This window comes from Echiichthys vipera (genome assembly GCF_963691815.1).
Source record: "Echiichthys vipera genome assembly, chromosome: 14".
Classification (NCBI taxonomy): Eukaryota; Metazoa; Chordata; class Actinopteri; order Perciformes; family Trachinidae; genus Echiichthys; species Echiichthys vipera.
This window is the reverse complement of record NC_139839.1, coordinates 21757163-21888199: the sequence shown is the minus strand read 5'-3', so window position 1 is coordinate 21888199 and position 131037 is coordinate 21757163. Positions and strand designations below refer to the sequence as shown.

Genomic DNA, 131037 nt, shown 5'->3' with positions numbered 1-131037 from the left:
ACGGGCACACCCTTGTGCTCGTACACGTTCAAACGTGCTTTACAAAAGCCAACCTCTCCCAAACGGACCGTGGACGGCAACCGTATTCACTCTGGTCAAACTAACTAAGAGCCGTGAAACGTGCTTGGCCACGGTACGGATGGACAGTGTGGGTGCGCCCTTAAGTGCTGCTTTTGGATGATAGTGAAATAAATACCAAAACTAAGCAGCATGGAATAACACTTCACTTTCACATTTCAATTTCATTATGTTATTCAAACCTCGGGGCTGAACTGCACTTCTCCAAGCGAGTCAATCCTGTTAACATGTTTACAGCCTGATACAAAAAAGGGGGTGATTTTTTTATATAATTCACCTGTTTAAATAATATTAAGGCTCTATGGTACATGCCACTGAAACTTTCAAGAGGGCAGACATTAGTCAAATCTTGATCATTAGCAGAGAGTTTCCACTACACCCTTTTCCAACAAGACCATCCCCCATATTTGTTGTTAATATTTTCATTCTGCTTGAGAAGTTTAAGCATTTTCCGAAAAACCGCTCTTCTGATCCGGTGGTTGAGGAGTTAGTCTTGTTAAAGCCTCAAAAAATGTCAACACTTTCATTCAACCTAAGCAAATGAAGAACATTTTTCCATTCCATTGAAGCGGACAGCCTCTTTGCTGCAGATAAATCAGATGTGGTAATGTTTTTGCGGTGGCACTGTAATCTGTTCTTTATGAAAAAGAATAACTTGTACATAAACTATAGTTATTCTCACACAATATGCAACCTTTATTGCATGTCTGCACGCCTTTACACTCACATATGTCTTCATTATGTGTGTGTTGTCAGTCTAAAATATTCCTGCAGCAGCTGTTGAATGGACTCCCTGCTGCTTGGTGTCATTAAAAAGGGGAAACCCTCAGCGCACAGATCAATCCACTCCATTGCCCAATTTGTTGCCACCCACCCCCTCCGTTTTGTCATAATACATGCTGCTGTACACGTTCACATACAAGAAAAGAAAGTCTTAACAATGCACATCATACACCAGCCTCTGCTCCCTAGTGTTTCAGCTTCAATGAAACCGCTGGATTATGACTCCACCGCACATGCACATCCCCTCCTACATCGCTTTAATAAGTAAAAGTGCAGCATGCTCCTTTGTCTTGCCTGCGGGTGTGTATCTTCTTCACATACATGTGAGGTGTATATTTAGAATAGTTGTGCATAGCAGTGGGAGTTGCGTGGGTGGATATGAGGAGTTACTTTCAACACTGGATTCAATGACCCATGTTCCGCAAAAACAACCACACATGCGTGGGCTCAGATGTGTCAGCACAGACACGAGCAACTTCACAGAGAATAATTAACATGCACACCACACACACACTGAAACAGAGTGTGTTGGGGAGAAGGGGATAAAGCCCAAATGTATTGGCCCCACTCCTGCCTCTCCCTGCACAGGAAACCCCAGCGTGCAGACACAGCTCTGCGTGATGCTGCAGCAATGTATTATTCACCATCTTTAAACATGGATTCTCCTTTTCACTCCATTTACACAGTTTCACGGCCTTTAGAGAGCTTCGGAGCAAACTAATGCATCACACAGAGCACGTGAATAGGCGTTCTGTTGAGATTGCAAGCGGCAGAATCCAGCTCGCAGTGCAGGTTGAACGCTCTGTACTCAATGAAAAGCGTTCTATTTTAGCTCCTCTGCATTTGGTGAAGCAGGTGAGAGATCAGTCAGCGGGGAAGCCCTCCTCTCCCTTTCTCTCTCTCTCTCTCTCTCTCTCTCTCTCATCAGCATGAATCCCTTAATCACTTGCACATATTCATTATTCACCTCCCACAGACTATGAATTATTCAAGGCTTGTATTTCCACATTAGAACAGTGAGAGAAGACACAAGGAATGCCTGTTCACTGTCTTACTCTAACTCTTCCTCTTCATCCTCCCTCCAGCTCAATCTCATTATCCTGTGCACCATTGTCACCCTGGCACTGCAAGGACAAAGATGGAGAGAAATCACCCGCCTCCAATCATGGGTACATGTTCTACCCTCAAGGTGTCAGGATGTAAAAAGACTGAGTTTATATTGCTGCTAAAATTCATCCTTATTGCCTGGGGGAAACAATAATAATGAATTACAAGTATGATTATCACAACAGAATCACAGCATGCTATATGGTTCTTTAAAATATCTGCATTGCTTTGCTTCTAAAACAAACAATTCCACATTTAGTCATTTGATTAATTATTAATCAACCAACTATGGCACACAAATATGAGCGACAAATAGCAGTACACCTGCTTCCTGTCACTAAAAGTGATGAGGCATCCAGATCCACAGAAAAGGTTGCTGACCTCTGCTCGGCCCTGCTCCCATGACAGCTATTACGTTTCCCTCCACAGCCCCAGTCGCATGACCTGTGATGGCCATGAACAGTTTTCTGTGAAACAGTTAATCTTTAGCTGGTTTCATCCCTCGCCTGTACAGGTAATTATGGAAACAAGATTGTGAACAAACAGGATATTGCCTGGACTTTTGCTGAAATACTGAAAACATCGTCATCCATACCTGTTCTCTCAAGAAAATGACCCTGTATCTCATCATGCAGTATGTCTTCTTCCCCCTGTTTGGACGTGGAGAAGATTGCGAAATGGAATTAAAATCGATCAGCCGGGTCTGTGTGCCTGTGCAGCTGCGGCTTTCACACCTCACACAACATTATGGTGTCAGAAGCTGCTGTCATGCACCTGTGTTACTGTGTCCACTGGGAGCAGCCTGCACCAGTCTGCTGTTGTGTCCTCTGCAGGAAAAAGGGGGGATTTTTTCATTCACACCAGAGCAATTACAGTTTATATAAATCCTGGGTTCCAAAATAAATACCAGATATGACACAAACTTTGACAGATGGCAACCCTCTGGGCGAGATGAAACCTGCTTTGCTCTTTGTGGCAATCGCTGTAGCTGCAGCAGAAATAACCAGTGTGTCACCTCCTCAAACTCGACATTGCTGCAGGAAAGTAGGCATTTATAGAAACGTGGAGAGCAGATCTTTGCTGCGAGACTGTGGCGGCGGTTCAGCAGGCTCCTGATCACAGTTGGAGCTCTGGCAATGTGAAACCTTGGCACAGGGGGAGACACAGCAGGACTTAAGAGATGACTTCCTACTCACTTCCTACTCTGTCGGGCATGCGCCCACACAGCCAATCTGCCACTACACTGGTATCTGACTGAGCCATCCAGGACCCTCAGTGAAGCTACACTTTTATTTGAGCTTCCTCCTTTTGCTCCACATTCATATTTCTGGAGGGAGACAATACATAATAGCATTTAAAGAAATTGTTTTTTTTAAATATCAATGAAATAACTAAACATTTCAAAATGTGCAGCATGCATTAATTGTATCTTTAGGCAAAAAACGGCACTATGACCTCCTGAGTTGTGGCAACTCATATGTGTCCTCTATGGGGGACATGACACTTTCAAAAACATGCATTCAGTCAATGTGAGTCCCAGTGTACTGTGTAAAGGACAGCCTGGCCCCTCTAGAACTTAGCCGAATGGGGGAATGGCAGCAATCACGTTTATGGCAGTCGGGGAGATAAGTGCTCAAATGTATAAAGATATATTGTTTCTGTTCTTCACAGGGATGTTGTATCTTATTTATGTTAGTCTTGACTAAAATAGGATTTTAGAAGTGTATGTTCAATCCTTTCAAATTACACATTTTAACACATTTTTCAGGGGGCAGTGAGGCTTGCTTCTCTCATTTGAACATTTTTCATACTGCCGGAAAAAGAGCAAGACAGAGAAGATTTGGTTGAAAATTATTTAGGAAGAGCCATACACACACACAAACACACACACACAAACACACACACACACACACACACACACACACACACACACACACACACACACACACAGACACACACACACACACGCACACACACACACACACACACACACACACGCTGAAAATACAAGTTCAGAGAATCTAACCATCTAATTGAGATGTCTTTGCATTTGTTTTCATACTGAACAGTAGCTGAGAGCTCAGTTGAAACAGTACCTGTGAAGTGCACTCTCCACTTCACATTGCTGGAAATAAGTCTTATGTTCGACCAAGCCATTTATTCTGATTTAATTATGATTAAACACAAATCCTGTGCAAATAATGTACTTTCTAATCGTTGTTTTTTTAGCTACAATATCAGGCTGTAATTATTATTTTGAAAAGGTAAATAAATGCACACACTTTCTATAACCAGGTAAAATCCTTCACAGTACCTTAAATATTACATTTCATACATATACATTTTTAAAATCGAATGTAATTGTAGTTTGTGCATTTTAAACTTAAATCTGTATTATTATTAAAATCCAAAATTAAATCCATCTCTTCTCCTGACAAATCTCTAGATCTTTGTATTTTAGCTGCTAAGGTCACATATCATATCACAGCTGACTTAATTCCAACTGCTGTCTACATCTTAACCCTCGACACATTTACACACTTTTATAATGTTCAACCGACTATAATCTATTTGTGACTAATATATTAGATGCAATGTCTCATTAGATGGTGTGCCAAAGAGTTATGGCATTAATACGTGTCTAGTATTTTACTACATGATGAGAACTTTATTCTCTCATTTGGTTTTATTGTGCGTTTTATTGCCTTTGAAGCTCTTATTACAGTTATTAGGAGGAATGAAAGATTTCAGGTGTTGCAATACAACACGTCTGTGTTGAACTAAGGACTTTAACACCCGGTTTAAGCACACAGCAAGCTGTCTCAGTGTGACCAGTTTCACCTTGTGGCACATGTTCACTGGGCACAGAGAAAAGCTTCCTCACAGCTCTGACTGATATTAGGTGAGTAAGAGCTAAAGACGCAGACCAAAGAAACTCCCTTCTCTCCTTCGTCACTTAATTTCCTGAAAGCACACGTGAAATCCCGAAAATGACTTTGGGGAATATCCTGTCTATCAGTGAATTTAGAGTAATAAACTGACAAGCTTCTTTTGAGCACAATGGTTCGGATAATGGAAGAATTCAGCCGGAGCAAAGCCACGAATTCAGGGTTCTTATCAGATATGCCATCGAGCAGTGAGTGTTTATCCAGGCAGAGTAGACAGTCTTGACAATGAAACGGGACAGGATGCAGAGAGCACTATAGGAAACACACAAGTACATCCGCGCTGCACTGGAACCAGTTCATTAGCAGCAGTCTGTTAATACCTGCGGATCACTATTATTAGACATGGTTTAAATAAATAGACAACACAAATAGCTGAACCTCCTTAAATCATACGAGCGCCCCTCTTTGCCTGATGGATAGTCTTTTCTCAGAAGAATGTTCTACTAATTAGCCTAATCGCTGTTTGATGGATGGCTTTCATGACTGTTTAAATAATCAATGAATTAAATGAATATAAGCTTTGTGTGGGCCTATACAAAGTACTGTTATGATAAGTCACTATGTTCTGCTACAGTTCATTCACAAAACTGAATGCAAGCCATCAATGAAGAAACTGAAGTGATCTAATCTACTAGTGGATGTTATCAGATGATTAACTATGTCTGTACAAAATACACTGAGATAAGGATTGTATTTAATATCATATTACCCCTGACACAGAATGGGCAGACTGTACTCTGCACTTTACACCTGCATGCTCTTTATACCGAGGCCAGCAACCAACCTTGCTTTGTCTTTGTTTTATCCATATCATCTGTGGTGGAAGGTCATTTATTTTACTGACCAATCTGAGCAGGTCACAACTAAAGCTGTCACTACTCCTCACAACTGAGCATGTGTTCTTTCACCACTGATGAAGTAACGACACGGCTGTGAAAAACACATCTTTAAAGATTCTGGCTTTGGGGAAGAGTGTCCCCCTTTGTTCTCTCTCTCCCGTCCTTCATAGTCTCACTCTCCCTTGCTTACTTATCAATAATGCATGGATGAGCACACTATCAAAACTGTTTTTGCTGCAGACTGCCAAATGTTCCCCTAAAAAAAAATGTAAGAACAGCAGGTCATTGTTAAAAATAACTTTTAAAATGACAGCGTGAGATGGGGTGAATGGAGCGCTGTCACGCAGAACCTAAAATAACTTCTGGATATCAAGAGGATGACAATTGAAGAGCTTCTCTTTGATCAATAGTGCTTTATCTTTGCAATCTGGCTTCTAACGCTGATTTTATAATTGACTCACAACTAATTAATCCCATTCTACATAAGGTAGAAACACAGAGAAGATACACTTATAATCCTAGTGCAATATATAGCTGATCAAAGTCTCCCACAATCGCACGATGTCTGTTGAAATGCAAATGACAATAACTTAAACGAAAAGAGGCTTTTTAGACCACAAAGCGGTCTGATGGATTGACATGTGAGAGCTTAACCCTCCTTGCCTCACTGCAGTCTGATGCAGGCATGACCTCTTATGACTTCTTTTGTAACCCGCAGCTCCTCTGAGCGTTGTGCTGTTTTCTTTTAGCTGCATGGCTCTGTATGAGAGAGGCTGCAGAGATGGTAGGTACATGTAAAAAAAACCAGACACACCATGGCTGAGATGAATGAACTCATCACTCGGCTTTTCCTTTTCTTGAATGTCTATAAGTCAGTGAGGTTTGGTTTGAGATGTGATGTCGGTAAAGATCTAAGTTTGGGGAAAAAGCAGAAATGTGGGAAACTGTCAGATTGCTGCAAAGTGAGAGCAGGCACCTGCAGAGAACCACTGTGACGTGATCAGGTTGAGGATGGCTCCTGAGAGCCAAGTCATCTGTTGCTCTGTGAAGCACATTAAAGCCGGTCTGTGTCATCACAGCTTTACAAAAGTGAAGTGAAGTTGAAAACGCACAGGATTTGCCACACAAAAATTGCTTTTAAATGTATTTATTTTTTAGCTTTTACAGTGAAAGACGACAATCATATTAGATTCTGGTGGTCAGCTTGAATGCTGTTTGAAAAGATCAATTTTTTTTTTTACCAGAGGAATCTGTAATCCAAGGCTAGGTATATGTTGAACAAGACACCACTGAAAATAGATTAAAACTACTTTTATTTTGAAACACCCAAATGAATTGGTGGGAAAATGACTTGAGACAGACTTCACACAGGAAATGAACACTGCACTCACCATTAACCTTAAGTTAATTTCAGGCAGATGGCAGTGCTACAAGCTGTTTGGATGAGTGTGTCACTCTGAGAAGCACTTTATTAAAAACCTGCCTTGTTTGTGCTTTAGATGCACAGTTAATTTTACTTTATTTGCATCAATATTAAATTCAGTTGATTTACTCATCTCTTGGGAATAGAGTTTTCCGACTGTCTCTTGGTCAATGTGAAATATTTTTGATTAAATGAAAAAGCATACTCCCTTAGAATGAATCAGAACTAAACTTTTCGGTGGAACCAAGGGTCGTAGAATTAAAGAAATTGGCAGACATAAATCAGAACGGAACTTTGCAGCCTCTGCATAACACTGATCAGTCAATCTATAAATACACATACTATAAGAAATTAAAAGTTGATGGAAATCAACAGCAGAATAAAACATCACCAACACAGACAACACGGACAATATAAACTGTTAAAGGAAAAAACTGTAGATTTTGATCGCCGCCAGTGAACATACACATTTACAACCCCATAGAGAATCTCCGGAAAATCCTTGGCAACAAAGTAATGTCTAAGAAATCACCTCCAGTTAGTGAACTGAGGAAGAGACTGAGTCAGAATGGACCCAGATCAAAGCAGAGCAGTGGAGAAACTAGTGATGTCCTGTGGGCGCAGATGTGCTGACGTCATTCAAAGCTGTGGCCTCTACACTTCCTGTTTATCTTTGAATCCTATAGAAGAAAACATTGTTGAAATCTTCTCTTCTGACACAATGGTTACTGTTCTCTAATGTTGCTCACTGTTTTTTTCACATGATAAAGGTTTTTGTTGAAGTGCCTTGGTTATTTATAAAAACATACTAGTACAGTAGTGGTATAGTCACAGCGGATATTCTATCAAATTCTGAACAATAAAATATAACAGTATTTCAGGATAAATCAAGTATTTATAATTTATTCTCTAATGGTGAGCTCCAGTGTAAATGTTTTTGGTCACCTCTCTAAACGTGGAGCTCTCTGCAGCTCTGCCCTCCTGCGGCCACACACACACCGGCAGCTTCTTCTCTGCTGCAGCTGCGGATTTCTCTCCGCGCTGCTGTTCCAGTCTCACAGTTTATCAGGACTCTTTCATGTGACTTTTGTTTTTACTCTGTAACAAATGTGACTTGAAAGGACAATAAAAAAGTGCAAGTACATTTAAAAAACACTTTATAACAGTAATGAGAGTAAATGTAATTTGTTACTCCACCCCTTAGAATAAGCCATATTCTAAACCATGTCCCATACAATGTAAACCAAAACTGGATTGAGACGTGGCCTATGGGTCCATCCAGCGAAACTAAAGTGTTACTAAGTGTAAACCTTCAACTCAACACATCCAGTTTATTGACAAAGATGTCACACCCATACAGGACGCGAGAGAAAACCTTCAAAATTGTAAATAGTTCCTGAAATGTTTGATGCATTTACAGCTTATTCCTCATGCCAAACGTTGTACAGCAATTGCAGACTGACACAAAAATACAACTGTTATGCTTCTGTGTCATGATCCTGTTCTCAAAACTCTGCAGAATAGAGGTCCCGGAGTTGTGAACCAAACCGTCACACCACAAATGCCACTTCAAGATAATTGCACACCGCTCTCTTCAAATACACTTGTAATGCACAGTTCAGTGGCAGTTATTCAGAATCAGAATCAGAATCAGAATCAGGTTCATTGCCAGACAATTTTCATTGCAAGGATTTTGACTTGATTTGACAGTGCCTACATAAATGAACACAAGCAAAACTAAACATATGGCATTGAATTATATACATGAAATATAAGTGACTGTATTTGCATGAACAGTGCAGGTGGTAGTGTGCAAGTTAAAGTGTCCAGTGAAAAAGGGGGAAGGGGGGTGTTAATATAACACCTGTGATTTGGGTACGTTAATAGAACGTATGAGTTCCAGATGTCGTTAATATAACAAATGACAGTTAAGTGTCTTTCCCTCACGAGTCAGCCATACTGGCTTACCAAGAAAACTGATGACTAGACTAATCCTAACCCTATGTGGCGTCTTAAAGAGTATTTGTGGCCATTGTATGATTGTATTAGCAATTTGTCAGTAGAGATGACAGGAAATGAGGGGAGGGTGATGGATGGGGAATGTCAAGCAACAAGGTCCCCATGCAGGTGGACCGAATCAGGGATGATGTGGTTCATGGTTAGTGCCTAACAGCCATAGGTACAACCTGAAACAGATCCAAAACTAAAACTGAAACATCAATCATGCTTCATTAATTGTAGACACAAAAACAGCAGTAGGTTGTTAGGCTTCTACCACACGTTTGGGAGGAGGTTAGTTTTAAATAGTTTTGCAGGAGCCTACTGCACTTTCTGATTTTGGCATAGCATCGACTCCACAAATATCCTCCCAGCTCACTGGCTCAGCATCCACAGGCCCGGCTGGATAACCAGGGAAGCAACTTCATTGTGTGTTAGTTGGTTTGTTGCAATTTCATTAATTGCAGAGTTGTTTGTGAATGGTGCATATTCCTGAATACACGTGTGACAACATGTCTTTGGTCATACCCGGGGCTCCCTGGTGGATTAATCCGTCCATGTGTGGATGTGGAGCCGCTACTCGACCCTTTTACAAAGTGACTGAACTGATGCTTCTGTGCTCCGCCGTTGGCTTTGATCTACAAGTGTCTGGCGCCATCTAGTTTCGACTACTCAATGTCGCATAAGTGAATGCTGCTTTAAAACCAGTGCAGAGAAATCAGAATCAGAAATACTTTAAGAATCCCAGGGGGAATTATTTAAAATATTAAAATATAAAAAATTAAAATGATGGGAGTTTAGAATAAAGTAGGCCTATAAGTTCACTCGTGTGCCGTGTATTATTTGTAATTTTTTGTGTCTTTTATTTTGACGACCTTGACACACGTGAGAAGTTTGCCTTCAGGGCTTTCTGCCTGAAACCTCTCAGGTTTAGGCAATACAACTACTTACTAATACTACTACTAGTAGTTTAAGCTTAGGAAACTACAGTGGTTTGGGGTAAAATAAATAATTTTTAGCATAAAACCCTGAAGGGGAACCCAAAACTCGGCTTTTAATTTGGAGGGGAGGGGAGACACCATGCTACCTTCATGTTTCACCTTAAAATCCTTTGAACTTCAACCGCCAAAAACATCTACGATATTGAATAATACAACAAATACTGAGCATATTATCGCATGATATAGTATTCGCTATTGGGTCGGACCTAATAATGTAACTTTTAATTGTTAGTTTCTTTATTTTGGGGCGTTGTACGATCACGTTAGACGACGTTCAGCTCACCTTAATTAATACATCTCCGACAGCCCGGGAAGGCAGCACGAGACAGCGGTCACGAGACTACAGAACGAGTCATGTGACTGAGTCAGTAAAGAAAACCAGGCAGCATCATGGGTGAACACCTGTTGGACAGCAGAAGGTGTCCAGGATGCTCTCCCCTGAAGGGCTGGGGGTCTTGTGCCTGTTTGCGGTGTTTGAGGCGGCGTGTCTGCTGGACGCCGGTGCGCTCTTCCCCCGGGAGTCTTCCTCCAGAGAGGTGAAGGAGCTGAGCGGGCTGTGGAGCTTCAGGGCTGATAAGTCCCCGAACAGGAACCAGGGCTTCGAGAAGGCATGGTACAAAAGTCGCCTGGCAGAGGTGAGCAGCACAGTAAATAACAGCAGCAAAAAAAACAAAGTGCATTATTTTCTGAAACTGTTTATCTGTCCTGAGTAACAGCAGATATGAGACCTATAGTGGGTGACAAAGTAATGTAGCTCTGCCTCCACCTGCTGCTCCTAATGGCATCTGCAAGATTCCACTGAGACCGACCCAAAACCACCAATCAGAGCCGAGCACTCCGGTGCAGTGTCAATGACTGCTCTTGAACTCTGATGAAACTGGGCATTGCTGATCAAATATGAATCTGTCACCGTATTGCCTATTTTGCACATAGTGTTTTCAGAAACCTATTTTACTGTACAGTTTCTCTTTAAAATGAGAGCGTTTGTCCGTCCAGTTGGCTGGTAGTGCTTGGGTGGCTCAACTTAGTCACAGACCTTCTCATTTTACAGATAACCAGTGCACTAAAATGGGTTTCTGAAAACACTACACACTAGAGATGCACAGATCCACTTTTTTCCAATCCAATCCAATACCTGGGCTGAGTGTATGGGCCAGTACCTGATACTGATCTCTTACTTCTGTTGGATGAATGAACAGTATACCTTTCCATGTGAGTGAAGGCATCAGGCTTGACATAAACATTTAGTCTTGTTAAAAAAAGGTAACAAATTAACACAGATATAAATGTACTTAATATTATTTATTAACAAATAAAGTGTACATTAGCAGCAAAAATAAATAAATAACACTTCCATGTAAAGTGCACTGCAAACAGATATTCTAAAATGTAATATAAAAGCCTAACCGGAGTTGCAAACATAGAATTGAAGTGACTAGATCGTTGTAACTGTATTGCTGTGAATAATCTTAATGAAACAGAAATGACTGGAATTGGATATCCGACCTAGCTAATTACTCAATATTGGAGACGATACCAGATCCGCTGCATCTCCACTACACACAACACACAGAAATAGTTCACAGTCACAGTTTGATCAGAGTTCATGAGCAGTCATTGACACTGCGTCAGAGGCCGCTTTCCACCCAGGGAGCAGCAGGTGGAGGTTACCAAGTTACCGAGTTCAGCTTGAATACATCACTCCTAAGTATTGGATCATTTTAAACGTTTTGCGCTTTGATAGCTTGCGTCGCAAACGTGTATTCCATTCAGTAACAACACATCAAAAAGTGTTTGATTAAACATTACATTTTAGAGGTCAAGGTTTTCACTTGACATAGGTGGCCAGGTAGTTGTCCATTAAGTGTGTTTAAAGGTATGATCATGTTCTTTTATCTACAGTAGACAGTGGTCATCATGCCCCCAGTTTGGAGAAGCAGGGAGAAGTACTGACATGGAAGCTAAGCAATGTACTGCCGTTGACTGGGGCAGAGCTAAACACGTTAAAGACACCTAAAAAATGGCCCACTTAATAGAACTGAATAACAGTTTAAGTGTTGACTATATTTAGAATATTTTCACCCCTCTAACTTGCCGCCAGACTTCCCTTTCTGATGGGAAACTTAAGCCATATTATCCATCTGCGCTCTCTTCAAAGCCACCAGACTCCTTTTAACAAAAACAGTGGTTTTACCTCCCAGATAATGGGAGTTGCTGGTTTACCGTTGGACCGTCGTTCTGTTTGTTTGCTTGTTTGTTGTGTGAATCCAAACTAACCCTTAAAACACCAAAGTCACACAATGAGGGACCAGATGGATGGATATAACAACTTCAGTTCCCCATCGGAAAGGTCAGTCTGTCAAAAGTAATTCAGTATCACACTTCTATCATTTATTACAACACAAGCAAAGTGTTTCATTTAATATAAAATCTTTGATTAAACATTATACTTCAGACCTCAAGGTGGCCAGGTAGTTGAGTCATTCAGTACGACAACAAATACTTTTTTACCAGGCAAATTTCTACTTTTGTAACAAAGACAAGATTAACATTTAAGTATTTATTTACTGATTTACTTAGTCTGGAGAAATATTGTACACTGGAGATCAAGCATTAACATTAACATGTTTTTTTTAAATAACCAAGGCACTTCAACAAAAACCTTTATTTTGTGAAAACAGTAACCATTGTGTCAGAAGAGAAGATTTCAACAATGTTTTCTTCTCTAGGATTAAAAAATGAACAGGAAGTGTAGAGGCCACAGCTTTGCATGACTTCAGCACATCTGCGCCCACAGGACATCACTAGTTTCTCACACGGCTCTGCTTTGATCTTGGTCCATTCTGACTCAGTCTCTTCCACAGTTCAGTAACTGTACTGGGTTTCTTAGCAGCACTTTGTTGCCAAGGATTTTCCAGAGATTCTCTATGATTCTCATGTGTTCAGAGAGACGAGCTGTAGCTTCTGTCTTGTTTTCTCTGCAGAGCTGCTGGGTGAAATTTTGTCAACTGGAGGAGGCGGAAGCTGCACTGTTGACGGCAAAAGTATCGATACTTTTGCAAGTTAGCATCTACCCGCTTCTCATTTTTAGTATTGATTAATTTACGATTATCAATTTATTTATTTATTTTGACAACCCTACTCCAGACGTTCCCAGTTCACCCACACTACCCGTTTGGGCTTACCCGACCTGTTTGGTATCTTCCCCCATTCTCTGATCCAAGTCGTCACTAGATGGTGATCTGTTGACAGCTCCACCCCTCTCTTGACTCGAGTGTCCAAAACATGCAGCCTCATATCAACGATACGATCACAAAATCGATCATCGACCTTTGGCCAAGGGTGCTCTAGTACCATGGACACTTATGAGCATCCTTATGTTCGAACATAGTGTTAGTTTTTTGGACAATTCATGACTAGCGTAGAAGTCTAATAACAAACAATAGATTTAAATCAGGGAGGCCGTTCCTCCCATCACACCTCTCGGCCGTTCAAGTGTCCCAGCAGGACTTTGGAATCCTCTACAGGAGCCCCATGCAAGACTCCACTCAGGGTCTCCAAGAAGGCCGAATTCTCCGACAGTCAGAGTCCCTGGCACCAGACGGGGGCCCTGGGTTCCCCGGGGCAGGGTCTCTCTTCCTCTCCCTCAATTTACCATGAAGTCTTGGTGGACCATTCTGGGTCTACTGAAGACAAAAATGTTAACTATGGTCTTTATTTAACAAATGTTCATATTCATATTGGCTATCATTGTAATACCATAGATCAGTGTTCCCAACCTTAATGGCTTGTGGCCTCTTGAAATGGATCCAAGTCCACTCAAGACCCCCTCATCACAGGTCAAGGCCTTAGTGTGGACATTTCTTTGAGCAGTTGGGGGATTTATTATTAGAAGTAGTAGTATTGATTGTCAATATTTTTATTGAGAAGCCAGAAGAAATACTAGCATCCAGTATTCCCAAAGAAAAAAACAAAAAGCTTAAGAATGTATATGCTACAGAAATTTTTTTTTTACTGTGCATTTCTTTTAATCATCTTGTGATGTGTTAGAGGGGTCCTGACCCCTGACTTAAGATCCAGCAATTGTTATAGGAGCAAAATGAGGATTATCATTTGTGTTGTTCGTGTTGATTCTAATCATCCTTGTAACTACAAATTAACCACTACAGCAGATCCACTGTTGAATAAAATTAAATATTGCCTTTTATTTTGCCCAGACGGGCCCAGTGATTGACATGCCAGTTCCTGCCAGCTACAATGACATCACCCAGGACCCCACACTGAGAGATTTCATTGGCTGGGTGTGGTATGAGCGAGAGGTGGTGGTGCCTGCCCGCTGGATCACCGATGAAGGAACCAGAGTGGTTATCAGAGTGGGAAGTGCTCACTATTATTCAGTAGTGGTGAGTATGACATGTGCCTTATCAATCCACTTCATCACAGTTGAAAAAATCAGTCATCTGCTTCACTTTAGTTTTTAAGATATGACACCCAAACGTATATATCCACATCTCGTAACAGTGTGATCCAGCTCATTTGGATGAATTGTCTTTATCTTTTGCAGTGGGTGAACGGGGTGAAAGTGACAGAGCATAACGGTGGCCATCTTCCTTTTGAGGCTGAGATAGGCAGTTTAATCCGCAAGGACCCAACTCAGCCATGCAGGGTCACCATCGCTGTCAACAACACTCTGACTCTGGAGACCCTTCCTCCAGGAAGCATCCAGTACATGAACGACCGCACCAGGTAACCCAATTCTTTTTTTTATTATTATAACAAAAGCCTAAAATATCGTGGGTGCTCACTCAGCAAACTTTTGATTAGGTCACATTCACTGTTCCAGGTATTCCCAGTGTTCTGGATCATGGTTTTCTAGTTGATGTCCTATTCGGGTTTAAATGTGTTCCTGTGAGTATTCAGATAATGAGGATGTCATTGCTCAAACAGGTATCCTGAAGGCTTTTTTGTGCAAAACATCTACTTTGATTTCTTCAACTATGCTGGCATACACCGTTCTGTATTGCTGTATACTACTCCTAAGGCTTATGTGGATGACATCACTGTGGTGACTGACTTCTTGGATAACACTGGTAAATGTCAAATCATCACATCAGCACCAAAGTATTTGTAAGAGAGTGAACTGCTCAGTAAAGCTGCATGGGACTTCTGTGAACAGCCAAAGCGAAGTATCGTGGCACTTGTCCTCCCTTCGTTTCAGGTCTAGTCACATACACAGTATCAGTCCGAGGTGCTGCCTCAGCCACCGTGAAGGTCACCTTGATGGACAAAGATGGCTGCAGTGTGGCCTCCAACAGCGCACCATCTGGAGTTCTCAAAGTAATGGATGTCAAGCTGTGGTGGCCGTACTTGATGCATGAGAATCCAGGTTACCTTTACTCTATGGAGGTAAGTCACTTTCAGACGTGTCTCACATGAGCATTGCCAGTAGATTTGTGATGGTCATGTTGGGCATTGACCCACGATCAGATTGTGAGACTGAAAATTCCCAATAATCGTTCAATTAATATTAGCTATCACAAATAAGTATCAAAGATAATAATAGAAATGACTCTAGTTAAACCACAGTTCCTTGGGGGCACCAACATGATGTTATCGGTCAGGAGGTCAGGTCAGCCAATGGACTGATGTGTGACAGTTTTCACATCTGGCCGTGAGAACTGTCCGGGGGAGGGGGTGGCCTGGTTGTCGGCCATCTTACCCATTGTTTCTGACCATGCGGCCAGACACAGGCTTTTGGCCGGGCTGACAGTTCACATTAATCCAGAAATGATCATCTGTGAAATGCTGGTTGCACCTTCACTAGTCAGCCAGTTGGCTTGAGAAAGCATAACCTCTTATTAATTACAATTTGTCATAATTTGGTTAAACAGAGTTGAATCGCTCAACAGCATATTTACCTCTGAGATCACAGGACTACATCCTCCTCCCTCTCTTCAAGTCAGGAGGAGGAGTTCATGTTTATAATAATACAATGATGGAACATGACTAAATCCAACCAGCAAACACTGTAAGGCTGAGCAGCCGGTCCTGTTATATTGCTCTGCATGTTTAGTAATGCTTTATGAGATGTTTTGTTGGAGTACAGCAGCTGTTTTCATGCAGATGAGACCAGGAAGCTGTTGCAACTTCATTCTACAGCAGCCACATATTTTTTGTTAATCAGCCTCCTGAACGCAGGCCTCGTCTGATATTGCTTATCTCAAAATGCCATTAATCTGCCCAATAAATCGGTCTGTCAATAATAAACATCTCAACTAGCTGTCACAGTCCTCCAACCTCTTCTATTTACAATGTCTGCTGAAAGAGATGTTTCTGACATTTGCATTTCAACATCTAGGTTCGCTTAATGGCAGCCGATGAGAGATCCACGTATGAGGATGTGTATACTCTACCTGTTGGCATCCGCACAGTCAACGTTACCAGCACACAGTTCCTCATCAACAACAAGCCCTTCTATTTCCATGGAGTCAATAAACATGAGGATTCTAATGTGAGTACCCCCAGAGGGAGGCAAGAGCTTTACCAAAAGACTCCCTGTATTTCAGCTTTGAAGCAACATGTCTGTTGTAGCATGAGCTAACATCAGACCAACGTTACATTGGCTCACACTACAGGTAACACACTACAATATCCTCCCTGCCTCTGTTTACCTCGCGTTGTAGATTCGAGGTAAAGGCTTCGACTGGGCCTTGATTGTCAAAGACTTTAACTTATTGAAGTGGATGGGGGCCAACTCGTTCCGCACCAGCCACTACCCCTATGCTGAGGAGATCCTGCAGATGTGCGACCGCCATGGCATCGTGGTGATAGATGAGTGCCCGGGGGTGGGCATCAGAGACATGTAAGTATCGCTGTGACCTTTGGGTGTGTTTGAGGGTTCAGAGTGGGCAACAGCATGAATATCCTGTCTTTTCTCCCAGTTTCATCTTAAATTAGAGCAACAAAATCTACTGTAAATGCAGGAACATCACCCTGTCTTAGTCAGGATTGTGTAACACTCTGACAAGTCGGGTTGAAAGATCCCGGCTAAGTCACAAACTGGACGCACCAACTTACAATGAATATGAAAGTTTGAAAGTCTGCAAAACAAGTGCCAACATTGGGCTTTCATTTAGAAAATAACGAGGAAAGTGCAGCAAATGAAAGGATTCTCATTAGCATATTGAAAATAAAGTATTTTTTAATAACAAGGGGTGGCGTTAAAAATGTAACTGATCACAGAATCAAGTCCAGATTACAGTTGGATCATTCCTCACTGTTTTTGTTTTTTAGTGTTAAGCTTTTTATCTTGTGGACTGTTTTAGAGCAGGTATCCTGAAGCGATGGCTGGCGCTGCCATCAGCCTAGTTTTTCCATAAGAGGTCAACTCAGTGTGTGTTGTGTCTTACCGATGTAGTCGCAGCTTTGGAAACGCCTCCCTGACCCATCACCTGGCTGTCATGGACGAGCTCGTACGTCGGGACAAGAACCATGCCTCTGTGGTCATGTGGTCAGTGGCCAATGAGCCAGCTTCAGAGATGCCCCCTGCTGAATTCTATTTCAAGTGAGTACTGGTCTTTTTATGTGGAGCACTGACTTAATTTGATTGTACAAGAGGCTTTCTGTGAGCGCTGATATACAGCACAACATCACTGGGACTTTTGACTACATGTCTCTGCTTAACAGGTGTTCTAAACTATTAATTACATTAACGGTCGTTATCCATCTTAGATCATCGCAAATATGATCATATTTCCACACATTTTGAGTAAAATGATCAATAGTCTTCAGAGGAGGACGAAAAGAAGGAAAGAAGCCTGTATACTTCAGTGCAGACCTCCACGTGTGCTCTTATGACTGCAGTTACTCTAGTCTCAATAAGACATCATCCCATTTAGACAAATTAGAGAATAGCAAAAATTAAGCTAATGCCAAACAACATGGGCTGCTGTCAGACTTGGCTAAGTCTCAACAATATAAACGTAAACATTCAGTCGTCAAGAAGAGAGAGCTGAAAACAGTCTGGAGAGCAGGAATCGATCGTCTAAACCACATGAGATACCTTTTTTCTGGTGACCTATTTTGCAGAAAGATGTAATTGTAGGCAAGCCTGTTCTTTTTCTGTACCCTCTATATTGTCACATTTGCGGTTGCTATGCACGTTGATTTTTTTGCTCCTCCGTAAACTTTATTGAAACACATTCACCTCTTTACTTGCGGTCTGTCCCCTATATGTTATTCTCTTAAATCCATACACACACACACACACACACACACACACACACACACACACACATGTTCCTATTACTCTTCTGCCCTTACTACAAGTCTGACTCAGCAGTTGGAAGTTCCTGATTTCCGATTACAAGTGAACACAGCATAACCGTTAGTAACGAGCTACACCAGGCAGACCAACCACTGTCAGCAGCGTCACTAACACGGTGGCGCATTTGCATTTAGAGAGGGAACGTCTCCATAGACACACAGATGGGAATACTCGGCAAAGAGGCAACAAGTGATTCCATTAGTGGATCTTATGTTCAATTACCATTGTTTTAACTCACTCTCTGATAGATAGTAACTTAAAAGACAACTAACTTGAAAATATTACGGATTATATCTTCAACTATTAAATGGCTTTTGCAGTCATATAAAAGCAATATCACACTCGAGGTCGTGCTTTTGTACGGAATATCATCACGACTCATATTTGGTGGTAGACACAAGTCTGCAGACCAGGTATTATGTATAACACTCCCTTTTGGGTGATATTGCTTAAGTGCTTTGTGACATTGTAGAGATTATATAATAGTTTAATTGTGGAAAAAAAAAACTGTCAATGTGAATACATAAGGGTGCCTTTTTTTTCTTTTTCTTCCAGGATCTTGATAGAACATACTAAAGCTCTGGATCCGACCCGGCCTGTCACTTATGTCTCCAACAGTCACTATGCCAGGGACAGAGGGGTGAGGTTTTAACACTACACACTTCTCAATGTAATACAATGTGGTAAGGGGTCCCTGCTCTGTCTTCTTTTCAGCTCTCCCTTTTTCCCCCACTCCATCTCCACTGTGATCCAAGTGTGATTTTTAAAAAAGATGTCTGAATCAAACTCTATTGTATCGCTTTAATTCAAAACTGCAGAGCAGGAGTCTGGAAACAGAAACACATACCAGAGCGAGTATCTCTGAGTGTTATTATCCCATCTCTAGGCTCCCTATGTGGATGTAATCTGCATCAACAGTTACTTCTCCTGGTACACGGATCCAGGCCACCTGGAGCTCATCCCCATCCAGCTCAACACTCAGTTTGAGGACTGGTATGGAAAGTACCAGAAACCCATCATCCAGAGTGAATATGGAGCAGATGCAGTGGCAGGGCTTCACAGTGTAAGGATTCATACGCATACACAACCAATTACCCAGCTGTTTAATGCACCAGCAATTACATTAATATGATTTATTTGTGTAGCATCCTAAGGCTGCACTGAACTTCAGATGTTGCTAAACTTAAGCCTCCCCACATCTGTTTGAGAGATTCTGAATGCGACACATTTTCCCAGCCACATTAATGCCGAGGATAAGAAGCTGTCTTTTCACCCTCCAGGATCCACCCGTGATGTTTACGGAGGAGTACCAGAAGGCGGTCCTGCAGCGCTACCACAACGGGTTCGACCAGAAGAGGAATCAGTACGTCATTGGTGAACTCATCTGGAACTTTGCCGACTTCATGACCGCGCAAGGTACTGCAGCTGGAGCTCCTGACAACCTGTTGAACCACACCTGATGTCATTTTGTTAGTATGCTGAATGAATTTCTTCCCCTCCCATGACTACAGTATATTGAGGGTTCTTTTAATGATATCCATGCCAGCTGATGGAATGAATGCTGTTAGGGGTCAAAGGACTTGATGAAAAGACATGTTTTGAGGTGCTTTTTGAACATGGGCAGGGACGGGGCAGAGCGGACATGGAGTGGTAGGCTGTTCCAGAGTGTGGGAGCGTTGACAGAGAAAGCCCCGTCCCCAAAAGTCCGCAACCTGGTGCTGGGGGTGGCAAGCAGGTCCTTGTCAGAGGAGCGCAGGGAGCGTGACTGAGTGCAGGGGTGGAGGAGATCTGTGAGGTATTGTGGCGTGAATCCATGGAGAGATTTGTAGGTGAGCAGGAGGATCTTTGTAGGCGATGCATGACTTTACTGGCAACCAGGGGAGCTATTGGAGAATGGGAGTGATATGCTGGCGGGGCTTTGTGTGGCTTCAAACCCTGGCAGCTGAGTTCTGAACATACTGCAGTCTGCCAAGGATCTTGGTGGGCAGTCCAGACAGGACACCATTGCAGTAGTCCAAACAGGAGGTGATGAAAGCACGGATGAGTGTCTCAGTTACTGAAGGTGTGAGTGAAGGCCGGAGTCGTGAGATGCTTCTGAGGTGGTAGAAGGCAGACTTGGTGACATTGTTGATGTGAGACCGGAAGGAGAGAGTGGAGTCCAGAATAACACCCAGGTTGCGCACCTCAGTAGATGGGGAAATGGAGCAGCCATCCACAACCAGAGCCAGGTCTCCAATTTTCCTGAGCAGTGGTGCAGGGGCCACCACCATGAGCTCTGTCTTAGAGCGTACTCACACTGTCCTCCCGGACCGCGACCCAGACTTTAGGGTACTTGTCCCCCCTCCCTCTCCCCCCCGCGCCCCAGCCCCGTTTGTACTCACACTGCCGGGGCCGGCCAATGCTTCTTGCTGTCCATACGCCATCACGCCGTAACACGTCACACGCATTGATCGCGTGTGTGTGGCTTTGTTTACAAATCTTTCGGTAGATCTCTGAGTTTTTGTGCGTCTTGTTGACTGTTTTTGAATATTTTCATCCGACCAAATCTGCAGTAAACACTCCACCTCCGCATCACACCAACATGAACCTTTCACCGCCGTTGTTGTTGTTGTTAAATGTCCGCGCATGGTCCGTCCTTCTATTTACTATGTCCGAACAGGCGGACATAACGCTACTGCCGTAGGGCTCGTGCTCGGGCTCGCACTACGCCGTAGTTGTGCGCGGAGCGGGTGCACTCACACTGCTTAAAGGTACTAGGCTTTAGCTGAAAAAACGGTTTTGGCCCCGGCCAGAAGGACAGTGTGAGTACGCCCTTATTACTAAAGTCGCATCGGATACGTATCATATTCAGTAGCACATTTAAAAGTGGCCTAATTCCGATTGGAAAATGGCAGATTCAGTGTGACTCGTGCTGTTCACACTGTCGAAAGCAAATCAATTATTGTTCACATATGAGCGGAAAAATCCGATTCAGGTCACTTGGAACTGCAGTGTGAACGTAGCCACTGAGACAGACAGACCATTCACACTCACCTGGAGAGAACCCACGCAAACAGTGGGGGAACATGCAAAAGCCCCTTATAATACATTATATTTTAATTGACAGCCCTAGTATTTATGTATTGTTTGTTGTACTGTAGTTCTTGCTGAAACATTATATTGATAACAATTTTACAAACATTGTTGGTTTTTTTGTTTTACAACAAAAGTGTGGAGAGACCCTCCTGCGCAGATGATCCGTATTATGATAATGTTAGAATCGTAAAGGGATATTAATAACCAGGTTTCATCAATCGAATACTCAATCTTTATTTATACTCGTAGGACACTGAGGTTTCCCTCATTTACAGTGATGATGAGTTTATAGTTAACAATAAAACATGCAGTAACAAACAATCACATATGCAGAAACACAAAGTGTAAAAGGTGGGTTAAAAATCAGGATATAATAAAAAACATGATGTAAAAAAAAAGATAACCAGGAGATCAGCTAAGACGAGACAGACCAGCGGCTAGTAACCAAATTCCAATCAAGCAACATAGAAACATCTTTCCTCTGATTTGCTTCCTGTACGTGACGAGGTTCTTCTGGATCCCTCTTGTGTCTGCAGGCTTCTACCGTGTGGCGGGGAACAAGAAGGGTGTTTTCACCAGGGAAAGGCAGCCCAAAGCAGCAGCATTCATCCTGAAGGAGAGGTACTGGAGACTGGCAAATGAGACGGGCAGACTAACCCCTGCTTACACTGACACCTGTCAGTGGGGCCCCAGTCCACGTCAGTTTTTGGAGGCCGTTTAGTGAAGCATATACAGAATATTTGATTCATTCACACTCATTGAAAACAATGAATTTAGCTCTGCTTTTGCTTTTAAATTATAGACTAAACCACTAACAGTACAACAGATTTTATCCAAAACAAAAGCAAATTTGTTGCTGATTTATAGAAATTATAATAGAAATTATGATATTAACATAATTGGGATATGGTTTCCTTAGGATACACAACCCCAATTCCAATGAACTTGACGTTGTGTAAAATGTAAATTAAAAACAGAATACAATGATTTGCAAATGCGTTTCAACCTATATTCAGCAGAATTCACTAGAAAGACAAGATATTTAATGTTCAAATTGATACTTGATTGTTTTTTGTGAAAATACTCGCTCATTTTGAATTTGATTCCTGCAACATGTGTCAAAAATGCTGGAACAAACGTAAAAAAAAAGACTGGCAAAGCTGAGGACTGCTCCAAAAACACCTGTTTGGAACATTCCACAGGTGAACAGGTTCATTGGAAACAGGTAAGCGTCATGATTGGGTATAAAAAGAGCAAGGCCTTTCAAAAAATACATTATTAGTATTTTTAACAGCTGTATTCTACTAATCCTGTATGTATGTAATGTTATTGAAGGTTAAAGCCTTGGTAAAACATGAACCAATACAGAGAATGCCATAAAATGTTCGTGAATGATCTAATTTGACAGCCATCATAACAGAAAAAGGACAAAATAGCTTCTTTTATAGTAGATTTATTTTAAGGGCTAAATGACGTGTTGATGAATTGGTGCATGGACCGATGCATTCAGGCAGTATCGGGCCACGTTTTCTTAAAACATGCACAAAAGTGTTTTAGAAGTTTGATGGAACAACTGTTTTAGCTTTTCTCAAGGATAAAAGTACTTCATACTGGCACTGTTACTGTGAAAGACAATGCTGAATCTAATGATGAGTGTTTTATTTTTGTATATGAAAATCAAGAGAAAGAAGCTGAATTTTGATATGAATCAAGCTATTAAAGACAAACCATTTACTAAATCTGCAGACTGTAGTTTTTTTACTTTAGTAGTTTTGTAGAGAGAGTGTTTTTTGCTGTCTTGGTGCTGTTTGGTGACTGAATGGTCTTAAAACTCAACACACATATCTAAGGGTTAAGTGACGGTAGCATAAATTACTGTCTGCGTGTACCCTCATCACACAGTTGACCTTCACGTAAGAGCTGGACAAATACGGAATATTCAGACTTTTTAGATTTCTTTGAAGCATACAGTAGCTACCTTAGTGGTGTACTTACAAGACATTTGGTAAAAAGTATTTTACTTTTTTCCTTGGATTTGGTCCAATTGTAAGTGGAGATTAATTTGTGATCTTGTCCTGTTTGTGTCTTAGTGTGGTGTATTATTTGTTATTTTTGTGTCTTATTTTGAGGACCATGACACGAACCTCTCAGGTTTAGGCATAAAGCGAATTAGGGTTTGGGTAAAAAAAAATCATTTTTAGCAGAAAACCCTGAAGGGGAACCTAAAACTCGGCTTTTAATTTGGAGGGGAGGGGAGACACCATGCTACCTTCATGTTTCACCTTAAAATCCGTCCTTTGAACTACAACCTCCACAAACATCTACGATATTGAATAATATAACAAATACTGAGCACATTATCGCATGATATAATATTCACATTCAGTGGGACCTAATAATGTAACTTTTAAATGTTAGTTTCTTTATTTTTGGGCGTTGTACGATAACGTTAGACGACGTTCAGCTCACCTTAATTAATACATGTCCGACAGTCCTGGAAGGCAGCGCGACACTGCGGTCACGTGACTACAGAACGAGTCATGTGACTGAGTCAGTAAAGAAAACCGCGGAGCATCGTTCCTGGTGGACAGCAGAAGGTGTCCAGGATGCTCTCCCCCGAAGGGCTGGGGGTCTTGTGCCTGTTTGCGGTGTTTGAGGCGGCGTGTCTGCTGGACACCGGTGCGCTCTTCCCCCGGGAGTCTTCCTCCAGAGAGGTGAAGGAGCTGAGCGGGCTGTGGAGCTTCAGGGCTGATAAGTCCCCGAACAGGAACCAGGGCTTCGAGAAGGCATGGTACAAAAGTCGCCTGGCAGAGGTGAGCAGCACAGTAGATAACAGCAGCTCACTTTGTTTGTTTGACAGGTTTAAACGTTTAAAGTCTCTTTCATAAAAACGCTGTCAGCTATCTGAGAGAAGTTCCTTTAAATGGATACGTGTGACGTTACATTTTCTGTCCCGTCTATTTTTGAACTCTTATGTTGATACAGTCATCTATTAATGGTGACCTATTATGAATTATGGTAGTTTTTGAGCTCTAACCGCTGTGGCTACACCACTGCTGTACTAGCATGTTATTTTTTAAATAACCAAGGCACTTCAATAAAACCTGTGAGCAACATTAGAGAAGAGTAACCATTGTGTCAGAAGAAGATTTCAACAATGTTTTCTTCTATAGGATTCAAAGATAAACAGGAAGTGTAGAGGCCACAGCTTTGAATGACTTCAGCACATCTGCACCCACAGGACATCACTAGTTTCTCCACTGCTCTGCTTTGATCTTGGTCCATTCTGACTCAGTCTCTTCCACAGTTCAGTAACTGTAGTGGGTTTCTTAGCAGCACTTTGTTGCTGAGGATTTTCCAGAGATTCTCTATGGGGTTTAGATCTGGACTCTGGGCTGGACATTTCATTGTTTCAATATTCTTAGCTTCAAGGAACTGCGTAACCTGTTTTACAGAGTGACAGGGGACATCGTCTTGCATGAAAATTGCAGTTGATTAGGGCGGCAGTAGCTCAGTCCATAGGTGACTTGGCTGGGAACTATAGGGTCGCCGGTTCAAGTCCTTGTGTGGACCATGTATGGAGTGTGGACTGGTGGCTGGAGAGGTGCCAGTTCATCTCCTGGGCACTGCTGAGGTGCTGTTAAGCAAGGCACCGAATCCCCAACTGCCCCCTAGCTCTAAAATCTCTCCTTAATTGCATGTATAGGTCTTGTCTGTGCATGTGTGTGTGTGTAACATGATTAATGTTGCTTTTTTCACTCTTATTATGATTAATGTCATAAGAGTGAAAAAAATTCAATTTCCCCGTTGCGGGATAAAGTAATTCTTCTTCTTCTTCTTGATTGGGAGATGATTGCAGTGAAGGTGTTGCATGTTGCTGAAGGAGGTTCACAAACAACTGCATTCATCTGCCATGTAGCTGTACAAGAGGCCCAACTCCTGCTGCAAAAAACATCCCCCAAACTATGACACTTCCTCTTCCAAATGTAACTGACTTCTTTACACACTCTGGGTTCAGTCTTTCCCCAGTCCTACGCCGAACATAATGTTTCCCATCAGTCATAAATAAACTGAACGTCCTCTCATCACTAACTATGCACCATGTTGCTGTTTATCAGATGTAGGCCACACCATATAAATTTCATGTAAATCGGACCATGTATGTCACATAAGCTTTACTTGCTGTTGTCAGTAGGTGGCGCTGTGACTCTGACTCAGTATGGGTGTGTACATGTCTTCAGGTCTGGTCTCTTATCCAGAATGAGAAATTTGGGGCAGAATGGACAATGTAAAGTCAAGTTACAACAGTTTACTGTTTGATGGGGAACATACAATTTGCCCACCTGCCCACAGCAAGCTAACCTTACTCTCGCCAGATGAATTTGGTCCCTCCTTGCTACGCTCATCTGGTAAACCCCCCCTCGGTTGTCCTGACCATTTTTTGCTGTCCCTAAAATCACTTTCCTATGGAGCGAATCCAGATGGTTTAGTGGAGCTAGGCGGAGTCAAGGCGAAACGAAAGTCATCTGATATTCAGGTTAACAGCAAGCCTGTTTCAGTAAAACAGAACAATTTGGCAACGTGAAGGTCTTGTGGTTCTGCTGACCACATTTAAGATGGATCCAAGATGGCTGACTTTTTCAGGCGAAAAAAAAAATTGTCAATATGTTCTTAACGATGAGAGCAATGATCTCACCAAATTTTGTGAACATCAAAATAACTTTTTCGTAACCATGGCATGCATTTGGGGGTGCTATGGAGGCTGCTGGCCACACATGAGCCCAATTACTGCAGAACTCTCGAATTCTGCCAAATCTGACTCGATTCTGAATCCCAAGCCCCTCAAAATGTGATGACACATAAAGCGGACTTCCTGTTGTCAGTAGGTGGCAGTTTATCAAGAGTGTTTAGAAAGACTTATCTACTGGCCCAGGTACCAGCTCCTCTCATAGTAAAGTCGATTACCAAATGCAATCCAAAAGGAAGGAGCCCATTGATGCTTCATTGTATTGGATAAGAGACCGGACCTGAAGATATCTACACACCCATATTGAGTCAGATTCACAGTGCCAGTTAGCGTGTGTTCTCCGGCGCCACATAGTGGACATTAGAAGAAATACCAAAATTCTAATATATCATTTGCAGTGCTCAGTAGCCCATGCAGAAAATAATGTCTTGACTCATGCTATGTGTGATGGTTGCATAAAGGTATAGTTGGGTCTGCATATTCACCACTACAGCAGATCCACTGTTGAATAAAATTAAATATTGCCTTTTATTTTGCCCAGACGGGCCCAGTGATTGACATGCCAGTTCCTGCCAGCTACAATGACATCACCCAGGACCCCACACTGAGAGATTTCATTGGCTGGGTGTGGTATGAGCGAGAGGTGGTGGTGCCTGCCCGCTGGATCACCGATGAAGGAACCAGAGTGGTTATCAGAGTGGGAAGTGCTCACTATTATTCAGTAGTGGTGAGTATGACATGTGCCTTATCAATCCACTTCATCACAGTTGGAAAAAGAGGTCATCTGCTTCACTTTAGTTTTTAAGATATGTCACCCAAACGTTTATATCCACATCCCCTAACAATGTGATCCAGCATTTGGATGAATTGTCTTTATCTTTTGCAGTGGGTGAACGGGGTGAAAGTGACAGAGCATAACGGTGGCCATCTTCCTTTTGAGGCTGAGATAGGCAGTTTAATCCGCAAGGACCCAACTCAGCCATGCAGGGTCACCATCGCTGTCAACAACACTCTGACTCTGGAGACCCTTCCTCCAGGAAGCATCCAGTACATGAACGACCGCACCAGGTAACCCAATTCTTTTTTTTATTATTATAACAAAAGCCTAAAATATCGTGGGTGCTCACTCAGCAAACTTTTGATTAGGTCACATTCACTGTTCCAGTTATTCCCAGTGTTCTGAATCATGGTTTTCTAGTTGATGTCCTATTCGGGTGAAATGTGTTCCTGTGAGAATTCAGATAATGAGGATGTCATTGCTCAAACAGGTATCCTGAAGGCTTTTTTGTGCAAAACATCTACTTTGATTTCTTCAACTATGCTGGCATACATCGTTCTGTATTGCTGTATACTACTCCTAAGGCTTATGTGGATGACATCACTGTGGTGACTGACTTCTTGGATAACACTGGTAAATGTCAAATCATCACATCAGCACCAAAGTATTTGTAAGAGAGTGAACTGCTCAGTAAAGCTGCATGTGAGTTCTGTGAACAGCCAAAGAGAAGTATCGTGCTGTTGTCCTCCCCTCGTTTCAGGTCTAGTCACATACACAGTATCAGTCCGAGGTGCTGCCACAGCCACCGTGAAGGTCACTTTGATGGACAAAGATGGCTGCAGTGTGGCCTCCAACAGCGCACCATCTGGAGTTCTCAAAGTAATGGATGTCAAGCTGTGGTGGCCGTACTTGATGCATGAGAATCCAGGTTACCTTTACTCTATGGAGGTAAGTCACTTTCAGACGTGTCTCACATGAGCATTGCCAGTAGACTTGTGATGGTAGTGTTGGGCATTGACCCACGATCAGATTGTGAGACTGAAAATTCTCAATAATCGTTCAATTACTATTAGCTATCACAAATAAGTATCAAAGATAATAATAGAAATGACTCTAGTTAAACCACAGTTCCTTGGGGGCACCAACATGATGTTATCGGTCAGGAGGTCAGGTCAGCCAATGGACTGATGTGTGACAGTTTTCACATCTGGCCGTGAGAACTGTGTGGGGGAGGGGGTGGCCTGGTTGTCGGCCATCTTACCTTTTGTTTCTGACCTTGCGGCCAGACACAGGCTTTTGGCCGGGCTGACAGTTCACATTAATCCAGAAATTATCATCTGTGGAATGCTGGTTGCACCTACAGTAGCTAGCCAGTTGGCTTGAGAAAGCTTAACCTCTTATTAATTACAATTTGTCATTATTTGGTTAAACAGAGTTGAATGCACTCAACAGCATATTTACCTCTGAGATCACAGGACTACATCCTCCTCCCTGTCTTCAAGTCAGGAGGAGTAGTTCATGTTTATAATAATACAATGATGGAACATGACTAAATCCAACCAGCAAACACTGTAAGGCTGAGCAGCCGGTCCTGTTATAATGCTCTGCATGTTCAGTACTGCTTTAGGAGATGTTTTGTTGGAGTACAGCAGCTGTTTCCATGCAGATGAGACCAGGAAGCTGTTGCAACTTCATTCTACAGCAGCCACATATTTTTTGTTAATCAGCCTCCTGAACGCAGGCCTCGTCTGATACCGCTTATCTCAAAATGCCATTAATCTGCCCAATTAATCGGTCTGTCAATAATAAACATCTCAACTAGCTGTAACAGTCCTCCAACCTCTTCTATTTACAATGTCTGCTGAAAGAGATGTTTCTGACATTTGCATTTCAACATCTAGGTTCGCTTAATGGCAGCCGATGAGAGATCCACGTATGAGGATGTGTATACTCTACCTGTTGGCATCCGCACAGTCAACGTTACCAGCACACAGTTCCTCATCAACAACAAGCCCTTCTATTTCCATGGAGTCAATAAACATGAGGATTCTAATGTGAGTACCCCCAGAGGGAGGCAAGAGCTCTACCAAAAGGCTCCCTGTATTTCAGCTTTGAAGCAACATGTCTGTTGTAGCATGAGCTAACATCAGACCAACGTTACCTTGGCGCACACTACAGGTAACACACTACAATATCCAATTCTCCCTGCCACTGTTTACCTCGCCTTGTAGATCCGAGGTAAAGGCTTCGACTGGCCCTTGATTGTCAAAGACTTTAACTTATTGAAGTGGATGGGGGCCAACTCGTTCCGCACCAGCCACTACCCCTATGCTGAGGAGATCCTGCAGATGTGCGACCGCCATGGCATCGTGGTGATAGATGAGAGCCCGGGGGTGGGCATCAGAGACATGCAAGTATCGCTGTGACCTTTGGGTGTGTTTGAGGGTACAGAGTGGGCAACAGCATGAATATCCTGTCTTTTCTCCCAGTTTCATCTTAAACTAGAGCAACAAAATCTACTGTAAATGCAGGAACATCACCCTGTCTTAGTCAGGATTGTGTAACACTCTGACAAGTCGGGTTGAAAGATCCCGGCTAAGTCACAAACTGGACGCACCAACTTACAATGAATATGAAAGTTTGAAAGTCTGCAAAACAAGTGCCAATATTGGGCTTTCATTTGGAAAATAACGAGGAAAGTGCAGCAAATGAAAGGATTCTCATTAGCATATTGAAAATAAAGTATTTTTTTTATTAACAAGGGGTGGCGTTAAAAATGTAACTGATCACAGAATCAAGTCCAGATTACAGTTGGATCATTCCTCACTGTTTTTGTTTTTTAGTGTTATGCTTTTTATCTTGTAGACTGTTTGAGAGCAGGTATCCTGAAACGATGGCTGGAGCTGCCATCAGCCTAGTTTTTCCATAAGAGGTCAACTCAGTGTGTTGTGTCTTACCGATGTAGTCGCAGCTTTGGAAACGCCTCCCTGACCCATCACCTGGCTGTCATGGACGAGCTCGTACGTCGGGACAAGAACCATGCCTCTGTGGTCATGTGGTCAGTGGCCAATGAGCCAGCTTCAGAGATGCCCCCTGCTGAATTCTATTTCAAGTGAGTACTGGTCTTTTTATGTGGAGCACTGTCTTAATTTGATTGTACAAGAGGCTTTCTGTGAGCGCTGATATACAGCACAACATCACTGGGACTTTTGACTACATGTCTCTGCTTAACAGGTGTTCTAAACTATTAATTACATTAACGGTCGTTATCCATCTTAGATCATCGCAAATATGATCATATTTCCACACATTTTGAGTAAAATGATCAATAGTCTTCAGAGGAGGACGAAAAGAAGGAAAGAAGCCTGTATACTTCAGTGCAGACCTCCAGGTGTGCTCTTATGACTGCAGTTACTCTAGTCTCAATAAGACATCATCCCATTTAGACAAATTAGAGAATAGCAAAAATTAAGCTAATGCCAAACAACACGGGCTGCTGTCAGACTTGGCTAAGTCTCAACAATATAAACGTAAACATTCAGTCGTCAAGAAGAGAGAGCTGAAAACAGTCTGGAGAGCAGGAATCGATCGTCTAAACCACATGAGATACCTTTTTTCTGGTGACCTATTTTGCAGAAAGATGTAATTGTAGGCAAGCCTGTTCTTTTTCTGTACCCTCTATATTGTCACATTTGCGGTTGCTATGCACGTTGATTTTTTTGCTCCTCCGTAAACTTTATTGAAACACATTCACCTCTTTACTTGCGGTCTGTCCCCTATATGTTATTCTCTTAAATCCATACACACACACACACACACACACACACACACATGTTCCTATTACTCTTCTGCCCTTACTACAAGTCTGACTCAGCAGTTGGAAGTTCCTGATTTCCGATTACAAGTGAACACAGCATAACCGTTAGTAACGAGCTACACCAGGCAGACCAACCACTGTCAGCAGCGTCACTAACACGGTGGCGCATTTGCATTTAGAGAGGGAACGTCTCCATAGACACACAGATGGGAATACTCGGCAAAGAGGCAACAAGTGATTCCATTAGTGGATCTTATGTTCAATTACCATTGTTTTAACTCACTCTCTGATAGATAGTAACTTAAAAGACAACTAACTTGAAAATATTATGGATTATATCTTCAACTATTAAATGGCTTTTGCAGTCGTATAAAAGCAATATCACACTCGAGGTCGTGCTTTTGTACGGAATATCATCACGACTCATATTTGGTGGTAGACACAAGTCTGCAGACCAGGTATTATGTATAACACTCCCTTTTGGGTGATATTGCTTAAGTGCTTTGTGACATTGTAGAGATTATATAATAGTTTAATTGTGGAAAAAAAAAACTGTCAATGTGAATACATAAGGGTGCCTTTTTTTTCTTTTTCTTCCAGGACCTTGATAGAACATACCAAAGCTCTGGATCCAACCCGGCCTGTCACTTATGTCTCCAACAGTCACTATGCCAGGGACAGAGGGGTGAGTTTTAACACTACACACTTCTCAATGTAATACAATGTGGTAAGGGGTCCCTGCTCTGTCTTCTTTTCAGCTCTCCCTTTTTCACCCACTCCCACTCCACTGTGATCCAAGTGTGATTTTTAAAAAAGATGTCTGAATCAAACTCTATTGTATCGCTTTAATTCAAAACTGCAGAGCAGGAGTCTGGAAACAGAAACACATACCAGAGCGAGTATCTCTGAGTGTTATTATCCCATCTCTAGGCTCCCTATGTGGATGTAATCTGCATCAACAGTTACTTCTCCTGGTACACAGATCCAGGCCACCTGGAGCTCATCCCCATCCAGCTCAACACTCAGTTTGAGGACTGGTATGGAAAGTACCAGAAACCCATCATCCAGAGTGAATATGGAGCAGATGCAGTGGCAGGGCTTCACAGTGTAAGGATTCATACGCATACACAACCAATTACCCAGCTGTTTAATGCACCAGCAATTACATTAATATGATTTATTTGTGTAGCATCCTAAGGCTGCACTGAACTTCAGATGTTGCTAAACTTAAGCCTCCCCACATCAGTTTGAGAGATTCTGAATGCGACACATTTTCCCAGCCACATTAATGCCGAGGGTAAGAAGCTGTCTTTTCACCCTCCAGGATCCACCCGTGATGTTTACGGAGGAGTACCAGAAGGCGGTCCTGCAGCGCTACCACAACGGGTTCGACCAGAAGAGGAATCAGTACGTCATTGGTGAACTCATCTGGAACTTTGCCGACTTCATGACCGCACAAGGTACTGCAGCTGGAGCTCCTGACAACCTGTTGAACCACACCTGATGTCATTTTGTTAGTATGCTGAATGAATTTCTTCCCCTCCCATGACTACAGTATATTGAGGGTTCTTTTAATGATATCCATGCCAGCTGATGGAATGAATGCTGTTAGGGGTCAAAGGACTTGATGAAAAGACATGTTTTGAGGTGCTTTTTGAACATGGGCAGGGACGGGGCAGAGCGGACATGGAGTGGTAGGCTGTTCCAGAGTGTGGGAGCGTTGACAGAGAAAGCCCCGTCCCCAAAAGTCCGCAACCTGGTGCTGGGGGTGGCAAGCAGGTCCTTGTCAGAGGAGCGCAGGGAGCGTGACTGAGTGCAGGGGTGGAGGAGATCTGTGAGGTATTGTGGCGTGAATCCATGGCGAGATTTGTAGGTGAGCAGGAGGATCTTTGTAGGCGATGCATGACTTTACTGGCAACCAGGGGAGCTATTGGAGAATGGGAGTGATATGCTGCCGGGGCTTTGTGTGGCTTCAAACCCTGGCAGCTGAGTTCTGAACATACTGCAGTCTGCTAAGGATCTTGGTGGGCAGTCCAGACAGGACACCATTGCAGTAGTCCAAACAGGAGGTGATGAAAGCACGGATGAGTGTCTCAGATACTGAAGGTGTGAGTGAAGGCCAGAGTCGTGAGATGCTTCTGAGGTGGTAGAAGGCAGACTTGGTGACATTGTTGATGTGAGACCGGAAGGAGAGAGTGGAGTCCAGAATAACACCCAGGTTGCGCACCTCAGTAGATGGGGAAATGGAGCAGCCATCCACAACCAGAGCCAGGTCTCCAATTTTCCTGAGCAGTGGTGCAGGGGCCACCACCATGAGCTCTGTCTTAGAGCGTACTCACACTGTCCTCCCAGACCGCGACCCGGACTTTAGGGTACTTGTCCCCCCTCCCTCTCCCCCCCGCGCCCCAGCCCCGTTTGTACTACACTGCCGGGGCCTCGGCCAATGCTTCTTGCTGTCCATACGCCATCACGCCGTAACACGTCACATGCGTTGATCGCGTGTGTGTGGCTTTGTTTACAAATCTTTCCACAGACCTCTGAGTTTTCGACTGTTTTTGAATACTTTCATCCGACCAAATCTGCAGTAAACACTCCACCTCCGCATCACACCAACGCGAACCTTTCACCACCATTGTTGTTGTTGTTAAAAGTCCGCGCATGGTCCGTCCTTCTATTTACTATGTCCGAACAGGCGGACATAACGCTACTGCCGTAGGGCTCGTGCTCGGGCTCGCACACGTGCGCACGCTCGTGCTCGTACATGTGCAAACGGCTCCGCTAAAGCCCACCTCTTTCAAGCGGGCCGTGGACGGCCCGCTGGCCGTAGTTGTGCGCGGAGCGGGTGCACTCACACTGCTTAAAGGTACTAGGCTTTAGCTGAAAAAACGGTTTTGGCCCCGGCCAGAAGAACAGTGTGAGTACGCCCTTATTACTAAAGTCGCATCGGATACGTATCATATTCAGTAGCACATTTAAAAGTGGCCTAATTCCGATTGGAAAATGTCAGATTCAGTGTGACTCGTGCTGTTCACACTGTCGAAAGCAAATCAATTATTGTTCACATATGAGCGGAAAAATCCGATTCAGGTCACTTGGAACTGCAGTGTGAACGTAGCCACTGAGACAGACAGACCATTCACACTCACCTGGAGAGATCCCACGCAAACAGTGGGGGAACATGCAAAAGCCCCTTATAATACATTATATTTTAATTGACAGCCCTAGTATTTATGTATTGTTTGTTGTACTGTAGTTCTTGCTGAAACATTATATTGATAACAATTTTACAAACATTGTTGGTTTTTTTGTTTTACAACAAAAGTGTGGAGAGACCCTCCTGCGCAGATGATCCGTATTATGATAATGTTAGAATCGTAAAGGGATATTAATAACCAGGTTTCATCAATCGAATACTCAATCTTTATTTATACTCGTAGGACACTGAGGTTTCCCTCATTTACAGTGATGATGAGTTTATAGTTAACAATAAAACATGCAGTAACAAACAATCACATATGCAGAAACACAAAGTGTAAAAGGTGGGTTAAAAATCAGGATATAATAAAAAACATGATGTAAAAAAAAAGATAACCAGGAGATCAGCTAAGACGAGACAGACCAGCGGCTAGTAACCAAATTCCAATCAAGCAACATAGAAACATCTTTCCTCTGATTTGCGTCCTGTACGTGACGAGGTTCTTCTGGATCCCTCTTGTGTCTGCAGGCTTCTACCGTGTGGCGGGGAACAAGAAGGGTGTTTTCACCAGGGAAAGGCAGCCCAAAGCAGCAGCATTCATCCTGAAGGAGAGGTACTGGAGACTGGCAAATGAGACGGGCAGACTAACCCCTGCTTACACTGACACCTGTCAGTGGGGCCCCAGTCCACGTCAGTTTTTGGAGGCAGTGTAGTGAAGCATATACAGAATATTTGATTCATTCACACTCATTGAAAACAATGAATTTAGCTCTGCTTTTGCTTTTAAATTATAGACTAAACCACTAACAGTACAACAGATTTTATCCAAAACAAAAGCAAATTTGTTGCTGATTTATAGAAATTATAATAGAAATTATGATATTAACATAATTGGGATATGGTTTCCTTAGGATACACAACCCCAATTCCAATGAACTTGACGTTGTGTAAAATGTAAATTAAAAACAGAATACAATGATTTGCAAATGCGTTTCAACCTATATTCAACAGAATTCACTAGAAAGACAAGATATTTAATGTTCAAATTGATACTTGATTGTTTTTTGTGAAAATACTCGCTCATTTTGAATTTGATTCCTGCAACATGTGTGAAAAACGCTGGAACAAACGTAAAAAAAAAAGACTGGCAAAGCTGAGGACTGCTCCAAAAACACCTGTTTGGAACATTCCACAGGTGAACAGGTTCATTGGAAACAGGTGAGCGTCATGATTGGGTATAAAAAGAGCAAGGCCTTTCAAAAAATACATTATTAGTATTTTTAACAGCTGTATTCTACTAATCCTGTATGTATGTAATGTTATTGAAGGTTAAAGCCTTTGTAAAACATGAACCAATACAGAGAATGCCATAAAATGTTCGTGAATGATCTAATTTGACAGCCATCATAACAGAAAAAGGACAAAATAGCTTCTTTTATAGTAGATTTATTTTAAGGGCTAAATGACGTGTTGATGAATTGGTGCATGGACCGATGCATTCAGGCAGTATCTGGCCACGTTTTCTTAAAACATTCACGAAAGTGTTTTAGAAGTTTGATGGAACAACTGTTTTAGCTTTTCTCAAGGATAAAAGTACTTCATACTTGCACTGTTACTGTGAAAGACAATGCTGAATCTAATGATGAGTGTTTTATTTTTGTATATGAAAATCAAGAGAAAGAAGCTGAATTTTGATATGAATCAAGCTATTAAAGACAAACCATTTACTAAATCTGCAGACTGTAGTTTTTTTACTTTAGTAGTTTTGTAGAGAGAGTGTTCTTTGCTGTCTTGGTGCTGTTTGGTGACTGAATGGTCTTAAAACTCAACACACATATCTAAGGGTTAAGTGACGGTAGCATAAATTACTGTCTGCGTGTACCCTCATCACACAGTTGACCTTCACGTAAGAGCTGGACAAATACGGAATATTCAGACTTTTTAGATTTCTTTGAAGCATACAGTAGCTACCTTAGTGGTGTACTTACAAGACATTTGGTAAAAAGTATTTTACTTTTTTCCTTGGATTTGGTCCAATTGTAAGTGGAGATTAATATGTGATCTTGTCCTGTTTGTGTCTTAGTGTGGTGTATTATTTGTTATTTTTGTGTCTTATTTTGACGACCCTGACACGAATCTCTCAGGTTTAGGCATAAAGCGAATTAGGGTTTGGGTAAAAATAAATCATTTTTAGCAGAAAACTCTGAAGGGGAACCTAAAACTCGGCTTTTAATTTGGAGGGGAGGGGAGACACCATGCTACCTTCATGTTTCACCTTAAAATCCGTCCTTTGAACTACAACCTCCACAAACATCTACGATATTGAATAATATAACAAATACTGAGCACATTATCGCATGATATAATATTCACATTCAGTGGGACCTAATAATGTAACTTTTAAATGTTAGTTTCTTTATTTTTGGGCGTTGTACGATCACGTTAGACGACGTTCAGCTCACCTTAATTAATAAATCTCCGACAGTCCTGGAAGGCAGCGCGACACTGCGGTCACGTGACTACAGAACGAGTCATATGACTGAGTCAGCAAAGAAAACCGCGGAGCATCGTTCCTGGTGGACAGCAGAAGGTGTCCAGGATGCTCTCCCCCGAAGGGCTGGGGGTCTTGTGCCTGTTTGCGGTGTTTGAGGCGGCGTGTCTGCTGGACACCGGTGCGCTCTTCCCCCGGGAGTCTTCCTCCAGAGAGGTGAAGGAGCTGAGCGGGCTGTGGAGCTTCAGGGCTGATAAGTCCCCGAACAGGAACCAGGGCTTCGAGAAGGCATGGTACAAAAGTCGCCTGGCAGAGGTGAGCAGCACAGTAGATAACAGCAGCTCACTTTGTTTGTTTGACAGGTTTAAACGTTTAAAGTCTCTTTCATAAAAACGCTGTCAGCTATCTGAGAGAAGTTCCTTTAAATGGATACGTGTGACGTTACATTTTCTGTCCCGTCTATTTTTGAACTCTTATGTTGATACAGTCATCTATTAACGGTGACCTATTATGAATTATGGTAGTTTTTGAGCTCTAACCGCTGTGGCTACACCACTGCTGTACTAGCATGTTATTTTTTAAATAACCAAGGCATTTCAATAAAACCTGTGAGCAACATTAGAGAAGAGTAACCATTGTGTCAGAAGAAGATTTCAACAATGTTTTCTTCTCTAGGATTCAAAAATGAACAGGAAGTGTAGAGGCCACAGCTTTGAATGACGTCAGCACATCTGCACCCACAGGACATCACTAGTTTCTCACACTGTTCTGGTTTGATCTGGGTCCATTCTGACTCAGTCTCTTCCACAGTTCAGTAACTGTAGTGGGTTTCTTAGACATTACTTTGTTGCTGAGGATTTCCCAGAGATTCTCTATGGGATTTAGATCTGGACTCTGGGCTGGACATTTCATTGTTTCAATATTCTTAGCTTCAAGGAACTGCGTAACCTGTTTTACAGAGTGACAGGGGACATCCTCTTGCATGAAAATTGCAGTTGATTAGGGCGGCAGTAGCTCAGTCCATAGGTGACTTGGCTCGGAACTATAGGGTCGCCGGTTCAAGTCCTTGTGTGGACCATGTATGGAGTGTGGACTGGTGGCTGGAGAGGTGCCAGTTCATCTCCTGGGCACTGCTGAGGTGCTGTTAAGCAAGGCACCGAATCCCCAACTGCCCCCTAGCTCTAACATCTCTCCTTAATTGCATGTATAGGTCTTGTCTGTGCATGTGTGTGTGTGTAACATGATTAATGTTGCTTTTTTCACTCTTATTATGATTAATGTCATAAGAGTGAAAAAAGGTGAAGGTGTTGCATGTTGCTGAAGGAGGTTCACATAAACAACTGCATTCACCTGCCATGTAGCTGTACAAGAGGCCCAACTCCTGCTGCAAAAAACATCCCCCAAACTATGACACTTCCTCTTCCAAATGTAACTGACTTCTTTACACACTCTGGGTTCAGTCTTTCCCCAGTCCTACGCCGAACATAATGTTTCCCATCAGTCATAAATAAACTGAACGTCCTCTCATCACTAACTATGCACCATGTTGCTGTTTATCAGATGTAGGCCACACCATATAAATTTCATGTAAATCGGACCATGTATGTCACATAAGCTTTACTTGCTGTTGTCAGTAGGTGGCGCTGTGACTCTGACTCAGTATGGGTGTGTACATGTCTTCAGGTCTGGTCTCTTATCCAGAATGAGAAATTTGGGGCAGAATGGACAATGTAAAGTCAAGTTACAACAGTTTACTGTTTGATGGGGAACATACAATTTGCCCACCTGCCCACAGCAAGCTAACCTTACTCTCGCCAGATGAATTTGGTTCCTCCTTGCTACGCTCATCTGGTAAACCTCGCCCGGTTGTCCTGACCATTTTTTGCTGTCCCTAAAATCACTTTCCTATGGAGCGAATCCAGATGGTTTAGTGGAGCTAGGCGGAGTCAAGGCGAAACGAAAGTCATCTGATATTCAGGTTAACAGCAAGCCTGTTTCAGTAAAACAGAACAATTTGGCAACGTGAAGGTCTTGTGGTTCTGCTGACCACATTTAAGATGGATCCAAGATGGCTGACTTTTTCAGGCGGAAAAAAAAATTGTCAATATGTTCTTAACGATGAGAGCAATGATCTCACCAAATTTTGTGAACATCAAAATAACTTTTTCGTAACCATGGCATGCATTTGGGGGTGCTATGGAGGCTGCTGGCCACACATGAGCCCAATTACTGCAGAACTCTCGAATTCTGCCAAATCTGACTCGATTCTGAATCCCAAGCCCCTCAAAATGTGATGACACATAAAGCGGACTTCCTGTTGTCAGTAGGTGGCAGTTTATCAAGAGTGTTTAGAAAGACTTATCTACTGGCCCAGGTACCAGCTCCTCTCATAGTAAAGTCGATTACCAAATGCAATCCAAAAGGAAGGAGCCCATTGATGCTTCATTGTATTGGATAAGAGACTGGACCTGAAGATATCTACACACCCATATTGAGTCAGATTCACAGTGCCAGTTAGCGTGTGTTCTCCGGCGCCACATAGTGGACATTAGAAGAAATACCAAAATTCTAATATATCATTTGCAGTGCTCAGTAGCCCATGCAGAAAATAATGTCTTGACTCATGCTATGTGTGATGGTTGCATAAAGGTATAGTTGGGTCTGCATATTCACCACTACAGCAGATCCACTGTTGAATAAAATTAAATATTGCCTTTTATTTTGCCCAGACGGGCCCAGTGATTGACATGCCAGTTCCTGCCAGCTACAATGACATCACCCAGGACCCCACACTGAGAGATTTCATTGGCTGGGTGTGGTATGAGCGAGAGGTGGTGGTGCCTGCTCGCTGGATCACCGATGAAGGAACCAGAGTGGTTATCAGAGTGGGAAGTGCTCACTATTATTCAGTAGTGGTGAGTATGACATGTGCCTTATCAATCCACTTCATCACAGTTGGAAAAAGAAGTCATCTGCTTCACTTTAGTTTTTAAGATATGACACCCAAACATTTAAATCCACATCGTGTAACAATGTGATCCAGCTCATTTGGATGAATTGTCTTTATCTTTTGCAGTGGGTGAACGGGGTGAAAGTGACAGAGCATAACGGTGGCCATCTTCCTTTTGAGGCTGAGATAGGCAGTTTAATCCGCAAGGACCCAACTCAGCCATGCAGGGTCACCATCGCTGTCAACAACACTCTGACTCTGGAGACCCTTCCTCCAGGAAGCATCCAGTACATGAACGACCGCACCAGGTAACCCAATTCTTTTTTTTATTATTATAACAAAAGCCTAAAATATCGTGGGTGCTCACTCAGCAAACTTTTGATTAGGTCACATTCACTGTTCCAGTTATTCCCAGTGTTCTGAATCATGGTTTTCTAGTTGTTGTCCTATTCGGGTTTAAATGTGTTCCTGTGAGTATTCAGATAATGAGGATGTCATTGCTCAAACAGGTATCCTGAAGGCTTTTTTGTGCAGAACATCTACTTTGATTTCTTCAACTATGCTGGCATACATCGTTCTGTATTGCTGTATACTACTCCTAAGGCTTATGTGGATGACATCACTGTGGTGACTGACTTCATGGATAACACTGGTAAATGTCAAATCATCACATCAGCACCAAAGTATTTGTAAGAGAGTGAACTGCTCATTAAAGCTGCATGTGACTTCTGTGAACAGCCAAAGAGAAGTATCATGCCGTTGTCCTCCCTTCGTTTCAGGTCTAGTCACATACTCAGTATCAGTCCGAGGTGCTGCCACAGCCACCGTGAAGGTCACTTTGATAGACAAAGATGGCCGCAGTGTGGCCTCCAACAGCGCACCATCTGGAGTTCTCAAAGTAATGGATGTCAAGCTGTGGTGGCCGTACTTGATGCATGAGAATCCAGGTTACCTTTACTCTATGGAGGTAAGTCATTTTCAGATGTCTCACATGAGCATTGCCAGTAGACTTGTGACGGTAGTAAGGCAGTTGAGAAAGCATAACCTCTTGTTAATTATAATTTGTCATTATTTGGTTAAACAGAGTTGAATGCACTCAACAGCATATTTACCTCTGAGATCACAGGACTACATCCTCCTCCCTGTCTTCAAGTCAGGAGGAGGAGTTCATGTTTATAATAATACAATGATAGAACATGACTAAATCCAACCAGCAAACACTGTAAGGCTGAGCAGCCGGTCCTGTTATAATGCTCTGCATGTTCAGTACTGCTTTAGGAGATGTTTTCTTGGAGTACAACAGCTGTTTCCATGCAGATGAGACCAGGAAGCTGTCTCATTAAACTTCAATATTTCTCTGCCATGGTAAATTAGAGGTCATAACTTATTTAAAAATATAATTTATTCATGGACGAATTTAACAACACATTTTAGGGTTTCAATGGTTTAACGAGCACACTGTTTAATGTGTGATGCGTTATTTGGTCACTGTTTCAGTTTGTTTTGCACATTAAGGAGAAGAAAAATGGAACTATTTCCAATATTCTCTCTATTTTCTGTAGTTTGCAGGTATTCTACCATCCAGAGATTTGATAATATAATAAATCAACGAATCTTTCAAAAATATGTAATTGAAAGTGTAACTAAGCCTGACTTAAAGATAATGATGCATCCTAAAACATATTTGCCTCCACTGATCTCCAGCTCCCAGCTCACGTGTGCAAACTGGACCATGATTAATGTAGTGAACCATCCCTAACAAATGTATAGTTTAGCCCTTCACTTTGCTTCTTCACCTCCCATTTTTTGCACCGCCTTGAGGGGTGTGTTGTTATCTTGTGTAATAGTTAGTGGTCGACCAATAAAGGTTTTTAATTGGCCAAAAATGCAACAATTAAATAATAATAACAACAAATGAAAGACAACATTAAATTAATCTAAATTAACATTTAGCTAATCGGTCTATCAATAATAATAGACTCCCCAACTAGCCGTCGCTGTTTAGCACAACCTCTTCTATTTACAATGTCTGCTGAAAGAGATGTTTCTGACATTTGCATTTCAACATCTAGGTTCGCTTAATGGCAGCCGATGAGAGATCCACGTATGAGGATGTGTATACTCTACCTGTTGGCATCCGCACAGTCAACGTTACCAGCACACAGTTCCTCATCAACAACAAGCCCTTCTATTTCCATGGAGTCAATAAACATGAGGATTCTAATGTGAGTACCCCCAGAGGGAGGCAAGAGCTCTACCAAAAGACTCTGTGTATTTCAGCTTTGAAGCAACATGTCTGTTGTAGCATGAGCTAACATCAGACCAACGTTACCTTGGCGCACACTACAGGTAACACACTACAATATCCAATCCTCCCTGCCTCTGTTTACCTCGCCTTGTAGATTCGAGGTAAAGGCTTCGACTGGCCCTTGATTGTCAAAGACTTTAACTTATTGAAGTGGATGGGGGCCAACTCGTTCCGCACCAGCCACTACCCCTATGCTGAGGAGATCCTGCAGATGTGCGACCGCCATGGCATCGTGGTGATAGATGAGTGCCCGGGGGTGGGCATCAGAGACATGTAAGTATCGCTGTGACCTTTGGGTGTGTTTGAGGGTTCAGAGTGGGCAACAGCATGAATATCCTGTCTTTTCTCCCAGTTTCATCTTAAACTAGAGCAACAAAATCTACTGTAAATGCAGGAACATCACCCTGTCTTAGTCAGGATTGTGTAACACTCTGACAAGTCGGGTTGAAAGATCCCGGCTAAGGGCGTACTCACACTGTCCTTCCGGACCGCGACCCGGGCTTTAGGGTACTTGACTACATCGGTAAGACACAACACACACCAACATGAACCTTTCACCGCCATTGTTGTTGTTAAATGTCCGTGCATGGTCCGTCCTTCTATTTACATGTCCGAACAGGCGGACATAACGCTACTGCCGTAGGGCTCGTGCTCGTACACGTGCGCACGCTCGTGCTCGTACATGTGCAAACGGCTCCGCTAAAGCCCACCTCTTTCAAGCGGGCCATGGACGGTCCGCTGGCCGCAGTTGAGCGCGGAGCGTGTCCACTCACACTGCTTAAAGGTACTAGGCTTTAGCTGAAAAACCGGTTTTGGCCGCGGCCAAAAGGACAGTGTGAGTAGACTCTAAGTCACAAACTGGACGCCCCAAATTACAATGAATATGAGAGTTTGAAAGTCTGCAAAACAAGTGCCAACATTGGGCTTTCATTTGGAAAATAACGAGGAAAGTGCAGCAAACAAAAGCATTCTCATTAGCATATTGAAAATAAAGTATTTTTTAATAACAAGGGTTGGAGTTAAAAATGTAACTGATCACAGAATCAAGTCCAGAATACAGTTTGACCATTCCTCACTGTTTTTGAATACAGATGTTTATGGAGTGTTAAGCTTTTTATCTTGTGGACTGTTTGAGAGCAGGTATCCTGAAGCGATGGCTGGCGCTGCCATCAGCCTAGTTTTTCCATAAGAGGTCAACTCAGTGTGTGTTGTGTCTAACCGATGTAGTCGCAGCTTTGGAAACGCCTCCCTGACCCATCACCTGGCTGTCATGGACGAGCTCGTACGTCGGGACAAGAACCATGCCTCTGTGGTCATGTGGTCAGTGGCCAATGAGCCAGCTTCAGAGATGCCCCCTGCTGAATTCTATTTCAAGTGAGTACTGGTCTTTTTATGTGGAGCACTGTCTTAATTTGATTGTACAAGAGGCTTTCTGTGAGCGCTGATATACAGCACAACATCACTGGGACTTTTGACTACATGTCTCTGCTTAACAGGTGTTCTAAACTATTAACGGTCGTTATCCATCTTAGATCGTTGCAAAGATGATCATATTTCCACACATTTTGAGTAAAATGGTCAATAGTCTTCAGAGGAGGACGAAAAGAAGGAAAGAAGCCTGTATACTTCAGTGCAGACCTCCAGGTGTGCTCTTATGACTGCAGTTACTGTAGTCTCAATAAGAGAAGATCAAAAATGAAGCTAATGATGCAAAGCAGCTGGTCTGTGTTGAGTTTGCTTATACAAAATAGCATGCTAGTGTGCAAGGAACTGTTTGTGTTGCTTGGCAATGGTCCAGTTTTAGTCCAGTTGTAGAACTATTTTTGTTGGTGGAGTCAAAATAAATTATTTAAATAAGCAAATCGTAATCTGCTAACCTTCACTTAGTACTGTTATGTAGTCGTATAAAAGCAATATCGCACTTGAGGTTGTGCGTTATACTGAATATCATCACGACTGTTATTTAGTGGTAGACACAAGGCCGCAGATCAGGTCTTATGTATAACACTCCCTCTTGGGTGATATTGTTTAAGTGCTTTGTGACATTGTAGAGATTATATAATAGTGTAATTGTGAAAAAAAACTGTCAATGTGAATACATAAGGGTGCCTTTTTTTTCTTTTTCTTCCAGGACCTTGATCAAACATACCAAAGCTCTTGATCCAACCAGGCCTGTCACTTATGTCTCCAACAGTCACTATGCCAGGGACAGAGGGGTGAGGTTTTTTTTATGTCCTAAGGGGTCCCTGCTCTGTCTTCTTTACAGCTGAAGGGTCCTTGGCCTAAAAATGTTGAAAGCCCCTTGTTATGCCCGGCCTAGTGGTAAACTGAGCGCAACATAAAGGTTCACCCGCCAACATGGCTAGTAGATTTTTAAAGTTACCATCCAATCAGATTTTGGCACTTCTGTACATCAAATAAGCCATCGACACAGTTTTTTTTCATGTATAAACTATTAATTGAATTGAATTAAGGGAGAAATCTGTGAAAGTCGCTAACAGCCAGACGTGGCTAACACTGTTTAGCTCGGGGCAGTACTGTAATGGCATTAAAAAGGGCTTTTTTAACCACTAATACTGCTCAAAATAACAGCAAACCTCTGCAGCAGCATGAGAAGAGTCCCTACACAGAAAACTAAGCACCAACAACGTAGTTAGTGAACCCAGAGTGTTTTAAAGACTTACCTACTGGCCCCAGTACCAGCTACTCTCATAGTAAACTCCATTCAAGTCAATGACCAAATACAATCCAAAAGGAAGGAGTCCATTGGTGATTTATTACAGCAAAACACGTAACGTTTGGTGAAATATATGTTAATAATAGATGGAAAAGTCCCAGACAGCAAATTTCCCCTCAGCCATAGAATCAGTCTCGGTGTGCAGGCATGGTCTGGTGAGCCCATGGGCACTGAGGAAGAATGTTAATGCTGCCAAGAGAGTGACATTTTGTGCCTTAGCCTTGTTCAAATGTACACTGTTGCCAAAACTGTGTCCAAATGTTTTGGAACACAAACCAATATGCCAACACCCGCGTTGTAATGTTACTGCAAAGTGGAATAAAGAAAACAAAAATCATCATCCCCAATCGCCATCTGCAAAATCAAATTGACGCACATACAACTCCATATGACCCATGGTCATGACAACCTGCTGTAAAGTTATTTAAACTACTAAAAAGTTAGCTACCTATTAGCAGAATATGTGCGTGTACTAACAACCCACATTTTAAAATCAGATACTGAAACTTTTAAAAATATACTAGAAGATGCCAAATGTAACATTTGCTTGACAGAACTGGTGTTTTTCTGGCTCATGGAAACAAAAGTTTAAAAGCCCTTGAAAATGTTTGTTTCTGTATTTACCGTACTCAATTATTTATTCACTCAAACTAAAATAATCTTCACAATCAGGATTGTGTGGGTGTGGTTTGATCAGATTTTTTTGACATTTCTGGCGAGTGGCAACATGAACAAATGTCAAAAAGTCTCTTGCGTTCATTTGTTATAATGTTGGCATAAAATAGGGTGTTCATGTGGGACCACATCATGAATGTTCTTGTATATTAACGTAAAAGTCAGATTGTCAAGGTATCCTGCTGAGGTTGGTGACCCAATGTCAAACTAAGTTGTTGACATGCCTCACATTCCTGTGCAGTGAGGAATAACTTTGAGGGTGTTCTTAAGGCTTAAGGTACTGATTAGTGTGCAGTCCCGGACTACCTGCAGCCCCTATTCATTTACCTGATGGCAAAAATATGTGTATGTGTGAGGGGTTACTGCTGCTGCAATCTCCCATGGCCAAAAGTCAGACAACTGTCACACTGTTCTAATATTGCTAAAGATGGGGTTTTTACTAATACTACCAAAGTCTTTTGCTTCATTACGAGTGTAGAAATTGATCTACAAAAAAGAGGGTTGTTATTATCACAGCGCTCATTCATGCTAAGAAGTGATCAAATTGTGTTTGACAATAGGGAATGTAATGGATGTGTTGAATATCTCCAAGTCGTATTATCCCGTCTCTAGGCTCCCTATGTGGATGTAATCTGCATCAACAGTTACTTCTCCTGGTACCACGATCCAGGCCACCTGGAGCTCATCCCCATCCAGCTCAACACTCAGTTTGAGGACTGGTATGGAAAGTACCAGAAACCCATCATCCAGAGTGAATATGGAGCAGATGCAGTGGCAGGGCTTCACAGTGTAAGGATTCATACGCATACACAACCAATTACCCAGCTGTTTAATGCACCAGCAATTATCTGTTTGAGAGATTCTGATTGCGACACATTTTCCCAGCCACATTAATGCAGAGGGTAAGAAGCTGTCTTTTCACCCTCCAGGATCCACCCGTGATGTTTACGGAGGAGTACCAGAAGGCGGTCCTGCAGCGCTACCACAACGGGTTCGACCAGAAGAGGAATCAGTATGTCATTGGTGAACTCATCTGGAACTTTGCCGACTTCATGACCGTACAAGGTACTGCAGCTGGAGCTCCTGACAACCTGTTGAACCAGAACTGCTGTCACTTGAGCCGGTTTAGACACCGCTGCCGAGAGACAACAGATTAGCTGACTTTACATTGAACATTTACAGTGGAGTTGGAACTAAAGTGTTAGTAAATAAATAAAAAAGTCAGTGCGTTCCATATTGTTTCAAAAGGTTCCTGTTTTTGCGTCCTGTGCATGACCAGCTTCTTCTTGATCCCTCTTGTGTCTGCAGGGATCACCCGTGTTGTGGGGAACAAGAAGGGTGTTTTCACCAGGGAAAGGCAGCCCAAAGCAGCAGCATTCATCCTGAGGGAGAGGTACTGGAGACTGGCAAATGAGACGGGCAGACTTCCTCCTTGGACCCAGTACCCCTGCTCATTTTGACACCTGCCAGTTGGGGCACCCAGTTCAGGACAGGCTTGATCACATGTAAACACCATGCTTCATGAAACAAATGCTGGTAAAATTCTGCCACTTTTTGAAGGCAGTTTGTTAAAGCACATATAGAACACTTTATTAATTCACACTGAAATCATTTCAGTGTACACATACAATCAAACCATCATGAACTTTAGCTCTGCTTTTGCTATGAAATCATTGACTAAACCACCAACAGTACAATAGTAAAAACAAAAAAAAAAGACTTCCAGCAAACCTGGGATTTTGTTCACAACATTAAAGCAACTTTTGTTGCTGATTTAAAAAAAATGTTTCTAGTGGCTTATCAATTGCACAACTGACTTTTTCATAATTAGAATTGCGATATGGTTTCTGTAGGATATACATGAGTGATGGTGTAACACTTCATTTAGTCGTTGCAGGATATTCTGATGCACAAATGTGAGGCAGTGCTTTGCTTTCCACTGCTATCAAACAATGACCATCACATTACAGAGACACTGTACAATAGAGTTGTTTAAGTGCCATTTTTCAATTGATACCTGAACAAATGATCAGAAAACACAGAATGAATGCCATAAAATATTCTTGTATTATCAAAACAAACTACTTGTATGGTAGATTTTTTTCAGGGCTATAAATGACATGGTATTGGATTTGGATTGGTGCGTAGACTTGCATACATGGGCAGTATCGGAGGCATTTCTGATGCAGGTATCGGAACAACTCGACTGCTAAAGAAATAGTTACCAATGTAACCTCTTTTTTCCTTCCCTTTGTGTGTTTTGGGACACATTTGCTTAAAAAGATGCATTTAAGTGTTTTTAGCAGTTTGATAGAAAAAAACTGTCACATCTGAGCATTTCAGCGCAAGCGTGTTTTAGCTTTTCTCAAGGATAAAAGTACTTGATGCATGTACTGTTACTGTGAAAGACAATGCTGAATCTAATAAGTGTTTTATTTTTGTATATGAAAATCTCGAGGAAAAAAGCTGACTTTTGATATCAATCAAGCTATTAAAGACAAAACATTAACTACATCTGCAGACTGTAGTTTTCTTTTCCTAATCAAAGCATTCCCAACATTACTTTAGTAGTTTTGTAGAGAAAGTGTTCTTTGCTGTCTTGGTGCTGTTTGGTTACTGAATGGTCTAAAAACTCAACACACATATCTAAGGGTTAAGTGACGGTAGCATAAATTACCATCTGCATGTACCCTCATCACACAGTTGACCTTCACATTACAGCTGGACAAATACGGAATACTCAGACATTTTAGATTTCTTTGAAACATACAGTAGCTACCTTAGTGGTGTACTTACAAGACGTTTTGTAAAAAGCCTTTCCTTGGATTTGAGTACTTTTTGAATTTGGTCCCATTGTAATTGCTGCTTACACAATCATTGTTGCACAACTGGAGATTGTGTCATTAAACACACACCTTTCAACAACTTCCTTGACACATTTAAACTAATCCAATACACTGAATCTGTATGGGCAGCACTGATTAAACAGATTTGCTCTTAGTCATTGTGACAGAGGTTTGAACACATGGTATTGCATTTGCTTCCAGTATGGTTTTCAGTTAAGTCTGAATCCTTTAATCCCTTATTAAATCTACTTGGCTTAGGTTTCAGAAAAATGGAACATCAAACAACTTGAAACATAGAATTCATATAAAACATCAAACAATTGCCGGATTTGGGGAAATCTGGCAAAAACAAAATTACTGCCAACTTACTACTGGTTTGTACATTGCTAATAACCGTGATGACATTGGGGTTTAGACACTATCAAGTTGCATTATGTAAGTTCTAGGAGCCTTCCGTTTTGGTGGTTTTAGGAGACTAAAGCCCTATTCCAACAGGATTAGTTTAATGTGGGGACGTGTGGTGAGGTCATTTTTACCAGAGGTTTTAATCCTGTCCAAATGTGCCATGTCAGTAATTATTCCAGAGAATGTCAGTAAAAGTTAAGGCGATCTCCCCCCTCAGGTAAAAGTAGTATGATTGATAGTATGACTATTTATGTCAGGTGACATATACATTGATTGTAATCATTCCTCCTGTTCTTATTGGCCATTTGAATATTAAATGCCCTTCCGATGAGAGGCCCAGGGTACAAAATTCAATGGATAGTAAGGATATGTCCGGATAAAACCTACATGATGGCCCTCATCAATCAAAACACAGGAAGTCAGGATGGATACCTTTCATGCATTTGTAAAATCATAACCTTCACTGTCTAACAGAGAAACTAGTCTGCTAATCAGCTCCAAATCTATCAGCAACTACACAGCATATCACCTTAACAACAATTAAAACAGGATTGTGAACATGTTATTATAGTAAGGCACTAGAAGGTGTGTTATTATAAGTGAACAATAAGAACAGCAAGCTTATCAATCAATTGACTGTCTGTGACCAAGCACTCAGCATCTAGTGTCTCAAGATCATAGTTGCAACAACAGAAAATAATTCCTCAGGTTGATCAGACCCGGCCCAGTAGCCTACAGGAGACCTGAGTCTGTTTGAGCCTGTTTGAACCCGTCCCCTCCAGCAAATCACACCATAAAAACAAGTATGACTGACAGTTACAGTTAGCCATTACAGCTAAGTGAACATGGAAGTCATCTTACAGATCAAGGAGAAACGTAGCCGTTTGGGCGTGTGTTTTAATGCCGTTTCCTCTCCTTTGTGAATGCTTGGCCTATACTGACTCTGGTTTTTGCCCGTCTCCGGTCACTCAGCTGCTGGATTGGTAAACTCTATTTCACCCAGAGCCGGCCGACAGTAGCTGCACCCAACAACAGACAACCCTGGCAACCCGCAATGTCCAAAGCTATTGGCTGGTATAATGTAACAGAACAAAACAGAAAGAAAAATGTAAATATTAATTCAGACTAGATATATTTTTTATGGAAAAGTAGTACTTTCATTCTGTTTCCCTCAAAACGGCCTGTATCTTTTAAATATAGCTTTTAATGAAAATTCTACATATTCAACCTTTAACAGTCCCAAAGAACAATGTGCAACGCTGTATCGTCCACACACACACAGCTGAGTGTCACATGCAAGTGAGAAGTGTAAAGCAGTTTTCAGGCAGCAGAAGCGTTTCTCTCCTCTCACCTCTGCCACTGTTCATGAGCGGCCTCTGATTATGTGAGCCTTTCACCAATCATTTAATATGACACTAACATAATTACATTAAGCAGTGATTCCCTTGTTGTTTCAATCTATGTTTAACAGCATTTCATTTCATTCAAATAACTTAAAATGACAGTTTCAGAGGGAATGTTTTAATGGTAGATCATTTCCACATGACAATGACACAATTAAAAATGTTCTCATGTCAATCCTTCCACAGTTTTCCCTTAAGGTAAAATGGATTTAAACAGATTCTTTTTTTGCACCCTCCTACCATTCATGTAACACTTTTCCATGTAAGAAAATACAGCATTTTAAAACATATTTGGCAATACAGAAGCAAACCCAGTAAGTTTTCCTCCACAAAGAAATTTAATAAACATTTAATGCTGACACATGGATTCCTAGCCCTCCAACCCCTCAACTTTTTTTTAACTAAAATAACGGCAGAATGTTAACAGTCTATACAGCTAAAGGGCATAATTAATGATGAAAAAAGGACATTACAATCATGTAGTTTAAACAGAGTGTATTATCAGCTAACAAAACGTCCTAGATAGACAAAATAAAGATGATAATTATATAGTGGAGTTCAGGAAGGATAAGGGGAACAACCATTGATTTACAGGGCATTTTGTCTGTCAATTTCTGAATGGATGTTTGCACCAGTACTGGACATCAAATCTTTGGGAAATTACCAATTTATCAGATTACATGTTAAGGTAGGCAAGCAGAAGTGCCTGTTAGAGTTACCATTCTTCATTTTACAAGGCTATCACTGTTGCTCGTCTTTGGCTCAAGGCCTAGTGATCAAACAGAAGGCACTTTTGTTGGCATTGGTGATGCAACTAACATGGCAGTTAAACAGGGCCTAAATGAATATTCATGAGAATGCACTATCGATCTTTTTGACATGAATTTATCACACGTGTTACCAGCCAAAGACTTCAAACGTTTGACTCAGCATCCAAATTCCTTTCCCCATTTCTTTAAAGTAACTGCACACAACTAGTGTAATAGACTTGCATATGACTGGAGTCATGAAAGTAATGATAGGCTGCCTACTGTACCCAGGACAGCTCTATGGTCGATACTCACAGGACACACAGTTGTTGCCGCCAAATCTAGCTAATTATGTCAGTTTGACTTGTGCAAATGAATCCATAGGAGACTTGTCAAATGTGAGGCTTTCCCAAACAAAGGACGACGAAACAAAAGTGTGGTTGTTAGTCTTCTTCTGAGTTGAGATGAAACCTGATGTAAGCCCAACAAGGCAATACTGGAGGAAGATCTTAAAGATGACTTGCTAAGAAATGATGCAAACATTTAAATCATTGTCTTGAGGACCACGCAGCTTGTTTAAAAGGACTGTACCTGTGCTTGCATGTTTACCACCAATCATGTCAACATAACATCATTTGTTTTGTCCTTTGGCAAAGGCATGTCCCGCCCTATGCTGCCTCTGATTGGCTTACCCTGATATCCTTACCTTAACCAATCTCACTCCTCATGCCTAAAGCTAACCAACGCATGCAACCAGTGCTAGCCAATCAGAGGCGCTGAAGAGCGGGTCATTCCTACGCCATAGTAGGATTTGTAATTTAGAACGTTACATAACTACCAACCATTTTCCAATGCAAACCATAGTGTTTAAATGAGCTTCTTTTCCAGGCAGCCATTGGTTCCCATTCTTTTCTGTATGCCATAAAAATCGACATGCATAGACTTGAATGTGTTTAAAGAGGACCCTCCACAGATTTTACACATCAGTGTCTGTTCACAGGTGTTGGAGGAGCACTAATGCATATGTGAATGAAAGTTGCACAAAGCCTTTTGTTACAAAGCCATTTGGACAAGGAAGAATGCATGCAATAAAAGAATGGTATCTCTGTTTTTGTGGTACTGATTCTGAATGAATGTTATAAGGAGTGTATGCTACATTGCTGGAGCACTCCTTTAAGTGAGCTTATCCATCTGAGTGAAACTAGCAGTGTTTCCATTCAATTTTCAAGCAAATTTTAATCACATTTTTGAAACATCACAAAGAAGAACGGCAATTAGGCATGTTTCCGTCCACGAGTGAATAAACTAGGCTACAGCGTAGTTTGATCAGAAGTTGGTTCAATAGGCTAAAGTCCTATTTACAAGAGAAAAATAAAGAGTCCTTAAGGAATTTGTTTCGATTGGGAAAGTTGAAATTGTTCTTTCATGGCCATGTTTTATGCTGTTCACAGATGAAAACATAAAAATATTTGAGAAGACAGTCACAGTGGAAAGATCTGCTCAGCAATGTGAGTTGTATGTTCACTATGTCAGAATTTTTTGCTCAAAGGGGTTTCCGTATGCTCTATCCAACTCTTCTTTTAACAAATGCAAAAACCACCTCAAGCAAGCGTAAAAACTTTTTTGGACAATTAAAGAAGTTTTATCAAATTCTGCCATTTATGGAATTGAAACACAGCTGCTGAAATCTAGACTTGGCTAGTAGGCTAACTGCATCACATGTATCAGTTATACTGAAACCCGAAGGACAAGGAAACATTGATAACACACTATAAATTATCTTCACTGTGAAGGAATAAGTGCTGGCCTGGAAGCATCTCTACTCGCAGTAAAATGATTGGAAACCATTGTCTGCCTGGTATAAATGATCTAAAATATATATAACACAATTCTTTGGAAAATGGGGAACAATTAGGGGTGTCACAATTTCAATTCTAATTCAAAAATGAGCTTTCAATTTAAATTATCGAAATCAAAAGTAGGACTGGCAATTCTCACATTTTAGATAAATTATTTCAATTTGACCATATGGCCTTAGTGTGGTATAATCCAGAATATGGTGGTTATATCACACTTGAAAATGTGAATGAAAACAAAAATCTGTTGATTTTTGATTGTGACTTTAAAATCAAAAGTATAATCAAATCATGGATTTGGAGAATCATTACACCCCTAACAATAATTATAATGTAATAGCCTATATATGATAAGCAGTAAGTGGGTTACGACATGCATGAAGAGCAGAAACTTCACTTTGACAATAGCCTATCACAAGTGATGACTTCATGATACCGCAGAGAGCATGTCACTGACATTACTTTCCTGGGAGTTGCTATCACCAATACTTTAACAATCTCTACCCCACAAAAAAAAAAAAAAAACCTGTCAGGGAGAACTTGAATTGTATTAGAGTGAAGGGGCATGGAGAGTAGCGGTGATGGAAACTATTAACAAGCTGGTTTAACACAACACATGAATCACATTATTACAGTTATTACGACTGTTCTGGATCTTTGACAGTGTGTGTAAGATTGTCCGATGGCCAACATATGCTTAAAGCCAGGAGATAGTGTAACATGCATCTGGATCCTTTAATCAGTTGGTTCTAGATGGAAAAGAGACAATGGTCCTACTCTGTCACTTGGTGCTAAACTGAACTGGCATTACTGTGGAGTTCTAGCAAAACCACTACCAGCTGTGGATGCTTTCCCCATACTGTGATTTATCTCTGGACAAACCTTGCTATGTTAGATCAACACACTTGATGAAAAGCTCCAGTGTCTGTGGCTGTTCATCTTAGGAAACCATCAGCGACCTGGATCGATTTCCTACCGGAGCAAAAAACCCAACAAACTCCCACATATGGCTTAACATACTGTTTTGTTTTCTTACAGAAATCTTACACCTTGTTGCGCTTGACATGACATTTTCCAAGTTTTGTTCACATCCTGCAAATGAACTGTAACTCAGCTTGGCAAGATCACCGTTACTGTTCAATAGACATCACATGTATACAGGCTGGACAGTGAACAAAAGCCAGATGAGCATTTAAACAGAGAGATAAGAGATGCATCTGCCACCAGGCCACTCTACACTTGAGCAGACAATCACAGTGTAGCAGCCTTTGCTACCTCATGAGACTATTAGGGAGGGAGAAACACTTCACTGGTATCTTAATTTACAAAAATGTGATCATAAAAATAAAGCCTTGGACCTGTGACAATAAAACAACGAGCAGAACTGGTGTTAACATGACATAATCCCTCCCACCCACACCCAAAACATTAAAAAAAGAAAAGAAAGAAAGGTAATTCACCTTAACACTCCTTTAGGCACATAAGTCTTTATGGATCCCACGCGTGTGGTGGTCAGGAATGCTTTTCACATAACAACCCAAAGAAATAAAAAATAAAATAAAAGTGAGGGTGCCTTTATGCAAACTTGGTGAAAAGAACCCATAGTTCTGTTTAAAAGACTTCGGTGTCGGTGGCTTCAGATGAAACAATAACCACTTACAACAAAGAAATCCACAACTCTGAACTGCATGCCTGACCAGGAAGACAGCCCATCTTCAGACTCGTCCACCTGGCTGTGACCTAAATCTTTTTGTCCCAGATTTACTGATGTTTTCTCCTGGTTTTGTCGATGTTTTGCTTCTCTCCTTAAAGTTCTGAGTCAACACTAAATCACAATCTAGCCTGGAATATTGCTCAGCAGCTATTTACAGAATTGCAAAACAAACAATCTGACTGACCTACACACAATATCTCACATTGTCCTGTTCATTTTTAGTGGTCCTTTTCATAAAAGAAACGTACTACAAAGTGTAAACATGAAAAGAAACTATGCTGTATAAATGTTAATCGTTTTGCCCCCACCCACCCTGCCGTTAAACCGTATCTGCAAACTGTAGGATAACGTAATGAGTGTTGTTTTTGTTTTTTGGACCCATTATTCGGTTCCGTGTTCGAGTGCAGATCCGCTGTGCAGTAATAGGACCTTTCTAACCGCTTCAAGTAAACCCCCTTTAATGTCCTGTTTTCTTCCATTCTGCGATCCTTTTTGTTCAAAAGAGCTGCTCTCCATCGTTCTGTATTGTGGCTCTCTGCCTCTGCTTCCACGGTTGATGTGCCCCCCCCCCCCTAAACACACACGCACAGCCAGCCCCTTCCTTAAGTGAGTACAATGTTAAACAAGGAAAAAGAAATGAGAAGAAAATCATTTTTCACTTACAAATCCTTCCATGTTTGCAACATTGAGATGTCAGGCCCAACATTTAAGTTAAATTTCTTCATTTTTTTTTTGAACACACAGCAGAATAAACATTGTTTGGAAGCAAGGTCTCCTGGTGGCAAGTCAAAATGTTCAGAGGTCACATTTCTTTTTTTCTTTTGTTTGTTTATCGTATTTTTCTTGCCGTACTCGACAGCTTAGTCCTGCTTGGCCTGAAGCTTCTGCTTCCAGGCCTCATTCAAGTAAACCAGTCGCTTGTAGTTGAGAGTAAAGAGAATGAAGTTCAGCGCATATGTGGTGATGCAGATGATGCAGAAGTCCTTTAGGACAAAGTAGAGGATGTAGCCCAGGTAGAGCGAACCCACCACCGACAAGATGGATGTCGTCATGAGAATAAGGGCGGCCATTGCACTGACAGTCATTCCTACGGCAAGAAACACAAGCTAAAGCTTAGGCAAATAACCATTAAAAAAAAGACAACCTTAGAACACACAAGTAACCTGATGAGTCTGCTCTTTCAGCCTCAGACAGTTCTCCATTTATGTAGCCAGCCTCCTCGTGATGACATTCAGTTTATACACTGCTCATATTATTCTGTTGTCACATGAGTTGCAGTCACAGTTCTATGGCCAAGTTTCCTCGGGTTTGATCCTTTGATATTTCATTAGGTTTGTAACAATCTGGCTGTTCCATACCTAGGTTAAAATAGGAGGTTTCTTGTTTCTCTTCCTGGCAGAATACACAGCTAAACAGGTTCTGATATATCTGCACATGTGTGAGTCACACAGCTTGACGGCTCTAAAGATATGATTAAAGTGCATATCTAGAGGCCCCTGAATGCGTTGGTAATGGACGTGCTTGCTTTAATTAAATAATTAAAGGTTCAGCTAGAATCAGTGTTTTACACATTGTCAGTTTATGTGATTATCAGGAGTGTCACAATTCTCCAAATCCATGATTCCATTTGACCTTTGATTTTAAGGTCATGATTCGATTACATTTTAGATTTAACTTTTCTTTTTTTTCTAGTACTGACAGCTAGGTCTTTGTTAGACTACTGAGTCTTGATTCGTAAAGATCAACAGCACAGACAACTGACGAAATTTAACTCTTTTTTTTGATCGATTCAGAATTGAAATCGTGACACCTGAATATTTGTGATGATTTAAAGCAGTGGGGTACACTGGTGGAAAGTAGCAGTACAGTAGTACAGTGCATTTACTACTATAATTAGAAGTATAATTTAAGTACATATACTTCAACCGAGCAGTTTTATTTTATGCTACTTTATACTTCTGCTACTTTACTTCAATTTAGAGATTGTTTCTTTTCTTTTGAATTTCAAAACAAAACATAATCCATAAATAAATTGTTGTTATTTAAACTAGCCAGCAGTATATAAAGTTGATAAAATGTGCATTACTTAACTATAGCATTCATTCGATGACTAATTTTGACATTTGAGTGTACAGTAGTCCTGTTTGACGGGGGTGTCATGCTGTAAACTGGCATTAATGAGAAATTAAACTTTGAATATGCAAACACTGGAGTCATCTCTACTAACAAGTATGTTGGTAAACAGTGCAAGGCCAGTGAAAATGCCTTTAATATGGAAATCTTGACCCGCTGTAGCAGTTTGGATTAACTGGGCTACTATTGTGTTAGTCAAAGGAGTGGTAACTGCTGTGGCTAAAAGGACCTCTTGTTCTGTGCCAGCACCAGGTGGCCAGGCAAGCCTACAGGCCACTCGGCAGGCAAACATGTCAAACCAGCATGACTGAGTCAGCAGCACCATCAATGCACTGAAGGGAGGGGAATGTGACTGTGAATGTAATCAAAACTTCAGGTTAACACCAAGTCACACATAAGAAAATGTTTGTGATTAGTCTGAACTGTTAAGTGCCAAATTACACTGGGATAAACGTAAGAGAATGATGCCACTATCTGTAGCTACCAAGGTCTATCGATCACCCTGCTTATTTTTACTGCTACTACACTAATGTTACCCCTGCAGTCTTAGTAGAAATTAGGGCTGGGCCATAATTCAATAGGATTGTTTATTATCTTTCAATGAAATTAATATCATGAAAACAAATAATAGAGATTTCTTGAGACACAATTACATTGTCTGTACCGACAATAACAAGCACATTAATACAAGCTTCTCAGAAAGAGTGATCTGAAATACCTGAGGGAATATCATTTGAAAATTGCAGTTTTGGTTAAATCAAACTTTACATTAACACACAGTTTAATGTGATTAAAATAAACTGAATTACATACACCACATTAACACAAGGAAGGAAAATATTGTCAAGACTATATAAAATGACTATTGTATTCATTTTTTCCATATTGTTTTGATCAGTGTTAAAAACACAATGGCCGAAATGCAGTACGACAATATTTGCTTTATTTGGACGACACTTAATGTTCTGATCCTTGCACGTTATGTTAATTTTGCCTTAAGCTCTTAATAAATTATTAGTTATAGGCTTTACCATATGGTTATTTCATATAGAGGGCTAGTCAATATAGAAACTCACTTGCCCAATTAGACAGTTATTAAAAAAGAAACGTTTATTTCCAGAGCTGATGATGAAAGTAGCTACGGAGTGAGCCATCTCGCTTCATTCTCATCTCCATTAGGATTAGGCATTGATCATTTTGTTGTCATTTGATAACCACTAATAAATAAAATAATTTGTATAGGGGCAAGTAAAAACTGTCTTCGGGCAAGTAGATTTCTGACGCACTTGCCTGATTGGGCAAGTGAAAAAAACAACGCTATACCCTGATAGACTATTTATTTATTGAATAACCAGAAAACATACTAAATTGTGATATATATCATTATCGAGATACGAAATTACATAAATGAGGATGGAAGATTTTTTGGGGGGGCCCTAGAAGAAATTAATTAGAATTAAGTCCAAACAACACAAAATATTGGTTGCAGTTCAACTATAAAATATATATGTTTAACTATATATTTATATTTATAGGCCACTAAATATTATGTCAGTGTCATGTGAGTCAGGTTTCAAATACAGCAATGACAGAGGAAGGCAAAGGGTTGAATCAGCCCTAATTGTTAGTGTAATGGCTGGGGAAATTTGTCACCTGAGTTTGCAATATCAACAGATTACTCTGAATAAAATGACATCTTACCTAGAAGGAGCTGAAAGGCATAAAAGACAATCCCGTAGACACTGTTAGGCTGGTTCAGTGCACTGTCATTTCCAAATATTGAGCCCAGGAGTCCAAATCCTCGACCCCACCTACACCACGCGAACACATCAACAAAGAAGTCAGTTACAAGTTTACTTTAGGGAGTACAGAAACAACAGCAACAACAACAACTGTCCAAAGGATAGTTGATTAGGAGGAGAAAACTAATGCTGCCAAATAAAAAGCACTTCTTTACTGCAGTGGACACTGACATGACTAGAGTACGAGCATCGAGGCTGGGTTGTCCCACCGGATTTACCGTACAAGGGAACCCCTTTATTGTCTGATTTAAAATTGTCCCGAGAGGGCAACATTTAATTTATCTGTGGCACAACCACTGGTGAAATATTCTCTTATTCCCTGTTAACCATTCTATTGTTCACCAATAACTCTAAACCAATGCAACAATTAGGTCTCGTTCCAGTCTAACAGAAGCTTTAGCTGAAACCGTTTGTCTTTAAGGAATACTTCCACCCGAAAATGATCAATTGTATCATTCACCCCATGTTACCTTGAAGAAAGAAATTGTTATTAATGCATGCCTCCACAACGAGCAAAGAATCCAAACACAGAGACAATGCTTGATACATTTAATAAGTAATAGGTCTGCCGTTAACAAAACTATATGGAAACATCTGTTTACAAAATCTCACACAACTCGTGCAGTATAATCCGAGTCTCATGTATCCAGTCGTATACTCAGTACACATGCATTTTTGCTAAAAACCTTTACATTTACTCCATTTGAACACTTCCGCATAAACTATCTAATGCTTGCACAGGCTCACTACCCGTCTGTGCAAGACTGTTTATGCAGAAGTGTTGTAAATACTAAGGTTTTAGCAAAAATACATGCTTTTCTGAGCATACGACTGGATGAATGAGACTTGGATTATATTGCATAAATTGTGTGTTTGTATACAGATGTTTTGATAAAGTTTTGCTGTCATTAAATGTGGATCCCTTTTTGGATTCTTTGTTCACCATGGAGACATGCAACAACAACAAAGTTTCCTTGAAGAATTTACGGTAACACGGCGTGAGTAATTGATTGAAAATAATTTTGGGGTTGAAGTATTCCTTTAGGTTTGTCAAATTATTTCTATGTGCTGATGGATGTATTTCAAAGAAAACCACAACATCCAGCACAACAAAAGACAAGACGGTTGTGCAGCCATAAGGCAAAATTAAAAAACAAGTTTTTCTGCTAGATGTTTCAACTTATACAACATGATCAGTAAACATATTACTCTTTTTCACGTGGTCTCTCTGCTCTGTAGTGATAAAACCAACTTTTAGAGTGCATTTAACTTCTTGCATTATGTAATAAGTCATACATGCACAAAGTACTGAATGTGTTCCTGCTGAATACTGAGTCATATAACTTAAAAAAAAGCGGTCCATCGTTGAGTAAGTTCCAGAGTTCTGGCATGGAAGACCAGTAGATCATTTTAAAATTCCTGAATATACACGGATCCATTTACATTTATGTGCAACTACACAGGTATATCACTATTCATATACTAGTTATTCCTTATGATATCATGTTTTAGTGAAGTATAGAATTAATGCAGCATGATTGTTTGAAGTTTTCCCATGTTTCATTTAGGGCTGGGCCCTGAGGCTATACAGCAGCAGCATGGAGATAAGACATTTGTTCTATAACTCAGACCTTTGTTGTAGGGATGCAACTAACAATTACTTTCTTAGTCAATTAATCTGTCCATTATTATCTTGCTTCACTGATAAGTTGACTGGTCTATAAAATGTCAGGAAATGGTCAAAAATGTCAATCAGTGTTTCCCAAAGCCCAAGATGACTTCCTTGAATGTCTTGTTTTGTCCACAAAACAAATATCTTCAGTTTGCTGTCATAGAGGAGGAAAGAAACCAGAACATATTCACAGTTAAGAAGCTATTCTAAAAATGCTAGGTAGAGCTGGAGATGATACAGTTTAAAAGCCTCTGTGCACATATGTTACAGTTTATTTTACTTATTTATTTATTCTAAATAGCTTGAAATGTGCAACATGTTAAGCAATCTCATTTCATTGACTACTCCATAAGAACATATTCTCCTTGTTTAAAAGAAATAATGTTTTCCCACATCGCGGACATTCATGGTTTCATTATTTTCACTACAGCAGACATGGTGGCTAGTGTTTCATGGCTTTATATTAAACAGTGGCATGTGCAAACCAGTCAATTATACAATACAATAAGCTGCATCACCAAATATAGGGTATAACCCTGATGGCATTAGTGAGTAGACTTTCAGAAACCAAGCTTGTTTAGCCCGAAGTAGAAACTGCTACGATTATTAATTTAGAGGGAATAAATTGTGCATTTTATTCAGTCATTAGGCTATTACTTCACTATTATAAACGCATTCAGTTAGAGCTGATGGTTCCTAGTTTATTCTAGGTAACAACAGGCAGGACTGTCTCTAATCTGACTCATTTTATAAATATGTAATATGTCCTCGATAGGTTTCATTCCAGACATGCTGTGAGTGATTTGTCCAAGGCCTGCATAGACTCATTCAGTAGGTGGGGTTCACTTAAGTCGAGCTGGTATGGGACACATACTTCAGCAGTAACGTTATCAGCGTTTGTTATCTGGTAACAAAGTGTGATGGTTAGCAGCACTGAAACTTTAAGGTAGCCAATGTTGTTAAAGTCCCCTCCACTGACCTCTGGAGAGGCAATGTGCATCGTCCCTTTGGTTCATAGCTCGGGTGTGTAGGCTTTAACCCCTGGGACTGACTGTTAGCTGCCCGGTGACATTAGCATGGCAGCTAATGACAGCAGCGTGACAGCCCGAGCTAGTAGGTTAGAAAGTTCCCCCAAAATTAAGCCAAGCCAAGCACCAAAAAAAATCACAGTTTCGGCCAGAGGAATGAATGGACTCATGCAGCAGCAACACACATGCAACAATAACGTGAGTCTGAACAAGCTACCCTCAACTTTGGTGCTAAAGTTGGTGTTACAGATGTGTTACTCTTCCATACACACAGAGTTAACATCAGCTACTGGTTGAGTTAACCAACGCTGATGGCTCACTGTTGAGAGCTAACTGGCTAACAAGTAAAACAAACGGGTTAGCTAACGGTTAGCAAAGTTAGCTTCATCGAGCGAGACAGGCTAGCTAATGTGCTTATTAAATGATAAAAGTTAACTTATTCCCGACGTTATATTGAACTAAGCACGCCGGCAGCTGTAGTTGCAGTTAGCCTTAGCAGCCGGTGCTAACTGAGAGCCTCTGACAGTTTGAACCGCCCTTCTGCCCAGACTACAGCCACAATAGCAGCTTCATTGAGCGGCTCTTTGCTGAATTCAAATTACCTTGAGCTGAACACTTTTGAACAGCTGATGGAGCTGCTGACGTCGCACACAGCCTTATAACTCGGGTCCCGAGCCTTTTCCCTCTCGACGTGAAAGGCGTATAGAGACAACAGTATGCCCAACAGGCACACGAGAAGCCTGGCTATTCTCTCCCACCGAGGGGTGGACACTCTCAGGACGGGCGCCGCCATCACTCTCTGGCCTAACTGGAGACACGCATACATACGCAGCGAGCTCGAGCCCGAACACACAGCGACGTGGAGAAGCGTCAGGACGTGCCCCACCGTGAGGGGCGGGCCACCGCGAGGGGCGGGCCACCGCGAGGGGCGGGCCGCCGTGCCCCACCGTGAGGGGCGGGCCACCGTGAGGGGCGGGCCGCCGTGCCCGGTAACAACACAGTACACAAACAGTCAACACGGCTCTTTTTTTACTTATTTCACTTGCTTGTTTTCTTTGTTATTATTTTATGTCAATGTCATTTTTTGTCTAAATGTCCTTTTATGTGTTTCTGTCCAATGCTTTGCACTTTGGTGTTGAAAGGGGGAAATTGTTTTCGTTGCAAGCTCCAGCTATACAAACAACACATTTAACAACAACAATATTATACAGATAACCTATATTTGTAAAAACAGAAATATAAAACAATATATATATATATATAATAACACATTTACAACAGTAATACATACAGATCAAAAGTACCGTTATAATGTGCAAAGTACCGTAAAAATGTCTAAAGAACAGATTGTTTATGATTGAGTCCATATTACAGAGAAGGGGTGACTGACTCTCCTAGAATATATATGTATAAATAATAAACCTGCTTTGCCATTATGCGGACACGTTTTAATCACCTAATATACAAGCAAGTCTTAAGATCATACATAGGCTTCTAACAACACGGTATTAAGTCCGTTATCTCACATGAGAGTAGTTGGGTGTAATGTTCATTATGGTTTATGCATATTTCATACATGGATACATATACAGAGTAATCTATGTGCAATGTAAATTACTGCCCTAACTTCCTTGGATATTTATTTATTCCCATATCGCAATTAGGCAACAATCCAGTCACTAAAGGTCCTTAAACTTACTTGCGCGTTAATGACGTTATTACAACAATTTCAAACTATTATTTGCGACACAAACAGCCAAAACCACCAAACAGAAAAACAATACACACACATAAACAAAGATTAAACATTTAATGTCAGACCGAAAATGCATCAAACATATCAACATTTCCAAATAAACAGCACAATATCTATTTATGAGTCCATATTTCCTCGATCCGAGTGTCACGGCCATGAGCACGTGACTCCGTGTATATAAACACGGGGTGACCTCATCTGTTTACTCCGTGGTGCGCTCGCTCGACAGTTGTCTGGTGGAAACTACTGCACTCCGTCTCCAAATGGCGACAGACATGGAAAGATTTGTTTCTTTCGAGGAAACCTTTTACGATCAGTATGACTATTATAACCTGCTGGAATACTCGTGCCACGCTTGTGGCAAAGGGAGATCCAAGAGGGAAATCGAGCTGAACACAAACCGCCATTGCCCCGCTGGACACGAAAGAAAGATAGCAGAAAAATTTCACAACAGCGAAATAAAACGCAGGAGAACCAAGAGCGCTTCGTCTTGATGGCTTTCCTCGGTGTTTGCAGGTAACAACTAGTCTGGAAACAGTGTTTATTCACTGTTAAAGTCCATTATTTAGTCAGCCTCTGCGGTGGAAAAAAACAACCCCCTTCTTGTTGTTTACATAACGAGCTCCTGCAGGCAAATCCAAACCGATTATTTCCAGAAATGTCAGGTGAACAACGCCTGCTTTTGTGATCACAGTGAGGATCGTTATAATATAAGATGTTGCTTTGTTCCACCTATTAGGTCACTGTGACAAGGAGAGCCATATGCACTATCATTTTGCATGTTTTTCCCAACCTGTACAATTCTCTAACATACCGCAATATCAGTATTATGATGAAATACAACCATGCGCAGGTGGAATAACTGCTGACAGACTGATTTTTATAACTTCAAATTGGATTCGTTGACAACAGCATAATAGAAAAACACGCAAAGGATCAGAAAAATGATGTGTCTATTAACCAAAACAGAAAATGAAAATGCGATCATTTAGAAGCTTTACTTTATTATTATTATTATTGTTATTATTATTATTACTATTAGTAGTATCTACTTCACATTACTGTTGAAAATGCCAGCAGTTCTTGCTCAGACATTTTAGAGATCAAATGATTAATCGAAAAAATGTTCTGCAGATAAACACTTCACGAACATAGTTGCAGGGTTTGATTGGTGATTTGATTCTGATTCCCACACAGATCCGGATTCCTGATGTTGACTATGGCCAAGCTTCTCTGCCCTCCCTGACCCAGTGACTGGAGCTCCGTGACTCCGGGAACAGGCCCAGCGATCAGTCACGAGACAGCTCTCCACTAAATACTCTGTAGCAAGACCTGCTACTCTCAAGTTACAGCTGTGCAACAATCGCTTACGTTGCGTTATATGGGTCAGTGGTGTGTGGTTGATAAATATTTAGAGGTAGATGTAGACATTTCTGTGGGTGAAGAAGATATGATGCGTGTGTATTTTGATTCAATAAAAATTGATTTAATCTAACCAGTTTGCATTGTTTTATTTATCATAACTGAATACTTCTATACATTATTTGTATTTTAATACAGCTGGTTTAGTTCTGTTAAGTTGGTTGCTTTACAGGTGTGTTACTGTTTTGTGTTTTTATAGTTTTTCTGAAAGCAGAAATCATTCCTCAGTACCTTGCATTTGGACTTTCTTCTCTCTATGAATTTCTCCTTCCTGTCTGTGTCCAGTGTTTTCTCAGGGAAGATGAGGGCCTGCACCTTTTGTTTCCCAGAGGAGTGTTCAATTCAATTTTATTTATAGTGCCAAATCATAACAAAACTTATCTCAGGACACTTTACAGAGTAGGTATAGACCACACTCTTATTTATGATTTACATAGACACAACAATTCCTCGGTAAAGTACGGTGGCAATGAAAATCTTCACTATAACAGGCAGGAACGTTGGACAGACCCAGCTCTGTGGAGGACGGACATCTGTCTGCACCGGTTGGGGAGGAAGAAAAAGAGAGAGAAAGAGAAAGAGAGAAAAGACGGACAGATGGACAGAGAGAAACAAAGACAGACAGACCCCAAGGTCAAGGGGCAGTACATTCAAAAATGCCTACGGTCTAGAAAAAGATTTGTTAGTGAATTTTAAATTGTATGATCATTTTTTTATGATATGAGCTATTTGGGATGTCACTTGCAGGGAAATGACTGCAAACCACTTTGTCCGATCCAACAAGGCCCCTACATCAATGTCTTTTACGGCATGACTGATGAGGAGCAGGCACTGACAGTTCAGAAGATCTGCAGGATGTGGAAAATACCCCAGTGATTGAAAAGTTACATAAGAATTTATGTAACTTTTCAATCACTAAAGTGTATTCTATGAATGAAAAGGTTAAGTTTTCTTCAGCTGAACCAGAGGCTCGCCAATACATACCAGTGTAGGGACTCCTGACTGAAGTCAAATGCTTTTATTTTGAAGGAAGGATTCCCAACCGGAATCAGTGTTCATTTCCTGTTCTTCATATCTATGAGCTGTTGGCATTTTGACCCATTTGCCCGACATTTCCTTTTGTCTCCTGGCCAGGATGCAGTTATGCAGCGTGTGCAGCGAACATACACCGAAATACAGATGCCCAGCCTGCAAAATAAGATAGTAAGTAACGTTCACTTTAAATAACTGTAAGGTAGCTAGCCTTCAATTAGCATCCGGTAAAACAGCAACACAACTATGGTTTGATAATAGAACATACGATAACAATGGTTTTTGTGTTGTTCTGGCACATCGGTGCGTTTGTCTGACCAATCTAGAGTGTGACAAAGAGAGTAAAAGTATACAGATATCAGCCCTATCCACTAAGAGCTAACGTTACAGCTACATTACGGTTCTGTAACTTAACGTTTGTGAGCATAACTGCGGTTCGCTTCAAGACGTGGAAACAACAGTGACAAAAAACAGAACATAAGAAAACATATGCGAATATTTACAGACTATGCCATAGACCTAAATATCCTTAAAGTCACACGTGATAACAATATTGGCACATGACACCGCATGGGACGGCAACCTACGTAGGCCAAAATTATATGCGTGTTGACGTCATAGGCCACTATGTAGTAGAGCGAAATGTCTGTTATTATGAACACCTTTGACTGTCTTGATTTTACAACCATTATTAAAGGATAAAGCATTTCCTGAAGAATCCCACATCCACATGGGATTTTATACCTTACTATATTTCTCTATGGTTGGAGGTCTAGAATATTTACTTTACCTCTCCGTAGTTTTATCTTAATTCCAAAAACAAATGCTCTTAGCATGGTCGTTAATCTAAAAACATAACTTCTCACCACATAGGTGCTTCATCTGGAATAATCGGCTTATTATATTCAAGAATAAATCTTTATAAAAACCTGGTTCAATAATAACACAATTCTGACAACTGCTAAATGATGATGGCACGTTTCTGAATTATTCTGCATTCCTCCACACTTTTGGTGTTCCTACCAGCCCAAAAGAGTTTGCAGTTGTTATGGACGCCATCCCGTCTTGTATTTTAACTCCCTTAAAAGGGACTGGAAAACCAGACCATTTACCATCTTTGGACCCTACGTTGACCTGTATGTATGTTTTGATACCACACAGAGGAATAATAATCGCAACATTGGCTCTTTATTCCGGAGTAGTGTCACCAATATCCCTAATGTTGTTCCCTATTGGTCTTATTTAATTGATAACCTGAACTGGGGAAATATCTGGAACCTTCCTCACAAATACCTCCTTACCAGTAAAGTAAGAGAAGTCTCTTTCAAAGTCATACAAAGGTATTACCCTGCCGAGCAATATCTCCCGAGGTTTAAGACATATGTGTGAACTGTTCTTTCTGTGGAATATGTCCAGAAACAATGTTGCATCTGTTCTGGCAATGTCTAAACACCACCACTTTTTGGAAAGATCTGTCCCGTTACATTACTGATGTACTAAACTGACGCAACTTGTCTCTGATTTTTCGTTGTTCTGGAAAGATGTACCGTTTGGCTTCCGTGACAACAAAAGTAAAAAACAGAAAGACATATACCTAATTCATCTGTTAGCATTTTAGGACGATATCATATTCCCAAGGCCAAATTTAGTAACTCTACACCCTCGTTTATTGCTTTTGGTAAGGAAACTGAACACATCAAAACCATCTTTGACTCAAAAAAAACAAGAAAGCTGCTAAAACCATTCATATAAGCCCTATGTTTGAAACTCTCCCTGGCTATGCTCTTGAATATTTTATATATATATATATATATATATATATTAATGACTATTTGTTTGTTGTTATTGTTTTGTATCCAAAGAATTCAATAAAGATTTAAAAATCTAAATGTTTTAGAGTGAATCACATGTTTTGTTTTTATAATCCACCCATTCACTTTGATTTTAGAGTTGGGAACAAACACGTACTTTCTTTTCATTAGACTGAATCCCCTATTTAGAATGACACGTTGACATTATACAGCATATCATATCCTGTAACGTTACATTGTATGTGTACAGGATGTACTGATGTCACTGCCCATTAACTTGATTCAGTATTACCCAGCAGCCACTGTGATCTGCCAGTCAAATGTCAGTTTTTAATTTTCACGTTTTTCCCCCGACAGCTGTTCACTTGGCTGTTACAAGAGGCACAAAGGTAAATGAGCGTCAGCAGATAAGATGTAATCTTACTCAGAGGAATAAACTGCAGGGCTCACCATCTACATTCTTTTTTTGTTCATAGACGCTTGCCTTCCTGTTGAACAGCCTGCACATGTTGATCCTGAAGCTAAAGAATCTTTCAACACTGGTATGGTGTTACTTCTCTCATCATTCCTGGGATTCATTGTAGCCAGAAAGAGCACAAATCAAATGCATTATAATAGGTGGGGGGTGGTAAACATGGACAAAGCAATAAAACACATTCAAAAAGTCAAATTCATCAGTGCTATGTGTCTTTTTATATTAGTGTTATATCATGAGGGTTGTTACTGTATTTAGACAAATAATAATATGCTACTCTAATATTCTGGTGTGACCGACCTGTGCATTTCACTGTCCACATTACACTAAGGCAGGTAGAGTGTGTAGGTGGTGGTGGGAAATGTTTGGGTAACTTAAAGATGTCAAACTTGTGTTTATTTAATTGTCCCTTCAGTAGATTAAGTCACAGCAACGATAGGCTGTTAGATGAGGTGATTTAAAATACTTCAGTTCAACCTTCACAATTCCCCAATGCCCGGTGTGAGAACCCCTTTTTTGCTTTCTGTCTCTGCAGAGATGTGGACTGTTGATGATCTTCTGCATCAAGAGGACATCACTGACAAAGTTCCTCTGCAGAGGCTCCAGCTCTTAGGTATTAATCCAACAGCATCTCTCGTCTGCTCTTAACACTACTGGCAGCTGCGTTCCTTCGCCTAACACTTCTATCAACTAAAGACCACATGCTTTCTTATGTCTCTACAGGCCGGTCAAAGGAGCTCAGAGATCTTCTTTGCAACCCCCACCTGAGACAGTTACTGCGCTCCGTTGACAGTGCAGACAGCAAAGACGACGCAATGAAGGCCGCCATGCAGGAGCCTCTGTTTGCTGAATTTGCAGATCAGTGCTTGAAAAGTGTTGAAACTTCTGAAAATCATTAACATACAATGAAGCTGGTGATGTGTAAAATCACCCCTGCATTAGTTTGTCCATCAGATAACATTTGATTCTATTTTTATATCAAGTCTTGGAATAAGCATGTTGTGAAGTTAGTCATTTTTTGTTGCTCTAACTTCCTGTCCTGTGCCTTGTCGCGCTACAGTATGTATATAGTGTTCAAATAAATGCTGAAATGTTTTAACACCAGTTCCTGAGTCAACACTAAGGGCTTTCACAATGCAGGTAAAAGTCCCTCGCTGATCACATGTAAACAAAGTTTGAGATGAAAGAAAAATGGATACATCAAGTTTTTTTTGACACTGACATTTACAGTATTTCAACAAAGCAGTCGTTTAAATATGAACATTTTTCAAGTTGTACATTGATCCCTTGGTACCACTGACAAAACAGTATACAGATTTCAAATGACAAACTGTCATAATGACTTCATGATACATTTCAGTGAAGCTGGAAAAGATTCAAATAAATTATTTAGCGACAAAATACTTAATGCAAAGAATCCACAGAGCTTACCCTGTAAGTAATGTGTTGGATCAGAAGCTATGGTTATAAACAAATGTTAATGTTGAATATGAATTTTTCTTTTCTAATAGCAAAATATTAAAATGATGAATATAGTAGAACTTGTTGGCTATAATGACATGTTTGCTCTCCCACATGAAACACTAGTGTTAAAAGACTTTGGTATGTTACACAGCACTTAAATGAATGCTTTGGACTGCAGCAGATTAAAATCCACCCAAAGTGGCTTAGTCAGATATTTTACAGACATCTGTATATTATAAAAGAGCCTCTATCCAACAAAAAGCAGCAATTAGAATAAACCTGCATTCATCCTTTCCCCGTTTCACAAAAGTGATGTGTCTGCTTGTTCATGCCTTTTTGTGCATCTGTTTCTGTAGTGGAACAGGTTTGTAGTTAAAAATGTGCAATATGTGCTTTACATGTGCAATACTTGCTTAATTCCTTTTCTCCCCCCGAGAATAAATCACACTCAACACAAACGCTCGATGATGTGATAACATCTGCAATCACATGGGTCACCCACAATTATCTATAAAATCACATAAACAATCACCCTTAAATGAACACATATACTAACAGCCAATTTGTGATTTGAGTGTAGATTTTAAGGAAGGCACTCATCAAAGGTCCAATATTTTTTTTCAACAGTCAGTGTTCCACAGAGGCAACAATGAGACCAACACCTGCAGTCCTGTTTTTAAAGGTGCTGAGGTTGTGCCGTGTCACTTCAGGTCTCCAGACTGGGACAATGACCCACTAATATGATTCTGTGTTTGTCTTCTCCTGCATGGAAAACACGGCAATTCACTGCTATATGTCGTGTATGTATGTGTGTATTTCTGGACAGTCTACTGTCTGAGATGTTGAATTAGAGATTTTTTTTTTTAGTCACTGGAGCCAGAAGGTGATAATTCATGATCAGATCCAGTTCACAGCAGGGTGCATTCTCTTACTCGACCTGGGTGCAGGTTTTTAAATACATTTAAAACAGTATGACAGTATAAATTACCAGGTTGGTTCCCTCTGTGTCCGATTATGGAGGCACAAAATCACCTCTGTGCCAGATTATCCTTTATCAGTGTCCATGAAATCATCCTATAGTGTTCTGTCTAAGTTTTCTCTAGCAGGATTGCGTTGAACCCTGTCACGTCACTCTTCATATCTGGTTGCCTGTCAGCGTAAAGGAGTGGAGATCGCTGATAGTGAAGCTTGACAGATCTCTGAGTAGAAAAGAAACATTGAATGTCAAATTACCAATTGTATAAGTCATCCAGGTTCAACAGGACTTGTGTGGATGAGTCCTCACCTTTGGCTGTGCCCGTATGGAGGCCAGCTCCTGCGAGTACTGGTTGGGCTCCACCTTGTAGTCTCCTTTCCTGGAGGGCAGGTGGAGGGAGGCCATCACAGACACCATCTTCTGGAAGCCCGTGGCTGTCAGAGACATGGTGATGGACGGGGCAGAGGCCAGAGCCAGGCCCATGGGCCACCCTCGCACTGTGACAGGCTCCGGGATGGAGGAGAGCTGCACTGAGCCCCGCTCCCTGATAACAGGGTTCAGTGCTGGCACGTCATCCTCCAGAAGGTCCTTTGCATCATCCAGTTCTGCCTCAGCCAAGGATTTTAATAGTGCCTGCAACAAAAACAAAAATAATTTCTATATTATCCGTAGCTCCAGGTTTATTTCAGCGTTTCTTTAGAAGGGCCAATGCACATTAAATAAACATTGCTGTCAGCCAGAATGTTATTTTTGGTCCCTGGTAAGATCACTATTTTCTGACTCCACTATTTTCAAACGTGTAGTCTTCAGCCCCAACTGATGGTAACTTGATCACTTGAGGACATATATCAGATTTTGTGCAGCTTGGTCTGAAGCCACAAAAGGCTTTATACAACTCTTAGCCATGAAGAATGAGCAAAAAAAACACAAGACCTGATATGAATTCTTTACAAATCTCACCCTCCACTTCCTCCAGGTGGTCTGGATGACTGCAGCTGCTCTGTTCCATCTCTGGACCTGCCTCCTGACCAGCCAGGACCGCACCGCTGCACGAGGCACACAACACATTCAACATCTGACCAAGCCATTCATTCTTCAAGTTTAATGTGTGCATTGTGAAAACACCTGTGTATGTACTCTCATTCGGACTGAATCTCAAAAGAACATCTCTCATTAACAGTTAATCAGATGAGTTGTTGTGGCAGCCTGCAAACACTGTGTACAGACTCTGCCAGCTGGTTCCTGTTGGCCAGACACTCAGGTCAAAGGCAGCAGACTCAGTGGGAGTGAGGCTACAGAGCTCTACTGATTCCACTCAGCAGTACCTGGCCAAAGCATTAAGAGTTTACCTGCTTGGATCAGAGTAGCGGACAACTGGCGGGCGCGGCATCTGCGGCGCTGGTACCGCAGCCAGCAGCACTGAATGGAAAAGGCACACTGAGACAGGATCTTCTTCCTCTGATCCTCCAGGAAATCTAGCTGTGAGACAACAGCCAGGCAGGTCAGTACTCCAAAAAAGACTAGAGTCCTTAAGTAACTGAAACGCCCAACGAGGATATGACCACGACTGAAAAATAAATTCTTGGCAATATAATACATTTGTTACTTCCCAGGCCATTTCTGCTCCACGTTATACATACAAATTACGTGCGAGGATGCCTGTGTATATAAATGACTGACCATTGACTGGGTGAGAAAAACTTTAGTCCTTCCGCAGTGCACCCATGAACTGGGTTTTTCACTGTTGTGTGAGAGGTCAGACGCCTTGTGCTGTAACACGACGCTGAGGAGCTTCTCCACCTCTTGCCGAAGCATGTTGTTGCTGTCGGCCTCCACACCTAAGACAGAGAGGAATACGAGTGAAGCACAGACATAATTTATGTATGGGCAGAGCAGCACTCCAACTGAGATTCACTTTTACCACTTTAGTATTTGTTCGACAGTAGGTCAAGTCAGTGAGGTAAAAACTGGGTAAGCGTGAAGCACAGGGAAATCCATCAGAATCAACAGGCCCTTTTTTCACGGACACTGATATTATCCCTCACATTTGGCAGCGTTCAGGATTAGTGAGCAGATTCCTACGACTAGACTCTACAGCCATGCTAGTGGCTCTATGATGCTGTGCTTGAGCTAAATGCTAGTGACAATGTTAAGATGCAGAGTTTTAGGAGGTTTAATGTTTATCAAGTTCACCATTTTTGTTTAGCATGTTAGCATGCTGACATTTGCTAATTAGCAGTGAACACAAAGTACAGCAGAGTTTAGCAGGTATTTGGTCATAAATCAAAGTATTAGATACAAGTTTTACCTCAGGGTGGCGCTACAGGAAAAGTCAGGGGAGTTGTTATAATTACTCCTGAGGAGAACGTGAATGTGTACCAAATTTTATGGGAATCCATCCAATAGTGTTTTAAGACATTTCACTAAAAATCCCCAAACTCCAACATCATGGAGGTACAAGAGAAAAAGTCAGGGGATTCTCAAAGTCCCGTAGATACATCGTCTGTGGACCATAGAAATGTCTATACAAAATGTACATATTCTAGTCTGAAACGAAGAGGCGGATAGACAGACCAACACTGCCATCCATAAAGTCATGCTAAAGCATGCTGAAAAGCAGTGTGTTCAGATGAATACAAGTTCAAGCATACACTGATCAGGAATGAGTAAAGAACCATAAAGCAGCATGCAAAGCCAGCCCATATAGTCAGAGGTGCATGCATTTACCTGAAAAGATCAAAGAAGTTGCACATTTTGTTAGAAAGTCCCGTTTATACATCAAATGGAAAAGTCCCCAGGAGAGTAGAGAACTGAGGACCACATTTACTAAGAGGGCTAATGAAGGAAAATACCTAAAGAAAGGAAATAAAATCACTCTTTGCCTGCAGTAAACATTCCAGAGGTGACTGTAAATTGGTTCTGCAACAAACTTACCAACACAATGACTCCCTGAATATTTTGCAATCAGTCCATAACGTTGCATGAAGCCTTTGAAAGGAATTCTGTACAACAGAAATGACAAGTTAACCAAAATACAAAGAGAAACAAAGCAATACATTAAGATCAAGAGTTAAAATGACATGTTTTCACCTTATCGGAAAGCCAGCAGCACTAATATGAATGGTCTCCACAATCCCACAGGCCTCCAGCTGCATTATTACCTGACAGCAGAGAGGAAATATCCATTAAAACATTTCCCTTTTGTGAAAAATAGAAAGCATTGCCTCTCATTGTTGTCAGGGTGGTACTGCTGATAAAAGAGAACATCTACCTCCTCCTTTTTGAAGGTCAGCGGCTTGCAGTCTGGGTTGGGTTTGATGCAGCGGGTGTAGTGAGGAGTTGTGGTGTGGAGGATCCTCATCAGGCTCTCCAGGGAGTTCTACAATCAGACAAAATAACATCCTCAGTGCCAGGAGGAACTCAACAGGCGCCAACAGGCTATAACCCTGGTGATATGGCTTAAGCTGGCTCCCACCTTGAACTTGGAGACCACAGTGACTCTACTGAGCCCCTTGGTAGTTGGGTTCTCAGTTTCCTTGTCAGTGAAGATCAGGTGAAGCAGAGGGTTGTCGGACTTCTGCAGCAGGCTGATGAGCTCTGGTGGCACTGGGTCCTAAAACACAGAATCCAGTGGGAGATGAGGGGGGTGGATCGGAGGTCTGCTCTCTGAACACAATTGAAACGTTTTTCTTACACACCTTGTTTTTCTCCACCATCCCCTGTATCTGGTAGTTGACTTTGCCAGCATAATGGGCCACAGTGAAGTGTGGCTCCTTGCTGAACTTGTCCCAGCTGATGGTGGCATTGTCACAGAGCTCCTTCTCCAAACGACCCCTGAATGTCTTTGCATCTGACGCTCGATTAAGGCGACTCTCCTATAGGACAGATGTGAGTGAGAAGTTGTCAACCTCCGCTTAATGCAGATAAACAACTGTAAATCAATGTTTGGATTCAATAAGAAACAAAGGGTTAAAAAGGCTGGAGGACAATTACATGAATGCCGTTCTATAAATAAAAACTAAATGACATTACAATTGGCTTCAACGTAAAAAGATAAATCCATAATTTGTATGTAGCAGGGGTTAGGGAGACAGGTGGGCGGAGTGATTTTACGCTATGTGTCTGTAATGTTTTCTTCCCCATGTTATTGCCTGGTAGGTGGAAATCAAGAGATGGTTAGCTTTGAGCAAGTGTCCACAAACGATAATGACTGATGACTGATAACTGATGAACATATTTTTTTTAGTCCATAATACAACAGTATTTGCTTGATTTGAAGACAGAGCAAGTTTGACTTTTCTGGCTTTATTTTCCCTCGTTAGCATTATTTTATTCTAGAGGGCGTATATGCGAATGGGTAAGGGAAGTTATGGAATTGTTTTTTAATTGTACTTTTTTTGTGCAACCATTACTAGTTTTTTTGCTTATGGGTGTGCGGGCTATTTAAGTTATTTTTGTCAATACAAATTCTGATTATTACACAAAAATAATAAAACAGCACACCTCATTAAGAAGAGAAAACACACTGACGGGGCTTCCCTCTAGAAGATCCAGACAGCTCTGGTTGTCTTGGTATTTTACAAAGGACCACTCCAACCCCTCTGACACATATTCCTCCTGGGAGAAGCAGAGAAACAGAACTATTCACATACAAAATACATTTTTCACATCACACAAGGAACAAGGACAAGCTGTTCTGTTCAACAGAGATCGACATGAAGGTGATTTCATGAAGACTGAAGAAGCCTCCTGAATGTCTGAGGCCTGCACATCCACACAGTGAGCAGAGGAACTACAGCATTAATTTGTTTAATGTCCTTATCTTGAGATCAAAAGTTAAGTATAAAAAAACAAAGCATTTCTTCTTGCAGGAAAGCAGGTTCATTTATATACATTCTGGAGGAAACAAAAGGTAGATTTCAAGTTGTTTTCTGCCAACCTGGCACCGTTACAACACAGGCCTTTATGAATACTGTTAATTTCAACACAGTGTAAACGTTTGGACAAGTTCTGGTTTGGTAACAGTGGTCTTGTCCTTTTTTGTGTTGTATTGGTGTTGAGAGAGAAGCACTGGGAAACACTCACACCACCATATATTTAAATTCATAAGACTGGACCATGACATTCACACACCTCTCTGTGTGACTGTCTAATAGGCTACTCCTGATCTCCGATAAACATTACAAGTAATGAGCAGAAACAACCATTTGTTTTCTTGTGAGAACATGTTGATTATGTAATTTTCTCAAGAGAATGGCATAAGCATGGCCGCTCTCGGCTTCCGTCCTCCTGAGATCCCGCATAAAATAGGAAAAGTGAGAGCGGTACCTGCTGAGCTCGGAGATAATGAGCCACAAAGTGCTGCTGCAGTTTCTCGTTGGCATAGTTGATGCACAGCTGCTCCAGGTTATTGATCTGGAAACACTCGAACCCGTACACATCCAGAACTCCTGGAAATCACAGGGAGGAAAGTACTGTGTGAGCTTATGAAAAGAAACTGGGCAACAAAAACAGATATGCCTTCATTTTCAGTTAAGCAAAAGACAATAATGTGTTTACCTATGAAGTTGCACCATGTGGATTTGTCTGCACATATACTGTTGTTAATGAATGAAACCAGCCACTCAAATAATCTGTGGGGAAAAGACAAACTCTTACTCCAAAAGATAGATAGTCTGTAAAAATAAAGAGAGATTAACAGACATATCTTCCTCAGTGTTAACTGTCAACAAAAGGACATGATGGTTTCGCATTTGAGTGTTTGACGACAACAGTGTTAGGTCACAGGACTAAAACAAGTTCCTGCTTGACCAGTCCTTTCCCATGATATTATCACATTGCTGTGTTTGATTAAATCCTCCTTCTTACTGGGCATAGATGACCTTGGCCAGGCAGTCTCTCCTCATGTTGCACTCTGCCTGGGAACAGGGCTTGAGCACGCTCTGCTTCCCCGCCTTCAACGTCCTCACTCTTAAACACATCTGAAGCTCCTCTGCGGGGACGCACAGCAGCTCAGCAGCCCTCTGTAAGAAGTCTAACACACAGACGGAAGTGGAAGGCTGTTATGATTTCATGTTGAGAGTTTTTTGTCAGGGAGTGGGTTTTTATGGAATTTATTCATCAATCCGGCAGCATGACACATGCAACTACAACCTGTATGCATCTTTTAAAATCAATGCATTGAGCATCATTCTGTATTTATGCCAGCCGTAAGTATTTGAATAATGGTGATTTTAAGCGCACAATAACTGGAAGTGATTGATAACGTAAACAGAGTCATAACCAGTACCTTTGGACTCTTCATTTAGGCTACACGGTTGTGATTCATCTGCTGAAGAGGAGAAATGCATATTCCCCAGCTGCAGAATCCCCGCTAATGTCTGTAATGCATTACAACAAAGAGACACATTAAGTTATATGCTTACAGAGAAAGAAAGATGACGAAAAACATCACACAAAACTAGACTGACCCCATTTAAATGTCCTTACAGCTACATTACACTGTGGTATAAACTATTTAGTACATGTTTATAAATGCTTAATAGAGGTGGTTGAATTTAAGTGTTGGCAATGATGAGTACTTTATTTATGATATAAACCATCCACACCAGACTCACCAACCACAACAAACACGAAATACAGTACGGACAACATAACCTTACCTTGAATATTTGTGTCTGCCTGTCCGCATGAATGCCCAGATGAACCATTGCCTTGACGGTCTCATGAAAGCAATCCTCTGTAAAACATGAAAGAGTACTTACTTGTGAGAAATACAAAATATTATGGTACAAAAGACAAAAACATGCATAGAAAATACATAAAGATAAAATAAAGACTAACCTTCAACCGTTTTTTCAGAATTTGGCATCAACACAAACCGCTGGCCGTGTGGCATCTTCCACTCCTTTCTCTGCTCCTCCGTGGCTCCTTTCATCATCTGAAAAACAAGACGCTCTCAGCATTTACATGGGCTTGAGACTTGAAAGTGTTCATCTTGAACCATGGCGGCTGTGTGAGGCCTTGTTAACTCACCTGGTAAAAGATGTGGAAGTTCCTCTCGTCAGCTGGTTGGCAGGCCACCCTGGTCTTCTCCAGCAAATATGTTTGCACAGACGCCCCCACCAACAGTTGACACCTTCATGTAAAAATGACATGTTAATCAGATTAAAATGGCCAACATCTTGTCCTGATGCCATCTCACGTCATGAGGCCCTAAGTACCTGTCTAGCTGGAGCTGGATGTACTTTCCAAAGCGGCTGCTGTTGTTGTTCCGTAGCGTACAGGCGTTGCCTACATGGAGGGAAAAGTGTTGATTGAATGACCGACCACAGTGGTTATTTCCCCTTTAACTAGACCCTAACGACCAGTTATCTCACCAAAAGCTTCCATGATGGGGTTGGAGTCCAGCACCCTCCTCTCTATCCTCTCCACCGTGTCTTGACTCTTCACCACTGAGGAGGAGGCCGCCACAGTCGCGTAGTATTTCATCAGGCAACGAGACGTCCACGTCTATAAAGAAGCAAATCAAAAGGTCCATTAAAGATTGTTTACTGATCCTGTACGCCAATTTACAGCCATTACGCCTGTTAATGATTATTCTCTTTATAAATTAATCACTTGACATTTTTATAATTTATAGTTTGGTCTAAAATATAATAAAAAATATCCAAAAATGAGAGCTCAAAGTGACGTCTTCAAACAGCTTGTTGATTGAAACTCAAAAGCTAGTCAATATTCAAAGAAGCAACTCTTCAGATTTTGAGAGAAATGTTTGTTTGATTGATTTTCTGTCAATTGACTAATCGATTAATATACCAATTGTTTCAGCTCTACCCACGTTATTGAATGTTTTGGGCTCAATTAGTCTTTCGGTTTGTTAGCCGGATTACAGAAAAACTACTGGCACATGCCAAGACATAACTCATTACTAATTAGTATAATAATAATTTATAATAAACCTTTGAAACAAGAAAAATAACATGATTTCTTAAATTTGCTTTAAGCTTAACAGTGTTGACTTACCTTTCCCGCGCCACTCTCACCACTAACCACCAAGGATTGATTGACTGGCTCCAGCTGGCCCTGAACATTCCTGTAGGCCTCTTCCGCCACAATAAAGATGTGTGGCTTGAACTCCTGTTGGGGAAAAAAATACAGACTTATTAAGATGTCATTCATTCCAGACTCAGGGAGAGCCACCAGTGTCTTCGAGAGGTTAACGATGAATTGACTTTGAAGCTGTTTCCTGACAAAAGGAAGCAGACGAGGAAGCAGAGGATTCATGTTTGACCACAAAACAGCAAGGCTGATGTTGACTTGTTGACCAGTTGGGTCATTTTTGACGGTCTGCATTAGTCCAGGAAACGCTGTTTGCACCAATAGCCATCTTGGCTTAAAAACCTTATAGAGAAATAAACATAAGTTAGCTGAATTACATTGAGGCAGCTGTGACTACGTAAATACCTGGGGCTGAGGGGCGGAGTGATACTCCTTCATCACATCCAGAGAGTAGAGGTCTGGGATTGGCTGGAAGGGGTTGAGAGCCACCAAGGTGCAGCCAGCGTGGGTGTAAAACACCTTCACACTGTACCTGGCCTGCAGGCATTTCAGCACTAACAGAGAAAAATATTAAATATCATTAACAGGAAAAAACAGACAATATGAAAGTGTTACTCCGACCAAATTGGACCACATGGTCTTTTTCAGCATGAATATAAATTAAATAAGCCAACGAGACAATTTTTTTCAATTGATCATCTATTAACAGAGAAATCCTGGACAGTAGCTAACAGCCAGACATGGCTAAGACTGAGTAGCTCGGGGCCGAGCGCATCTAAAACGGCTTTTTTAACCACTAATACTGCTCAAAATAACACCAAACCTCTGCAGTAGCACGGGAAGAGTCCTTACACATAAACGAAGCACCAACCAAGTAGTTGGCGAACCCGGAGCTTATTAAAAAAAAGACTGTTTTACAATGCTACAAGTCTCAGCAGCCGGCTACGTCCATATGGAGAGGCAGAGTCCATTACCGAATGCATTGGAGTTCAGTTGTATTGAAGTTCAAAAGAACTGAACTCGGTAATCGACTAAGAATGGAACGACTGTAAAACAACCCGAAAATAACAGCTTATTTCTCCAGGGACGTTGAAAGGCCCAATAACCTGACGTGGAGCACCTGGGCCTCATGCTTTGGAGCTGACAGAACAGCTCACCGCCATGCTGTCTGTTTCCCTCTCTCTCACATCGGAGGCATCCCAGCCAGCAGATCCAGTCTGTTGTTTTGTTTGTCCTTCACACTTTATTTCTTTTACGTTTTAGTTTTCTGTAACAAATATCAGTCCACTGCTCTCCTCCGTTGTGTCCTTTCCACATATGTCATTGCCTAGAGCTGGGTTATGATAGACTTCATAACAAATGCTGGGTGGCATTCATGTTTGTTGCTTTAATTTGAATTGCCAGGATAATTTATATTTATCAACAAACAAAGCCAAGACATAAACATTTGTGTACTGCACATATAGCCCAACTTTACTTTTCTAAAATGGTCATAAATCAATATTATAGAACTTTGTTTTATAATGAAGTCTTCAGAAGTTGAAGTAGCATCACTGCAAATCCCACCCCGGAGGTTCCTCTTCGATCGGCTACTTTTTTTGAGCTCCTCAAAAGGTTCCTACGCCCTGGGGAAAGTTCCTGTGGTTGAAAACCCCTACAGGTCATGCCCTTGGTTCACTCACTTAGTGAAACGTGTTCCCTCTCATTGTGTACACTGCAGTATTTCGGTTGCACTGCCGTCATTCATGCATTCATCTTTTTTTTTAATCACCCCTGCAGATTTTATCTTGACATGGTCAAACAATACACAGCACATGTTGCAATCCAAGGTGAAACGAGCTGGAAAACATTGTGCCCCACTGGCTGTGTTTTTATAAATAAAGACAAAGTTGATGCAACATATCACTCAACACTTATTGCACCATTTATACTGTCAAGTTCATTGTTGAATAAAACTACCCCAAATGGGCCCTTTCAGTAGGTGAAAAGACTTAAATGACACTTAGCTGAATGAGTGAGCACTAGAAGCAGCAAGCCCCCATGCTACATCATGTTTATCAAGTGATTTAGAGACTAGAGGCGAGAATATAGCCCTATGTGTTACCTGTTGATGGGGTCACTGGGTTGACTTTGGTGAGGTCGTCATACGTGTGTAATTGGTCTTCATCAATGAGGAATGCCTGAATTTCTCCCTCCAGTGAATCATTTAGGGACGGCTGAGGAGAATGGACTTTCTGGACGAATCCTTTCACCTATGTGAATGAGGCCAAACAAGATATTGTGTTTGAAACATGAACGAACACCTTGTACATCATGAAAAGTAAATACCCATAGGTGGAAACAAAAGTAAATGAAGAAACGTTTTTTTGATGATCATGTTTGTATGCATATTGTATTTGTTATTCCCACAATTTAGGGCACAACATAAACCCTGCTCTTCCAGGAGTCAGAGATCAGACAGCTGTGCCCAAACCACTGGTATCATCATGTCACAAAGGTATTATCAAAATAAGGATACATTTCTGAGGTCCATACAGCAAAATAGATCTTATTGTGCCCATCAAATTATAAAACATTCTGTGGACAATCTGTCAAACTTTCCTGAGCTATGTAACGCTTAAAAATATAACATCAACATGCAGTTAAATGTTTGTTTTTATTCTTGGCTTTCAGAGCTGTCAAACATCATACAGATTACATACGGTATACAAATCGGGTATTAATTCTTACATCATATGCCATTTTTACTCAAGAGGCCTAAAGTAGACCATAGTTGTACATGGGCTACTGCCACATGTATTTGTTCCAAACCACTGTGGTCAGTGTGTCATGGCTCTTGTGTGATTCATTCAGGCACGATCCCTTTAGACGGACAAGTGGAAGTCTACTTTACCTTGCCAAGATCCCATGGCCTGGACCTGCAGCCTACCTGACAACTGTCAACAGTCTGAGGTACTGCATTTGCAGACAGATTTAATCCGACAGCAGGTAGCCTATATCCCATCATTGTGTAAAGCCATTTTAAACCCTATAAATAGTCTTAATACCATTGTTGAATACCCAACACGAATAATATCCAAGTACACAAAACATATTAATATCCAACACACACAGTACATTTAACATTAGTCAAGTCTCATGTTATAGCAGTGTGTTTTTATGAAATAATGAGTGGCTGAAGAATAACTATTGTATGCAGCCTACACAAATGAGTTACCAAAGTCATTGCTGACACTTGTTTGAGAAGCCACGTCCTTTTGTGCTGTTTTCATACCAAACTCGAGTCAAAAATCGGCAAATTAAAGGTCTAAATTAAATCAAAGGTGAGTGACATGGCAACTAATAAAATAAGCCCCAAACCACATGTATATAGATCTATATATTCATTTCAATAACTTATTTAAAAGTTCCCCACAACAATTTCACTTCAGTCACGTTCCTCAGTGCGTTTACTCCACGCATTGTAGGGACTATTTTCCTCTGGCGCATTAAATGTTACATTACGGTATTGTTATTCGGTCACAGGTTCCTAACACATTTTACAACGCGTTTGAATACGAACTAACCAATTAAAAACGGAGAACCGGTACATATTGATAAAGGTAAGTTACTCACTAACTTATCATTAAATTAACACTTTATAAAAAGAAAAGGAACCCCTCTAACACACCGGCTGAGACATTCTGCCCGGGTCTTCCCCGTGTCCTCACTCACCGTCCCCCCTCCATGTCTGAGTCCCGTAACGTGCCGTCTGTTGTCCGCAGAACTCATGAGTTTACCGTTACCTCCGTGTCTGTGTTAAAAGTCAGCCCTGGATAGGACCAGTTTGTTCCAGGTAAGATGAGCTGGGGTTATTCTACACTATAGTCCTGGACCTTGATATTTTCCATTACTGTCAGAAATTCCAAGGACAACTTCCCGTGTCTGCTGCCTTTCTTTCCCTGTCCGACTGCCTCCCAAAGCCCCACCGCACACTCTTATTCCCGCCCTCCTCTTGGCGCTTCAGGGACCCAGCTGTCCTCCAAACTGAGCGATACACACCATGAAGCTACTGATGCTATATTATATCTGTAAGAAATACATTTAAATGCCACTAAAAGTAGGACTATATGTTTTTTTCATTTATATCAAGGTTTCCTTCTGTGTAGCCATCCATTTCATGTTTTTATTATTTTATGTATTATTTTTATTTATTTTTCAATTGATTCAGTTTTGACAAGTTTATATGTTTTAATTAAAAGGATCAATCCAAACATTACTTTTCTTACATGTTCAAGAGTTATACACAAAATGTAAAAACATTAATAACATAAATTAAAATGTGCAAAAACAGTAAAACATTGAAAAAGGAATGAAGAATAACAAAAACAAAAACGTATGGAGTCTGCTAAACTAAGGGAGTACATTTCAAATGGCTAAATAATCTAAGAGCTCTTGCCAATTTATTATTTTTGAGTTTTAAGTTTCCGATAGTCATGTGACAAATAGAGTCGAGAAACCCTTCCCGCATTTATAAGTGGTCTAAAATAGAAACTAAACCAAATCTGACCGTCATAATTATTATATACATATATTACGGGCGGTTATGTATAATTACATATTTATAATCTAATACTATTTTCAGAAACGTCCCGGTATGATTGGGAGTCACCTAAAATCCGAGCTGCATTGAATGCGTCCTGGGTCCTAATGCGGAAGCTGTGGAGCTGTGTGTGGTGGGTGAGGCTCGGGTCTTCAGGCTACTGTACATAGGCATGCAGTGAAACGGGTTTTTGGGACCCTGCATTCCCGGCGCGTATCAGACAAACCCGCGGTAAGTGCCGACACTCAGCTACCTTTAGCTATTAAATGTCGTTTTATAGATTAGAGAACTTTGTGAGGACTCGTGGTGAGTGCTAGTGAAATACTACCTGAGAAAGTGAAAATGCATCCGGTTTACAATGTTCTTTTGTATAGTTAAGCCAACAATCCAAGACTGTGTAAGATGAAAATAAGTACATCAAGAGTTGAATAACTGATGCAATTAGAGGGCACTTTTATTACCTCTATAGATCATAAAGAGGACCCGCAGGCCTGTAAATAGGTGCTCCAATAGTGTCCCAAATAAATGGGATTCAATTTCCTAGTGTCTGTTTATCATGTTCATATTCTTTTGTCTCAAAATACAGTCAAGTTTCTCTCGTGAAGTAAAAAATTGAATTTCGTTTTTACAGGTCATGTCTCAGAGGGACCTAAAGGAAGCGTTTGTGAGTCACCTCAATGGTACCAGTCTGCAGGAGGTGGCACTGGGCTCCTTTCTCACCCCGCTATGTCTCATCAACAGGGGACTGATCTTGACCCTTTACCATCAGGCCAAAGGGTCTCTTCCTCTGCCACTTCCACTGATTTCTCATCTGCTTCTAGACTTCTGTGTGCTTATCCTGCCCCTCATCCTCTCATGCACCATTCTGAGCAGTGATCTTCCCCAGGTCATGTTGAGCCTAACCCTTGTTTCGGCCTCTGTGTTTTGCTATATCTATCGTGTCAACAGTTCTGCTCGTCACCCACAGAACACTGTCAGCACCTTCCTTGAGAAACATGTTCAATTCAACCAGGTTCCCTTTGTGACCATCTTTCGAGTGTTCGTGAACGTGAAAACAGCCATCAGCATTCTTGCCGTAGACTTTAGTGTCTTCCCAAGGCGATATGCTAAAACTGAAACCTATGGGACAGGGGTTATGGACTTTGGCGTCGGAGCGTATGTCTTTGCAAATGCCCTTGTCTGTCCAGAGGCACGAGGGAAGAACATCTCAGGATCCAAGATGACTCATATTGCAAAGCAGCTCCAGTCTGTCTGGCCTCTGGTTGTTCTTGGTATGGGAAGGCTAGTGAGCCTCAAAATGTCCGGCTACCACGAGCATTTGACAGAATATGGCGTCCACTGGAATTTTTTCTTCACATTAGCCATTGTCAGAGTTGTGGCTTCTGTGCTTTTGGCCGTTTTACCAGCCAGCCAGTCAGGGGTCATCGCCCTTCTGATCAGTGGATTTTATCAGTTCGCTCTGGAGACGTCAGGGCTGAAGGCTTTCATTATCCACAACAATGACAGAGAAAAGGACCTTCTACATGCTAACAAGGAGGGCATATTCTCTGTAGTGGGCTATGTAGCCATCTACATGGCAGGGGTTCAGGTTGGACTTTATGTGATGCAACCAAGATCCCATGTTAGACAGTGGCTCAAAACACTTTTCAACCTCTCGTTGGGAAGTTTTGTCCTGTACATTGCTTTGTACACGTGTCAGACACTCGTGGAGCCAGTGTCTCGCCGCTTAGCTAATTTACCTTTCTGCATCTGGAGTGTTGCTCAGTCTTTGTTTTTTATGTCCTGTCTTGGTGCAGCTGATATGGTTATACTGTTTACCAAAAGAACATCAGGCTGTCACTTTATACCCTCATCATGGAATTTGCATAAAAAACAATCAGACTCAGTCTCTGACAAAAAGACAGGGGAGATAGAAAGACACTGTCTTGTTCAAGCTGTCAGCAGGAATCAGTTGTTATTTTTCTTGCTTGCAAATGTCATGACAGGATTGACCAACTCAATAGTAGACACGCTCAGTTGCAGCAGCTCATTTTCAGTGTTCGTTTTGCTGTCATACATGTTCATGAATTGCTTTGTAATATATGTTTTGCATCTTTTTGGAATTACAGTGAAATTCTGGTAACATTGCATTAATAAAACTACATGGTTCTTTTGTATATTTTAAAGTTTTTTGTGGAGCTGCAGTGAAGACATAAGAAAGTAAAGATATGATGTGTAATTCTGAAGACACTATTGTACATGATGTTTGTTTATGTAAATAAATGCATGACTTAATAAGATGTTGGACTTGGAGTACATTATACTGTGAAACCAAACATGGCATGTTCTTAAATGATTTGCATTTGTCTATATGTATTTTTTTTTTAAAAACAGTTATGTCGTTGCTGCTGAATAATGCTTTCTGCTTATATGGGATTGGCCTTCTGTAGAACTGACATCAGCTCACTCAGATTTTAAGAATGAGTCAGGTTAGCATCTGCGCTGTTCATAAAATGAAAATGGCATTTAAAATAATGCTACAATTGAAGAGCCATACATACTCTTCACATACACGCACACAAATGAAGAAGCTAATAAACGAGAAGTGTAAATTCTTAGGGTTCACTTTTCACAAGCCCTTGCTGTGAGCTCTCCTGTGCAGCACCTCTCCTCCTCCTCCTCCTCCACCTCCTCCACCTTCACCTCCTCGTCCTCCACTGAAGACACCAGCAGCCTCCCCCGCATGACTGTGACTGCAGGCCAGGTTAGGAGACAGCTGGAGAGACTCCACCAGCATAAGGCTGCAGCCCTGATGGTATCAGCCCCAGGATCCTGAAGACATGTGCCAGCCAGCTGTCTCCTGTCCCACAACACCTCTACAACCTGAGCCTTGGTCAGGAGAGAATACCAGTGCTTTGGAAGACTTCCTGCCTGATTCCTGTTCCAAAGAAGTCGACACCATCAGACCTCAATGACTATCGACCAGTGGCCCTCACATCTTACGTCATGAAGGTGCTGGAGAGACTGGTTTTGGTCAACCTGAGGGCGCAGGTGAGAGCCCTGCTAGGCCCTCTGCAATTTGCTTACCAGCCCCACTTAGGAGTTGATGACACTGTCATCTACCTGCTGCAACGAGCCCATTCGCACCTGGATGGTGGAGGAGGTACTGTGAGAATCACATTCTTTGATTTCTCTATTGCTTTTAACACCATTCAGCCACTGCTACTGGGGGAGAAGCTGCAGGTGATGGGAGTAGATGATGCAATGATCTCCTGGATTACTGACCACCTGACAGGCAGGCCACAGTTTGTCCGTATGGACAGTGTTCTGTCTGCTGCGGTGGTTAGTGATACAGGAGCTCCACAGGGGACTGTACTGGCTCCTTTCCTGTTCACCTTATACAACACTGGGTCGTGTCACCTGCAAAAGTTTTCTGACGACTCGGCTGTTGTTGGGTGTATAAGTGAGGGACAGGAGGAGGAGTACAGGGCACTGAAAACAACTTTGTGAAGTGGACTGGACAGAATCACCTGTGCCTGAACATCAGCAAGACCAGAGAGATGGTGATAGATTTCAGGAAGAAGAGGAAGACGGCTTTCCAACCTCTGTGCATTCTGGGAAAGGATGTGGAGGCGGTGGAGGATTACAAGTACCTGGGTGTTACCATCAACCACAGACTGGACTGGAGATCTAACACTGAAGCTGTTTACAAGAAGGGGATGAGCAGACTTTACTTCCTGAGGAAGCTGAGATCCTTCAACGTGTGCAGCAAGATGTTGGAGATCTTTTATCAGTCTGTGGTGGCCAGTGTACTTTTCTTTGCTGTGGTTTGTTGGGGAAGCAGCATTGGAGCCAGCGACACCAACAGACTCAACAAACTGATCAGGAAGGCTGGCTCTGGAGGCTGTGGTGGAGAGGAGGACACTGAAAAAACTGTTCTCCATCATGGATAATCCTCCCCACCCTCTCCAACTCACACTGGTCAGACGGCGGAGCACCTTCTCCAGAAGGCTGCTTCAGCTTCGCTGTCGTAGCAACAGATACAGAAAATATTTCCTTCCACAATCCATCACTTTTAATAATAACTCTCTCACCTCTGCCTGACAGAGAACTCTGCTCTCTCTACTGTTTTTTTTTTTGTATATATTATTATTGTTATAGTATAATTTGCATATTTTGTTGTATATATTATTATTGTTTATAGCACACTGTGCGCTGTATATATACACTATGTATATATCGGATTCTATGTATGTTGTGTACAAAGTGTTTCATTTGCTGACCCACTACTGCTGTTACAAAACAATTTCCCAGTCTGGGATCATTAAAGTAATTCTATTCTATTCTATTCTATTCTATTAAAACAACTGGATTTATAACAGCTTTATGTGTGTAGACTATACATGTTCTCTTTCTCAAAATATATCATAAGTCAATCAAAATTATATTACGAATATCTGGAATGTTTTTTTCTTTTGGGATACATGAAATTAAAATTATGACCAGTAACAAATCAATTGTAGGTATCTGAGATGGGAGGTTTTTCCTAGTAAAAATTACATTACAGATATCCAGTCCATAAGTAGAACAAATGACGTCCTGCATGACGCTTCCTGCTACTATTATAATCTATTACCTTAGCTGTGCTTGTTTCTACTATTCTGCTGTATGAACTGCCATAACATATAAGTCATATTCACATTACTATAGGTATTATTATAGTTACTGGAAGTGTGTCTGTCTCTGTCTTTGTGTCTGTCTTTGTCTCTCTCTGTCCATCTGTGTGTCTTTTCTCTCTTTCTCTCTCCTTTTCTTCCTCCCAAACCGGTGCAGACAGATGTGCGTCCTCCACAGAGCTGGGTCTGTCTGACGTTCCTGCCTGTTATAGGGAAGGTTTTGTAGCCACTGTACTCTACAGGGGAAATGTTGGGTCTATGTAAATCATAAATAAGTCATAGAGTGTGGTCTTTACCTACTCTGTAACTTTTGGTATGATTTGGCACTATAAATAAAAATAAAAATTGAATTGAATTGAATGGAATAGAACTTAAAAGCTCAGGGGCGGCAGTAGCTCAGTCCATAGGTGAGTTGGCTGGGAACTGTAGGGTCGCTTGATCAAGTCCCTGTTTGGACCCTGTGTGGTTCATCGCCTGGGCACTGCCGAACCCCCAACTGCTCGGGGCACGGGGCACTGGTCACTGGCAGCCCCCTTGCTCTAACATCTCTCCATTGGTTGCGTGTATATAGGTCATGTCTGGGCATGTCTGTGCATGTCTGTGTATTTCGGGCCTGTGTGTGTAACATGATTAATAATAAGAGTGAAAAAATTCAATTTCCCCGTTGAGGGATAAATAAAGTAATTCTTCTTCAGTGCACATGTACACTTACATTTGTATTAGTAAGAATGAAGTTGGGTAGTTGGATATATGTGAAATGTTCTTTTGCACTGGGAATGTACATTTTGTCCTTCTCGAAATAAAGCACAAATGCGCCCCCTGGAGGCCACGCGCACCAAAACGTCATCGTCTACGTGCAGAGGGCAAAGGTCAAATCAGTCATGAAGATTTCGCCACCGTAGCAGCTTCCTCGCACTTGTTTATTATTTTTAAGGAGAACTTTCAGAAGCGGGTAAGTGAACATCGTTGGTTTTAGTCGGATGTCATTTTATTTTGTCAAGGTGACGGATAACGGTCAGTATTTTAAACGGTAGTAAGAGAAGCTGTCGAAAGTGACAGTTGCTAAGTAGCCAGTTCAACTTTATATTAGCCGTGTTCAAGCTGGCTAACGTTAGCTCTGTAGCACAGCGATGCTAACTAGTAAGTTAGCCAAGTCTGCTGGTATTGACAGGGCGTAGACAAACTATATTAACACTGCACCGTGTCATTGCCGGTTAAGGTATTATTAACTTCAGCATATGGTTGTCGCATATTGAAAATATTGAATTAATACAGTGACCGGCGTCCTGAATTGTGCTCGCGAATAAACGTTAAATGAGCTAGCAAGCTAACTGGCTAGCCGCCTGTTACTGCTTTCTCTTGCCCAGCATAAATGCGTTAGCGTCATTGAAACTGTCGTCATCACTTCAATAATTTGAGCCAAAACAGCTACAAACAGATTTTACAAACTAAAACGTCATACCCCTTTCTCTCTGAAATTTGTCATTTCTCATGCTGTTTTGTAACTGAGCCGGTGTAATCTGGGTCAGGAGAAATCTGAGTGTACTTCAACAGTGTCAGTAGTTGAATCAGATGTTATGATCACCAGTACACGGTTGGCACTTGGTACGTGTGTTATTGTCTGTAAATCTGTAAAATAGCTTGTATAGACATGTTGATGCTGCAGTAGAAAAGCATTACGTTAGCTTGCTGTTGCCTGTGCTGATCCCAAATGTGGTCTCTTGTGTGTGACCTGCAGGCGAGCTGTACCACAACCAAACTGGAAGAAGTCATGGCACGACTGGTAGCAGTTTGCAGGGAAGGGGAGGAGGACTATTCGTTTCTGGCCAGACAGATTCCCCTGTGCATCGACGATGCTCTCACGGTAGTAACCTTTGTCATATGTGTGACCACGAGGAGAATGTCATGGAAGATCACAGGTGTGAAGTGGTTAGCTGGGTCATAAGCCTCTTTGTGTCAGGTGTTAAGAATCCAAAACAGTACTCTAACTGATTTCATGTCCAGAAGTAATGCATCATCCTTATCAATTAGCTTGTTTGTAAAGTGTCCTGAGATAACTTTTGTTATGATTTGGCACTATAAATAAAATTGAATTGAATTGAAAATTGAATCAAAATGTAAAGTTCACTTAAATTGTCACAAGTGAATAGACAAGGAAAGCTTAGGATTTTAGACCTATGGTTTAGACAAATAAGTACATATCCATGGCTTTGGAGGGATACAACATGCTTTATGCAAAGTTGTCACAAAGTGTTTAACTAGTTGGACTTTTTTAACATGTTGTGGGGGTAAAAATGCAATATTGATGATAATAGGAAAATAAGATCATGGTTCTTTTATTATTGCGTGACATGTTACATATTACAGTTGCAATTATAAATAATTTCTGTGCACATAAGCTCAAAGCTCTTCAGCTAAACAAAAACACTGAAGCCTTAGTTCTTAGTACATTGTAATACAGTTACAGTGCAATTGGCACATTCATTTAGAATAACTAAAAACCTAATTTAGATATGTCTGTTTATAGTGTATTTTTCAAGAAAATACACCTGCGAGCCGGTAGTATGAACTTTAATAACCAAGAAAATGATCTTGCCTTGTGACAATTATCAGTGTGGCTGAACGTCCCTGAGAATTTCTAAATGTGAATGAACTGTTGTATTTTATTTCTTTATTTCAGATGGTGATAGAATTTTCTGACAGTGTCATGGATGTTGACAGCCAAGAAATAAACACATCTCATTGGAAGCAATTTTCTGAGGTGAGTAGTTTTAATTTTCTGCACACAGGAGCTGATAAGTGTATAGTTTGTCTTAATGTGACTTGTCAACAAAGTGGTAACAGATGTATCATTCCTTTGCCTTTAGTATTACTCCAAGTTGAAGCAACAGGACTTGAATATCGCCCTGATGGTGACCTCCAGAGAGGTGTACAGTGCATTATCTCAGCTGGTGCCATGCGTGGGTTGCAGACGAAGTGTGGAGCGCCTGTTCTCACATTTAGTGGAATCAGGGAACCCAGCCCTGGAGCCCCTCACACTGAAACCCACAGGCATGCTCTCTGTCACCAAAGCCTGTCTAGCAGACGTAAAGAAGCTATACACCCTCTTCTACGTCCACGGGTAAGATACAAAGAAGAGTGTTTCTTTCATTTTATAGAGAAGTGCCAAAACTAACAGCCATTCATTGAATATGATCAAGTGCTTTTATTAGTTAAAAACCCTATTATGTGACGTTAAAAATAAATGCTCTTGATGTATGTAAACATAAAAGCTGAAATATTGCTCTCTCTAGTCTACTTTAGTATGCTCTATCCGTATTGAATTCTTTAATGTTAACTAAATGAACGTCAAACTACGCACGTACTGCGTTATCTTAGGTACTGACAAACTGTCATTTTCTTCTTAATTAGTGTCAGATGTGGCAAGTTAACAACTTGAACTGTATTTCATTAACTGTTGAAAAAGATACTGAGATATTATGAATTTTGTTGTTGGTTTTTACAGGTCAAAGTTGAATGACATGATTGATGCCATTCCAAAAAGTAAAAAAAACAAACGCTGCCAGTTACACTCCTTAGACACACACAAACCTAAACCTTTGGGGTGAGTAATATAAACATTTTTAACTGTTTTCCTCATCAAACTGCTGTATCCGTTGTGCCTTTCTCTAAACAACATTCAGGATGTCCGTGTTAAGAGGCTGCATTTGAGCAGTGAAATGGTAACTTTTCCTAGCAAGCAGGACCAGAGTGCTTAAATTGTCTTTGAAGCAATCGTAGTGAGAGGGGCACAAAGAGTGTCAACTTTTAAGACTGAAGCTAGAAGACGACATATGCAGCATCTTCATTCCCTTTGGACAGTTTGCCCCCCATCACCTAGACACAAGCCAGAAAAGACTGAGTTAAGCTCTTTCTCCAGCCTCCAGAATGTCTCAGTTTTAGGCCAGTCATCACTTCGTAGCATTTGATGACTCGTTTCGTTTTTCCCTTTTTATAGTTGATATAAAGGCCTTGGTTAAAAAGTTGGTTTGTGCTTTGACTGAAAAATTAGACGGAGCATGAGCCAGATATGTTCCTCAAGAGTTGGTAAGACGTAGATTTATCAGGTGGTCAGAAACACAACACAACAACCTAATGAATGCTAATGTTGCTCTATATGTACTGGATGTGTTGGTGTTGTAGGTTATTGTTTGCTAAGAATTTCACCATATACGCTTCAAAGGTACAGTATGTTTGTTTTGTGTGTAAAACTTATTTCTGATACCCCCGGTTGCCAAAACATGAGTAGTCTCAGGTTTAAGTGATGATGACTGTGCATTGTGATTGCATAGCTATAATAGTTGTATGTTTGCTCACAGGGGAAGCTGGATGGATGTGTGGGAACTGATGTCTCAGGAGTGCAGGGACGAAGTGGTCCTCATTGATAGTGCTTGTCTCTTAGAGACACTGGAGACATACTTGCGCAAACACAGGTAATGTGTGACTTTTGTAGCCTTTATTTCCAACGTGCTTTTTCCCCCACTCTTAATGCTGTGTTAGAGGTTTAAAATAACTTAATTAACTGCGTAGTACTTTTGTGTCCGCAGGTTTTGCACTGACTGTAAGAATAAAGTCTTGAGGGCATACAACATCCTGGTGGGGGAGCTGGACTGCAGTAAAGAGAAGGGGTATTGCGCTGCCTTGTATGAGGGACTATGCTGTTGCCCCCACGAACGCCACATCCACGTGTGCTGTGAGACGGACTTCATTGCGCACCTCCTTGGACGGGCAGAGCCTGAGTTTGCCGGAGGCTATGAGTAAGTAAAGGTTTAAGCAGTGAATAATACAGAGCTCAAGTTTACCATTGATGAAGTCCTTTTTGATTTGAGTCATTTTCTCTTATGCCATGTTCTTTTCAATGTATTTATACATTCAGTTGATGATTTGTTCGTCTTGTTTTAAGACGCAGAGAGCGACATGCCAAGACCATTGACATTGCACAAGAAGAAGTCCTGACCTGTCTAGGTATTCACCTGTATGAGCGACTGCACAGGATCTGGCAGAAACTACGCGCAGAGGAGCAGACCTGGCAGATATTGTTCCATTTGGGAATTGATGCACTACGCAAAAGTTTTGAGGTACACAAATTCTAAGCCAGTGTGTGTGGTATAATTTAAGGCTGATTTATCAAATTATAAATGCATTATGGCTTCATGATAACATATATATTACAATGCCCCTAGATGGCCGTGGAGAAGATGCAGGGGATCAGCCGGCTAGAGCAGTTTGTTGAGGAGCTGTCTGAGGAGGAGAGGGCCAAAGAGTTGAAGCAGGAGAAAAAGAGGCAAAAGCGAAAAAATCGTCGCAAAAACAAGTGTGGCTTTGATGCATCTGAACATGAGGGAGAGGACAAGGTGAAAAATCTGAATGAGGTAATCCTCAACCAACAGCGAGGGTCTGGGACATGAAGCTCTCCTTGCAAATTATTTAAGCTGTCTGTGTTAATCTGCAGCTACTCATCTGTTTGCCTGTATTGCCTTTTCGTTTGTTGTGCTGCAGGGTTCTCTTGAGTCTGTGGAGGGCACTTGCAAAGTCTGTGGTAGCCACGATGAGGAGGAGGAGGAGGGGGAGGAGGAGGAAGAGGCTGGATGTCATCAGAGCACCGCAGCCACTGAAAGCACTTCCTGTAGCTGCCCAGACAACACCAAACAGGGTAAAAATGCACACAGACTGACATGGCTGTCACATTTTAAACTAATTAAGTTGGAACAAAGTTGAACGTATACATAATTCGTTCAAATAAATACACACTCAATGCTTATACCATAAGCCCCGCCCCACAGTGTAATATCGTCTTTAGTTTGTGGTGCACCTTGGAATTTTATATTGTGTTTTTTATATCACATATCTTCGAAACTCAATAGCTAAAGATATTGTTACTCTGGACGATGTTGTGTTGTCCTCCAGCACCACAGTAAGGAATCTTGGTGTTATTTTTGATCAGGATATGTCCTTCGATTCTCACATAAAACTTACGACAAGGACTGCATATTTCATAAGTTTTTTTTGTCTGAGCGCCAGCATTTTTTTCCCAATCGTGCCCAAGGAGAAGAGTCTAGAAAAGACGCTGCACCTAGCCTCTTTTTACACTTTTGTTTTTTAACTTTTCAGAAAAGCGCTGGTTTTGTCACTGTTGCTCCTTTTCAGAGCAATGCCTGAAAAGCTCCCATTTGTGGGAACAGATTGTCCTGACACTGAATTGCTAGTGAGTGTTGTCCCTGTTTGCGTTGTGGGGGTTGAGGTCGTTATCAGCTGTGTAATCAACCTCGTTAAGTTAGCTATTTAGCTGACTACTTACGACGTTAATGTCGTTGTCATAGAAACAAAGCCCACGAGGGCTAGGGTGAGGTACTCCCCAGTGCACCACCAGCGCTTTACTGCCAGAGAAGAACACAATCTGGACACAGACCCTAATGTAACAATGGCTATGGGCAGCATATATTTCATATAACTCTTGTTATCTCATCAGTGATGGTGATGATATTTTACAAGCTTTTGGTGAGTAGGCAGTTAGATGAGGTTGTACAGCGGATGTTGCTCTATTCATTTGTGGTACCTCTGCTGCAAACAGACTCGGATTTGTTGGTAGTTTTACTATCCACAGCATGAAACCCCAAATAGTTCCATACACTGCCTTACAGATCCTTTGCTCTTAAGTGCCCACCATTTTTATAGTTTGCATCATTTACTGAAAGGTCAATAGGGCATGCAATAGGTCAAGTTAATCGTGGATTTTAAGAATGCCCTCTGCATGACAAGGCAATCTGCTTTAAATATTGTGTTGCACTTATAGATTGTATATTCGAAAACGCCAGGAACAGTTTGTATATTTTTTTCCCACATTTTTAAAAGTCTTCCATGCTTTTCTCCAGATTTGTCTCCCCTCAGCAATGCTAGTGACTGCGGCTACTCCTCAAGTATGGAAGGCAGTGAGCCGGGATCACGAGAAGGTTCTGATATCGCCTGCTCTGAGGGAATATGCAACCATGAGGATGCAGGTCTGGTTTGAGCAGCTTTAAGACAACACAGAACAACAAGAACCATTTCTCGGTCTTTAAAAACATACAATATAGTGTCTCCAGTGAGTTTGTTTTTTTCCTCACAATTTATCTTTCTTTACCTGCTGCAGGAGATGACTCAAACGATCATCACTGTGCTGAAGACAAGGAGGAGGATAGGATAGACAATTGTGTGGACTGCTGGCCACACTCTGCGGACAACTCTCAATGCAAGACTAAAAAGAAGAAAAGGAAGGGCAAGGGTTTATGCAACGATCAGGTGAGAAAACAAACTTTAGAATTCACATGTTCCATGCAGACAATTGAATACTGTGTTAAATTAAAGTTTGCACATTTCCACAGGGACAAAAAGGCGACGCTTTTATGTCAGATGGGAACGCAACAGGCCGCAGTCCACCACTGTCGCACACTTGCAGAACCAAAGAAATCTGTTCCTCCCTATGTGGCGATACATGTGCCAGCATTGCACTGCGGTTACCGTGGGCAGTAGATCCGAATAACCTCAGCCTTGATGTGAGGCCTCCAGAGGCAAACGCAAGTCTCATGGAACTTCTGGTCAGTGAAAAATACTCAAAAATAGACCTTTCTCACAGGAGACAATTTGTACAGTTGTAACTAATAACATTAATGATGTCTCTGCCATGCCAATGAGCCATTATGCTCAAGACACGGGAACCTTGCACATACTTTATAAGAAAATATGTCTGCTGTATGGAAGGTCTATAGTTTATTCTTTTAAAAATGGCTTGCATTCTTTATATGCAACTACCTCGTTCCTAATAAGAATGAATTAATACAATGGCTTGATTCTGGCTCTTATGTGACCTCCTCGCTCTGGTTGTGTTCTTAATACAGGATGATTCAGAAGCGACTTCAGATGAAGAGAATTGTCTGACACAGGATGAAATCAAGGCATTTTTGGAAAGAAACCAATCCTTTTACAATAACCGCCACGAGTACCGACAGCTCCTGAAAGAGAAGTTCACCAACTACTGCCGTGCCACCGAGCGGAGTAAGCCAATCTGTGGAAAGTGGTTTACCACCACCAGTGTCAACTAACTGCACTAACGGCATCTTCCCTGGGAAAACACTTGTGACCACTGCTGCAAAAATCTTTAGGAAATAACAAATTCTGAAGTACATTTGATGTCTTGTTCAGTCATTTCTCCTTTCAAGTAAATGTGATTCTTACTTTCTGTTGATCGTCTCTCTCTTTTGCACTTGCACACCAACACACTTTTTCATCTAATTTCTTGGCCACTTGTAATTGTTCTCTTTGACCAAGCCTAAATGTTTGTTGTTGGTCTTCTGTAGGGTTGTGGGGTAAGAGCACAGTGGAAATCAATAATCAAACTTTACGAGCTCTGATATAAGGGATAAATCTTAGGAGTCTTATTTTATGTTTTCTTTTTTTAATTCTTTTGTTTCTCTTTGGTGACAGTGTAGTGGTTAAGGTGGTACCATGAAATGTGTACAGAAATTCAAAATCTTAAGATTTTACAGAGAATAAACATCCATTTGTAATAATGATTTGGGTGTAATGTTAAGAACGCAATGTGCAAAATTTAATAAATAAAGAATATTTATTAATATGCATTATTCATTTGTTGTTTTTTCTTGACCACACAAGTTCATGTTTATGATATTAGAAAGGGTTCTTATTCGGAGAGCCTCTTTGTTCTGGCCCTTCCTGTCTAACAAACACAGGGCTAATAGGACTGTTGTCAGCCTAGTCCTGAGTTTAGAACATTGTTTAGTGAATAAACCCATTAAAGTTTCACATGTTTTAGTCATTGCAAAGGAAAATGGAGGCGTGGGGGGTATTGGGGCTGCAGTAGCTCAGTCCATAGGTGACTTGGCTGGTTCGAGTCCCTGTGTGGACTAGGAATGGAGCGTGGACTAGTGGCTGGAGAGGTGCCAGTTCATCTCCTGGGCAGAGGTGCTGCTGAGCAAGGCACTGAATCCCCAACTGCTCGGCGCGCTGATCCATCGGCAGCCCCCTCGCTCTGACATCTCTCATTAACTGCATGTATATAGGTCCTATTTGTGCATGTGTGTATTTCGGGCCTGTGTGTGTGTAACATGTATAAAAATAATAACAGAGTGAAAAAATCTAATTTCCCTTGCGGGATAAATAAAAGGAATTCTTCTTCTTCTAAAACTGAAGAGGCTGTAGCTTTTAAATTTGCGAATAGTCAAATACTCAAAATATATCAAACTGATTTAAGCTTAAGGGTTGATCATTTAACGCGTTTGTTCGGGTACCAGATGTATATTTGTATAATCCTCTGTTAACTGTAAATGTAGGTGAATGGTGATATTGCTACCTTATTTCTTCTCTACATTACTTAAATGTGATGAGTGTAGTTGTCATCATTGTATGTTTCTGCCGACTGGAGAATCTCAGTGAGGACTGATTTCTAAAATAAAACAATAGCTATCAAAACTACTTAATTTACTGCTGTTAACTTTTGACTACGGGCAATACTTGAAGCTATCATGCGAAACACGTATTGTGCTATCTTAGTTCTTCCGGTAGGCGGCGGTAGATGAGCACACACGGAGAGCCTCCGGGCACCGGGGCTCAAAAAAGCGAGTGGGAGGTGATGTGAACCAAACATTTCCTCACGCCAGGGCTCTTCATATTTCATCCAGAGGAGCGCATGGATCCGGGCTCAGGCACACTGCCCGCTGCTGTCCTGGATGCTGCACACACTGAGGCAGGAGGCGTTAGCTGCGGCATCAATCAATTTGAACATATCGTACAAAATACTGACAGCCGCAACCGTGACAGCGTGAATTAAGCAGACAGGGGAGCCGCTCGGGAGCTGTGGTTTCGTGTACCGTGCCGGTGTAGACAGTACGGTGGAGATGGAGCGGTGGAAAGGCAGAGTGGCCCTGGTGACCGGAGCCTCGGTCGGGATTGGAGCGGCTGTAGCCCGGGCACTGGTCCAGCAGGGCATGAGGGTTGTCGGTTGTGCCAGGAATGTCGACAAAATAGAGGTGGGCTTTTAATTTAATATCATATATCAGCTGGGAATTAGTGTGTCCTACTCATATGAGCAGCTAGCTCCGTTAGGACAACAACAAACTAGCTCACAAACGTTAACTGTTAGCTAACATTAGCTTCACAACTTCAGCTACAAACCTTCAGACCCGACGGTAAAGCTGACGTCATGTGGACACCGGGTTACTTAGGTAACGCAGCCGGTGTAACGTTAGCTTTGTTTGTTGAAATGAACAAGTCGGGTATGATGCTGCGTAAACGTTAGTTAACGTGAACCTGTTTCATGAAAGAAAAAGTACCCCGCCGTGATTCCTAACAGTTCAAGGACACATTTGACTCCCATTAAATCCCGAATAGCTGACGTTATAGAGCAGAGATCTTCAACAGGGGTCCGCCACATCGTTTGATCATCTTTCCAACGGGTTTTTTTTTTAAATACTGACGAAAATATACATTAACATGAATTCAGCGTATTACTAGTAAAGATACATTTGTGAGAGAAATATAAATTCACTTTCACAACCTAAGTGATAGGCTTACTGGCTCATAGGCAGGGTTGCCATGCCCAGATACACTTGAGCTGAAGGATTCAATGTGCCTTAATAATGTATGTTTAACATTAACATAGGATGTATAAATATAGGAATATGTTAATAATGATCATTGTAATATCTTAGTGTTGTATGCACCATAAAAAGCTGTGTGTATAGGCTTTAGGCCGCCCTAGATGTTAGGCCCAGTTTAATATGCAACTCTGTTTAAAACTATATTTGTAGGGGGGGGGGCCTGCTTGTCTCTCTTTCAGCTAAGAGGTCCTTGGCCTCAGAAACGTTGAAGACATCTGTTATAGACTATGGGAACTGTGGCATCATAAGAGGTATAATGTTAAACCACAGTTAATCCCGGCGAGCTATTGTTACTGTCTTCTCATATGAATATTACAGGGATATTAATGTACTTACTCACTGAGAAAGTATTTAATGCATACAGTACTGCCAACCAAATGATGCAATTGTGATGCTCATCATATCCGGCCACACCCCTAATCTGTAACAATCTTTTATTAATCCTTGCTGGAAAATAGATTTTCCTTTGGTTGACCTTCTCCAATGAGGGCAAATGTCAGGATCAGCAGCAGCACACCAACATTTTCAGAGCTGGCATAGATGACATTTGAGTGAGGGAGATACCTGACAACTGACCATTGTGTGGGACAGTAACTAAAAGTGTGTTACAGTAATCGACTGTCTTCAGGTAGAGTCAAATTGCCACACCACAGTTTACAAAGAGGTGTCAATGGATGCCCACATGGGTCTTTAGGGAGTGTCAGGGCGTTCACAGTCTTGTGGGACCTTGTAACTAAAGTGTTAAGAATAGGAGTCTAGAGTGTATAAGAATAGGTTTCAGGCTCTGTACCGACTCAACCAATAGGTTTACCAAGAAAAGTGTACCTTGTAAAACCATTAATACATGTTAGAAAATGTATTTACTACAACACAACCCATATAAATCTCAGTTTGCAAACTGTTCTATTGATAAATATATATATCTTTATTTTAATTTTCCCACCTAGACTTATTATAGCAATATAACTTGGGATGCGGTCTGGAACAAACACTATCTGCTACGCACATCACCTTTTTTAGGTCAGTGCTTAATTAGCTGTATAACGGCGAGCTTAAATCACACCCACTATGACAGGAGTCCAATCATTATTTAAGTGTCTGTCATCGTGACTATGAAAGTAATTAGTGCCAGTGGTGATTATGTTTGAACTGCATGTGAATTTGTGGTCCACATATTGAACCTGTGAATTGAATGCTGTAATTAAAAAATACATTTGGGAGACAGAAGCCTCCTCCAGGGCCAGTGTCAGTGGCTCCCCTCCACTAACTCTTGCCTAACCGTAAGCCAGAAGGCACTGCAGCTTGCTTATCTGGTCAACAAATAATTAAGCCTCGCTCCACACTTCTATCAACACTTGGCTGCATTTATTTTCTGTTGCTGTTGACGTCACATACCTCCAATATGCGCCTATGTATGACCGCGTTTGCTTTACTATCACGTACATTTCTAAATCCCCCAGCCCTGTCTTTCGCTTCATGTATGCCAGATGGAGGAAATTATGTCTGTGTCGAGCTTTACTCTGATATGTTTGAATAATGTCGGGCAAGTGTGCATTTAATATTTCATGGCTTTCCAATGACCATTACAATTTGTATCAGCCATTAGAGAGCCATGAAATACGATGGAGTATTTAGTCTACATACTTATGATGGTGCATTGTTTTTCACTCTTGCATCTACAAATGAGTTTATAATCAAAAGCATTATTACAATCGATTCAGTTTCCCCTCGCGCTTGAAAGCCGATGCCAGACTAATATAAGTGCTGGTAAGGCTTTTTTTTTTTTTTAATAAAGGTCAATGTGTTGAAGTATTTGAAGTAAGTATGAACAAGTATGAACAATGAAAAAGGTTGCTGATTCATTTTCATACAATAATTAACATTTGGAGTAAAGTACACTACAGTTCTGTTTGTGTACTTTTAGGTTATGAATGGACATGGACATTTTATTATGGGTCCTTGAAAGGTATTGACATTTTGTCCATGAAAATGTGTGGGAGCCATGTAAAACAGTACTGTAGGGATGCCCGGTTGTTCAGTGGTTAGAGTAGTTGCCCCATATACAGAGCCTAAATGTCCTCGCCGCAGGGTCGACTCCGACCTGTGGCCCTTTGCTGCATGTCACCCCCTCGCTCTCTCCCATTTCCTGTCAAAACTCTATCTAAATAAAGGTATGAGAGGCCAAAAAAATGATCTTAAAATAAAAGCACACAGAGCACTGTAGCTTGGCAGGCCCATGGTAGTTGTCATGTTTGAATATTTAGGTGTCAGTATATCCACGTCTGTATCACAGCTGTGAATAAAAAATCACAGCTTTGATTTTATGGAAGCAGTCATCTAAATTCATACTTTTTTCTTACATGAAACGGGATGGCGCCACACAGTTCTGCAGCTGTTATACCTGTTTATGCTACTGCACTGTTTACAGTTTGCAATAACATAGTTTGGCAAAGCTCGGCAAGAGCACTGGTGCGACAGTTTCAGGAACTGTGATAATGATGATGTTGTGAAAGCATGAAATGCAAGCAGGGGTGTAATCGTTCCAAAGTTTAGTGGTTGTTTTTTTCTTTCTAGTGTCAAAAATGTAAATTCTACATTTCACTTAGGTTTGGTTTACATGCAAGCCTTTTCTCCACCTTCTACACACACACACACACACACATTCAGTGAGTAGGAATTGCGCAATAGATAGCCTGCCTCCATTCATACTCCTGTCACATGTCCCCTCCTGTCAATATTTAACTGCAACAGCTTGTTTCAGGCCTTTTCTGTGACTTGTGCAAGACTCAAACAGGGTCACAACATTTCAAATCTTTGTCATACTTTTCTATAATACAAGAGTCAGTCAGCATTAAAGAACTACATCACAGCCAGAACAATCCTTACATGAAAGCTTACATTCAACTAATTGCATATCTGGCCAAACTAGAGGTTGCTACCAGGTTATATAGATTGACAGGTTTCCATTTCTACCATTCTGTGGCAGATTTCATCACTGTACAAGACCTTGGAGAGCTGTCTGTGTGAGTTGAGGGACAAAGCCAGTATTGTACTCTGTGCAGTGTAAACTGGGTTCTTGCTGTAGTAGTGCCAAACTTGGCATGCTGCTAGTGGGGGATGCAAGTGTCCATCACTAAGTAATTGTTCTTGACTTCCTTTTGGTGTTTATTTCTTTACTCGGGGGAAGTAAAGCTTTTACAGTCAGTATTGTCCAACAGCAATATTCACACTCACAGTAGACCAAATAAAATAACAGTGATAGTAAGACATGTATCGACATGTTATAGATCTCTGTATTTCTGTGTAAACAAAACATGGAGAAAACAGAGTGTAGCGCCGTGGCTGCAGTATTGTTTTGTTGTCTGTGAGACTGTAGAGTTGGTAGTAGGGGAGCAGTGAGCTGAAGGGAGACGTGTGGTCACCATGGGCTCTGTGCAGGAATGGAGACGACAGGGATGCATCCAAGTAGCAGCAGCACAGCTTCTCATTAACTCTTGTGAAACCCTTGAAGACTAGTGGAAGAAGCTTTTATTTCACTGGAAGGCCATTCTCTTCACATAATGTATTCTTTACGATACTAAAAGGTTTAAAAGTGGCCTCTATGCGCTCCAAAACTGTGCCATTGAGAGACATATGTATGCAAATTTTCATTACAACCCAACGCTGCAGAACCGTAAAACAGACGGAGGTTTAAAGTGAAATTCCAGTGTAAAATCATCCCATGGTTTTTTTAGGTAAATTCGGTCATCATATAAGCCATCGAGACTATTTTTTTCGTGTATGAACTATTGACATAGATTTTCCGGAGAGTAGCCTGTCGTGGCTGACCCGAATAAGCACGGGACGGCGAGCTGGATGCATTAAAACGTCTTTTTTAACCACAAATACTGCTCAAATTAACACCAAACCTCTGCAGTAGCATGAGAAGAGTCCTGACACATTAACCGAAGCACCAGCAACACAATATGTGAACCCGGAGTTTATTGAAAGAGTGTTTTGAAAGTCTTACCTACTGGCCCCAGTACTAGCTGCTCCATTCAAGTCAATTACCAAATACAATCCAAAAGGAAGGAGGCCATTGATGAATTATTCCAGCAAAACACGTAAACATTGTGGTTTGCTGCAGACACGGTAATCCCTCTGCAGAAGTGTCTCAATCTGCGTCTCAATGTCCAGATTTAAAAACAAAAAGCCACTGGTTTATCAGAGCATGCTCATCGTACCCTACGGCAGCCTATGAAAAGTTTCTGGGTTGTAAGCTTTCATTTTAGTTTCACAGCCGGGAAAGATTCAAACACGAACTATTCTGTATCTCTTCACTTCAAGTTACAGGCTAGTTGGCTTTACCTAATCCTGCACTCAATGTGCATCTTACGGCAACACACGCCCCACGTCCCCTGACCTCTGACCCCCGAGATCTGCGTAATGTTTGGATGCTGCAGGGAAAGCTGTGTGGGACATTTCACCAAACTGCCACAAACCACAATGTTTACATGTTTTGCTGGAATAAATCATCAAGTGGCTCCGTCCTTTTGGATTGTATTTGGTAATTGACTTGAATGCTAGTACCGGGGCCAGTTGGTAAGTCTATGAAAACACTCTTTTAATAAACTCTGTGTTCACATACTATTATGTTGGTGCTTTGGTTAATGTGTCAGGACTCTTATCATGCTACTGCAGAGGTTTGGTGTTATTTGGAGCAGTATACCCAATTTGCCTAATAAGACCCTGGGATGATAATATAAAAGGCAAGAGCGTCATTAAGTGTATTTCTACACCTTTCCAATTTAAGATAACATAAGTCAGTGTTGGTGTAGAAGAGATTAGTGTCAGTGCTGCTGTTGCTCTCAGGAAGCAGAGGCAGGGGGTGGGATGGGGTGTGGTTTGTGACATAATCAATCACAGTCAATGGTTGCCTAGACATCTATGCATTCAGTGATTCCTGGAAAGTATAGTTTGTGTCGCACTGTGTGCAGAACAGCAAAAGAACAAATTCTTCATTCTTCACTGGTCAATAAAATCGTATATGTACAATTTCTATATAGCATGTCTCTGAATGATTCAGTGCTCTTAACAGGCATTTGTTCAATGTGCTTTTACTGTGAGGAATTACTTTTCTATCCTCGCTGAAAGTACTCACATTTGTTTTTCCAGACTAAATGAAAAAATAACATCTGCTTCTAGGTAATAAATACATCGTTTTGTATTGTAAATCCATTTCAAACTGCTAAAGTGAAACAGACATTTGCTGGCTGCACAGCGGAGCCATCTGTCAAAATCCAAAGCTTTGGCTGCTGCAGTTTTAGATCAGATAAATTTAGCAAACATAATTTGTGGGTTTTTACAGCTAAACAGATTTGTGGTTGGCATACGCAGAGCCTTCGTTAGCAAGAGCTTGGGAAGAGATTCTGCATAACATATGTCCTAAGAAGGTAATTGCTGTTCAATTATTGTGCTTATCAATAAGGAAAAACATTGAATGACTAAACTCAAACCAGGAGCACAGGTGGCAATGCTGATGGCCATTTGAATGCATTGGTCAGTTTGTGGTCTTTGCCTGTTGTAAGATTTTGTTAACGCGGACAACACACTCTTTTCCAGTGGATTTGGATCAAACACACTCCTTCCCCCCCAGTGTATTGTGAGCCTAAATTGACTCCCTGCTGAGCTTAAGCATTGTAGTTTTTTGTAAAATATATTTTTAACATGATTTTTTAACTAAAATGTGTCAAACAACTAGCAAACTCCTTTAAGGAATAACTAACGAGAGAAACTGTCCTGAGATAGAGTTTGCTGTCATTTCTGGTCACGCTGCTTTTGTACTCTCTGTCTTTGTCGGAGTTTCAACATGTGTAATGTTGTGAATGTAGCAGTGAAGTGTGTGTACAGTTTATCTGTCTGTATAAATGCTACACCTCCTCAAGACCCAAGCTAAGTCCATGTCTTCTTTCCTACCAGTCGATTAGAGTGAAGACCGTTCGCCCCGGAGCTAGTATCAACAACGATCCAGGCTAAAGATGGATGAGCCTTTAACTCATTGTAGTGATGCATCTCTCCTCCTCCCCAACCCCTGAAAAATAAAAAGACTTAGCCACTGGGCCAAGCAACTTTTCTGGGGGGAACCCTGTCCTGATTGGCTGCCCGTTAATGCAGCTCAGCGCAAAGCAGTAGCCTCTAAACTAAAACGCTAAACCTTGGCAGGTGAGCCAGAAGGTTCATTTAAGACCTTGGCTGACCAACTTTGATTTGGTGCCCATTCTGAACGATGTAAAAGGTGCTCAGTCATGCCCCAAAAGCTGAGTTGACACAATAAAAGGCAATCGGTGTCTCTCTGTCTAAGCCGTCTCAACCTCCTCCTGTAGGTTGGGTCTGGACAGCCCGTCCTGTTATTTCACAGTGAACCGATTCCACTCCAGAAAGGATTTGAAGTGGGTCAGACAGCTTTATTCTCTTTGTCGCATACCCTTTCTCTCTTTTCTTTCCGTCTGTGTCTGATTCTTCTTTATATAGTTTTCTGTTTTGGTCTCCATGTTTTGTAGTTTCAGTGTGATGTGCCAGATGTAGGGTTAGATGGTCGCTGAATTGTTGTTCAGTATATTAATACCCCATCTAGCTCATGTACATTTAGCGCAGTATGAGTGGTCCAGTCATTATGTTTTAACTTAGTGCTTTTTGCTGTGAATAAAATCGCAGCACTGCTGTCTTCACCTGCACAGTGGCTTTCTGATTTCCCATGTCAATTTTCCCCTGAGCTCACACTTCCCAGCTTCTTCGGCTCACAAGCTTTTGTCCTACCCATGCAGAAAGCTTTTCCACTGACTACGAGTTTTTCCACTTGAGCGGTGAGCTGACAAAGACTTATATCTAACTAATAATCCATCACGTTTCCATGGATTCTGCCCCCAAGAGAAGCAATATTCTCACCAACACAACAAATAACAGCATTTCTTTATATACTGTATGAATCCTCCCAAAGCAGCAGCCCAGATTGTTTTGAGGATATCAATGACTCATAGGTATGTAGACACAGATTTATGATATAAGGGTAGCTGATGCTGATAAGACACCAGTCTTTTTTCATCTCAGTAATGTTCCCAAGTGTGTAAATACTACCGACCTCAGTATATTTTCACATTGAAATTGAGTTTAACCACACCTTCACATATTCATGGATGACAGGCTTATGTGCAGTCTGTGCAAGGAATTTTAGCATAGGATAATATTCTTTGTGTATCTTAACACTTTGCTGTAGAAATAGCCAGTACAATAGGTAGAAGACTGATGGATCGAGACCCCCTTAAGATCTGGGGGAATCAAATGTTAAGACCTCAGTTTTATTCATTTATTCTGACAGCAGTCTCTCTAGTCAACTTGTAGTTTTAGTAGACTTTTTCCATAACTGCTAGCAAAGCAGATCTCTCAAACAGTCAGTAAAAACACTAACATCGGTGAAATTTCTTCTCACCCTTATGCCAGGAGTGTTTTAATTACTTCTACTAAATCACTGGGGTCTCATATCGTTAACGGTCTGATTGGTCTAGACAGCTCAGTGACCCCTATGAGCCCTTCTCCCTGCACCGCCACTGGGCTGTCCTCTCTGTGCTTATCATCTTTCAAGGTATAAGGTTTACTGGCATTGACATTCCCTCCCCCGGCCTCCTGCTATGATAGGTGGGGCGTTTCCTGTCCTGTCCTGTTGAAGGCTTGCTGGAAAGCTCTTCTCTGCGTGTACAGTCTGTGAGATTGTGTGTGTGAGGAGGCCTCCCCTGCAAGGAAGGAATACATCTCATAAGAGCTAAGTGCAAGTGCAGAAGCAGGCCAGCACTTGTTATTGAATGTATATTTGCAGCAGAGAGGGTAGAGTGTGAAAGAAAGCACTTTGTGGTGAAAGCATTTATGAATCACAACAACACTTGAGTTCGGAGGGTGGGAGGGGGTTGACGAGAAAGAATGCAAATTGTGTTGTTTTCGCTTCGAAAGCAGCCAAATTGGATTCGTTGCTGGGTGTTTGTTTGATTTTGCAAAGATCTGAGCTGAACATGTTGAATAGTCCCGCCTCAGGCTGGCCCGGTTTGAAAGATTTTCATTTTGGACGCGTCAGATCAACACTGTCTCCATGAGACGCTCCTGTTTTTGTTGTCTGCCCTGGACTCAAGTTATAATAGACTTACTTAGGCCTTTGTATTCCCTAGGGAACGACCATTTACTACAGCTCTCGTTCATCTGCGGTGTTGTGCCTTTCGATCCAGTTGCTGCCATGACAGCCCCTCAGCCTTCATCTCTTGTTCTGTACTTCTTCTCCAGGTCGTTCTAGGGCTTTTCTCTTGCCTTGACGGTTACATGTTATTGCCTGCTTGGCGATTTATTTACTTTTTTTGTAGAGATGCACTGTTCCGATACCCGGAGCGGATATCGGCTCCAATATTGACTAATTAGCTGGATTGGATATCGGATAAATGAGGTCAATCCATCATTCCGATCCAGTTATTTATTTTTTTATTAATATCATACACAGCAAGTTAATTATGCCATTGTTTGTTGGGTTTCAGGCAGCTGCTATATGTTATATTACCATTTAAAATATCTGTTTGCAGTGCACTTTACATAGAAGTGTTATTTATTTCTTTTAGCTGCTAATGTACACTTTATTTGTTAATAAATAATATTAAGTACATTTATATCTGTGTTAATTTGTTACCTTTTTTTAACAGGGCTAGATGTTTATGTCAAGCCTGATGCCTTCACTCACAGGGCAATGTACACGGTTCATTCATCAATATCAGATCATTATCGGGTATTGGCCGATAAGCTCAGTGCAGGTATCGGTATCAGATTGGATCAGGAAAAACTGCATCGGTGCATCTTTAGTTTTTTGAGTATGTGGCCAATCAAGCTCCACTTCCTCCACCTGATTTAAAGTTCTGTGGATTCTTGCTTGGTGCAACCCACAGGTTGATGACGATGTCAGGACAGTAGATTCCCAAGAGGCGTCCGAAGCAGCTGTTGATGAATGTCTGTAGTTTGTTAAGCAAGTAGATGGTAATTTTCCATGTTTCAGATCCGTACATCAGAATGGATTTGATGTTCGTAAATTTTAAACATTACAGTTTGGTTTTGAGTGTAAGTTTTTTTGATTACCAGATGTTATTTAGGATGTTGAATGCTGCCCTTGCCTTTCCTATTCTGGCTTTGACATCTGTTCCTCCGCTCACAGTAATAAAACTCCCTAGGTATGTAAATCTGTCTACCTCCTCTAGTTGGTTATGATCAAACTTAACCTGCATAATGATGTGGCTCATATCTAGAACTAGCCATGGCCTGTGATGAGAGCAGAATTGTTGTACCAATGGTTGGCATCAGGTGCAGGAATAACTTGTCACATGAGATGTACAAGGCACGTGATGCATGCTGGTTCACCAGAGGGAGACCTCACCCCTCAGCATGTTTCAACTATAAACAAGAGAACTGGATAGCTATTTATCATATGATGCCCATGTGGATATGTGACTTAACGCTCTCTCTGTAGTTAACCTAATAGTGAAGTATCGCTGACAGAAATGCCACTCTTGCGATGTTTTCTGTCTTATTTCAAATAAAAATGCGCCGCTGCCTCTTACTGATTTAATCACTTTGTTTGGGGAAAGTACAATGCCATCACACTGGTTGCACCAGTCTGTTACTCAACACCAGGCTGAATGCTCCGTCTGTAGTCACTCACTCAATTGTCTCAGTGTTCTTTAATCTACTGTTTAGGTTTAAAGTCTTTTACGTTTAGGCCTAAAACGTGTTCCTTAACTGAAATTCCCCAGAAGTCTGTCAATGAGTGTAGTTACAAACAATGAGTGTAATTATTCTTATCTCCTTTGAGACTGTGTGTTGTAAAACCGTTCTGTCCAACCTTTAGACCTTTTGATGGCAGTCTTTCAGTGTGTGAAGAAGAGGTAATCACAGGCATCCCTTCTTCCCTGCTGCAATGCTATTATAGAGCCTACTATAACCTTTGACCCCTCATTCAGTATGATTGTGCTCAGGCTAAACTTGAGTCTATTTTTTATGTTGCGCAATAGTAGTTCAGCCGGATAATGAGTGATAGGGCTTAACAGAATAAAGTGTTTCGACTGTGTTCTTCAGAGACAAGGGAAAACAAATCAATAAACTCACTTCTTTATTTTGTGGAGTAGCTCCTGGTGAAGTTTCATGATATCTCTAGACACAGCTTTGGTTCGTGGCTTTAGGGGGGAGTGCTGCTGTACGTTTCAGTGATAACCCTTGTGAAGATAATAGGTTGATTTCCCCTTTGAAGCCGTGCTTGCACTACCTGTCCTCTGCTGCTGTGCTCCTCAGTAGTAAAACCTACTGAATTGTGAATGCATCTTTAATGCAGTATACTTCAGGTTATGTTTCCTCCCTTTCACTCTCCTTTTGTTTCACTTTCTGGCTGCCAACCCTCCCTCTTCTCCTCGCTCCTTCTGCACACTTTTTGTGATCACTGGACAACAGTCTCAGTAATGAGGATGAAAATGTGTTATGACAGGCTAAATAGTTTTGTGTGTCACAGGTACTAAAGAGATGGAACAGGAAGGATTAAGGGAGGGGGGGAGGGAGGGGTGGCAGTGTGGTTCAGTTATGGCTGCATTACATAGGATTTTTTCTTTTTAAAACTACAATAAGAGGGGGAACAGTGGCCTATAACACAATCCATCTAATGTCTGTGAGACCTCCTGAGTCAACCTGAGACAAATCTAATTTCTCAGCTCTCTCCGTTCTTGGCTGCCGCCTTGTGCTATTGATCTGGCTCACCACTTAGAGCTTCTCTGCCTTTAGGGCTTTTGCATCTTTATTTTTATCTCTGTCCTCTTCTTTTGCAAATTGTTTCAGCCGTTTACACCAGTTCCACGTGAGTGGGTGAATGATTGATGAACATGGTGTGCGACAATGCTGGCCCTTACATTGTAGAGCTTATATAACAGCCCCCTGCAGGGGTTACTGACCATGAATGTCACTATGTAGGCATGTACACATGTGTCTGAGAGTGCTGCGTGGGTGTATGTAGACCCATTACTGTAGCATGTAAAGGCTTTATGACCTGTTGTAACATCATTTGTCTTTTGAATTTTTTATCTTTCAGTGTTGGTCTTATCAAGGCGGTCCAGGTAATGGCAAACAGTGTTTTTGATTTGAGTTGCACAGAGCTCTTTGTATGTATGTGCAGTCTTCCATAACCACCCAAGAACAAAACCACATGATAATATGGGTAAAATTAAAAAAAAAAAGTAAAACATTTAGAATGTTTGTGAACATTGTCTCGATAAAAAAAACAAGATGGTGAAATTAAATTAGAACGCAAAGTCTGCAATGAGAGAAAGCTTTCTGTCCATGTCTTTAAATCTGTGACACCAAACATGCGTCACATGCAGATATCCAATTTCAATTTGGATTGCGGTGAATGAATCATGTGTAGAGTGTATTTGCCTATAATATTGTTGCTGCATTTTCATGCCTGTTTGCTTCTCTGTGGAACAGCATGCTGTGGTGCCGTTTCTGTAGGCGTGGCCAGTATGAGGGCTGGTACTGGCCATCACAGTACAGCTGGTGCCAGAAGTCACCCACACATGCACACACACACAAACACATGGAGATTCACAGCCTGAGACTTCCTGTAGTTGGACCAAGATCACAGCCTGTTTGCTCTGCTGCTCCCACTTAAACCTCAGTAACACAACTAATTCTCCCCCTCTAACAAAAAGACTGGCATTTCTTCCCCCTTAATGTTAACCTCCTTTCTGAATAAAGAAGAGCCTTTCCACCGGTCTGTCTGCGGACTCCTTCCTGCTTGAGAGCCTGTCCCTCCAGGGATTCATGCTAGTGTGAAGTAAAGATTTAAGTCTAAAGGCAGTTAAGACACTTAAAACACTTATACTTTAAAGACATCACTGCAGCTGAACAGACCAATAATCACAGCTTCATATTTAAGTTAATAGACAAAAGGAAATGGTTCACCTGTCTACAACACGGCAAAAGAGCTGGTTTTAGAGATGAGACGAGTGTTTTCAGTGTTATAGCATTTTGACAGCTTTATAGGGGTAATGCCTTATCTCTGGATAATCCCAGTTAAACAGCTTAGAGGAAGAGCAGACAAATCTACACACTCCAAGTGTGAGATAGGATTCATTCAATCTGTGACGTTGTTTGTTAGAAAAAAGACAGAAAATTATCCTTATGTCCAGGCGTCAGACATCAACAACATGGTCACATTGATCCACACTAATACATATGATAATTGATCCCCTTTCCTGACGTGTAGTAGTGTCACATGCAACTTTCTGCTGCTTCTGGCTCTCACAAAATTTCAGGTACTTATGAACCATCAGATAATCCTCAACATTGTGAGATATGAATATACTGTATACTTACTGTATCCTTTGAACATGCTTCGCTCTCCCTATAAACAAAGTTCAGTACTCTAAATCCATGCAAAGAAGGAATGTTTAATATGTTGTGAACCTTTAAAGAAGTAGTTGGAAAGCTGTGGGATTAATCAATTAACTGTGCCCCTGGCTAGGACTGAAAGGACCAGCCCAACCCTTATAGTTTGTTATTTCCGACCATGCTTTGGGGTGAACTTTATCCACAGATGGACATAGGTACATAAATCATGACCTTTTTTATTTTTGGCTCGCTTGAGTATTTGGGTCTGGGACTTAAGCCAAAACAACATTAAACATGTATTTTTGATTGTTGATGTTGTCATTTCCAACCAGGAGTACTTTCACCCCAAAGGGTACCAGTGGATATGTGGAAAGCTGATTAATTTAATTAACTTAACTAAACTCAGCTAAAGAAAATGGTAGTAACAGATAAACAGATTAAATACCAACCTAAAAGTAACAAACAGATTAAATGATTTGTTAAGAGTAACAAGCAAACCAGTTGTCAAACAGTAAGCTTAAAGTAACGCGCAAACAGATGCAATAGTTAGCTAAAAGTAACAAATAAATGCTTCTAATATCCAGCTTCTGCCACAAGTGCTAAAGGTACATATGCAAACTTGACCAAAGCTAATTTCAAACGACTATTAGTGTTAAATGACCAGTTTATAATCCCTTCATAAGTACACATTTGGAACATGACAGGCGGTGTCTATGATGGGGCACTAGAGCTCATCTGTGGGGGTTATGGGGGTCCATCAGACAAAAAGGTCAGGAGCCACTGCCTAAGATTCCTGGGGAAAAAAACACACTATCAGGTTCCATTTTAGCTGTGCTGGAAAAATCTGAATGCAACTTCATGTATCAAATAAAACCAGCACACTAAAATATGCCATCACATAATGTACTCGGGGCACAGGAGCTTGTGTAAGGTGTTAAAAGTTTATATGCTGAATTTGAGTACGAGTATAAATGAGTACATCTACATGGTCGACTCTCTAAACATTTAGTCCTTCTCTGCAAAGATGCTCAGTGCTATGCATCATCTCTGTCTACCACCAGCCGCGCCCTTATCACCCGCGCCCCCTCCTGTCTGACTGTCACCCAGAGCGAGACATCAGGTGACTGGTGCAGCTGTGCCTGGCAGGAGGATCTGTGTCAGTTTGTATCAAACCCCACAGTAGTGGAAAGCCAGCTGACCTGGTTGGAGTGTAGCCTGCTCAGCCTGCAGCAGACTCAGCCCAGCTTTACCCCAAAGGAAGACGCATCCCATCCGTGCAAAGCTCGCCTCTTCTCATCCAGGGTCATGCTTTAGATTTTGGTAGAAAGTGGAATTTCAGTTAATGTGCTTTATATAATAATAAGTAAAAGATAAGTAGAAATAACTAATACTATCAGACAGACTGGTGTGGTTTTAGCCCCTTTTGCTGTCAGGTTCCCTCTTGCCCTCAAAAGATGGGGTGTTGGTTTTATAGCTACATGTTCTCACCAGTTTCACAGTGTCTGAGTGGGTAGGGTGTTAATCATGGCCGGGATCCTAATCATTATGCTACAGGTTAATCATTTCTGGCCCTTACCTAACAGTGTCTTAGTCCTGATATTTAATTTATGGCAACTTGCAGTGTTTATTATATTCTAACAAATATGTATGGTGTTAAATTGGGTCTGATTTGTGTTTTTCAGAAGCTGGCAGCCGAATGCCAGAGTGCAGGCTACAGTGGCACACTAATCCCTTACAAGTGTGACCTGTCCAACGAGGAAGAAATCCTCTCCATGTTTTCAGCCATCAAGACGCTACACAAGGGCGTGGACGTATGCATCAACAATGCTGGATTGGCACACAATGAGCCCTTGCTCAGCGGAAAGACAGAGGGCTGGAGGAACATGATCGATGTGGGTGGATCACAGACACACAAATATAAATGCTTAGGCTGAAACAAGCCGGAGAGAAACGTTGTATTTATTTAGAATAGGGATTGGTTTGGTTAGAATTATCCCTTTACGTTTGTGGTAAATTGATTGTATGGCTGCGCTACAGGAAAGCAAAAGGAGGAGCTGAAATGGTTGCTCAGTGTGAGTGGAAGTCTTGTTTGTAGAGCTTCTGTTGTTCAAAGAACATGATTTAAAGCAGAAATGTGTTGACATGTGTCTGCGCACACACACACACACACACACACACACACACACACACACACACACACACACTGGTCCCCTCCCCTCACAGAGGCTGCTTCATTGGCTCTGAGGAGAAGCCCTGGCACAGCAGAGGCCCACTAATGAAAGCCAGCACTATTTCTCTTGTTTGGACCGTACACCCATTGATTCATTGAGCTCTTGACCACTGAAGACCCCCTGCTCTAAAGTCTCTGTCTCCAGAGTCCTGCATTCGTAGCGCTTGTCCATCTGTTGTCATGGCAGCCCACATAAATGTGTACAGCAGTGTATTTTTAGCCTGTGTTTAATCTGTACGCTGACCTTGTTTGGCCACTTCCCCCTATCTTGCCACCACGTTGGCTTTAACCTGCCGTCTATCAATGTCACTACAGGAGCAGCTTAGAGGCCGCAAGCTGGACAGGAAGAGCAGGTTCAGCTGGTATAACACAGTGACCCAGTGATTGTCAGTCAGCTAAACTCATACCGTTTCATCACATAAATATGGAAAAACATCACATTTTACTTCTGCAAAATTATCTCAACTGACAAATGTTTTCCACACAGCATGATGACCGGATGTCTTATTTGAATGTAGTACAGACAAAGACCGAAACATACAGTACACTGACTGAAACATGATTAAGTTGCTGTCTTCACTGCCCCGCAGGTTAATGTCTTAGCCTTGTCTATCTGTACCCGTGAGGCATACAAATCAATGAAGGAGAGAAATGTGGACGATGGCCACATCATCAATATTAACAGGTAAGCCATACAGACAGCCTTTGAATCTAAGAACAAATGTGTAGATTATTCTGAAAATACCTCAGCTAGTCTGTTTAAGGTGTTTTAAACCTGGCAGGCATTAGTAAAGTCCATTGTAAGCTCCACCTGGCCCCTGCTGGACCTGAACCCAAAGAACTTTAAGTCTTATTTAATCATAGACCCATACATCTGCCAGACGATGTTTTTGGCTGATGTTGGTGGTTTTTTTTAGGTGTATTGTATCAGCTGATGCGGGCTGCTGCGTTTGCCGATAGTTTTTTCCAGCATTATTTACAGACAGGCGTCCACAGGCAGCTCTGTGTTGCTGGAGACGCCTTTTTTAAGTTCAATAAATGTTCCCCTTTTTTTAAATTTAGACTCGTAACATTTGTTATAATTATTGCGTAATTTTTATAATGTAAATTTAGGGAGCAGTAGTAGTATGGGCTCCAAATATCGGCTCAGGAAAATCGTCAGTCTGCATCGGTCATCGGCTAAGGCTGATGAAAAGAAAATCGGTGTTGGCATAGGCGCTAAAAAATCCATATCGATCGATCCCTAGTCTTATTGTTTTCCTGTTGTTAAATTTTGTAGATCTATTAATTGAATCAACTATTTTTGGGAACTGTTCTGGGCCTCTGAGACACAGTATATGACAGTAAACCATACAATTGGTTGGTACAAACCGTGAATTGTGAGAAATCTTGCTGTATAAGTGATAACCTAAATTTGGGTTTGACTCAAGGTTGAGCTACAGAAGCTCATGCATCTCTCTCTCCTCTTCTGCCCGTTACAGTATGGGTGGGCATCGAGTGGTGCCGAGTGCTGATGAGCATTTCTACTGTGCAACTAAATACGCCGTGACTGCTTTGACTGAGGGGATACGGCAAGAGCTTCGAGAAGCAAACACCCACATCAGAGCCACAGTAAGTTAGTTGTTCTCATCACAGTGTGCAGGTTTTTCTTTGACCTGTGTTATTGCTCACACATTGGATCACATAAACAACTGTACATTTCCCAAACTCATTGTAAAGTGTTTGTCAGTGTGTAAGCAGTAAAATTGCCTGCCCTGCAGTGTATATCGCCTGGAATAGTGGAGACTGAGTTTGCCTTCCGTCACCACAACAGTGATCCGGAGAAAGCCGCTGCAGTGTACGAGAGTATGAAAGTAAGAGTGTGCATTTGACTGCGAGTCGCCACATATTTCTTAAAATGTAAATTCCAGTACACATGAATAAATCCTCTTCTCTTCCCTTTTCAGTGTTTGAAAGCAGAGGACATAGCCAGTGCAGTCACATTTGTCCTCAGCGCCCCTCCTCATGTCCAGGTACGTCTCTTTTTTTCTCTCTCTAGCTTTTATAAAATCAAATGCATCGGCGGTTGGTTTCTGTATTGATCTCCTTTCATTTGTGTCATCAGATCGGAGATGTGCAGATGAGGCCAGTAGAGCAGGTGTCATAGCAGTGAAACAGGAAGCTGCAGGAGGAGCAGACAGACGGCAGCCGCGGTGACTCCTTAGCGACCTCTGCGGGGCGAGTGTGTGTGTGTATGTGTGGGGGGGATTAAACAAATCAACTACAGCTGTGTTGGATCTGCAGGGATGTGGTCAGAGAGGGCTGGAGCCTTAAGGAGGCTGTGCGAAGAAATTAAGGGCATGGACTTTTTAAACCACTACAAAAATACTACTGAATGCAGCAACCAGGTCTTTGTGAATCGTTGAGCCCCGTCCTGAACTGAGCTGACTCCAAACTACGGTGGGAACAAATAACAAAGGAGAGAGTTGCTGCTTTGCGCCGCAGTCATCTGCACGAGGGATGAGTACGCCATTGATTGCACACGTTTTTGTTTCTGTAGGTCATATGACATATCTTTTTGGAATTGAATGGAAAGAGTAATTGCTGTTTATAAGAATGACCATTTTTTTTGTTTAATTTTTTTTATAAATATTTTGATCATAGATAGAAGTGGTCTCATACTAACCTAACTATAGACGATACTACATCTGACCCACTGTAACTAACCATCCACAGTCTGTCCATCCTGCTACCCTTACTCACCGTATGTTTTCACAAACACGTTCAGTTGCCCTCGTTTGGATCTTTCCAGGTTTCAACCCCATGAAAGGAATGAAGAAAAGTACAGGGGACCTTGTCTGTTATACACATGGGTTCCTACTATCCACCTTTTTGCCTGTTTAATTTCAGTTATTCTGTGCTTTGGATTCATTTATGAGGAATTACAAGAAGGAAACACTGGCAACTTATATAAGGGAAGAAACTAACTCCATCTCCATGTATACCTTAGAAATGTGTACCTTTCAGTAGAAATTTCTCCTTAAATGAATAAATAAAAACAATTGCCCAGATGTAAGTTATGGTCTGTGTTATCTTCCCCAGACAAATAAGACACAGCATGTGGACTTTGTGACAGGTTTTTATTACACCGTACACGACATGGCATAGAATTGCATGACTTGGGTATTCCTCTGTTTACCACCAGTATATATCATTTTTTATCAGCAGCGGCATCTTGCATTTGACCTAATAAATGAGTCAGCCACAATTAATTGGTCTACGGTGGTTTATGTTTTAAAGGAAGTGGGTCAAAACAAAAGTTCAACTGTGATTTTTAAATAGTGGCATTACTCATTTCATTGGCTAAAATGTATGTACTATATCTAAATCTAAGTACACTAGCTGACCTCAGATTTATCAACACTTGCATCAACAGACATGGCCAAAAGATGGCACCCTTGGTAAAGTTTTCAAATGAGAGCAGGGAAATGTGTGTGAAGTCCACAGAGCACCACTCTTTTGTCATGTGGAGCCCTGTCACAACAGAGGAAGTGCTGGCCGGATATTAAAGATGTACACAAGGATAACGGATCCCGTCGCTGTCATTCCACAACATCTTATCACATTCAAAATCAGAAAAACTGTTGGAACAGAACAAAATCTCAAACACAATGACAAATTCAATTAATAGGCTCACAAAAATGGCCATTTTAATATATCTGCATGGCAGATATTACAATCATGTACATCATTCTTGTTGTCTGCATACTTCCGTTTGACTTACCAGAAGTTTGCTGTAGATTTAAAACTAATGGCAAACAATAATTTGTAATTAACTTAAGCTTTCTAAAAATCTGCCACTCACGATGGCTATATGTGAGCTGTAGGATTGTGAAAAGCCCAGAGGTATCACAGGTTTGTCTGAATAGGAGGTTTTTCAGGTAGGTGGATGGTGGAGCTGATGACAGCTATGCCTGGATGTGTGTCGTGTCCTCCCCTCTCATTATACGGCATTTTTGACATTTCATTCAGCGCATATGGTGTGACAGACAGCTTTAGTTTCTGTAGGAGAAAGGTACCAATATGATTAATACATTGCTTCATTTGACATGAACACGAGGTAACAACACATGCACCTGTAATCAAATACAATAAAATCAGCATACATATAAAAAAGTGCCTTACATTAAAATAAAATAAAACAAACCCCCTTGACACACACTACACCGACACGTCTCTTCCCCCACCCCCCCAAGGGGCCATCCCCACAGAGAGCCGTCCAAGCCCACAACTACAGGGGACGCCGCCACAGAGACCACCCCGACCCAGACAGATGGGGACCCATACCACAGCCATAGAGCCTTGGGTCAGGACTCCCCAACTATCCAGGCCCGGACAACCCCCAAGACGGCACCCCAACAGGCAGGCCGGCTCTCGGAGTGGAGGGCCCCCATGAGGAGAACAATGGAGCAGGATAAATGAAATAGTACTAAAAGAAAAAAATAAGCAAATGAATAATAAAACTTTTAAGAGAAAATGAAAAGGCAGGGATACATGAGTAATACTAAAAGAGTCAAAGAGGACTCAGTCAAAAGCTAAATTAAACAGGTGAGTCTTGAGCCTGCGTTTAAAAGCATCAACAGACTCAGTGGCCCTGAGGCCCTCTGGCAGGCTGTTCCACAGACGAGGGCCGTGATGATAAAATGAGGCTTCACCAAAGGTTTTGCTTCTCACATTGGGAACAGATAAAAGACCAGTACCGGAGGACCTCAGGGTCCACGAGGGCCAATACTGTAAAAGCAGGTCAGACGGATAAGAAGGCCCAAGGCCGTTATGACACTTAAAAACTAATAAAAGAACCTTAAAATCAATCCTGAAGGGCACAGGGAGCCAGTGCAGGGATTCTAAAACTGCTGTAATGTGAGTCCGCCTCCTGGTCTTTGTCAGAACATGTGCAGCTGAGTTCTGGAGGAGCTGAAGATGTGAAATGCTCTTTTTTGGGAAACCAGAGAGCAGGGCATTGCAGTAATCTAACGGCTAGAGATAAAAGCATGCATTAGCACCTCTGTGCTGGCCAGAGAGAGAAACGGGCGAACTCTGGCTATATTCTTAAGATGGTAAAAAACAATCTTTGTAGTATTTCTGATGTGAGAAATAAAATCAAGCTCAGAGCCGATAAGAACGCCCAGATCTTTACGCACTGTGAATGTTTAAAGTTTCTCTTGCTTGACTTCAGGACCAATAATTAAAACCTCTGTTTTGTCCTGGTTTAGCTGTAAGAGCTTCTCTGCCATCCATGACTTTATATCTAATATATCTTTTAAAAGGGAATCAATGGGCCCTGTGTCATCAGGAGACACGGCAATGTAGAGCTGTGTATCATCAGTAATGTCTTGGGTATGAAAACAATTTAATGAATGTCACCTGCATGAATGAGCCAGGCAGCACCCACAATGTGTGAACAGCCCCCAAAGGTATCCAGATGATGGAGCCCATGGCAATGACCCAGCCGACCCCCTGAGCCCAGGGAGGGAAGACATAGTCCTCATAGCGGGCTGGTTTGAACTGGATGATGGAGAAAATCAGGATAACCTTCCGAAAGAAACAACGTCACATTTAGTCGTGACACTTCTACATGGATCTCAGTTTTGCAATATTGGAAAAATCTTTAAACCATGTTGATGGGGGAAAAAGGCTGTTGACTCACAGTGATCAGCACAGGAGCAACTATTAGCCAACAGAGTCTGAAGAAGATGTTTGCTCTTTTTCCTGTCATCTCCTCTAGGTTGTCTGAAAGTCGAGTCACACCTGCGCATGGGAACTTCAGTAAACAGGCATGCATAGTTTGTGCGTATTTTTACAGACTTTTACAGCATTTGGCAAGGAGAATGAAAGTCAGATATAAGTCAGATATATACATATAGTCTTAAAGAGTGTAAAGATGTGTCTACTTTGGGAATGAGTTACATTAAGGGGCCATTGAAAATGTCCGCTCACCATAACTCCAACAGATGGCTATAACCTCAAAGAATGCAAGAAACATGATGGACACTATGGCAGTGTAATGGTCCATGAGCTGGAAGACATAGATACCCACCTGGAAAGAGACACTTTTGATTTAAGTGAAACAAATCATTTAACAATAGCGGTCCACTTTGGGTAATGTTCATCCGGTATATTTCAGTATGTACCTGCATGACACAAGGAATTCCTACGAGGCACGCTGCTCCACAAAGAGCAAGAACAAACAGCTCCTTCCGCTTGAAAATTTTAATCAGTTGTTGATAGTATTCATCCATGAGACTGGTCACCATCACTTCAACCATTGCAAACTGGCAACAAAAAAAAGAGAAACAGAAATTCCTGCCTGTAGAATTGATGCAAATAATCAGACTGTCACCTCTGAAGGTGATGTGTTTCTCCGTTACCTCACTGTCCAGTCCGAGGCAGAGCAGCATGAAGAAGAACACCACAGCCCAGAGCTGAGCCACTGGCATGTTAGCAAAGGCTTGTGGGTAAACAACAAAAACCAGCCCTGGACCTGAATGCACAAACACAAGAGATGCCAGTGTATAAATGCTGATAGAAAAAAAATAGTTATGACCCCTTTAAAGTAAGAAAACTGACATGAAATAATGAAAACTGTGATGTAACGAACAGTATATGAATAGAATAGGTTTTATTGTCATTGCACAGAGACAGCACTTCAGCATTTCAGTGCATCTTCTTCAGTGGTTTACGAATAACAGTATAAAAAGATATAAAAGAACAAAAACACAATCAACCCTTAATGTGTAATTCTGCTGCAAAAACATCCCATGGTCTTTACTGGCACTTACATACATCATATAAGTCATCGAGAGAGTTTTCTCATGTATAAACTAGAGAGATCTGGGAGAGTCGCTAACAGCCGGACGTGGCTAACACTGATTAGCTCGGGGCAGTACGGTGATGTCATTAAAACAACTTTTTTAACCACTAATACTGCTCAAAATAACAGCAAACCTCTGCAGTAGCATGAGAAGAGTCCTTACATAGAAAACAAAGCACCAATGGGCTCCTTCCTGTTGGACTTTACTATGAGAGGAGCTGCTACAGGGGCCAGTAGGTAAGTCTTTAAAACACTCTTTTAATAAACCACTGTGTTCACTAACTACGTTGTTGGTGCTTTGTTTTCTGTGTAGGGACTCTTCTCATGCTACTGCAGGGGTTTGGTGTTATTTTGAGCAGTATTAGTGGTTAAAAAAGACGTTTGAATGTCATCACCGTGCTGCCCTGAGCTAATCAGTGTTAGCCACGTCCGGCTGTTAGCTACTCTGAAGGATTTCTCCAGTTCTCCATGGCTTATTTGATGTTTGTAAGTGCAAAAAAGACCATGGGATGATTTTGTTCCGGAATTACACTTTAACTCTCATGTTACCACCAATATCAGTGAATAAAAGTATATATATACTATATATATATATATATATAGTATATATATATAATACTGTACATTATATTGCACACTCCAGCAGACCAATTTTTATATTAAACCACGAATTGTGTTTAGTTGCCCACAGTGTTATCAATTTGAGTTTAGTTCTTTAATGGCGCATGGGTGTAAACTATTATTCTACAAGTGCGGGTCTTCAGAGACCTGTATTGCCTCCCAAAAGGCAGCAGAGGAAAAGGGTGATTTTCAGGGTGGGATGAGTCCTGTGTGATGTAAACATGTGGCCCTGTAAATGCCTAATAGGGAGGGCAGTTGTGTGTTTGTGAAGCTCTGTGCTGTTTTAATAACTCTCCTTTCAGCCACAATGCAGCTAGCAAACCACTCAAGGATGCCATAGGAGAGGATAAGGAGAGATCTCTTGCCCAACCACAACAACAATAATTATCTTTTATGGTTCATATTTCATTGGATTGTATTGGATTTTATAGCTCTTCACTTTCCCGTAAAAAACATGACCTGTACCAATGTACCAGTAAGCTTTGCATGCAAGTATACTGATTTATAACACTGCAAACACTCACAAAGCCAAATTATTCTTTCTTTCTGTCTTTCTTTCTTTTTCGGTTAAAATAATATAGTCGTATTATTGGGGGAAAGGTGCACTCTTTTACCCAGAATTCAATCAAACTAATCCCCCTGGAGCTTACTTTCTTACCATCCACAGCCAGATCGCTGACAGGGATGCCCTGCAGATGAGACATGTATCCAAAAGCAGAAAAGATGACAAAACCCGCCAGGATGCTGGTGAGGGAGTTGATGATGGATATAGTCAGGGTGTCCCTGTGGGGGAAAGAAGATGTTTTATATCACTTCCTTACCGCCCAGAGATCATTCTTGTCACTGCTGAGGGGGAAAACTGAGCGAATGAGGACTTTGGCTCATTACTTCAGAACGTTGTTGTTGAAGGAGTTGTAGCTGGACATGGCCAAGAGGGAGCCGAAACCAATCCCTATGGAGTTAAAGATCTGAGCTGCAGCATTCACCCACACCTGCAACACAAAGTGATGATCATCCAAAACCACTGATCACTGCCACTACCAATACCGATGCCCATGCCAACACTAGTATAAATCCACCAGTTAACTGCTATCTTGTGTCAGACAGAGAAGCAGATATTTCTACTTCCTCGTCTCTCCTGTTTCTTCTTTCTTACTTCCACTGAAAGCAGCTTGTCCCATTCGGGCACGATGAAGAAGATTATTCCGTCTAATGCTCCGGGAAGCTGTGCATTATTGATCAGCAGGGCAATCAGGATAACATACGGGAAGAGAGCCGTGAAGTACACCACCTGCAAACACAGATAAACAGTAGTTGTTAGTCATTGAGTGTCTCCTTGTTTCTGTCTTCATTTTGTTGTATTTCACTCACCTTGCCTGTTGATTTCACCCCTTTAAAGATGCAAAAGTAAATAAGGATCCAAGCCAGGAGCAGAATGAGGAAAAGGTCCCACCTGACCACTCCTGCTTCATCTACTCCACTAGTCTGCTCCAGCATCTTATATCTTCAAAGAGTAGGTAAAATAGGAATAAATACTATTAGATGATTACATTCTACATTCATTCTGACACTACGCCTCAAACTGAACCCACTATAGCCATTAACAAACAGAAGGTTCCACACTGTTGTTATAAATGAGTCATTGCAATCAGATGGAAAATGGCAAGGAAGCATTAACATGTGGTGTCCCACAGCGTTCTCAGTGTTTCTGATCCATACTGGTTGCTGCGTCATCATCATCTCACCATCACTGATCACTCATCCTTTCTGTCAACCAAACAAAAAATCTTTGTCTGCTGACGTATTTATCTTTAATGTACCAGTTTATATTTAATACCCAGTAACCTCTCTACCACATGCAGATGGCTGTATGGTGATAGGCTGATGTATCGTCAAAACAATATAAAAATGTCTATCTTATATATTTTTCTATATCGTTTCTGTTGTGATGTCAAGAAATCAGCTGCTGAACGGCATTACGGCAACATTTTCGTCATTTAGACAGCACTTTAGGTTCAGATTCTTGCACGTTATGTTGATTTGGCCCTAAAGTTGTTAATAAAATGAGAACATACTCAGTACTTTTCATTTGTCAATAGTTATTTCATATTAATATTTATTGAGTTGTAATGATATATATTGTTCTCGAGATATGAAATCATCTATATTGAGTTAGAAGATTTGGCCATGCGGTGAGAAATTCTGATTTTAGAGATGAAACCATATAGATTTGCTTTTTAAGGGTTAAAGTGTCAGTGAGTAGGTCAAAATGTACTTTGTGGGATGTTGACAGTTGAATCATTTCCAAAGAGTAACAGTGCAGCTTTGGTAATCACTGTATTTCAGTAAATCAGTTGCTTGGCTAGTGTGTCCTGTGTCACTTAAATGGTTTTAACCAAATCTTACTTTCCATTCCCTCATTTATCCACTAAGAGCAGTTCAATAAATTAATGAGCAATTCAACAGGGGAAACAGCACCTTCTAAACAGCAAGACATCTACAATAACAATAAGGAGCTTCTTTTTGACATCGAAAGCATGGCATCATTTATCAGAACCAAAGAGCCAACATATGATTAATCCATTGTGAGGAATGTGTGCTTGTGCTTGTAAATGATCAATTTAGATTCTGATATGTTCAATTTGGGGGAAGTTTCATTCATGAAGGTACCATTTGTTAACACGGTTAAATCAATAAACATATGCTTTAAAGAAGAAAGCTACAAATATTTATAGATATCAGCAGTTTACATCAAGTTCAAGGTTGAAACTAACTTAGCCCACTTCCTTAAGATAGTTTATCAGTTTGACAAACTCTTATCAACCTTCACTGACTGATATCACCCTAATTAATATTATTGTGTATTACAGTATTTCAGTTGTGCAAGCAGCCCGGCCTCTTGTCATCTTACAGGGAATCCTGCTAGAATCGTGTCATTATCCAGTCAGATTTGACAGATTCTGAGAACCGGCGCTGGTTTCTCCCACACACTGACACTTACTTGAAGAACTCCTGGCTGGCTGTGGAGGAGTAGCTGTTGTTGGTGGCATGATTGGTACAGTTCTGTGTGTTCCAGGTGTTGTTGCAGCTCTGCCAGGGTAGTGGTGCCTGGAAGGAGCTAAAGAGGTAATAGAGGGCCCAGGTGATGACGACATTATAGTAGGTGCACATGATGAAAGAGATGGCCACTGATGCAATGCCCACTCCTGAGGAAACACACACACAAACAAAATCCGTTTGGACACCTTTCAGTGAGTGGGGAAGAAAATGATTCATGCCACAGTACCTTTTAACAGTGGGCAGACCATAGCCAGAGCATGGACAGGCCCTCTCCTCGTGTACTGACCCACAGTCAGCTCCATGTAGAGCAGAGGGATCCCCAACACCACCAGCATGAGCAGATATGGCACCAGAAAGGCACCTGACCGGAAGTGAGGGAAAGTAAGATGCCACCTACATTTTGCTGGCAAAGATTTCCACAAATTCAGTTTTATGGTATCCTCTTATTTTTACGTCCCAATCCCCCCGATCTTGCATTTCTCTCCTTAAATGGTGGTTCATTTGAAATGTCAGATGAGATATTCCTCCATAAAATTCTCCTTCCCTCAATGCAAGGTTTCAGAGTACAGCATGGGCCTGTTACACAACTTTTATGGCCCTTATTTAAATAGTACAGCTGTAGTTTGGAGAGAGAGAGAGAGAGTGGGCGACACCACTGAGCCACCGGACGCCCCCTGCAACACATCTTCTAACATAAAAATGCACACTACAGCAAGAACAATTTCAACATTTTTCAACACAATCAGCATCTCTACAGGATAAAGTGTTTGAAGTAGGGCTCACTAACAGTTAGTTAAGCTCTGGACTGAGGTTTGAGACCTGTGTATATGTACAGTATATAAGTACAGAGGACAGTCTCGTTTCATAATTCTGTTTTTATGATATGTCAGCTTTGTGACTCACCTCCTCCACTCCTGTAGCAGAGATAAGGGAACCTCCAAATGTTGCCCAGACCCACAGCACAGCCGATGCCAGCCAGGGTGAACTCTATCTGCCTGCTCCATGTTGGTCTGTTGAATGGTTTCTCCATGTCTGCTCCTGTGTGTGTCACCAGTCCAGGCCCAGTCTCTGCGGGGAGGTTGGCTGTGATTTAAGTGTCTCTGGGTGATATAACCTTCTGTCTTTATTATCCTTAATGATTAGCTTTGCAGAAACACTCCAGCGTGCTGCAGCTCTGACGCTCACAGAGAGTGAATTGTTTGTCTTTGGTCATAGGTGTCATAAACTCATCAGATTTGTGGTTTGTATAACACGTGCACAAGGGTTAACAATGATTTTCTTTTTTTAAATGTATTTTGCATTACAAAACATTTTGTTTTTTCTATATTTTTAACACGAGAAAAGAGACAGAACAAAAGGTCTTCATGAATACATTGACTTCAATTATGTCTATTTTAACAAAATATTCTTATCTCTGGATCAGACCAGGTAGGGAGACTTAAGGAGAATACTGGGGTGCACAATTTTGCCCCTGGTGACCCCATCTCCCTGTTAGTGTTGGCCACTTAACATACCTCAGGGGAAATATAGGCCAAAGACACTGGGCTGAGCCAACATATTTCCATAATAGAAAACTTGCTTTAACATTTTGAGCCCTCCTCCTTCTCCTGGCCATCACATGATCTTTCCTTCCTCCTCCTCATGTCCCCCTCTTCCACATAAGATCACTGACTAATATTCAGTTATTTCACCCATTTACACAAGGGCACGTGTGTGTGTTCAGCATTAGATTTAAACTAAAGACTAAATTAGAATTATTATTGACTTTCTTTAGTCTCAGCTCCTAAATGGTACATTATCATTCTACACTCATCTGCTTTTGTTCATAAATGGTTCATGGTTGCTCTCATTACCCATTCACTCGTTATTCACTGTACTCATTTATTCAATCATTTACTCTTCAGTTATTCTTTTTTTGTTTTGTTTTGTAGTTATTACACAAATAAATTATAATTAACATGTATGTTAATTAATGCAAAACTCATTGTGTCTGAGTCCCAAAGCACTCCTTCACCTTTAATACCAATTCATGTGTTTATGACGCATCGTTTTTATTAATGAATGAATCATTAAACCATTAATTAATTATTAAGTATGAATACATGCTAACATATGTGCTACATCTGCCCCTGTAACACCAATATCTTTACATCAATGAGAACTCTGAAATCAAGAAAGAGACAGCGATACCTTGTATGTCTGTTATCAAGTAAGTTACACATGCACGATATGACACGTATGATGCCAATGTTCCGAGTGACACGTGCTGTTACACAGTGGGTTCATTGCTGTCAAACAAACCACATGTCCATAGCTATAACCTTTACGACAAGCAGAGATATGGCTCGCGGCTCTTTGAATATGTAACAAAGAAGAAGAAAAGCAACCAGCAAAAACGCTTTCGAAAGGGCTTTTATCAATCAGCCTTGTCTTTGCAATTAGGCTTGTGTCTCTGTTGGATATTTATTGATTTCCTGTGCCGTCTCAAGTCAATCATGAGAGATCAATATGTTTATCATGTTGGCATTTTAGAGAAAACGTTCCAACTATTTGGCAAAGGGAGAAACAAACATTAGGTAGGCATACTCAAATTAAAAGGAAGTCAACTGATGGGAATTGTACATATGTTCTGCTGACCACAGTATCAATATACACTATGATTTTTGGGAAAAGGTGGGTAGGCAAGATTAACCGGGTCACATTAAGGCAGCTGGAAAGAAACCAATATAAAGCAGCTTGTAGCTAGTTGGGTTGAAGAGAAAACACAGCTAACTAAGAAAAGAGAAGGCTGCAGCAGAGGGAGGCAGTGGTGGAGGTGACATGACGACAAACATGCTCTCAGTCTCTGTGGCGCTGACAAAGCCACAGGAGGATGTTGGTGCAGCAAGAAATCAGACATCAGGCGGGTGAAAATGTTGTAATCCGTTTGTCTTGTGATAAATACATGACAAGCTCATACCTTTTATAACTGCACAGTCTACAAACCTCAACCCTGAAGTCTTCAGCAGTAGTGGAGATGAACTGGCCTTCTGGAAGTTCCCAGAGAAGGCCACAATGTCCGTCATCCAACAGCTGCCTGCCTGGCTCATTCAGCTCTTATCACGTTTGAGCCACATAGAGTTGCTGTTACAGTGAGTGTACATCATAATTCATAATACCAAAAGAGACCCTACTGAGTTGGAAGATCAGATTGATTTTAACATCTGTACAACATGTAGAAAAGCAGAAAAATGAAAAATAAAAATGGTTTTATTATTTAGCTCATAGGAGAGATTATGATGCTGGTCATGTGGCACTTTGGTGGTTTGTGTCTGTGAGCCACCTGTTGGATAGAGAGGAGATGCTTGGCACCTGGGAGGGTGTGACGGTCAGTGCACTTCTTTGGTATACCTTAATGCTACACTCCAGTCTAAGGGTAAACTTGTTTTTGAAGAGAGGGTGTTGAACTGAGATGTTTGGGATAAAGTGCATGGTTAAGTTTAGCAAGTGTGCCTTATGATAAGGTTGTTCTTGAGGACCCTGACCAACACCCTTATCAGTGCTTTACATTAGCTCAAAGCTCCTGCCCCTATGAGAGATCAGGGCTCCAACAGTAAACAAGCAGACGTGCAGGGGAAGCTGGATTTTGTGAATGCAGCTTTAAGGTATTGTAACAACCTTGTCAGGCTGGGGTGTGGGTGTGGGATAATTCCATGCTGGTTGTGGAAGGCGGGTATGGGTTGTGGTCCAGGTCCAGCCCCAGTCTGTCTCTGCCCTGGAGCATGTCTTATCCTTTTGTAATGCAGCAGAAGCACTCACGCGTCCATCTGTCAGCCACACGGAAAACAGCATCACAGGGACACAGGTTTGGAGCACATGATCAAACTATTATGCACCAACAAAGGCCATCATAAAGGACGCTTGGAAACCTAGAATATAAGATACCACTGTATGGTGATGATGTTCACATCTTCAATATATGGAATTATTAAACATTAAAGTAAGACCTATCATATGTGACCTCACTAATGTATCAGAGAGAGCATTGCTTGGATAATAGTGCAAAACAATGTAAGATTTTGCCACAGTCAGGGGTCTAAAGCGGACGAGGTTTGTGATTTCTGTGGATCTGCCACCCGACTCCAGAGTTTATTGACTAGTTCATCGTGTGTATTCATAATTCATACGGATGCAAGTGCTAACATGTGATTAGCAGCATTCTCTTCAATTTTGGAATTCTGGAAAGTAGTCATGCAGGTCATGTCTGGCATGATCTCAATAGACCTTTTCAACTGAATTCCACTGTTAGGCAACAGCCTTGGTAACTTCCCGTCAGCTGATGTCATTCACAAGAACTGCAACAGGAAATAATATAGGGCACATTTTGAAAGTTTATGTTTACATCTTTGAAACGGTCTATACAACGAGAATCTAAGCTGCTTGCTATCATGGAGGATTTAAAAAATGATAGAAAGGATGAGAGTTTAATATTGAGAAACACTGTATGAAATATATTTGCACACATTAGGCCCAACTCTAAACACACATCTTCCATCTGCATTAGGCGATTCCCAGGAGCTGCTTTAACAGCAATGTATGACCAAGTCAATGATACCAGCACAAAAATACTATGTGATCAGGGCACTAAACACACGGCTGAGTAAGCCTACCACGAGCACACGTCCCTCTGAAGGAAAATTACAGTGATCCTTGTACAGGTTACTTTCGTGAGAGGAAATTTAAACAACCACGCCCATTTTATTATGGCATCGTGTGGTGGAGGAGGGGCAGAACAGAGGGGAGGGGGATTTGAACGTGTGAGTCAAGTGACAGTAAAACAAGAACACAAGTAGGACAGCGTGACCTTCAAACTAGAATCAAAACGATTACTTCAATGCAAGTTCATCAGCGTCGTTTTTATTTTGAAAGTCACAAACGGAAGCACTGCGTCAAATTACCGTTAACCTGACGCACTCGCCGCTCGAAAAAAACCCATCGATAATTGAGAGTAGGTGGGGGAGTGAAAAACGGAAAAAACAGTGTTTGTAAGTGAAATTAGTTTTGTAAGCGTCGAGTAGGTTTGGATACACGGTTTTTTCTGTCGGTAAAATGGGGAACTGCTACACCGTTGGACCAAACGAGGCCCTGGTGGTTTCAGGTAACGTTGACGCTCTTTGGACGATGTGTAGCTGTTAGCTGTTAGCTGTTAGCTCCGTGGGCTCCCTCCTGGCTCCATAAGTGCTTCATGCTTATAAAGAAAACACGCTCCCAACCTTTATTCGACCCGCATCTCATATGCATTAAACAGTAGCTCAGACGCGTACATGACGGGTTGCATACATCAAACGACATTACCGTTTGGTTTACTTTGTTTATTTTACCAGTTAAGTCCACACCTTCCCCGAAAAGAAAACAGGACATGCCCCCAGACACCATGTTAAGCGTCTAATCAATTTGTAAATATTTGTCTTTTTCGCTTCTTATCCGCCATATCGCACCAACGTGTATGTGTTTCTCCACACAATTCTGATGTTTATATAACACATCCACCTGTTTTCTCTGATTTGACTCTACTAATATGTATTAACGTTATGTCTTTGCTGTGATACGTGTTCAAGTGTATTTTGGGCTTAGTTGATTAGAGTGGTTGTGGTTCCGCATCTGTTTTTATTTTTGTGCAAAGTGCAACTTTGGTGGTTTGTTTTATGTCTATTTTTCTAGGTCAGTGGGATATGGTGGCTCTCTGCTGCAGAAGCAATACAGCTAAATGAATTCAATTACATGGATGCACTCCCTTAGATGATGTTTCTCAGACCTGAAACAGGACACACAAGACTGGTCTTAGTCTCAGGGCCCCACATATACAAACTCAGGGGCCAGGGCCCCCCATATAAAAACCCAGAGGCCGGGGCCCCCTTTTGTGTCAAAGTTTTGGTCCCACAGACTGCCGTTGGATTTTCTTTTATTCAGAATCAGAAATACTTTAATAATCCCAGGGGGAAAATATTTTTGTTGCAAGCTCCAGCTATACAAACAGCATATTTAACAACAACAATATTATTCAGATAACGTATATTTAAAAAAAAAAACAGTTTAGAATACTCTGTAATGTTTTGGAAAACTTGTAGCTCACACTCATTTCACAAAAAATGACCACAACGCTCTTTCTTTACAGTGTCACTCATTTCTATGTTGGCAAGTTATAGTAATATCAAAACTGTTTGTGGTGTCACTGCTCTCTCTATTGATCTGATATTGATCCCTGGTGGACCAGAATTTTAGGAATTACTAACCTGTGCCACTTCTCAAAAAGGTTGCCTTAGTTTATAAATGTGGTTTGACAGTGTAGTGCTTACAATATGTCTAGCAGTCCCTTGTAACTGAAGCTGTTAGGGCAGTTTTCCTGTCCAACCCACTTGTGATGAACAAAAAAGAGAGAAACTCTTTAGGGATTTTCCATTGTGAACAAACTTTTAGGGGCGTTTCAGTCACCATATAGAGGAAAATGCCGGGATGAGTGGGCGTGAGTTGGACATCCTGATTCCTAGACAGATGAATTCCACAAATGCTAAAATAAATGACTGTATTTTTTAAGAGTTAGAGTGCAAAAGCACAATTTCCTTTTGAGGCCACTTTATCTGCGTGTTGTGAGTAAAGGCTTCTATTGAGAACAAAACCCTACCCCAAGGAAATTAAAGTTGATGACAGGATTTTTTTTATTGTGTTAATTCTCTTTCATTCACATGGAGCCTCTCTGTCCTCCACTGTGGAGTGAATGCAGTCAAGAATCTCAGATATGCCGGTGGTAGACTGGAACACCCGGGGGCTGTTATGGTGTGTTGCTCTATATATCCTAAGCCTGGTACTACTTTAGTTTGCAATGGCATTTGGCAGGAGTCAGGTGGATTTTAATAGTAAAGCCTGCCCCGTCCACATTCCTTCATTAAAACAATGCAATTTGAATCTGTAAATTAGATTATGTTGTAACAGAGCATGTCCAAAAATATACTTCCATTGTAGACATTCTTCTCATGGTCAGCTTCTGGTTCAAAGTTTTAAGACTGCAAACTTTGAAAGTAAGAGTTGATTAATTTATAAAGTCAGTACAATTATATTTAAGCACTACTTGTTACATTTTCTCGGATATTCAGATTATTTTAGGCAAGGCGAAGGGGTATGTGCAACATGTAGACTGAGACAGACTAGCTCAATAGGTCATCATTTTCAGCTCAAGTTGAGACATTTGCTCAGTTTCCCGAGTACTCCATGTCATTTTCCTGCTCTACACATTACAATGCTACAGTTTCCTGTGGGATATCATGTAGTCACAAGTGCATTATTTGTATTTCTGTGTCAGTGTGCGATTTCTTCTCTATAGACCTTGAAATTTCATAACATAACCCTAAACAAGTCTTTTGATAGTAGCCCTGTCTATAGAAAATGTTAAAGCACACCAGCAGTGTGTGAGGGTTCCTGTGTCCTGCTATAAAGTTATGTTGTCAGGGGTGTTTGTGGTCATTATGCTGGAGATAGTCCAGCCCCCCCCCCTGTCTGTCAGTTAACATGAGACAGCTGGGAATGTCACACTCAACACTCCAGATTAAATTATCAGGGACCGGTGACTGGGAATGCGTGTTTCGTTACAACTTATATACATCTGGAAATGCATTTACTAACAAACTATTGTTAATTTCTACAGTGCTGTGTTGCACTGGTAATGCCACATTACATTTTGAAAGGGAGATGTTTCTGTGCATGTCTCTACAGGAACAGAAAAAAACTGCATTGTAAGTTTATCGTGATACATGAGTTATAAAAAATGATTCACATTAAATCACATGAGCCACCACAATCAGATAGACCATATGCTGCACCATGAATCATTTACAGTATATTGAGAAAACAGGTGTTATACTTTTTGCCTGCTCTTGTCCAAAAAGTATTGCTGTTGCACAGCAGATCACAATAACCTACCAGTATATGAGTGGGAGAGAAACTTGGCACCAGAAAGTGAGAGCCAGAGAGGAGGTGCATGCTCCTAGTGTAGCAAGAGCAAAC

The 131037-nt window shown here is 41.3% G+C and overlaps 11 protein-coding genes across 11 annotated transcripts in view; 8 read left to right on the top strand and 3 right to left on the bottom strand.

Annotated features, from left to right (window-relative positions):
- The first annotated feature begins 10594 nt into the window (after positions 1–10594).
- LOC310957043 (beta-glucuronidase-like) lies at positions 10595–35842 on the top strand. Its single transcript, XM_083927453.1, has 13 exons — positions 10595–10812; positions 14395–14580; positions 14742–14923; positions 15125–15267; positions 15396–15583; positions 16536–16688; positions 16861–17039; positions 17595–17741; positions 19059–19143; positions 19390–19566; positions 19784–19919; positions 22115–22859; positions 35362–35842. The coding sequence occupies exons 1-12, from the start codon at positions 10606–10608 to the stop codon at positions 22297–22299; spliced, it is 1968 nt and encodes a 655-aa protein (XP_083783579.1). The 5' UTR covers positions 10595–10605; the 3' UTR covers positions 22300–22859; positions 35362–35842.
- LOC310957041 (beta-glucuronidase-like) lies at positions 24142–35368 on the top strand. Its single transcript, XM_083927451.1, has 12 exons — positions 24142–24391; positions 26867–27052; positions 27212–27393; positions 27594–27736; positions 27864–28051; positions 29005–29157; positions 29335–29513; positions 30069–30215; positions 31521–31605; positions 31851–32027; positions 32245–32380; positions 34645–35368. Exons 1-12 carry the CDS (start codon positions 24185–24187, stop codon positions 34827–34829), a joined length of 1968 nt encoding a protein of 655 aa, XP_083783577.1. The 5' UTR covers positions 24142–24184; the 3' UTR covers positions 34830–35368.
- An 830-nt stretch (positions 35843–36672) lies between the features above and the next one.
- LOC310957162 (beta-glucuronidase-like) lies at positions 36673–47791 on the top strand. Its single transcript, XM_083927612.1, has 12 exons — positions 36673–36922; positions 39337–39522; positions 39684–39865; positions 40067–40209; positions 40337–40524; positions 41630–41782; positions 41960–42138; positions 43093–43239; positions 43997–44081; positions 45890–46066; positions 46207–46342; positions 46586–47791. The coding sequence occupies exons 1-12, from the start codon at positions 36716–36718 to the stop codon at positions 46735–46737; spliced, it is 1935 nt and encodes a 644-aa protein (XP_083783738.1). The 5' UTR covers positions 36673–36715; the 3' UTR covers positions 46738–47791.
- A 2293-nt stretch (positions 47792–50084) lies between these two features.
- vkorc1l1 (vitamin K epoxide reductase complex, subunit 1-like 1) lies at positions 50085–61711 on the bottom strand (the record flags this gene model as incomplete). Its single annotated transcript, XM_083926376.1, has 3 exons — positions 50085–55337; positions 58085–58194; positions 61488–61711. 3 exons carry the CDS (start codon positions 61709–61711, stop codon positions 55111–55113), a joined length of 561 nt encoding a protein of 186 aa, XP_083782502.1. The 3' UTR covers positions 50085–55110.
- A 3433-nt stretch (positions 61712–65144) lies between these two features.
- On the top strand, positions 65145–68408 carry znhit3 (zinc finger, HIT-type containing 3). Its single transcript, XM_083926611.1, has 5 exons — positions 65145–65266; positions 67264–67295; positions 67383–67448; positions 67917–67994; positions 68105–68408. Exons 1-5 carry the CDS (start codon positions 65199–65201, stop codon positions 68278–68280), a joined length of 420 nt encoding a protein of 139 aa, XP_083782737.1. The 5' UTR covers positions 65145–65198; the 3' UTR covers positions 68281–68408.
- Positions 68409–68668: 260 nt separating this feature from the next.
- Positions 68669–81768, bottom strand: myo19 (myosin XIX). Its single transcript, XM_083927429.1, has 24 exons — positions 81597–81768; positions 79987–80134; positions 78288–78436; positions 77847–77960; positions 77201–77333; positions 77045–77114; positions 76857–76959; positions 76665–76761; positions 76484–76560; positions 76111–76201; positions 75690–75855; positions 75381–75454; positions 75150–75271; positions 74325–74438; positions 73520–73696; positions 73297–73434; positions 73093–73200; positions 72912–72982; positions 72756–72823; positions 71502–71659; positions 71171–71300; positions 70782–70867; positions 70131–70454; positions 68669–70044 (listed from the first exon to the last, which is right to left on the bottom strand). The coding sequence occupies exons 1-24, from the start codon at positions 81651–81653 to the stop codon at positions 69934–69936; spliced, it is 2886 nt and encodes a 961-aa protein (XP_083783555.1). The 5' UTR covers positions 81654–81768; the 3' UTR covers positions 68669–69933.
- An 816-nt stretch (positions 81769–82584) lies between these two features.
- pigw (phosphatidylinositol glycan anchor biosynthesis, class W) lies at positions 82585–84724 on the top strand. Its single transcript, XM_083926958.1, has 2 exons — positions 82585–82695; positions 83096–84724. Exon 2 carries the CDS (start codon positions 83099–83101, stop codon positions 84584–84586), a length of 1488 nt encoding a protein of 495 aa, XP_083783084.1. The 5' UTR covers positions 82585–82695; positions 83096–83098; the 3' UTR covers positions 84587–84724.
- A 3266-nt stretch (positions 84725–87990) lies between these two features.
- ggnbp2 (gametogenetin binding protein 2) lies at positions 87991–95732 on the top strand. Its single transcript, XM_083927334.1, has 14 exons — positions 87991–88071; positions 88858–88983; positions 89800–89880; positions 89987–90240; positions 90625–90723; positions 91478–91591; positions 91706–91915; positions 92062–92236; positions 92342–92530; positions 92658–92811; positions 94031–94156; positions 94288–94436; positions 94520–94732; positions 95033–95732. Exons 2-14 carry the CDS (start codon positions 88891–88893, stop codon positions 95234–95236), a joined length of 2061 nt encoding a protein of 686 aa, XP_083783460.1. The 5' UTR covers positions 87991–88071; positions 88858–88890; the 3' UTR covers positions 95237–95732.
- Positions 95733–96853: 1121 nt separating this feature from the next.
- dhrs11a (dehydrogenase/reductase 11a) lies at positions 96854–115512 on the top strand. Its single transcript, XM_083927510.1, has 7 exons — positions 96854–97180; positions 111922–112131; positions 113060–113154; positions 113951–114080; positions 114230–114322; positions 114416–114481; positions 114574–115512. Exons 1-7 carry the CDS (start codon positions 97049–97051, stop codon positions 114613–114615), a joined length of 768 nt encoding a protein of 255 aa, XP_083783636.1. The 5' UTR covers positions 96854–97048; the 3' UTR covers positions 114616–115512.
- An 845-nt stretch (positions 115513–116357) lies between these two features.
- LOC310956946 (sodium- and chloride-dependent GABA transporter ine) lies at positions 116358–124030 on the bottom strand (the record flags this gene model as incomplete). The annotated part of the gene is made up of 13 exons (XM_083927324.1): positions 116358–116510; positions 117873–118040; positions 118156–118256; positions 118446–118545; positions 118640–118780; positions 118877–118989; positions 120599–120723; positions 120829–120932; positions 121097–121231; positions 121312–121444; positions 122942–123146; positions 123227–123361; positions 123904–124030. 13 exons carry the CDS (start codon positions 124028–124030, stop codon positions 116358–116360), a joined length of 1740 nt encoding a protein of 579 aa, XP_083783450.1.
- A 3928-nt stretch (positions 124031–127958) lies between these two features.
- LOC310956506 (flotillin-2a) overlaps positions 127959–131037 on the top strand; it is a 19190-nt gene continuing 16111 nt past the window's right edge. Inside the window, exon 1 of the mRNA XM_083926754.1 lies at positions 127959–128137. Within this exon, the coding sequence (XP_083782880.1) occupies positions 128089–128137 (49 nt within the window). The 5' untranslated portion in view covers positions 127959–128088. The remainder of the gene's footprint in view (positions 128138–131037) is intronic.

Bases quoted from the DNA above. Each gene is read 5' to 3' on its own strand.
- LOC310957043 (XM_083927453.1), top strand. From the start codon at position 10,606: ATGCTCTCCCCTGAAGGGCTGGGGGTCTTGTGCCTGTTTGCGGTGTTT. The intron at 19,144-19,389 runs GTGAGGTTTTAA...TCCCATCTCTAG, and splicing joins ACTATGCCAGGGACAGAGGG to GCTCCCTATGTGGATGTAAT. The intron at 19,920-22,114 runs GTACTGCAGCTG...TTGTGTCTGCAG, and splicing joins CGACTTCATGACCGCGCAAG to GCTTCTACCGTGTGGCGGGG.
- LOC310957041 (XM_083927451.1), top strand. From the start codon at position 24,185: ATGCTCTCCCCCGAAGGGCTGGGGGTCTTGTGCCTGTTTGCGGTGTTT. The intron at 29,158-29,334 runs GTGAGTACCCCC...CTCGCCTTGTAG, and splicing joins ATAAACATGAGGATTCTAAT to ATCCGAGGTAAAGGCTTCGA. The intron at 32,028-32,244 runs GTAAGGATTCAT...TTCACCCTCCAG, and splicing joins CAGTGGCAGGGCTTCACAGT to GATCCACCCGTGATGTTTAC.
- LOC310957162 (XM_083927612.1), top strand. From the start codon at position 36,716: ATGCTCTCCCCCGAAGGGCTGGGGGTCTTGTGCCTGTTTGCGGTGTTT. The intron at 40,525-41,629 runs GTAAGTCATTTT...TTCAACATCTAG, and splicing joins GTTACCTTTACTCTATGGAG to GTTCGCTTAATGGCAGCCGA. The intron at 46,343-46,585 runs GTACTGCAGCTG...TTGTGTCTGCAG, and splicing joins CGACTTCATGACCGTACAAG to GGATCACCCGTGTTGTGGGG.
- znhit3 (XM_083926611.1), top strand. From the start codon at position 65,199: ATGCAGTTATGCAGCGTGTGCAGCGAACATACACCGAAATACAGATGC. The intron at 65,267-67,263 runs GTAAGTAACGTT...TTCCCCCGACAG, and splicing joins CCAGCCTGCAAAATAAGATA to CTGTTCACTTGGCTGTTACA. The intron at 67,449-67,916 runs GTATGGTGTTAC...CTGTCTCTGCAG, and splicing joins TAAAGAATCTTTCAACACTG to AGATGTGGACTGTTGATGAT.
- myo19 (XM_083927429.1), bottom strand. From the start codon at position 81,653: ATGAGTTCTGCGGACAACAGACGGCACGTTACGGGACTCAGACATGGA. The intron at 78,437-79,986 runs GTAACACATAGG...TTTCTCTGTTAG, and splicing joins CCCAGTGACCCCATCAACAG to TGCTGAAATGCCTGCAGGCC. The intron at 76,202-76,483 runs GTAAGGTTATGT...AATGCATTACAG, and splicing joins GGCAGACACAAATATTCAAG to ACATTAGCGGGGATTCTGCA.
- pigw (XM_083926958.1), top strand. From the start codon at position 83,099: ATGTCTCAGAGGGACCTAAAGGAAGCGTTTGTGAGTCACCTCAATGGT.
- ggnbp2 (XM_083927334.1), top strand. From the start codon at position 88,891: ATGGCACGACTGGTAGCAGTTTGCAGGGAAGGGGAGGAGGACTATTCG. The intron at 90,724-91,477 runs GTGAGTAATATA...GTTTGCTCACAG, and splicing joins CACAAACCTAAACCTTTGGG to GGGAAGCTGGATGGATGTGT. The intron at 91,592-91,705 runs GTAATGTGTGAC...TTGTGTCCGCAG, and splicing joins ACATACTTGCGCAAACACAG to GTTTTGCACTGACTGTAAGA.
- dhrs11a (XM_083927510.1), top strand. From the start codon at position 97,049: ATGGAGCGGTGGAAAGGCAGAGTGGCCCTGGTGACCGGAGCCTCGGTC. The intron at 112,132-113,059 runs GTGGGTGGATCA...ACTGCCCCGCAG, and splicing joins GCTGGAGGAACATGATCGAT to GTTAATGTCTTAGCCTTGTC. The intron at 114,482-114,573 runs GTACGTCTCTTT...TTGTGTCATCAG, and splicing joins GCGCCCCTCCTCATGTCCAG to ATCGGAGATGTGCAGATGAG.